A 144,179-nucleotide genomic window follows, 5' to 3' on the forward strand; every position below is an offset into this window, starting at 1 on the left:
ACTGGTTTCTTGGTCATCATTAGACTTTTAATTCCAGATTTTTTTTTTACTGAATTCAAATTCTGCCATCTGCCATGGAGGCATTCAAACCTGGGTCCCCAGAGCATACAACCAGAGGAGAAGGCCACTTTGGATGATTGTATACCAAAGTTAAAAGCATATTTGGGCTAGATAATGGGGAAGTGTTTACCTACAGGGAGTAAAGCCATTTGAGCATTCTGATGTAGATAACAGAGAAGGTTCCATTTCCTGAGAGGCGAATAAAAAAAGTAGGTTTTTACAATGATTTTCTTCTCTCTTTCTCAACCTACTAAACAAGTAATCATTTTCTAGAACCATTCTAATTTTCCTGTAACCCATTTAAACTGGTGCCCGTGTTAAATCTGCAATCGAGGGTACAACATAAACTAACCCCATTAAGAACAACAACAATTTGAGCGAGTGAGTCATCAGCTTGTTCTCTTATAATTTTCGGCTCAAAAGGACTGTAAGTGGAGTGTGCGTTTTACGAAAGGTAGGAAGTGCTGCACCTCGCAGTGTATAGGAGTGTATTCAATGATGGAGCATCCACAACCCTCTGGGATAGAGGGTTCCAAAGATTCACAACCCTCTGAGTGGAGTAATTTCCCCTCAACTCAGTCCTAAGTGATCGGCCTCTTATCCTGAAACTGTGCCCCCATGTTTTAGATTCCCTAACCAGAGGAAACAATCTCTCGGTTTCCACCCTATCAAACCATTCAGAGTCTTGTAGGTTTCCATGAGATCCCCCCTCTCATTCTCCTAAACTCCTGAGAATATAAACACAATTTATTCAGGCCTCTCATGATGTTCTTAAACTCACAAAGGGGTTGCCCATATTCTGCTCCGTATCTTTACAAACGCTCAGGGAGAATGGTCATCACTGAATTTCGCTATTGGGACAAGTGACACGCTATGAAGGGCTCACAGCTGATTGATGTATCACAAGGCGGTCAACCTCAGAAGTCAAGAGTGACAAGGATGCAGCTGTGGCACCCACAGGGGTCAAGAGCAAGGCACATAGAAATGGGCACCACACCAGCTAAACCGATCTTATAAAACCGTAAGACCGTAAGACATTGGAGCAGAAATTAGGCCATTCGGCCCATCAAGTCTGCTCCGCCATTCAATCATGGCTGATAATTTTCTCAATCCCATTCTCCCGCCTTCTCCGCGTAACCTTTGATCCCCTTACCAATCAAGAACCTATCTATCTCAGTCTTAAATACACTCAATGACCTGGCCTCCACAGCCTTCTGTGGCAATGAATTCCATAGATTCACCACTCTCTGGCTAAAGAAGTTTCTCCTCATCTCTGTTCTAAAAGGTCTTCCCCTTTACTCTGAGGCTGTGCCCTCGGGTCCTAGTCTCTCCTATTAATGGAAACATCTTCCCCGTGTCCATTCTATCCAGGCCTTTCAGTATTCTGTAAGTTTCAATCAGATCCCCTCCTCATCCTTCTAAACTTCATCGAGTATAGACCCAGAGTCCTCAAACATTCTTCGTCGATGTTAAAACACAGGGGGTGTAGAGGAGACAAATTGGATAAAATATTCTCCCTTAGTCAGTTCCTACCAATGACTTTGCACCTAGTATGGTACTGAGATATCCAGGTCCCAACCCCCTGTTGATGCTGTGAGTTAGGATGATAGAGCGTTGCCTTGCGCCTCACTGGGCTGAAAAAGAGACAAGTTGTTCAGGGTTCCTGTTTCTGCTCACTAGAACAAATGCTTGTGGTTGTTGCTGCTGAAACAGGATCTCAACGATGCCTCGTGCAGTCGAATAACTCATGTCGGCTTGCACATGAATGACCAACAACAATCACCTGCATTTATATAGCACACTTAACTTAGTAAAACACCCCAGAATGCTTCATAGGAATATCATTTGAGAGGGATGGATTCAATGGCGAGGGGGCTGATCTCATGGTGGCAATGAAAGACAATGACTTCAACCCTCCCAATTGTTTAGTGGATAAAATTTCTGCTCACCCTGGATGTCGGACAAGCAGACTGATAATCAAGAGACAATGGAGGTGTCGAGGGGGCTGGTGGCGAGGTAGAATTGGGTTTCATCAGTGTACATGTGGAAGCTCTGTTTTCAGGTGATGTCACCAAAGAGCAACATGTAGATGAGAAATAGGACAGGGCAAAGGATAGATCCTTGGGGGACACCAAAGGTCACCGTACAGAAGCAGGAAGTGAAACAATTGCAGGTGATTGGCTTGCTGTGACTAGGTAGATAACTGGGCAAGTGCAGCCTTGCCCAGATGGATGGTGGTGTAGAGACATTGGGGGCTGTGTTAAAGGCTGCCGTGTAGAGAGACCAACATGGGTGGGGCTCCAGTGTGATTTCACTTATTGAGGTGAGGAAGCGAGCGAGGCTGTAGAAAAGACAGTGTTAAAAAAATCATTCATTGTAATTAGAGCCTCTGCATTGGTGGAAGAATAGAAAGAAATATTTGTATTTATACAGTGCCATTCACAACCTCAAAAAATCGTGAACTGCTTTACAGCCAATGAAATATTTTTTGAAGTGCAGCAAAGTGTTGCAAATTTTATATCTCGGAAATATGCTGGGATAATACTAGCTTCTATGTGCATAACAGATTTTATTCACATTGCTTTAAAATGTCTGCTCCATGCTTCAAGTTCAGGCTTCCAGCTCTTTCTACAGCCTGTTTACTTATCTCTGAGTCCACACCAAGGCTTAACCAATCAATGACAGTGAGCATCAATCGTAAATAGACTCACATAATCAAACACAGGTCAATTGAACACTGCATAACGTAGGAAAACCAGCAGCCAATTTGTGCACTGCAAGTCCCTACAAACAGCAATGATCAGATAATCTGTTTTTCAGTCATGTTGATTGAGGGATAAATATTGACCAGGAAACTGGGGAGAACACCACTGCTCTTCTTCGAAACAACACCAGGTGGAATCTTTTATGTCCACCTGAGAGGTCAAATGGAACCTCAGTTTAACATTTCATCTGAAAGATGGCACCTCTGATAGCGCAGCACTCCTGCACTGGGAGTGCCGGCATTGATTTCGTGTCTGCACTGGGATTTGAGCACACGACCTTCTGACTCGGGGGAGTGAGGCAGTGTTACCCCGCTGCCAGCGTTAAACAGGCTAAAACATCAACTCATTTTAATACAGCAAGGTGGCATTTCCTGGCTTGGCAACTGCCATCATCACCCCATCTTTGAAGATGAACTGGTTTCCATGGTGATCGTTAATGGCTTTATCTTCTATGGCTTTCCTTTCAGTATTTCCGCGTGAACAGGAGTGCTGGAGCAGAGCCGTATAAAGCATATCTGAAGTTGCGCCCGAGGCTAGTAGGTGAGGTTAAGAAGCTTTGTGATAGCTCACAGGTTAATCATGTGCGGCATTCACATAAATTCAACAGTGCAGTCAAGACATGACAGGTCTTTCTGAAGCCCTCTGGATTAATGGCTGTCTCTCTATTAATGTTAATTCAGCCCCCACGCACTGTCACCCTCAGTAACTCCCACAGCAGTCATCTGGATAATGTCAGCAGCCACTTGCTGTTTAAACAATGAGCTGACAATACTGCAGAGTAAAATTAGAAGCAATCCTTTTATTTTTAATTTTAAAAAAATATATATGATTAATACTTTTGAGAGGAAATTTTTCTAGGGCCGCCCAGGGGATAGAACCAGCAACAGAAACTGTTGGAACAGGGGCCTGAGCAGCGAGATCTACAAGATTTACTCACCACTCAACAACAACGACTTGTATTTATATAGCACCTTTAGTGGAGTAAACCATCCCAATGTGTTTCACAGGAGCATTACCAAATGAAATTTGACACCACAAGCCAAATAAAGAGAGATTAGGACAGGTGACCCAAAGCTTGGCCAAGAAGGCAGCTTTGAAGTGATGCCTTAAAGGAGGAGGGAGAGAGAGGAGGGGAGGATCAGGGAGGGAATTCCGGAGTTTAGGGCCTAGGTAGCTGAAGGCCCGGCTGCCAATGGTGGAGTGATTAGAATCGGACTTGGAACTGGAGGACTGCAGATTTGGAGGATCGCACCAGAAGGTTGTGGGGTTGGATGAGATTACAGAGACAGCGAGGGACGAGCCCTCGAGGGAGCTGAAAGCAAGGATGAGAATTTTAAAATTGAGGCGTGACCGGATTGGGAGCCAATGAAGGTCAGTGAGCAGAGCTGGTGATGGGTGAATGGGACCCAGTGCGAGTTAGGACACAGGACTACAGAGGTTTGGATGAGCTCAAGTTTATACCTTATCCAAACCCAATTCATCCAAAAGTTGGTGCAGTCAGAGAAACAACACCAACAACTTGCGTTATTTATACAGCGCCTTAATGTAGTCAAACGCCCCAAGGAGCAGAACAGAGGATCTTGAAAGAGGACAGTGCTCCTTTCACCTTGTATGTAGAGGTCACAGAATCCTGCAACATGTTTGCAACTACATGGATAGTCTACAGTCCGACCAAATAATTAATCCTACCTTGTAAAGCATTGGAGAAATACACTAGTAGACTGTCAAATAAAGAATACAAACCAAACTGTTGTATCTTAGTATTCTTACTTTATATTTTCCTTTACTTAAAGATTGACAGTAAAATTCAGAAAGCCACTCAAGGTTAGAAGGCCCTCAGTGTCAGAGCTTCTTAATCAATGATTCATAGAGTCCATTCTTCGTTTTCTACTTCTTTCCCCAAAATATGCTTCATCCAGAAAATCTTTAGAGTTCATTATATAAGTTTGACATTATATAAAGTGCAATAGAGTTCAATATCTTTCAGTACAGTACGTGGCACTCTGAGGTGCCTCACTACACTTACAGTTACCCGTTATATTTACAATATAAATTTCATGTCAAAAAAACAGCTCAAGTGGTTTTACACAGGTTCCAGACCCTCAGTGTACTATAGTGGGAGAGCCTTAGATAGAGAGCTTCCCACAATGAGCCTTTGCAGTGGCTGACCCAATCTTTAGTGTGTTTCTCAGACATAGTCCTGGACCTCACCTGCAACTCGGCCGTTAACATCTCCTTGCGCTGGAAGAGCTACAAGTTTTGGGCAGACTCAAAGGGCGTCTTTCACTGAGTTGCTGATCCTCCAGCCGCAGATGATGTTTGTCCTGGTGTGTCCCCCTGGGGACAGCCCGGGGAGCACAGAGACCTGCGTCACAGAGCTGCTCGGGATGAACCGCGACAAAAACCACTGCGCCTCTCTCCAGACCTCCTTTGCAAAGGCACACTCCTGGAGGAGGAGGACAATGGTCTCTTTCCCACCACGAGGGTAACGTGCAGAGGAGAGGAGAGTTTGGGTATGCAGGAAGGATCTGACAAGGAGGGCCCTTCTCAGCACCAGCCGAGCTACATCTTGTGGTGGTTTGAAAGTTCTGGCAATGAGGAATTCTCTTTTTCTGTCACTCCATCGGAGCAACAGGCTAGGCTATATCTTAGTGACGATGAATAACTGTCAATGGCTCTAGGCCAATGCAGACTTTTTTTTATTCATTCATGGGATGTGGGTGTCTCTGGCTGGGCCAGCATTTATTACCCATCCCTAATTTCTCTTGAGAAGGTGGTGGTGAGCTGCCTTCTTGAACCGCTGCAGTCCATGTGGTGTAGGCACACCCACAGAGCTGTTCAGGAGGATTTTGACCCAGCAACAGTGAAGGAACGGCGATATATTTCCAAGTCAGGATGGTGAGTGGCTTGGAAGGGAACTTCCAGGTGGTGGTGTTCCCATGTGTCTGCTGGCCTTGTCCTTCTAGGTGGTAGTGGTTGGGGGTTTGAAAGGTGCTGCCTAAGGAGGTTTGGTGAGTTCATGCTGTGCATCTTATAGAAAGTACGCACTGCTGCTACTGTGAGTCAGTGGTGGAGGGAGTGAATGTTTATGGAAGGGGTGTCAATTAAGCGGGGCTGCTTTGTCCTGGATGGTGTCAAGCTTCATAAGTGTTGTGGGAGCTGCACTCATCCAGGCAAGTGGGGAGTATTCCAACACACTCTTGACTTGTGCCTTGTAGATGGAACATGTACTTCAAGTTAGGGTGATGCGATTGTCCTAGAGTTTCCAGGGTGTGAAGATTAATCTTCGGGAAACAACTGAGAGCAACATACAGGAGAGAAATCTACAAATAGCGTTTATTTTCAATTTCTTTGGACACTTAGTCATTTAGTAGGTATAAAAATATTGGAGATGGGTTGGGCCATTGTTTCACTGACAAAGCTTCAATCCAATTGCATGACAGGGTCAGTTCTATTTCCAATTGGCTGTGGGAAGGCTGTGGCACCCGGAGGATGGACCAATGGTGAGGGCGCAGGGGTGGGGCAGTTTGAGGCTGGAGGTCATGTGATGAAATCTCCAGGGGCACAGCCAGCCAGAGTTGGCAACCAAAGCCTAGTGCCTCCTGATTAGACCATCAGATCTCTCTTTTCCCTTGTGACTGTTCCTAGTTTTTTTGCCATTTCTTCCCTTTTGTCTCCTATCTCCAAAACTTCCTTCTTTTAAATGTGCCTCACAGTCCTGCAGACATGGATATTTTTTTATCTGCTTTCTTGGTGAATCTGGGAGAAATCTTTCTCAAGGAGCGCTAACACCACAACCAGACTAACCTCAGTACACATAGATTAGTTGGTAATTGAGCTGGGACCTGGCATCACTGCTGTCAGGAAAACTGTGACGTTTCAGTCCCCACTCTTTAATATTTCCCTACACAGCGTCCGAAATAACAGGGAACACAGGGAGAAATAAATCCAGGCATTTACCGATACTGAATGGATGGAATCAGGACCCAATGAATAAGAATTGACAGTTGCTGATGCAGAAAGCCAAGATGAGATAAAGTTAGAAATATTGGGGTCAAGGGTTAATAGGCACATCAATGTGAATCAGATTTCGAGGCGGTGAAGGAACTGCCAGCTAGTGTAATCGCTACAAAGCCGAGCTGAGAGATTGCCTGTTGTGGGAAATCTTAACAACACGCAGCTGGAGAAAACGTAGACCTGGGGCGGGGGTACATTTAGAAATTGGATCTCTTTGCAGCCATCTTACATCAGCTAATGGTCACAACGATTTTGGGAACCCACTGATCCATGTCCAAGGGAGGGTTTTATTCTCTGCTGGGACGTGGACGTCACTGGCAGGGCCAGCATCTGATACCATTCCCTCGAACTGGGAGGCTTACGAGGCCATTCCAGAGAGCGGTTAAGAGACAACCATTGCTGTGGGTCTGGAGTCACATGTAGGCCAGACCAGGTAAGGGTGGCAGATTTCCTTCCCCTAAAGGACGTTAGTGAACCAGATGGGTTATTACGACAATCGATGATGATTTCATCATGAGGCTAGCTTTCAATTCCACATTTTATGAATTGAATTTAAATTCCATCAGCGGCTGTGGTGGGATTTGAACCCATGTCCCCAAAACGTTATCTCTTCTCCGATGATATTACTGCTGCGCCATCACCCCCCTCAGGTGAGGTGTCGTGGGATCTTTTACTCCCACCTGAACTGAAAGGGAAGACAAGACCTTGGTTTAACATCTAGCCTGAGAGACGTGTAACCCTCAGCTGTTCTTTCAGATAAGGGGCCTAATATCTGTCTTAGGATCTTTCAGCAAAAAAACAGCTTGGGTTGAGCGAAGCAAATTGTCAGCCTCCTCTGTTCAGGGAAGCCTCAACTTAGGCCTCAGTCATGGCTGCCCAACACAATTTGAGGGTACAAATTGTTTCTGTTGAACTAGAGCAGGCAGACTCCCCCAGGAAACAAAAAGGTTGCATTTATGTAGTGACTTTCACAAACTCGGGCTGCCCCGGTGAAGTATTTCTGAAATGTAGTCACTGTTGTAATGCGGGAAAGATGGCAGCCAATTTGCGCACAGCAAGCTCCCACAAACAGCAATGAGATCATTTTGTTTTTTATTCATCCATGGGAAGTGGGCATCGCTGGCTGTGCCAGCATTTATTGCCCATCCCTAATTGCCCTTAGGAACTGAGTGGCTCGCTAGGCCATTTAGAAGTCTGTGGGTCTGAAGTCATATGTAGGTCAGACCAGGTAAGGGAGGGAGTTCCATGATTTTGACCCAGCGACAGTGAAGGAACGGCGATATATTTCCAAGTCAGGATGGTTAGTGGCTTGGAGGGGAACTTCCATGTGGTGGTGTTCCCATGTGTCTGCTGCCCTTCTTGTATTTGGTAGTGGTCGCGGGTTTGGAAGGTGCAGTCAAAGGAGCCTGATGAGCTGCTGCAGTGCATTTTATAGATGGCACACACACTGCTGCTACTGTGCTTCATTGTGGAGGGAGTGAATTTTTAAGTTGGTGGATGGGATGCCAATCAAGCGGGGCTGCTTTGTCCTGGACAGTGTTGAGCTTCTTGAGTGTTGTGGGAGCTGCCCTCATCCAGGGAAGTGGGGAGTATTCCACCACACTCCTGACTTGTACCTTGTAGACGTTGGACAGGCTTTTGGGGAGTCAGGAAGTGAGTTTCTCACAGACCATGGCCAGGATTTTCTGGCCCTCTAGCGGGTGGGACCCGCTGCGGGCGAGGCCGTGCCCCCAGCCAGAAGCCCATTGACCTGCGGCAGGACCAGAAGATCCCAACGCCGGTGGGTGAGGTAAATCCTGCCCCATAGCTGCTCCTGCACTTAGGCAAGCGGAGTGAGGGGGAGCAAGGGTGACCAACTCTGGGTGAAATAAATAAGGGACCCACTGACATGGAGGGTGCTGGCGAAACATTGAGATCAGGGGGAGCGGTAAGTGGTGGAACACTGATAGCGGGGTGAGGGGAGTCGGTCTTTCATTTGCGCATGACAATACGCGCCCTGTCCTGAGTCTGATAATGTCGGCTCGGGCAACTCAACAATGACACTCAAGAAGCTCCACATCATCCAGCACAAGGCAGGCCATTGACTGGCACCCCATCCACCACCTTGAACATTCACTCCCTCCACCACTGACACACAGTATAAGATGCGCTGCAGCAACTCACCAATCCCCCTCCGACAGCGCCTTCCAAACCCGTGACCTCTACCAAGAGCAGCATGGGAAAACCGCCTTCCTGAGGGCCATTCGGGGGGTGGGGGGTCTACAAATGCTAGCCTTGCTCACCTCCCAGGAATGAATAAAAGAAAGGAGCCACCTTGAAATCTTAATGGCCAATTATCCTGTCATCTTGAGTTTTCATCTTGGGATTCGCTGCCACAACGTGAAATGGATCAAATCCTGTGGTGGAATTTTCCTCAGGATTAATTCCAATTGATGCTAAGACAATGAGAGAAAGGCTGATGTCTACAACTTCCCTGGTTTCACAGTGCTCAGTGGAGCAGTCAATGTATCGTTAAAATTGATTAACTCTAACATCATGTAGATTAATTCAGTCAAGCAGTTTTTATAATCCCCATCTGTGTGAGCACCTGTTAAACCCAATTTGTGACTGACAATCTGTTAGATTTTGAAACAGCGGTAGTCCAGTCTCTATGGTGAGCACTTAAAAGCACTAGACATTTTTAGATTGAGTTAAGTGCATGTGGGCAGCATGTGGGAGCATTTTATTTGTTTCTAATCAGTTTCGATAGAACTCAACCTTTCTTGTAGCTCCTTCCCCCAGTTCTTTCTGTATCATTCATCTGTATTTTGAAGTCAATTCTGGTTCTTTTCAACAGATTGAAAAAACAATTATGATAATCTTTTTTTTAATCAAAGAGAGCTTAGAAGGTTGCACAGAGTAACAATTTATCCATCAGTTGTTTTGAAGGTTGACAGATATTAGTTTGTAATGGTGAGAGTGTGGGCTGGCAGTCCATGGGCTCCTCAAGCTGATGGTGGTAGAATGAAGCGTTGATAACCCAAGAATGAGAGGCATTTGTAAATTTTGAATCTCAAATCCAACCCAACAGACGGAACGCAGGTCACCTTCCTCAGTTTTCTGTAAAGTCTCGGTAAAACATCCAGGCTGACACTCCAGCTGTGGTACCCATGGAGAACTGTGCTGTCAGGGCCGCTGTCTTTCCGATGAAACCTTAAACCAAGGCCCCATGCCACCCCTCCCAACCCCACCGCCTCGCCCCCTCAAGTCGATGTAAAAGATCCCGCAGTCTTCATAGAGGAGCCAGGGAGTCCTCCCGCATGCCCTGCCTAATACTTATCCCTCAGCCAATAGGTTATCTTGCTGCCACACTGATATCCATGGGATCCTGTTGTGCACAAATTGGCTGCCACATTTCCTACATTGCAACAGTGGCATAGGTTTCAAAAATTACTTCAGCCCACTGTGAGATCTTTCGGGATATTATGAGGGTGATGAAAAGTGCTATGGAAATGCAGGTTCTTTCTAATTGGCGTTAGGGCAGAGCTAAGTGAGCTCTGTTCTGCTTTTGACTGTGGCCTGTCCAGCCTGTAGGGTAGAGGGAGGTTGCTCTTTGCTGACACTCGGTGGTGAATGTTAAGATCCTGATTGGGGGTGGGTGGGGGGGGCAGGTACAGAGGTGGGCAGGGGAGTAAATTTTGCATTGCCGACTGGCATGCCTGTTTGCCAGTTCCATCTCATCCTGGGCAATTTTCCCGAAGACAAGAGGGAGGGGTGTGTTTAGCAGGGCTACCCGCCAGCAAGTAGCAGGTAACCAATTCAGGTTGTGGATAGGGTTGCCAACTGTGATTAAAGGTTTTCCTGGAGGTTTCATCTCATGACTTTCCCCTACGCTCCAGCCAATCGGCCAAGACATCCATCATTGTGACGCACTGCCTTCCTATGCCAATTGGAAATCAAAAAGATTCATTACCCAAGTGGATGATGCTTGACTGTCAGCCAAACAGCCTTTTTTTTTGCCATTTTCAATATTTTTATATCTGGCTAAAAGAAATGTTCAAAGAAAATGACAAATAACGACAATCTTTCCTAAATATTCTGATGATTTTTCTCTAGGTTTGCACACAACAGTGTCCTGGGGTTTGACCTTCAAGCCTGGAGGCTCCAGGCCAATTTTGGAGGGCTGGCGACCCCAGCTACAGAGACTATTAAGACCTGTTGTCGGACGCCGACTAGAATTTTCCAATCTGCCTCTTAGTCCCTGCGGAGACATTGTGGAACTGCCTGTGACGTAGCTGCCTGGAGACAGCCTCCCGGCGGCACCAGGGCAAGAGGCCAGTGCTCCAAGGCGGCTTAAATGCTCCCCCCCAACCCCCACTCCCCCCGGCCTGCCTGGCTTCAGCTGCAGCCACAGGCCGCCCTATGGCGGGTTTTCCCCCAGCCACCACCCCACCACCCCCACCCCGACAATCACCACCACAGTACTTGGCTGCCAAGGGCGCTTCAAAATTAAAAAGTTACACAACGTTCATATGAATTAGGAGCAGGAGTCGGCCACTTGGCCTTTCAAGCCTGCTCCACCATTCAATAAGACCGTGGCTGATCTTATTCCCACCTACCCTCAAGAATAACCTTTCAACCCCTTGCTTATCAAGGATCTATCCACCTCTGCCTTAAAAATATTCAAGCCCTCTGCTTCCATCATCTTTTCAGGAAGAGAGTTCCAAAGACTTACGACCCTCTCAAAGGAACAAAAAATCCTCCTCCTCTGAGTCCTAAATGGACTTATTTTTAAACAGTGTTTAAAACCTGTTTCTAGATTCACCCACAAGAGGAAATATCCTCTCCATATCCACCCTGTCAAGACCCCTCAGGGTCTTTTTTTTTTTATTCGTTCATGGGATGTGGGCATCAGTGGCTAGGTCAGCATTTAATTGCCCATCCCTAATTGCCCTTGTTCAGAGGGCATTTTTAAGAGTCACCAACATTGCCGTAGGTCTGGAGTCACACATAGGCCAGACCAGGTAAGGATGGCAGATTTCCTTACCTAAGGGACATTAGTGAACCAGATGGGTTTTTATGACCATCGGCAATGGTTTCACAGCCATCATTAGACTTTTAATTCCAGATATTTATTGATTTGAAATTCCACCATCTGCCATGGAGGGATTTGAACCCGGGCCCACCAGAGTATTATCCTGCATCTCGGGAACACTAGTCCAGCAACAATACCACTACACCACCCCTGTGTCAATCAAAATGGAGAGAGGGTGCCTCCATCTTGAGCCAAGCTGGCTATAGCCTGTTGCTTCCTAGTGGCAGCCCAGAGCCCCACTTTCTGTCTTTAATTGGATGGTGAGCCTACCTTCTGGCCATTAATGAGCAAACTTCGGGAAAATCGCAATCGGGTGGCTGTTGCCCACTCAATCCTGGCTTCTGACCCCCATTTTGAACATGACAACGGGACCAAGCCTCAAGAGGAAAATCTTGCCCTTGGTGCCTGAAATGGGACTATCGTATTTCCCTGTGCTAACGTCTCCAGGGCACGCAGAATGCAATTGTAAAAGGGAAAGGAATCTAGCGGATGTTGTCTGTGGTTCAGGCGGAGGAGGAGGGGGAGGGTTGGGTGACAGATGGGCTCCGGGGGAAGGAAGCAAGGAAGCTCATGAAGATGAAACATGTCACAGAAACGCAGGCTGTTGACAGGGAATTTACATCGAAGAAAACAGGCGCCTGATCCCAACAAACAACCAAAATAGGCAGCTAAAAATGAACGGGTGATTTTGTTTAAACAATCTGCAGTAGCCATTATCCCTGGGGTTAAAAAAAAAACATAGAATTGAAGAGTGATGCAGCACAGAAGGAGGACATTCAGCCTGTCGTGTGTGTGCTGGCTCTTTGAAAGACTGACCACTTGACTACCTGCCAAGTGCTGAAAAATGGGATTAGAGTAGATTGGGGCTTGATGACCAGCACGGACACGATAGGCTGCAGGGTCTCTTTCCGTGCTGTAAAACTCTATGACACACACACCACCTCCGCTTCTTACGTATAATTCTACAAACCTTTTTCCTCATATTGATCCAATTTTCTCTTTGAGGATAACTATTGATTCTACTTTCATCTCAGGCAGCGCATTCCGAGTCATGACAAATTGCACCGTTAAAAAAAAAATAGGTGGGGGGGTTAGGGATTACTAAACGTAAAGGATACGAGAGCCGGTTTGTAATAAGTAACTCAGGCAACTCATACTCGTAAGGTACGTTGAACGGCAAAACCAGCCCCGTGGACACGAGAGTCACTGTCAGCCTTTCCTATTCAGTAGAAGATGTGTCCCGCTGCTCGTTCTGTCAGCTGCCCCTCCCCAGGAAGGTGACTCTCACTGAGGGCAGCAACGTCAATTTGGAGTTTTGATAGCTCACGCGATACGATTGCAGTTCTTCTTTCCAGGTGGTCAACTATTAAGATTATCCACGCGTGTTCTAAGTTGTAACATTTAGTGCTCTTTCTGCGACCACAAAGATGGTAGGCTCGCAGGGTGTGGTTTCCCAGCCAGGAGAAGCTGAGACAGCCTATTTTTAGGACACCTTTTCTAGCCACCTTCTCACCTGGGTATCCTGAAGAGAATCTGAGGATCATTTTCCAACCCTCACTAGATACAGGCGAGGTACCCAGAGGACTGGAGGTCTGCGAGTGTCATACCATTCTTTAAAAAGGGTGCCAGGGATAGACCAAATAATTATAGGCCGGTCAGTTTGACTTCTGTGGTGGCAACTTATGAGAATCAATTCCAAGAGACAGGATAAACTGTCACTTAGAAAGGAACAGATTAATCAGGGATAGTCAGCATGGCTTTGTTAGGGGAAGGTCGTGTCTTACGAACTTAATCACATTTTTTGAGGAAGTAACAAGGAGGATTGATGAGGGTAGTGCAGTGGATGTTGTCTACATGGATTTTAGTAAGGCATTTGACAAGGTCCCGCATGGCAGACTGATCAGGAAAGTAAAAGCCCATGGGATACAGGGGAATGTGGTGAGTTGGATCCAAAATTGGCTCAGCGACAGGAAGCAAAGGGTAATGGTTGATGTATGTTTTTGTGAATGAATAGCAGTTTCCAGTTGCATTCCACAGGGCTCAGTCTTGGGTCCCTTGCTGTTTGTTGTATATATTAATGATTTGGACTTAAATGTAGGTGGTATGATTGGGAAATTTGCAGATGACACAAAAGTTGGCAATGTCAATAGTTGATAGTGAAGAGGATAGCTGTTGTCTCCAGAATGATATCAATGGTTTGGTCGAGTGGACAGAAAAGTGGCAGATGGAATTCAGTCCAGAGAATTGTGAGGTAATGCATTTGGAGAGGGTAAACAAAGCAAGAGAATACTCAATAAATGGGAGGATATTGGGGGGGGTAGAGGAAGTGAGAGACCTTGATGTGTAGGCCACAGGTCCCTGAAGCTGGCAGATAGGTGAATAAGATGGTAAAGAAAGCATATGGAATGCTTTCCTTTATTGGTATTGAATACAAAAAGCAGGGATGTAATGCTGGAACTGTATAAAATGCTGGTTAGGTTACAGCTGGAATTTTGTGTTCAGTTCTGGTCACCACATTACAGGATGGACGTGATTGATCTGGAGAGAGTGCAGAGGCGATTTACAAGAATGTTGCCAGGGCTTGAAAATTGCAGCTGTGAGGAGAGATTGCATAGGCTGGAGTTGTTTTCCTTGGAATTGAGGAGGCTGAGGGGTGACCTGATTGAGGTGTACAAGATTATGAGAGGCCTAGATAAAGTAGACAGGACATCCTGTTCCCCCTAGCAGCGAGGTCAATAACCAGGGGGCACAGATTTAAGGTGATTGGTAGGGGGATTAGAGGGGACATGAGAAAACATTTCTTCACCCAGAGAGTTGTGGTGTTTGGAATTCGCTGCCTGGTTTGGTGGTGGAGGCAGAAACCCCTCAACTCATTTAAAAGGCAGCTGGATCTGCACCTAAAGCGCTGTAACCTGCAAGGCTACAGACCGGGTGCTGGAAGGTGGGATTAAAATGGGCAACTAGTTTTATTTTTTCTGTTCAGCCTGTGCAGACATGATGGGCTGAATGGCCTCTTTCTGTTCTGTAACTTATGGTCCTATGGTTCTGGGACTGCTCAGTCACAGATTCTGCTGTGCAAAGACACCACTGTCCCAACACAGGTGCCCAACGGCCTTCATGTATCTGTCGCCGTGTGCAGATCCTTGACTAGAGTCTCGCACAGCCCTGTCCTCGTCACCAATATTCCTTCGCCACAGGGCTTGGCAAATGGATCCTGTAGAAGCCGACGTGTGACTTTATTTAGCGTGGGGACCTTGGGATGCTGTCACTGTCCACACAATCTTGACGGGCTGGTGGTCAGATTTTGGGGATGTGTGGAACCATGCCGGCAGGGACCGCCTTGCCACTGCAGCCTCCTTCAGCCTTCGCAACTGGTGAGACGCACCATCTTCCTTCATCTGTTCTGCTGTTGAGGACTTTTTGGACCGCACTTTGCCATTTCTCCCCCCACCCCACCAACTCACCTTGACCTTGCCATCATGGGTGATCCTATCAGGAGCAAGGCGCTCCCGATGGCTTTGTTCAATGGATCATCAGAGCGGTCAGACCTCTCCACGTGTCATGGTTGCGATCCACAGTTTTGCCATCCGGAATAGGATCCCGGATGCATTGCCAGAACTCCCCAGTTGTATAAATGAAAGGTTCATTCACCACTTACAGCTCAGCCAAGACAAATATGCCATCATCATCATCAGCGTTTATGCTCTGACCCGTGACTCCACTCAAGACCTTAAAGAAAAGTTCTAATCTAATGGGGAAGGGGGATTCTAACCTTGAATCCTCACTGCCTTCCCAAAAGAAGAAAAGATCATTCCTTTGCGGACCATTAATGCGAGGGTTGGTCATATTCCGATATCACCGTGGGAAAAAAGGGATGAGAAAAGCCAATGTAAGTGGCATCCTCCTGCTGACAAAGTGTGCTCAGCCTGGCCTCATTATAACAAGCACCCTCTTTCACCAGGAGGCAAAATACAAAACCGCATGGAGGCATCATGGATCAAAGCGCTGTCACCTCCTAGATTATGTCATTGTTCGGGTCAAAGGTCTGTATCACTCGATCCATAAAGGGGACTGATGCCTGCTGGACAGATCATAAGCTTGTTCAATCAGAGACGAACATCCCCCTAGCATCAACTTGCAATGCAATGTCCAAGAGGAAGAGGACTAATGCCTCAGCCCCAAAGCAGCCTGACCAAAAAGGGGGAATTCCAAGTGCAGCTCATGACCAATCTGGAAAATCTTCACACAGCCAACTCAGTTCCAGAACAGTGGGATCAAAGAAAGTCAGCTGTGTAGTACAAAGGGCTAACAGAGGAGATATGCTAATGTATGACACAGATGATAATGCTTCACTGACATCAGTCAGTCAAGTATTAGACTCTAGAGAGAGAGAGAGGGAGAGAGAGGTTGGAACACAATGCCCAGGAGAAACGTGCCTAACCTGTAACCTGTTTAGATGTCGTACTAATAAACAGGAGTTAAGCAAGTACCAGAGTGTGTCTACAGTTTGTCTAGTAACCAAGTTTCACACCTAGAGTCTGCAGATAAGAAGGACTATCTCAGGACATGGTGGCAGAGGTGGAGACATCAATTTAAAAACGCATTGGTGCCATTGCTGGACCCACAGCCTGAGAGTGAAGAGAAACTTTGAGAATGGTGTCAAAGTCCGCAGTGGACTCCTGCACTGATAGCAGCTGGTGCTGACAACTCAATGGAAAGAGGCAGCAAACTGAAACACAGCCACAATGGCAGCACCACTCGAGCAGTCCCTACTTTTCCCGCAGTCGCTCGTCAAATGTTGAGAGAAACGCAGAGAAACCAGAGCTGGACTTTTTGGAAGAAAGATTTCCCCAGGTATCGGGTGGCATTGGGATTGTACAATAGAGAGCAGCAGTTTATTTCTTTATGCTGTGGGTCTAGGAGCAGACGACATTGTCCTGAGGCAAGGGGTGGAGGAGCCCACTACAGACTTTGACACGTTCTTCAAAGCCGTCTGCCAGGGAATCCCATAAAGTGGCCTGTTATGGGAGGCAGGCTGAACTCAGAGAGACAAACTGGGCTATAACCTCTGAGGCTTCACATGACTGGGCAGGCCCACAGGTAGTGGCCCCACCCATAAGAAAGCCCGCCAAACTGGGCGAAAGGGCGGGAAACTCCACACCGGTAGCCATTTTGAGATGCTAGCATTGTGGTGCCAGGACTGCCCAGCAGGGGGTACAGAATGCTTCCAGCGTGGTAAAACTGGACATTTCAAGCATTTGTGCAGATCCATCAACTTCAATCGCGGGAGAAGACAAGAAAATATTTATAAAACACATTCTATCCAAGAAATTGGGAATCAAGATAAAGACGAAACTACAAAGTTTCCAGGGAAAGTTAAAAGTCTTAGCCTAGCCTATTGGTCAGTTACAGTGCAAGGTAAAGGCTTCGATACCACCTTTAAAATTGATACTGGAGCTGGCGTTAATGAACTGGCAGATGATCTTGACCTGGCTTCAGCTAATACCCCTTCATCTATCAAACATCAAATCACAAGGCCCCGGTAGCACACACCCTCCAATTAAAGGCAGGATTATTGCTCCTCTTTGTTATAAGGGGATGACAGGTTGTTGATTCTCTCCATGTTGTCCACAGTCAACGCCCATCCTCATTGAGTGATGGTGTTGGCATGCTTCTAGGAATCTTAGAAAAACCAGGTGATGCCCAACATTTGAAGGACTCAATGTCGTTCATGGAACAATCTTCAACCTTTTATTCAGAACCAGTGGAACTTCAGCCTACAGCAGCCGAGGAAGTTTATTCAGTCACAGAGACACCATCCACTAGACTCCAGGCAGAGGCTGACGTTGTGAATCTCTCATTTCCTCATGAAGTGAGACCGGAGATGGCAGATACAAAAGGTTCTTGGGGCAGACAGTGACCATGCTCATGAAGACCTGCTGGACCTGAGTTGGCTCGTCCCAGAAGGAAGTGACGAGGAAGAAGCTGTTGCAGCGCTGAGTGATCTGCTGGAGGAGCTAGAGGTTGGCCTGTCTTTCCAATCGATAGACGCACCGTAGGAAGTCTCTGTTGTCTTTTCTCAGGAGTCTAGCAGCTAAGGAACATTCAGTCCTTTGTTCCATTGAACCATATGATGTGATCTCTGTCCCAGTCAGCAGTGCCCTTTTGAAGGGAGCAGAGAGCGGCAGCACCCACTACACTGTCACGAAAATATAATTTTCATAATATTATTGTAATTTATTGTTAAGGCAGGTTAATAGTGGGGTTTGGATTAGCTTCTCTGTGTCAGGCTGTGTGTGGTGGGGGTGGGGGGTGCTGTTTAATTGAATTGCAGATAGCTAGCTTGGAGTTGTTGAACTATCAAAAGAAAAGCTAGGTTTGAAATGCTAAATATGTAAACATGGCTGAAATTTTAGAATGTGAGGTGTGAAGAATATTTGCGTTTTTAGATAAACCAGAGTAGTGAATTTCAAAGAGATGGTAAGATGTTACACCTAGCCAACAGAGGATAAGCCAAACAGTGTGTTTATTTTTCCCAAAGATTACTGATAATATGAGTGCTGTGGAAGATTTATGGTATGGAAAAAATAAAGTTGCAAAGACATATTGGAACAATGGAATTTACATTGTATAAAGGAGATGAGGTTATGTGTAGGGGGAAGGCATTCTAAGATCTAACAAGTGTGAAAAGCCTCCAGCCTCAAGGTATCAAGTTGCTGTCTACAGGAACCGAAGCTATGAAAACTCATTGTGAATATCACTGTCCAGTGATTGCCTGGGTCTGTTGAAGTTTATTTGTTTTTATTGTTGCCCTAACAGAGGTATAACTGCAAGTCAGATTAATTAGGGAGCTAGGAGTTATCATCGTAGTAATTTGTTGACCTCTGTATGTGCTTAAAATCATTTCTTTTATTAATAAAGGTTTAATTTTGTTTTGTAAAAAACCTCTAAGACTCAGTGGACTTATCACTACTGACTTCAAGGCACACATCTCAAAATAAAAATACAAATTGCAAAAACAGCTGTGGCAGCTGTTTCAAATTTCTCTCTGGGATTTGAGCAGCTGAGCATTTACCATCTGCTGTGCCATGACACCACCAGCCGGCAACTCAATCCAGAGGCTCACTGCTCTCAGTCCTCACCTAGTGTCCAATCTAACCCTGCTCTGTGCTTAATTTAAACTCATGGTCTCATGGTTTCCCATGTCGGTCAAACAAGAATCGCTAGATCCGGTATCCAGCCCTGTTATTGCTGCACGGATCTCCACCAGCTTGTCTCTAAGTCAGAATATAACCACCTCACCACCTGAGGATCGAGAGGGCCCCTAACCCTTGCTGTCCGTTTACTCTGGAGAGTCCATTCATGGGCTTGTCAGTATAGCATCTGACTCATCGACCACCCAGCTCACAGCCGGGTTGCCTTCACTGGTTGGGCTTAATCACATGGGTGAGTTTGCGGAAGGGGTTGCCAAGGCCCTTGGGCATTGAACCCCAACAAGAGTCGAGGAGAGGGCGGCGCTGGGTGATGAGAAAGTTGAAGAGGATGAAGGAGCTTTTGTTCAGCTTGGTTTTAAACCCGGCTGTGTTTACAGTTGATACTGCCAAGCGGAGATGACAGCCTGAGTGACTAGACTGAAGGTGGATCACTTTCCTTTCTCTCAATGATTAGAAATGTCAAGGTAACTGTTATTTCCACCCCTGAAAAGGCATTAAGCCTCATTCTGTGTATTATGACACCTGTCTTCAGGAACATTTCAGGCAGCTACATCGCCATGGAAACAAGATATTATGGAGGGAGAATATTTGTGCCTTGGCATATATGCTGCTTTTGTTTAATGCAGCAAAACAACAGCATTTAACCCTTGCTTTCCCCCTCCTTTCTCCCATCCCTTCCTCTCCTGCCTACTGCCCATCCCCACAAAATTCCATAAGCCAATAGAAAGTTTTGAAATGGACCGGTGCTACCGACTGTAGGAGGGAGACTGAGTGACAGTGACAAGGCAGTATGGGGGGTGGGGGCGTCAGCCGCCTGTTACCCTCTTTGGCCGGTTGTCCTGGTCAGTCGGGGGCGGGTGCGTGAAGGGCAGGTGATCATTTTACTATCCCTTTTCGGCCCCCCACCGAAAGCCGAAATCAGCCCCTCGGGCCCTTCACTTGTGGATTACCTACTTTAACAAAAGGATCTCTAAGCGAGCACTTGGCAGATAACCAGTAAAGTCACTCGCATCCACTAGGATCCCCAATTCAGTTTGCGTGGCCACTTCTCTTTCGTTTCCGCTTTGAAGTGAGCTTGGGCTGGCCGTTGATTTGGGCTACCTCTTGAATGTATTAAGCCTTCGGCCTTGTCGTTCCCTCTGGACTCCCAGAGGCAGTGTAAGAGAGTACGGCGGCAACTTGTTTGTAAAACCAAGCTAGTGTAAGCCAGAAGTATATTTTTTTTTTAGTTCTTTCATGGGACATGGGTGTGCCAGCTTGGCTAGGCCAGCATTTGTTGCCCATCCCTAAATGCCCTTGAAAAGCCGGCGGTGAGCCGCCTTCTTAAACTACCGCATCCATGTAGCCTAGGTACATCCACAGTGCTGCACGGACTAATGATCTGGAGACATAAGTTCAAATCCCACCACTGGAGGTGGGGAGTTTGAACTCAATTAATTAAATTAAATCTGAAATAAAAAGCTAATATCTGTCATAGTGACCATGAAATTTCCAAGATTGTCATAAAAATCCATCGGGTTTATTCAGGCCCTTCAGGAGAGGAAATCTTCTGCCCTCACCTGGTCTGCCCTACATGTGACCCCAGACCCAAGCAATCGGATTGACTCTTAACTATGGGCCTACGAAATGGCCTAGCAAGCCATTCAGTTGTAATCTAGGAGATGGTTCACCACCACCTTTTCAAGGGCAATAAACAGAGGCCTTACGGATTTACTCAATGAATGTATTAAAAGAATGCATGTCAGATGGAGATGTCATTGGTATTAGACTGCAGCTCAGCCCCCATTGTTCTTGAAGCAATAAAAGTAGAGGGTGTTCCTACCTGCAGTAGTGGGCAGTTCACCCCACAGCCATTTTAAGACCATTGGGCCATTAATTGGTTCAAGTCAGGCCTTCCCCTGCCCCACCCCATCAGAGAGGAAGTCCTGCCTCTGAAAGCTGCCTGCCAATCAAATGGCCAACAGCTCTTGTGCCAACAGCACCACCGGGTGTGGTGGCCACTGCTGGGACTACAGGCAGTCCTGGAGAGGAGCAGCACGGAGTCTGGTTCTCCCAGGGGCCAGGCTAGCAGGCCCTGGCAAGGGGACTAAGGGAGGCAAGATCAACAGAGCAAGTGGGAAGGGAAATGTAAGCTGGGGGTGGGGAGAAGCAGGGCTCCGACGGGCACAGCATGGCCAAACCAGCAGGCTCTTCCGCAGCCCAGCCATGACACCTCCAGGTGGACACTTGGCACCAGCCTCTCGAGGTGGGTAAAATGCCAGTGATGGCAAGAGGAGGCCCCTGAGGGACTATCAATTGGCCCACGGCCTCGTGGTTTATCTGACACATCCTCTTCTGACTGTAAAATACTCGCAGGGGAAAGTGGGTGCAGGTAGATGATGGGCGTGACACCGTTGCAATTTTACACCACTCCCCACCCCCCAACCCACACACACCAACCTGGCATCTTGCCCATGTGGGGACATAAAATTTAGCTCAATGTGTGCAGCCAGCAAGATCATAATTATCACTGAAAAGACAGACTTACACTTACATAGCGCCTTTCATGACTACAGAATACCTCAAAGTGTTTTACACCCAATGAAGTACTTTTCGAAGTGTAGTCACCGTCGTAATTTAGGAAACGGGGCAGCCAATTTGCGCACAGCAAGCTCCCATAAACAGCAGTGTGATAACGACCAGGCAATCTGTTTTTGTAGTGATGACTGAGTGACAAATATTAGCCAGGACACCAGGGAGGACTCCCCTGCTCTTCTTCAGAATAATGGTATGAGATCTTTTCCATCCACCCAAGAGGGCTGATGGCTGACAGGTGGTGCGGGGGGGAAACGGGCACGGTTTAACCTCTCATCCAAAAGATGGCACATTGAGCAGCGCAGCACTCCCTCAGTCCTGCACTGGACCGTCAGTTTTGATTTTTGTTCCGAAGTCCTGGAGTCAGACTTGAACCTGGAACCGTTCGAATCAGAAGCGAGAGGGCTGCCCACCGAGTCACAGCTGGCATCAGTGCATAAACTACTCAGGAACTTGTGGCAAGGAAGCGATATCCGGCGGGTTCGAATCGGCACAAGTTTCTGGACAGTTTGTGACGTTCTGCCGTTTGCCTCACAGAATTCACCAACCTCCACGAATGGCCAAAGACCAGATCAATCGCTCCATGGCCATTATATCACTTAACACGACTGTTCCCCTAGGATCACAGAATAGTACGACACAGGGGGCCATTTGGCTCATCTGGTCTCTGCTGGCTCTTTCAAAGGTTAAGCCACTCCTCTTTCACTGCACGCCTGCAATCATTTGCCCTTCAAATACTTATCCAATTCCCTTTCAAAAGCAGCTAGTGAATCTGCACCCACTGCCCTATTAGACAGTGCATTCCAAATTCCAACCATTCATTGTGAAAATGAGCTTTTCCTCCCGTCCTGTCTTTGTTTTGCCCACCCATCCGGGGTTTGGAGTGACTGGCTGGGTAAGCTCTCCTGTCTCTGAGCCAGAAGGGTCTGGGTTCAAGTCCTGCTCCAGGACTTGTTTCCCATTATTTCTTTCTTTATACCCCATCCCACTGTGTGGTTACTGTTAGGAGGCCCTGTACACCACTCCCACGAGTGACTTCTTGCCTTTTATTATTTCTCATCTCTCCCCCAGCCACTTCTACATCCTGGTTTCCTGGATGACTTAGGCCACCCCTCTCTATTGTGCTAACACCATCATTAGTTAATAGAACCACCCCACCACCTTTTCCTAGCTTCCTGCCCTTCAATATTTAGATCCCAAATCTACGTCATTCTGCAGCCATAGTGGCGATCAGATCGAACTTATTTACTTCTATTTGCATTACCAGTTCATTTGTTTTGCTTTGAATGCTATGTGCGTTCAGATACAGAGCTTTTAGTTTTGTCCTTTTATTAGATTTGTAACCTTTAGCCTTATCTGCTTATTTACTCTTATATTTGTATTCCCTGTACCCTCTATCCCTTCCTCTCACGGTACATTCATAATTTCCCACATTAATGCCTCAAACCTCAAACAAAATCCCTCTATTTGCATGAGCTGTTTAGCCGATCGACTGTTACTGTGGTCTACACACGATGGAATTTACTGAAAGGAAGCCTCAGTAAGATGGACAATGTCGTGCGGGCTTTAAGTTTTAGACAAAAAAACGTGATATATTTTTTAGTCATCACGATGTAAGGTTGTCATCCATAGGTGAAGGCCACATCATTGAAAGGAAAAGAAATAAAAGATTTTAAGGTAACTTTGTTACTGCAGTCGAGGGGTCAGAGGGGAGCTGCAGTCATGGAGGGGAGAAAGCAACCAATCATCAGGAGAGAGCCGATAGCAGGCCACTTTGGGATGATTATATGAAAGCTTACTTAGAACATATTTGGCCAAAGGTTTTGCTAGAAAAACCTTTATCACTAAGAATAGACTATAAGGCAGGCATTGTATACAAAAAGGACGTGCTGGATAAACTCAGCAGGTCTGGCAACATCTGTAGAGAGAAACGGGTTAATGTTGAGCCAAATATGACTCTTCTTCAGAACTGAAGAGCACCTTAGAGCCAGTTAGACTAAGAAAGGGATTGATTGCCATTTAAATCTACACCATATATTGCAGCATACAAGTAAAAACAGCGTACAAGAATCATTTTTCCAGCCCTTCATGTTTTTGCAGCGCATAAGTTGACCCCATTTTTCAGCCATGACATGCTGTGTTTGCACCAGTCGTCACCATCAATTTTTCTCCCCACAAACGCATGCTTCACTTACCGATATAACCGGTATAACTAGCACATATGGGCTGTGCTGTGAAGACGCGTGGCACTTTAAGACAATGCCGCTCTTTGCATTGGATGCTGATATTTCGAAACGGTGTTCACCTCCCACTGGTGGCTCACTTTTATGCTAGGTGCATAAGTCCATCCCCATTTTTGGAGGGCTTTTCTTTTGAGGCTTCAAAGATTGAACTGTAAGCTAACTTCTATGGGAAACAGGTTTATTTTTCTTTCTTTAATGAACAACTTAATTCAAGTTCAGTTTGTTTGGCAAAATCCATTAATTATTTCACTTGCAATTTGTGGGTTAAAATGAACTACAAGCTTGAGAATAGAACACAAAAGACTTACATCATTGTTCTCATCGAGAGATCCAACAATTTCTGGGTCATGATCATTATTAGGGGGGAAATCAGGACAAAGAGGTAGGTTTGCTTGAGTTGTGCTCAGCCAGGCTTAGCATACTGCAGTCACCAAGGAAGAAAACCAATTAGGCTTCTTCCCTACCTCCAATGTATAGTTAAATATTTCTCACATCATTTCTAATTTTAATATACAAAGCCTACAGAGGCAGAAAGTGTTGATGACAATCACCAAGGCAACCTGGCCTTGGGGAAAAGTTATCCAAACCTGAACAGTGTGTGATCAAATTATGAGCAACTGAGGTAAGATAATTAGTCTAGCCATCGGAGTACCAAGTGCATTTCTGCTGATGTTCGCTCCGCAACCCAACATGGTTTCCCAGATGAGGCCAATGCAGTTCAAATTGGAAAAAGCAACTAAATTCACAGAAGGCCAAAATGATGTGTTTTATATTATTTATTTTGGTGATGAGTGCACTGCAGGCAAAACCCAGCAGTTATGGCCCACATCTAATTGCCATCAAGGTGGTGGTGGTGAGCCACCTTCTTGAACCGCTGCAGTGTAGATACACCCACAGTGCTTCATGTCCTGTGGCACTTCGATGCAATGGAGTGGCTTGCTAGGCCATTTCTGCAGGCAGTAAAGAGTCAGAGTGTGCGTCTGGAGTCACATGTAGGCCAGACCAAATAAGGATAGCAGATTTCCTTCCCTGAAGAACCTTTGGGAAATGGAAAGGCTTTTCTAAAAAAAAAAAGCAGATCCAGTAGTGTCATGGTCATCATTGATGAGACTGGTATCCTATTCCAAATTTATTAATTAAAATCTTTCAGACCCTCAGTGGAATTTGAACTCATGCCTCCAGAGGATCAGTCCAGCATCTGGATTACTATTCCCATGACATCACCACTACACTACTGTCCACATGATGGTGTTCCTTGGCGAGGGTCTTCAACTTTTAATCACAAGGATTGGGGCATCTGAAGATTTTTTCCTTTCCCTATGCGTAGGATGGGAGGAGACACATGTGGAGCATGAACACAGGCATAGACCAGTTGGCCAAATGGCCTGTTTCTGTGCTGCAATTTCTTTGGCACACCAACTTCTTGTCCAAATATTCTACGTCCCCTGTTCTCTCATCAATGTTGCTCACAAAACTGGGCAGTAGCCAGTGCAGGCTGTCTTAACTTGACAATTCTGAGACAGCATGCCAATTCAATCTCACGTCCTGGGTCAATCTTCTGTTAAGTCTTTTGTCCGACAGTCAAATCCTGTAGTCAGGCTTGAACCCATGACTTTCTCCCCCACCCACCTTCAAAAGGGCATGGATATTGCTGGCAAGGCCAACATTTGTTGTCCGTCCCTAACTGTCCATGAGGTGGTGATGGTGAGCTGCCTTTGTGAACCACTGCAGTCCACAGTGCTGTTAGGGAGGGAGTTCCAGGATTTTGACCCAGTGGACAGTGAAAGAACGGCGACATAGTTCCAAGTCAGGATGGTGTGCGACTTCGAGGGGAACTTGCAGGTGGTAGTGTTCCCATATGTCTGTTGCCCCTGTCCTTCTAGATGATAGAGGTCACAGATTTGGAAGGTGCTGTCTAAGGACCCTTGCTGAGTTGCTGCAGTGCACCTTGTAGATGGTACACACACTGCTGCCACTATGCATCGGTGGTGGAGAGGGTGAATGTTGAAGGCGGTGGATGGGGGCATATAATTGATTGGTGCTATCCAGTCAAGTAGGTGGCTTACTACTGGATGCTTCTTGTCAACAACCAGGCCAAAGCAGCCCACCTGATCGACACCCCATCCACCACCTTAAATATTCACTCTCAGTAGCAAGAGTGCTTCCACTGAAACAACTCTAACACCTGAACAGCAGAGGTAACATCCCAATAGAGTACCAGCAAGCAGAGCAAACTACTCTGCAATTCACACTTCCTGGCAATACTCACCCAATTAGGTAAAGACTGACACATTTGTCTGAAATCCCAGGGGCCCTACTGGAACACACCCCACACATTACAAACTGACAATAGCCCCACCTCTCGGTGGTGCACCTCCTGGTTGACTGCAAACATCACCAACTGCAACCTGGTAACTGACATGAGCAGAGGAGCCCCAAGTTTCAACCTTCCACAGAAAATCTGAACAACCCCAACCGCTTGAGGATGGGCCATGGAGGGAAGATGCGTTCCACTGTGGAACAAGTGACCCCACAGAACAGCTCAACTTGTGACCGATGCCATCCAAGTCAGCCCATTTCCCACATACTGAACTCCTACCCCGAGATCTCCATTCCTGGTGGCATCTCAGCCATTCACGTCATCAGTTAAAGCCGTTGAATGGATGGTTAACCTAGATGTCGAGCTATAACTGCTTCCCCAGCCGTAAGATTACTATTACAGCCTGGGTTTCCACATTTCGATCATGAACTGGAGGACCCACACCCATGAAGCAGTGCCCAAAAGTGAATCAGCACCTTGAGGTGAGAATCCAAAAGCAGAACAGAAGTCAATGTTTAACATCAACTTCAACTGCCTGGGGCCCAAGGTCAGATATTCCCTCCCTAAACCTTTTCCTACTCACTCTCCTCCTTTGATACACCCTTAAAACCTCCCTCTTTGACCCAAGCTTTAGGTCATCTGTCTTATTATCTACGTGGTTTGGTGTCAAATTTCATTTGATGAATGCTCCTATGTAGTGTAATATAAGGGTCCGGCATATACGGGGTTAATGGTGGACTGAGTACAGTACCACCCACACAGTGATGTTAAACAGCCCAGACCTAGGGTCAATGTGGTGTCCAATAGAGACGTGTAAAGACCTAGACATGGAGATAACTTCTTGCCCGTACCCTTTACTGTGCATAGTTACAAATAGTTAATAAAGAATTGCTGTGAACATACAGAAGACTACAAAAAGATTTCTTGAAGACACATTCTGTAACCAACACCATGAAGCACTTTGGGACAAGCAGCTGGAGAAGTACAGATTGTTGTAACCGAGGAACTGTTTTATAAAAGGGAGGTGAGCAGCTGGAGTACAAAACAGAGGAACAAAAATAAAAGCCAAAGGAGGTCATGTTTTCAAAGTGCAGATTTTATTTTCTTAGAAAAGAACTGACAAGGTTTATAGCAATTTTTTTTTATCACTTCTGGCTATTTTGAGGCAGAACAGTTTGTTACATAAGTTGCAAGGCACAAAAAGGGAGAGTGGTTTTTGTACTTTGATATATTTGTAGATTTTATAAAAACTGCAATCAGGCAGGATAGCTACTGGATATTTAGAAAAATAAAGAGATTGTACATGAAGCAAATAAAGCTAATATTCCAGAGGGCTACAAATCTAGAATGACAATCTGAGGACAACATTACTGAAACCTGCAGTGGGGAACGAGCAAACTGTGCGTCATGAGGGAAGCCAAGGCATTAGTTGTACTGATACGAAAAGGTCAATTTTAACAGCAGATGCTGTCAGGGAGGGGAAATTCCTACCATTTCAACTCCTGGATCTCATTTAAATAACCCAACATGGTCTCCAGGCAGCCAAAATCCGGTTGGGAATCCCGAAAAGCCCCTCCAGGGGACCCCAAGAGAATAAATCCCTGGTGTGTGTGTGAGTGAGTGTGTGTGTGTGAGTGAGTGTGTGTGTGAGTGTGAAAATTGGCATCGGTTGGTCTTTAGAATCTGGTGGTGCTGATGGGAATGGGAATGGGGAATGGGGAGAGCAAGGAAAACCGGAGGATGCCTGCCATTTCCTCAGCCTCTCTCGCGCAGGTGGGATCAAGGTCCCCGTGTGGGCCTTCCGAAGCTGAAGTTAAAATGCCGGTGCCTATGGCATTAAAATTGAGCCAAGGCGTTTCCGTGTCAAGTAAGCCACTGCCAGCTCTTCCGTGCCCAAATTAAGGCAGGTAAAGACAGTGATGGAACTACAGCGCGACACACACACACACACACACACACACACACACACACCTCCTGCTTCTTCCCCCAAAACCGTGCCCCAGTTTATATCTGAAGACAATTGGGCAGAAAGCATCCATTTCCACTACATGGTCCACCTGCAGCAAGCAGAGGCTCAACCCAATTCTAATGCCCCGTTAAGGCCAAACCATTCGCCCAAGTTCGTGCATCGCCAAGATCTGCACCCACAGGGGCACTAGATCGTATATAGCAGCAGTGCCAAGCCTGCCTGCTCCCCCAGGATGTCCACTCCAACCTGAACAGCATCCCCTCCACCAAAGCCCCCACTGTGAAACAAACAGGAGCGGCCCTGTACTGAAGCAGAGCCCATTCTACGCGTACAGCACTGATGAGCAGCCAGCAGCAAGCGTCTGCACTCATGAATAAAACGCAGGTTTTACTTGCAGGGAAAGGAGTTACAGACAGGGGATTTTTATTTTTGGTTCTATATCTGCAATAGTTTGTGGAAGAAAAAAAAAACTTAATTGGGGGTAATTCTGACTGAATACTCTGCGGATTTAAAATCCTTAAAGCACTATTTAAATACTTAAGACTGGTGTATCAGAGCTCTATAGTTAACTATGCTATAGCCAACTGGGGAGTGTTTTGATGCTGACATTAGGTTTAATTGGAGAAGGGCTTTTTCCTCACAGACGTTCTTAACAGCACAAATTTCACTGCCTGTTAATATAGGACTGGAGACGTGCGCTAAAGACAGACTTTTAAATGCTTTGCAACTGAAGAGCAATCCAGATTTCACGAACAACAGTGCCAACATCTTCCCAGCTCCCACTAGTAGATGTTCTGGGAGACTGAGTTACTGACTCAGTTACAGTGTAGGAGGGCCCAGAAAGAAAAGCTTGCCCCCCACACCCAAACACCTCCCCCCCCTCCCAAAAACATTTTTCAAGATAGCTTTTGTAACATCAAATTGAAGCAACTGAATATCAACCAGCAGGGGAACTGCTTTCTTCAACATGTTGTAGAGGGACAGGATTAAATCGAACAAGCAAAAAAAAAAAAAAAAAATGCTTTTTTTGGTCCGAAAGCACAATTTACAAAGACAAAACAGCAAAAATATTTCTTTTTTATAAAAGTAATAAACCGTAATGTTACATCCCCAAAAATATCTTACAAAGATTGCATCAGAAATCCAGTAGCCTGGGCTCCAACTCAATCCTTTTGGCACATTCCTTTGGCTTGATCTGGTAAAATGGGCCACTGTGCAGCTGAAACAGTAAGAGAAACGGAAAGTAAGTTCAAACAAGGTGCTGTGTTAACAGAGGACAGCCATCTCAACTTGGAATCATCCCTCAAGCCCCATCATTCTCCACCCCCACCGCCCCACCACAGCTCAGTCACTGCTTATGGTTGCTGCCAAGTCATTGCAACCGGAAGGTTCCTCTTAACCCTGCACTCGGGGGGTTACCACGTGGAAGTCTGTGTAAAGAAGCTAGCTCAGAGGCGTCACCAACTGTGTCGGCCATGGGTCAGCGGGTAGCACGCTCACCTTTCAATTCTGGTTAAAGCATAAGCACCAAAGCAAAATCAAGGATGAGAATTTATAAATCAAAATTTTTCTTGACCAGGAGCAAGTGTCGGTCAGCAAGCACAGGGGTGATAGGAGAATGGGACTTGCTATGAGGCAGGAAGCTTACAATGATTGCAAGCAGAAAGAAAAGACTTGCATTTATGTATCACTTCACACAACCTTTTGAAGTGAACCTTTGCAATTTAGGAAACGCAGCAGCCAATAAGCACACAGCGCAACACTACAGTGCAGAACTGAGCGAGTGCTGCACTGTCAGGGGTGCAACCTTTTGGGTGAGATGTTAAACCGAGGCCCCATCGTTCCTCTCGGGTGGATGTAAAAGATACCATGGCTCTATTTTGAAGAGCAGCAGGGGAGTTATCGCCCGGTGTCCTGGCCAATACTTATTCTCTCAAATGACATCACAGAAACAGATTACCTAGCCATTGTCACATTGCTGTTTGTGGGATCCTGCTGTGCACAAACTGGCTGTCGCACTTCCTACATTACAACAGTGGCTACACTTCAAAAAGTACTTCATTGGCTGTAAAATGCTTCGCGAGATCTGGTGGTCATGAAAAGCGCTATATAAATGCAAGACTTTCTTTTCTTTCAACATATAATCAAATGTAAGTTGTCCACTGCAGCTAGCCCCATGCTCCTATCAACCCACCCCCCCTCCCCCCCAACCTGTGCTCACTGCCCTACAGTAGCTCTCCAAGTAACATCTTGATTTCAAAATTCTCATCCTACTTTTCAAATCCTTCCAAGGCCTTGCCCCTCCCCATCTCTGTAATCTTCTCCAGTCCCACAGCCCTCCAAGATATCTGAGCTCCTCCAGTTCTGGCCTCTTCTCCGTGCCAAGTAATAATTCCCTTGCCATTGGTGGCTGGGCCTTCAGTTGCTTAGGCCCCGAGCTCTGGAATTCCCTCCCTACCGCTCTCTGCCAGGCACTTCTCAAAGCCTACAACTTTGACCAAGCTTTCGGTCATCTGACATAATATCTCCTTATGCGGCTCGATGTCACTCTTTGTTTTATAATGCTCCTGCGAAAGGGCCTTGGGACGTTTAATTACAACAAAAACGGACTGTATAAATGCGAGTTGTCCCTGTTGTAGTTGCTGTCACAACAGTCAGTTTGGCCCATTGTCACCCTTTAAGATCGGACATGCTGCACTGTGCTCCTTCCAAATCTGGTGTACTGCAGCATCCCACAGGTTTCCAATACTTGTGAAGGGTGGTCCAGAAAGGGGGTGTGGGGGACTCATTTTTGATGTCTTTTCGGACAGGCAACAAACACGTAGCAATCTGCTGAAGGGGAGGGTGTGGGGGAAAATAGGACAAGATCCCAGAGAGCGGCTTTTAATCTTCGGCCTCAGGTTTTCGGAACACTGCCACCCGCTTTGGGGCCAACAAAGGGGATAAGATCAGGCCCCTGGTGTCCAGGTATCGTCAATACAGCCTGCACGCCTGCTGGGTGGAAAACATTGCCGACGGCACCATCTGGTGTCAGCAGGAGATATTTTGCAATATTTCACAGAGCCCATGGGAAATTGTGGAAGATAAAAAAAAAAAAACTGGTGTTCGATTTAACACACCCTCAGAGCATCTAAAAAAGAGCAGGTGCTGGCTCTTTGAGGCTTTGGGCTCCATGGTACATGTGAGGCAACAGGGAGAGGGTACAACCTGAGATTTGGCCATGTAAGACTTAAGAGCCAACCCATTTGCTTTTCAAAGTTTTTCGCAATCCCATTTTTAACCCGTGTTTTCTTTGCATCCAATTTTTACTAATGCTTGTAGATGAAATGGCTTTAAATGTGATACTCGTACTTGGAAATTAGGGTGTTCGGGGGTGAAAGGGTTAACGTGGGGCTGGGGAAAACAATATTGCCCATATGGTGTAGTCAAGGGAGTCACATGTCTAGGAGTAATGTGATTGGAGAAGCTCATGGCTTGGACTGAAGCAGCCCACTGTCTTGAGTATTTGTGCATGGTTATGTTCTACAATGAATGGTTGCTGTTCAGACCCCATACCTCTGAACCTCTTCCTTAGGTGATCACAGCAATATACAACACGGCTGAAGGCAAAGGACCCCAAAATCTCTGAAAATAAATAAAAAAGAGAAACATCTGCAGCCTGACCCGAAACAAAAACGCACCAGAACAGAAGACTTTGATGAAAGCAGTTGGAAATCATCAGGAAAGCTCCATAACAGGCATGGAGGCGGAGAAGAAAAATCAACTGAACAACTCAAGAATGGCTCCACCGTGGCATGGCGGAGGGTACACCGAAAATCCCGATCAAAAAGCAGGATCAAAAGAACTTGGTGACCATCGAGGCAGGGTGAGCAAACTTTGAAAAAGGCTTTATATAAAAAAAAAGCTTCCAAACAAGACGCAGTAACCAGGTAACACTGGGAGTCGGTTCATTTTCAAGGGTGCGGCTTGAAACGTGCCAGAGTCAGCGCCATAAGACATGGTAACCGCATGGTGGGGAAAAAAAAAGGGAAAGAAAACATTGGCTACTAAATTCGATCCACCAGCGATAGCAAAGTAACTAACTGGCCTTAGTAATCGTTTTAAGATTTTTTTCCCTGAGATTCAGAGAAGATTTGAAACAGTTCAGCGACCGCGGCAGGGATCCGAAAATCCCTGGTCAGCCCGGGAAATCTCGATTGGTGCAACGCCCATTTAAAAAATTTAAGGCAAGCCTCTCCTGAGCTGAGAACGGTGATAGATTCTAAACTTACTCTGCCAGAACGATCTGGGCAGATGGCAGGGTCAGACCAGACACGGAATTGGGCACTACGGAGGAGGAGGTTTCTAAGATAGAGAATTGCCTCAGGATTAAATAATAAAACCGGAGACTGAGCAAGTTAATACACTGTTGTACGCAACTGGTGCAATTGCTGATGACGTGACAGTCAGAGAAGGCATCAGTGAATCATCTGACATATTTGAAGAGGTCAAAATCCTTTGACAATTACTCCAACAATAGAGCAACAAAATTTTGGGAAGAACAAGGTTTGTTAGAAGGGTCCAAAAACCTGGAGAACCTGTGGACACCTTCAATGATTTGTATTGGTTGGATGAAGGCTGTGACTATGGTGATCTCAAGTCTGAGCAGGTAAGAGACCGCATGGTCGTTGAGGTAACTGACGATACCTTTTCTGACCTGCTTCAATCCAAAGACCACCTAACTTTGGAGACTGCGATACAGATCGTCAGACAATCTGAGGTCTGTCAGCAAAAATAGGTCCATATTAAGAGCGAAAGATAGACCATGGCGCAGAACATCCCCAATTATGGTACAGCTCATTAAACAACAAAATGCAAGAGACACTTCAGTTAAAGATGACCATATGCTACTAAAACTCAAATGGGGGTAAACTATGCCAATGCTAGGGTACCAAAGAGCCTCAAAGGCACGAACAATGGCCCTGCAAGCACGGCAGAATGATCCCACTGTAAAAGGCTGAGACACTGGGAAAACATGCAGATCAAAAACCTCTAAACACAGAGGATCAGCAGCGAATTTTCTCACAAAAAGCCATCCACAAAATAGAAGACTCACACCAAGACAAATAACAACAATGCTTCCTGGGCGAGATTAAAGATCTCAGGTATGCCTTCTGGAATGCTGGCATATGCATCAATGGCCACATTACTAACTTTAAATTAGACACAGGAGTAAGTGTGACAGTCCTGTCCAACAGACCCGTGGTCAGCCAACCCGTGGTTACAGACAACAGATACATTATATGGCCTGGGAGGGATCAGACTACCAGTTATAGGTATGCTTCTAGAATCACTCCAATACGGGAGTGAGCAGATGCTGGAGATGCTGCAGGTGATTCTCAATCAGGATTTTTTTTCTCCTGAGCTGAGACGCCTGTGTTGCCCTCAACCTCATCAAAACAGCGGAAGACATAAGGAACAAAGAGTCATTGAGTAAACCAAGGTGGAGACCCTCAAACCGTCCAACAGCGCTGACAACCTCGACTGGGACTTCAATGCAAAATTTGGCACTCTTTGCTGAGGCAGATAATCCAGATCCTTCCCAAACAGATGAAGGTAACATTCTTCAGTCTGAAGGAGAAAGGGGCCAGCTGGATTAGCGAGTACCCGAGTGCAGCCATGACTCTTCATCACACGGCGAACTGTCAGAGAGGATGGAAGTCGAAACCCAGGTGATAGGAGATGCTGGTACAATCCCACATTCATCTGTAAATATTGACCCTTTAGTACATGCCTCAACAACAATCCATCCACCAGAACTGGTGGTCTAGGGTACAAACGGCCAAGTGGTTTCAGAACTAGAAACCAAAATCAAATCAGATGAGGTCCACCTCCTCTACGTTAGAGGATACTGACCTACCACATTGGGGTAACTGCAATTGGAGAGACAGCAAGGTGTTAATCAAACGCCTTCCTCACCTCAGGATACTCAAGAGTAAAACTAGAACTAGGCAGCGTGTAGTCCAGTTAATAGAGGGAGCTTTACAGATGGCATGAGGAAACACCCAGGAAGACGGACCTGAAAAGTTGGGTCTGCTGTCACTGGAAAGTGGGATGATTTGTCAGACATTTTAAAAGTATGAAAGAATAGGAGTAATCACACAGAAACAGAGTGTATTCAGTGATGGGAGGAGGTCCTACAATGAGGGGTTAAAGATGACAATTAAATGCAAGAAATTGAGGAAAATGAGCAACAACTGCATTTATATAGCGACTTTATAGTCAGACAACACCACAAGTTGCTTCACCTGGCCAACAAAGACATGGACGCTGGTGAGACAATTGTGAAGATAGACAGATGTGGACTTGGTGATAGAATATGGATTTCAAAGTTCAGGGTCGATCAGGACAGTGTTGGACACTACATGGTTCAACTTGGTACTCCATTAAAAATGAGTTTGAGAGTTGGGTTGAAACAGCTGAAGGGTCTGCTTAGTGATTTATTTTTGGTTTGAAACCACAGGTTTCATTAAGATTAAAGGCCATTACTGCAGCTCTTGAATTTTGTCTTCCAACAATGTTCAGTTAGCTCCAGGAAAGTCAAACATCCTCTCTCCATTTTTGTAGAAATGGAATGTTGGCATGCAACTTATTTGACGCTGTTCAGCAAGATCCAGTGCGCCGTCCACATCTACCTCACAGAAAATTACACTTGGGGGGTTTTTCTCTACCAATTCATGGAATCGCGGCTTGATAGTTTGACAAGGTCCACACCATGTTGCTGAGAAGCCAATAACCACCAGTTTGCATCCCGCCTCCTTCAGCAGCATTTCAAAAAGCTTTCTCACCTCTTGATGGAGCCAGATGGATAACGTGCAGGGGATCAGAAAGCCAATGGGATGGGCCAGGATGGAGAACAGGAGGAAGACTGCATCGGTAAGGGTGGCACAACCTCATGGAGGTTGGCAGGGCCAAGGGCAGTGGAAAGCTGGACAGGATGACTGAGTTGGAGCTCAAGAGGGCAGCAAGAACACTGGAGAAGGAGAGTGTAGAGCAACAAAAAACTGTGGATGATGATTTGTGAGGGCTGAAGCTTGAGGGAAGTAGGAAGCATATGGGGCTTGGTGACAGATAGAATGGGTTTCAAAGCTCAGTGCAGAGCTGCATGTTAAATTTGGGACCATTTGACTCAGCTGGAAGGAGCTGGCACAATTGGGAGTCACCTGGAGCTGAGAATGGGTAGAAAGATCTATTACACACACTCGCCAATCTTAGGAGGGATTGCACAGCAGACAAGGTGATTCTTGGAGCTTAGAAGGAAAAATTCAGCAGAGAAGTTACATACATGCTTAGCTTGTATTCCCTTAATTATTCCAACAGCAGCATCCTCTGCCAAGCTACCTTGTCCAGCATCAAGGTGTTAATAAATAAAAACCAGTTCCTCTGGGCAGGAAATGTCGTTCGTATGCCTGATGCCAAATTCACGGAGCAACTGCTCTACTCGGAACTTGGTTGCAGCAGCAGACTCCCAGGAGCACAGTGGAAACACCTTAGGGATGTCCTCAAAGCACCCTTGCAGCGGTCAAACATCTCCCGAGTCCCTGGCTTGTGACCAGTCAAAATGGAACAGGTTCATTTGGGAATCTGTCGAGACACTTTGTCAGGAACGTGCAAAGACTAGGTTGAGGCATCGGAGGGAGCGCATAAACCTCCCAAGCTGCCAACCACCCACCTCGCATGTGGCAGAGGCTGCAGATTGCGCATTGGACTTATCAGCCATCTCAGAGCCCTTCGAACCGGAATGCAAGCAAGTCACCTTGGTTCCGAGGGACTGGGCAAGACGACGATAACTCCCTTGAATGTAGAAGATTAAGGGGTGATCGGATCAAGGTGTTTGAAATATTTAAGAACTTGGTATGGTAGATACAATGAACCTACTTCCTGTGGTGGTGGTGTGGGGTGGGAGTACCAAGAGATATAGAGCAAAAAGCAGGATAAATGGAGCCAAGGTACCAAACAGCCATAGTGTAACTGAATGGTGGAGTATCCTCCAGGGGCTGAATGGTCTACTCCCATTGGTACCTGATGAAAAGTCAAATACCTTTACAGTAGCAGACACCTCTTCTTTTTCCTTTCTTCAGGAGCTGGGCACAGCACCGCACGGATGGCCTCATCAAACACCGTCTTCAGACCTCGCTGCGTGAGCGCTGAGCACTCAAGGTACCTCATGGAACCTTTTTCAAACACAAACAAGGAGAAATATCAGCAGGCACCTTGACAATTAAAGTTTTCAGATTGAATTAAGATTTGGTGGAGATATTTAAAGTCACGAGGGGTCTGGACAGAGCAGATAGGGAAAAACCGTTCCCACTAGTGGAAGGATCGAGAACAAGGGGGCACAGATTGGTAGAAGCAGCAATGGGGGCATGAGAAGAAACTTTTTCACGCAGCGAGTGGTTAGGATCTGGAATGCACTGCCTGAGTGTGTGGTGGAGGCAGATTCAATCGGGGCATTCAATAGGGAATTGGATTATTATCTGAAAAGGAAGAAGGTGCAGGTTAGGCGGGGAAATGGCATTGGACTTATCAGCATGACTAGGTGCATGACTCATCCGGAGAACCGGTGCAGACATGATGGGCTGAATGGCCTCCTTCTGTGCTGTAATCATTGTGATTCTGTAAAGCAGCCATTACATTTTCTCAGTTCTCGTGTTTCTCCCCTTCACCTGGTTGAATGCCAGTGGCCCAGTACCCACTGCCTTACAACAGGAATGTGCTGTTACCCACCCAGTGCCTAGAACTCTACTGTATCTCGGGGCTCCAACAACCACTGCCAACACAACAAACAACTTGTGCCTGCACAGCGTCCTCGATGTAGGCAAATATCCCAAAAGGGAGAGTATCAAACAATAATTGATACTCAAACCACACAAGATTATATTAGAATAAAAGCAAAAAAAAAAACTGCAGATGCTGGAAATTTGAAATGTAAACAGAAAATCCTGTAAACACTCAGCATGTCCGGCAGCACCCGTGCAGAGAAAAACAAACAGTTAACATTTCAAATCCAATATGACTCTTCAGAACAGTTCTGAAGAAGAGTAAGACAGAATCGAAACATTAACTCTGTTTCTTTCTCCACAGATGCTGCCAGATCCGCTGAGTTTTTCCAGCATTTTCTGTTTTTATTTCAGATTACTTTAGGACCAGTACCAAAATTTGGTCAAAGAGGTAGGATATGAGGGGTTTCTTAACAAAGGTGGAAGAGAGGGGGACGGGATGGGGGTAGGGAATTCCAGAGCTTGGGGCCCAGGCAGGTGAAGACATGGCCACCAGTATTGCAGCCATGAAAACTGGGGAATACATAAGCCAGAATTGGGGGAAAATGCAGAAGTAAGAAAGAAACGGAGACATAAAAGCGAGGGATTTGAAAACCAGGGTGAGAATTTTCTTGCTCTAACCCACAGTAGAGAAAACCTTCTGTAAACCTCACAAACTAAACACATTGAACTACTTGCAAAGAGCTCACAGGTTTATTGTATATTGATGATACACATTGGGCAGAACCATTCAATATCAAGTCTTGTGGGTCTCATGCAGAACAGATGGGCATTTCAATGCAAAATGGTGTTAGTCTAGTCCATGCTCACTAAAGTAGAAGTTTCCAAGGTTAGGGCGTCAATTAAGGTCGGCAACCATTTGGCTTTGGCAGTCAGTGTGGTTTTGCAACACCCTGCCCTAGATTGAGTTTGATCAAAAGTCTACTTCTTCTGTCCCTTAACTCCATGCCCTGTAAGGTGGAGTCACTGCAGTGTTCAATTGCTCTATGTTTGATTATACAAGTCTGACCTAGGCTCACTGCGCTTGATTCATTAAGCCTGGGTGTGGATTCAAGGAAAAGTAAACATACTATATAGAAAGAACTGGAAGCCAGAGCTAGAAGCTTGGAGCAGACACTTTGAAGCACTATGCATAAAGCCTGTTAAACACACTTAAGTGTCATCACAGCCCAGATCCAAGATTTAAAATATACAACAGTCAACGAAGAATTTATGACTATTCTTCAGCAGTAAACATCAGATCTCAATCATAACCTCAACTATGGTGCAAAAGTTGACAACCTTCAACATTAGTTGCAGTCAATGGTAACAACAGAATCAATGTTCAACTCCAGCCAGCAGGTGGTGATGGAACCCTGGCTGCACCAGAGGACAGGAAGCAAGCCTGGGGCCTACCCTGCCCCTGGTTAATGCAAATATTGAGGCAGAAAGTGTCAAGATTCATCAGGAATGAGCAAAAATTTATTTATTTTTTTTAAACAAGGATTGAACGAGAAAGGACCATTTTCAAAGAAAATGAAAATAATGGGAATAATACATATTCATTCGTGGGACGTGAGCTTTATTGGCAAGGACAGAAATAGTTTAAACATAATGGAAGCATTCAAAGTGCAATTTATGATGAAAGCTGGTGAGACAGACACTTGTGTTTGAAATGGCCTTGTTCATGGATGGCCTCATGCCTTAGATACTGGAGGAGAGCCAGTACCTCTGGCAATTTCACCCAGCATGAGTCAGCGGCAGCAGAAGCAGCAGCAGCAGTTTGAATGGAGGGAGAAAGCAAACAAGCACAGGCTCTTAGATTAGTTGAGGAGGCTCAAAGAACAGCACTGAAGGAGGCCATTTGGCCACTCGTGTCTGCACTGGCTCCCAGAATGAGCAATTCACCTAGTGCCATTTCCCTCACCTTCTCCCAGTAACTCTGTACATTCTTCCTTTTCAGATCACTCTCTCTCTCTCTCTCTTCAGGTACGATATGCCCTAAGAGGACATTGGCTTCCATGGGTTAATCATGGTTTTTCTCGGCAAGGTACTACAGTAGCTTGCCATCGTCTTCTGTAGGTTCTGGCTGATCAGGAGACTCTCCCACTCTTGCAGTCTGCCATAGGCATATTGGAAAGATTTGCAAGTTGATAATCAACTTGTTTGGACAGGTTACGAATGCACCTTCCACAGCCATCCATGGGACTCGAACAGAGTTTCTAGCTATCACTGTGCCCCAAGACACCACCAACCCCCCCAACTTTTCAGATAATAATCCCATTCCTTCTTAAATGCCACAAATCGAACCTGCCTGCACCACACACTCATTCCAGATCCTAACCATTCGCTGCATGAAAACGTTTCTCATGTCTCCACTGCTTCTTTTGCTGATCACTTTAAGTCTGTGCCCTCTCATTCTCCATCCTTTCACAAACGGGAACAGTTTCTCCCCATCTACTCTGTCCAGACCCCTCATGATTTTGAACACCTCATTCAAATCTCCTCTCAATCTTCTCTTCTCCAAGGAAAAAACAGTCCTAGCTTCTCCAACCTATCTACATAACTGAAGTTGCTCACCCCTGGAACCATTCTCGTGAACCTTTTCTGCACTTTCCCTAATGCCTTCACATCTTCCCTAAAAGTGTTGCACCCAGGCACAATACTCCAGTTGAGGCCAGACCAGTGTTCTAAGCTAGTTTAAAATAACCTCCTTTGGAGGGGAAATAAGTAATATTGTGTACTGGATGGGCTGGGTGGCCTATTTCTGCACCAGAGCAATCACTCTAAGCTGTTGAAGAGTGAAGAAAGCACCGTGTGGTTAAATCCAGAAAGTGTAAAGCCAGACGCAGGGTTAGACACCAACCTGTTCCAAATGTACGTGGGATTACAACACAACCTAAGCATGTTAACTTCCTGTACTGAATGAGGACGTAAAAGTATAAAACTCCTTCATTAACCAGTTGGCCACCACCAACAGCAGTCCACCCATTAAAATAAATAATCACTGGTGATTTCTCTTACAGCTCTTGGCTCTTGCTGGGATAAGGTTCGACCAGCACGAACCTCCAGTACTTTGCCCAAGTGGTCTTCCTCCATGTGCCAGCCTAGATTTTGAAGGTTGAAGAGTTACCATGTTGGGATGGTGGGGGCAGGGGTAGACTGTATGATGCAAGACTACAGTCAAGTCTAATCCTGCCCTTGGGCAAGATCTACACACATGTACAACCCAATACTGTTGCTAGATAATGGCCAGGGGCCCTCAGTACAAGGACCAATTGTACCACCCCAACTGTTGCCAGCAGATCGGAGATCAAGCCCCAGAAGTTCCTGTGAGCCAATCGCACATTAGACAGTGATTGAGCTCAACGATTGGATGGCTGTAATGCCACAGAACAAAAAAGGAAGCTGGTTATTACAAGAGATTGAGTAAACTAGGCTGACATTTCCTGGAACTTAAGAATGAGCCGTGATCTAACTGAAATTAAGAAACTCGAAAGGGTAAATGCTGAGAAAACATTTCCTTTGCCTGGGGAACCAGGAACAAGGCCACAGCCTCAAAATAAGCACTCAGTCATTTAAGACTGAGGAAACATTTCTTCACTGTGGGCCCTTGGCGTTCTCTAACCCAGAGGGTTGTGGAGTTTTACTTGGAGCTGGTGTACTCGGTCACTGCCTTTGTCCCTTCCGACACGGCGTGCTTGGCCAGTTCCCCGGGCAGCAGCAGGCGCACAGTGGTCTGGATCTCCTGGGAGCTGTGGATTCTCACTCGTTGACTATATTTAAAATGCAGGTTAACAGATTTTCAGGTACTAAGAGGATTAAGGGACATGGGATAATGTGAGAAGGTCAAGGTAAATGATCAGCCACAATCTTGTTGAATGGCACAGATCAGGCTCAAATGACCTACTCCAGCTCCTAATTCTAGTACATTTATGACAATGGCTCTCAGCTGCGCATATCTTCAATTGCAACAAGTCCCATTCCCACCATCCACCCCTGTGCTCACTGACTTACATTAGCAACATCTTGATTTTACCTCAAGTCATCCTTACATGACCTTGCCCCTCCCTATCTCTATTCTCCTCCAGTCCCACAACCCTCAGATATCTGCACTCTAATTCCGGCCTCTTGTGCATTCCCAATTATAATCGCTCCACCATGGGTGGCCATGCCTTCAATGGCCTAGTCCCCAAGCTCTGGGATTGCCTCCCTTCACCTCTCTACCTCGCTTTCCTCCTTCAAGGCACCCTTTAAAACCTCTCTCCTTGACCAAGCTTTTAGTCATCTGACCTAATATCTCCCTAGGCAGCTCAGTGTCGTAGGTGGCTTTATAATGCTCCCAAGGGGATGTTTCATCACCTTAAAAGGTGCTTTATAAGTTGCTGCTGATATTGTTATTAACGGGTTAGAACAAGAGTGGGGTCCAAGTCTCCAATCTCCATGGATGGTGTCATGTTATGAATATGAGGAGTCAGATGTAAACTTTAAATCCATGTTCCCACTAATTTTTATGCATCTCATGCTCCCAGTGTTAGGAGATGGAGGTGTTCTGATTCACTATTTAGTCACCAAGTCAAAGGTGCCAGAAATCAAGCCTTCAGGCTCATGAAATTCAACAATAAATTAGAAATATATATATATAAGTGGCAGATGGAATTTAACCCTGATAAGCGTGAGGTCACTTTGAAAGGAGTAATTTGACAAGGAAGTGTTCAGTGAACTGCATGACACTAGGAAGTTTGAGGAACAAAGGGACCTTGGCATGTGTCCATAAATCTCTGAAAGCAGAGGGGCACGTTAGTGGAGTGGTGAAAAAGACATATGGGACACTTGCCTTTATCAATCGAGGCATAATTACAAAAGTAGGGAGGTCATGTTGGAGTTGTATAGAACCTTGGTGAGGCCACAGCTGGAGTACTGTGTGCAGTTCTGGTTACCACATTATAGGAAGGATGTGATTGCACTGGAGGGGGTGCAGAGGAGATTCACCAGGATGTTGCCTGGGATGAAACATTTAATTTATGAAGAGAGGTAGGATAGACTTGGGTTGTTTTCGTTGGAGCAGAGAAGACTGAGGGGCGACCTGATCGAGGTGTACAAGATTATGAGGGGCATGGACAGGGTGGATAGGGAGCAGCTGTTCCTCTTAGTTGAAGGGTCAGTCACGAGGGGACACAAGTTCAAGGTGAGGGTCAGGAAGTTTAGGGGGGGATGTGAGGAAAAACTTTTTTACCCAGAAGGTAGTGACGGTCTGGAATGCGCTGCCTGGGAGGGTGGTGGAGGCGGGTTGCCTCACATCCTTTAAAAAGTACCTGGATGAGCACTTGGCACGTCATAACATTCAAGGCTACGGGCCAAGTGCTGATAAATGGGATTAGGTAGGTAGGTAGGTCAGGCGTTTCTCACGTGTCAGTGCAGACTTGATGGGCTGAAGGGCCTCTTCTGCACTGTGAGATTCTGTGATCCAGTGTGGGCTATACTCATTTACAGCCCCCAGCTGGTTTTCTCTGGGGACCGAATAGATAGAATCACCAGCCAACAGGACTCAAATTGTGATGAAAACAAATAGTGAAGCTGGATAGAAGGCCAGCGGTAGGTGGGCGTAAAGGAGAGATTGACAGAGATGTCATGAACAAAAGGACAAAGGGGGAGTTAATGATAGTGGCAAAGACTAAAACAAAGGTGCTGATAGTGGCAAAGGTAAGAAAGCAGAATGTGATAATAGTAGAACAAGGGTAAGCACTCTGAAATAACATGAACATGTAACACCCCCTTGTGGGGTGGGGAAAAAGGATCAAGAATGGGATAACAAGGAGGGAAAAAAACAATGAATAAAAAAATAAAAATAAGTGGATAAAAAATAAAAATGTATTTTGAAAAAAGGGATTAAACAAAAAAGGTTGGGTGGGGGGGCAGTGGGAGGTGAAGATAGAGGACAGGGTTCACGGTCTAAAGTTGTGGAGCTCAATGTTAAGTACGGAAGGCTGTGAAGTGCCTAACTGGAAGATGAGGTGCTGTTCCTCCAGTTTGCGTTAGGCTTCACTGGAACATTGCAGCAGGCCAAGGATGGACATGTGGGCACGAGGGCAGGGTGGTGTGTTGAGACAGCAAGTGACAGGGAGGTCTGAGTCATGCTTGCGGACAGACCGATGGTGTTCCACAAAGTGGTCGCCCAGTCTGCGTTTGGCCTCTTCAATGTAGAGGAGACCACATTGGGAGCAGCAAATGCAGTAGACTAAATTCTAGGAGGTGCAAGTGAAATGCTGCTTCACCTGAAAGGAGTGTTTGGGCCTTTGGATTGGCAAGGAGGGCGGAGATAAAGGAGCAAGTGTTACAATTGCATGGGAAGGTACCTTGGGAAGGGGATGAGATGTTGGGGGTGATTGAAGAGTAGAGCAGGGTGTCCCAGTGGGAACAGTCCCTACGGAATGTTGTAAGGGTGGGTGAGGGGAAGATGTGTTTGGTGGTGGCATTGTGCTGAAGTTGGCGGAAGATGATCCTTTGAATGCAGAGGCTGGTGGGCTGAAAAGTGAGGACATGGAAGATCCTATCATGGTTCTGGGAGGGAGAGGAAGGTGTGAGGGCAGAGGCACAGGAGATGGGTCGGACATGGATGAGGGCCCTGTCAACCACAGTGGGTGGGAAACGTCGGTTAAAGGAGGAAGACATGTCAGAAGCGCCAACTGTAAAGTGGCATCATTGAAACAGATGCGATGAAGGCAAAGTAACTGAGACAATGGGATGGAGTCCTTACAAGAAAGTGTGAGCAGCTGTAGTCGAGGTAGCTGTGGGAGTTGGTGAGCTTGTAATAAATATTGGTGGACTGTCTATCACCAGAAATGGAGGCAGAGAGATCAAGGAAGGGAAAGAGGTGTCGGAGATGGACCATGTGAAGGTGATAGAGGGATGGAAATTGGAAGCAAAATTGATAAACTTTTCCAGGTCCAGACGAGAGCAAGAAGCGGCACTGAAACAGTCATCAATGTATCGGAGGAAGAGTTGTGGGGCAGGGGACTGCCTGAGTAGGACTGGAACAAGGAATGTTCCACATAACCCATAAAGAGACAGGCATAACTGGGGCCCATGCAGGTACCCATAGCCACACCTTTTATTTGGAGGAAGTGAGAGGAGTTAAAAAGGAGAAATTGTTCAGTGAGAGAACAAGTTCAGCCAGATGGAGGAGTGATGGTGGACAGGGATTGTTTGGGCCTCTGTTCAAAGAACGAGTGGAGAGCCCTCACACCATCCTGGTGGGGGATGGAGGTGTAGAGGGGTTGGACGTTCATGGTGAAGAGGGGGTGGTTAGGGCCAGGGAACTGGAAATTGTTGATATGACGTAGGGCAGAGGAATCGTGGATGTAGGTGGGAAGAAACTGGACAAAGGGAGAGAGAACGGAGTCAAGATAGGTAGAAATGAGCTCCGCGGGGCAGGAACTGACATGATCGGTTTACCAGGACAGCCCTGTTTATGGATTTTGGGAAGGAGGTAGAAGTGGGCTGTCTGGGGTTGGGAAACTGAGGTTGGAAGCTGTGGAGGGAAGGTCTCCAGAGGAGATGAGGTCAGTGACAGCCTTGGAAACAATGGCTAGCCTATCCAATCTTTCCTCATAGCTGCAATTTTCAAGCACTGGCAACATTCTTGCAAATCTCCTCTGCACCCTTTCCAGAGCAGTTATGTCCTTCCTGTAATGTGGTGACCAGAACTGCACACAAAATTCCAGCTGTGGCCTAATCAACGTTTTATACAGTCCATCATTACATCCTTGCTTTTGTTTTCAATGCCTTGCCCAATAAAGGAAAGCATCCCATACGCTTTCTTGACCACCTTGTCCACATGTCCTGCCACCTTCGAGGACTTATGGACATGCACGCCAAAAGTTAACTCTGTTTCTCGCTCCACAGATTCTGCCAGACTCAGTTTGTGTTTCTTTTAGCGTCACGGTGCATAGACTGAAAAGCAGTCCACCTGGGGCGGGGAGAAGGTGGAGAGAAAGCTAGCTGTGCCATGGAAATGAGGACTGAAGGCATCACAAAAGGTAGTGATTAATTTGCAAACTTGACTGTTTTTCACTCCCATGGGTCAGCCATGAATTGGTTGGAAACTCGCACTTCAGAGTCACAAGGTTCCAGGTTCAAGTTTCATTCCAGGGCGCGAGCACAAAAATTGATGCTGATGCTCCAGCGCAGTGCCGAGGGAGTGCTGCACTGTCTTTTGGACAAGACATTAAACTGAGGCCCCATCTGCCTGCTCGGGTGGGAGGAAAGATCCCATGGCACAATTTCGAAGAAGAGTAGGGGAGCTTTCCCTGGTGTCCTGGCCAATACTTATCAATCACTAAAGGCGCATTATCTGCTCATTATCATTGTGGGAGCTTGCTGTGTGCAAACTGGCTGCTGTATTTCCAAAATTACAACGGCGACCACACTTCAACAATACTTAATTGGTTTTAAAGGGCTTCTAGATGTCCGGTGGTGATGAAAGCCGCCATATAAATGGAAGTCTTTCCTGTCGTTGTGCCTGCACTGGGATCCCTGAAGAACAATCCAATTGATTTCACTCCTCTCCCCAAATGCCCCATGTAACTTCTGCCCTTTCAGGCTACATTTGTAAATTTCCAAAATGAAGATTTCGAAATAATCCAATTTTTTTTTTGTTTCAGCTAACCCTAACAACAAGGGAAAAGCTAACCCAGTAAAAATCTACAAGATGGAAGGGAAAGAGAAAAAAAAGCAGCATTGGGTAATTGCTTCTTGTGTAATTCCCTGGCAAAAAAAAAACTTAGCATGTTTGTCTTCCGTTAATTGGTTCCCCATTCCTGTAATTCTAGAGAGCGATTACTTGAGTTGCTGATAGCTCCATTATTAATACTGCACTCACTGATGGAGATTTGCTACCAGCTCAGGACTGATGTTCCTTGATGAGAACAATGAATTGAAAGCTGTGCCTTTTGGTAGGAAGCCATTGGCCTACTGCAAGACCTGTATTAGCCTTGAGAGAATGGTATCCTTCTGGGTGTGAGCATTGCACAGACAGTCCAGGGGAAGTTTTGTCCCATCCTCAAACCAAGGCAGGTAACAGGATGCATGACCACGTGGTCAGCTGAGGCTCTCCCAACATGGAATGGTCCATCTTATCTGCCCCACTTGTCCTGCCCTACCCATTCACACACATCTGTACAAATCTGTTGGGAAGAAACAAAAAAAAAACAGGGTGAAAGGAAACTGGGGATTTTTTTTTCTTCAGCCACCGAAGACAAACCAAGGAAACTCTGATCATGCCTGACTGGTGACATGAACTGCCCAAACGATGCATCTACCTTCTATCAGAAAAGGGTCAAAATCGCCTGTCATTGCCTCGGGACCTCACAGCCAATGATGTGATTTTTGAAGTGGAGCCGCCTTTGTAATGTGGGAAACGCAGCAGCCAATCTGCACGGGTCAAACTCCCATGGACAACAATGTGATAACGACCAAATAACCTGTTCTTGTGATGTCGATTGAGGGATAAATATTGGCCAGGACACAGGGGATAGCTCCCATGCCCTTCTTTGAAATAGTGCCACGGGATATTTTAAGTCCGCCGGAGACGGCGCCTCATCTAAAATATGGCAACCCCGACAGTGTGGCACTCCCTTGGTATTGCAATGGAGCGTTAGCTTAGGTTTTGCTGCTCAAGTTCTGAAGTGGGACTTGAACCCAGAACTTTTTGATCCAGAGGCCAGTGTGATACCCGCTGAGCCACGACTGACAATGTCCAGTTCTCTTTTGACTATTTGCGGTGAATCCGCAATCGCTGAGACCACTCCAAGTGCTCGGCTACAGAGAGGCAGATATTCAATCAGAGCATCATCTGAAGGCAAAACTGCAATTGTGCACAACCTTATTCCGGGAACTATTGTACACAAATTTTTTTTTTTTTTTAAAAACTGGTTCTCTGTTGGCCCTGATCAGCACTTTTGGATGAACATGAGGGATCTGAGAATCTAAGTTTTCTTTTCATAGAAGTCTGATGCATATAATGGAGAATGAGGAACTGCAAGGAAAATGTCCCTTTTAACTATTCGTTCCTATTAAGTAACATGTTCCAAAACTTGAAGTAATTAACCCTTCTGACACAATGTGCATTAGGTGTCCAGGGTAGTTTCGAGTATTCAAATCTCTCCATGGCCTGGCTCCCCCCGCCGTCTCCGTAATCTCCTCCAGTTCCTTCAACACTCCTCCAGTCCTTGCCTCTTGCACACTTTTGAATTTCATCACTGAAACCGGTAGCCACACCTTCAGCTTCTGAGACCCTAAGTTCTGGAATTCCCTCCCTAAACCTTGGCCAAGATGCTCATCAAAATCTTTGACCAAATTTTTGGTCACCTCTCCTAATACCTCTCACGAGGCTTGGTGTTGGATTTTGCTTGACAACTGGTTAGTACTTTGGGATGTTTTACAACATTTAAAAAAAAAAAGGTGCTGTATAACTGCAAGTTGCTGTCGTTAGCCACAACTGAGGCAGCACTGTGACAGACGAATATTAGAACTCCAACACACAATAGTATAGCAAAGTGGAGTTCAATTGGCCTCCCTACATCTAACACATCCCTTAACGCTCCTGCGAAATATCTTTGGGTCATTTTACCACATTGAAAAAGACTTTGATTCAGTACGTGATAGTGTGGTCACCAAAACCTCACTAGGTTTCACTGGTTGAATGACACTGATTTACAAACAGCCCAACTAGTCACCACCATCAGCCCTTGTAGAGCAAATGCAGCATTGTCCCAAAGAAGGAGAAACCATACCAATCTCCTTTGTCATGGCAAGTCCTTGTGGATAGGTGATGGGTGCCAGCTTCTTTTCCTTGAGTTTCTCTATGGTGTCTTTGTCGTCCCTCAAATCCAGTTTGGTGCCTACGAGGATTATTGGAGTACTAGGACAGTGATGCCGCACCTCAGGATACCACTGAGAGAAGAACATAATAGTCAGCAAAATGGTCAACAACTCCTCAGTACAGCCATCAATACACTGCCTCGCATCTTCCTGACTTGCTATAGCATTTGAAAATCTTAATGTCATCGTCAACCAAGGCTTTTTTGTTTTTGGCACTCAAGGTCAGTAGTGTTTAACTTTGGCACTGGTTGGCAAGATACTTTCGCAGGTGAAAAAAGGTGCAGAGCAAGATGCTCTCTCTACCGGTGTCCCAATTATTTACTTTAGCCCAGGGCACAGAAAGACAACCCTTCAAAGAGCAGAATGAACTTTCCCATTCCCGCCACCCTCAATATCTCTAAATGGGGCCAGCTGTTTGTTAGTGAATCATATAGGGACTGTGAGAACCAGTCACTAGAAATTAGATTGACGTTTGATAGTACAGAGCTTGAATGTTGCTGAAAAGAGAGACATGTTATCAAAGCTTTTCACCTTACACTCATCAGGACAAACAAAAACTTCAAATTTCAAACAAGCACAACAATTTATACTGCAGGAGAAAAGGGTGCTGGCTGGTTGGCAAGTCAACTCTGATTGGCCGAGGTGTTGCCAAGGGGAAAGCAGCGGGGAACTATTGTTTCCCCAAACTCCCGGGTAATTGAAAAAGGGCTCAAGGTTTGAACATATTGCTTTGTTTGTTTGCCTTCGTTTGAATGAATGCCACTTCTAGTAAGTGTAAATGAGCCATGTTATGAGCTGGTTTGAAATTTGACATTAGTTTGTCCTGATGAGTGCAAAAATGAAAAAATTTGGCAACATGTCTCCCTTTTCAGCAATATTCATGAAATTGGATTGAAATGAACAAACCCACGACTAGCTTGTCCATATAATTGGTGCAATGAAGGGTCGAGAGAAAAAAAAAACATTCGACCTTAGTTTCAGTTGTTACATGCACAGAGACACCTGGAGCTAAAAACAGTGCCTGGAACTTCTACGATATTGCTGAGTAATGTGAACTCTGTGTTCGATTCCTCCTGAACCCCACAATATTCGTATATTTACTATTTAACTTTTTCCCTTTAAAAATACCATTTAATTGCTCAATTTTATGCAACTTTATTAATGTTTACATGCCTGCCAGGATTTATGGGGTAATTCATCTCCTGATTTGGACAGAAAGTAAAAATGGCAGGTTCAATCTTGCTAGATGGATTTGGTAAAAAAAAAAACCTGCCTAGATGTCAAACGGCAGGATGTGGTGTAGTGTGGTGGGGGAGTGGAGGGGGAGAAAGAAGAGAAATGGTGTATAAAGGAAGGAACTTCTCCCCAACACTGCAATTTCTCAGCTACATGAACAAGTCTATTTTAAACACAAAGACATGCTACACGATAATACACAACTTTGCATTATATGTGGTGTGCTTCATGAGCATTGACGCACAAAATTCTTAAAAGGGGCTTGACAGGGTGGATGCAGAGGAAAAAAAATGTTTCCCCAGATATTGGGGGAGGAGGGTCCACAGTCTCAGAATAAGGAGTCAGTCATACAGGCTGAGCAGAGGAAAAATATCCTGATGCAAAGGTTTGTGATTCCTACCCCACAGAGCTGTGGTTGCTTGGTATGTTCAAGACAGAGGTTAATGGATTTTCAGGTACTAAGGGAATGAAGAGACACGGGGACTATGCAGGAAGGTGGAGCTGAGATAGAAGATCAGCCATGATCCTAGTGAACGTAGAGCAGGCTCAGAGGACCAAATGCCTTACTCCCAACTCCTTACGCTCTTCTGGTCCCGCACTCCATATTTGGATGCCTTCCAGTGAATGCATTTAGAAGCCACCAGGGAATGGTTCAGCGTCAAAACCAAGGCGGCTCACCAACAATATCCACAAAGTTGCCAAGGCTGCTGTTTGGGGCAAACTATGGCAGCTATTTTGAAACCACGTGCAACAATTCCAATGAGCGCAGGAATGATCAAAGCAACACTGGAGCAAAATTCCCTGCATTAAGCAGGGATGTCTTGGAACCCAGCTGTTCCTTTTTACAAGTTTCAGCCATACCAACAAGATTGAACAGCTTTTGGATAAAATGATGGACAATGCTAGCAGAACAAGAACGACTGGTTTAAAAAAAACGAGATGCTTCAATGCTTACCTTGGCACGAACATTTTCAAATGATGCAGGACTGACCAACGAAAAACAGATCAAGAACACATCCTAGGAAGAAAAGAAAGTGAATCATCACCTCAGCAATTCAAGTTACACAGGATATATGGCGCAGAAAGAGGCCATTCGGCCCATACTGATGTTAACACTCTCAGAATTCAAGACCGGCCTACAAAAACAGGCCAGCCCGGGGAGATGGCCATTTCCTTGCACCAGACAACCTCATTGTTTTCCTTTCACTACTCCCCACCTCTCTTCGCCGAACAATTTTCTCTGCCTCCTCCTTTTTCCCACCATCCACCTTTCTTCTGTCAAAGTCGTTTAGTCATACCTGGATACAAGGCCATTGGTGGCTACCTTCATCCTATGCTTAACCATAAAACCCATGCTTCATACTCATACCTCAACAGTGAGCCTTGGGAGGTATTGTGACTATGGAGGCCAGTACAACCAAGAGCTCATTTTATATCCATGTACATGCATTTTCCAGCATCATTCACCTGAACGTCAATCAGGAACAGGAGCTCAGGCTGATTTTCACACCTCAACTCCTTCCACATCGCTTGGATCTGGTCTGTTTAGTTCAGAGTTACAGTGGGAACCAGTAGCTACCTACTGCTGAGCCTTTACTCAGAACCCCTCATCACCCAACCCAATAACCTAATGAGAAACTGTCGTTAAAAAGAAAAACTGGGGGGTGACCTGCTAGAGGTATTTAAGATTATGAAAAAATTTGTTATAGTGGATGTAGAGATGATGCTTCAACTTGCAGGTGAGACCAAAAATAGAGTCATAAATACAAGGTTGCCACATTCTGTCCCATGCTATGTTAGTGACTAAGTGTAAAGTTAGGAAAAATGACAGGCAAAATAAAAGATTTTTTAAAAAATGAATATTGAAGCTAGGAAATGTGTGCAAAGGGACCTGGATGCCCTTGTAGAATCACAGAAAATTAACATGTAGTAAAGTGAGATACCCTGTCCCTTTAAGACAAAGCAAGTTACTGATCATGTGACAGCACTGACGAATCACTATACAGCGCGGACAACTGGGAACTTAGTCTAGCTCTGGAGGTTTCTGAGTGAGCACGTATGATCTGGTGCTCTGCCCTATGTCTCAATAAACCACCACTGTTTATTCTTACATTGGTCTCTCCCCATTATTGATTGCAAGCAGCAATGAGGAGAACATAGGAAGGCGTGCAGTTAGAGTTCGATTGGCCAACAAACTCATTTACCAAAGACATAAAGGTCAAGAATGATGAGAGAATCAAGACCTGTTCCTAACCAAGCTTACTGTTTATGAGGAAAACTGAAAGAATTTCCAAGAGAGGATCAGCGAAGAATGGAGAGTGCATTTAGAGGAACGTAAGAGACAACGAAGAGGAAAGATGCAAGATCTACTACATACAACAAGGAGAGGAAGCTCAGGAGATTGGAGGAAGAAAAGCTTAAGATGGAGCACAAAGAGAAGGAATGCTGCGAAGCGTGAAAACTGGGAAGCGTGAATACCAGGAAAGACAACGGAAACAGGAAGAAACTGAAAGGGAGTGACACCAGCGAGATACAGAAATTGTAGAACAAGAGCGCCATAAAGAAGTAGAAGAAAGGAAATATGCCAAAGACCTGTTTTATACAAAGGACTAACAGCTCTGGAGTGATGGAGACTCTGATCGAGTTGGCTGTGGGGGGATTCCCACATTATAGAATGGGAATCCAAATGGAGACATGGTGGAACTAAGCAGAGTGGAGCCGGAGGGGGACACTCGTGGCTATGATGATGAGAGGCCAGCATCCAGTTGTGGGGATTCGACAGTACAGCAAGCAATTAGGAACGAAAATGCTACATTAGCTTTTGTTACAGAGGGATTAGACATCCAAAGAATCTAACTACAATTACTGGAGTAGGATGTGCAGGTTTGGTCTCCTTACCCACGGAAGGGCATACTTGTCCCAGAGGGAGAGAAACTAAGGTTTGCTAAATTGGTTCCTGGAATTAGACAATTGTCCTATGAGGAGCCCTACATTTCCTGGAGTTTAGAAGAATCAGAGGTGACCTAATTAAAACATATAAAATTCTTAAAGAGGCTTAACAGGGTAGATGCTAAGAAAATGTGGGGAATCTAGAACCCAGGGTAACAGTCTCAGAATAAAAAGGGTCGACCATTTAAGACTGAGATGAGGAGAAATTTCTTCACTCAAAGGGTCGTAAATTTGTGGAATTCTCTATCCCAGGGGGCTATGGATGCTCAGTCATTGAAAATACTCCAAGACAAAGATGGATAGATTTTTGAATACTTGAGGAACAAAGGAATACAAGGAAAGTGGAGTTCAGGTAGAAGATCAGTCTTAATCTTAATGAATGATGGAGCAGGCTCAAAGGGCAAAATGTCCTACTCCAGATCCTATTTCTTATGTATTTTTTCCACGTTCTTCTGTAAATCCAACAGGGAATTCAAGGGAAATTTCTTTACCCAGAGAGTGGCGAGAATGGGGTACATGGAGTAGCCGAGGTGAATGGTACATACGCATTAAACGCAAGGCTGGATAAGTACATGAGAAAGGAATACAAGGTCATGTTGATGGGGTTAGATGAAGAGGTGTGGGAAGAAGCTTGTGTGGAGCACAAATACCAGGACAGACCTGCTGGGCTGAACTGTGCTACATACTTCTTAACTGAGATCTACGTACAGTCTGTGGGTAGGAGAGTGGTCGAAGTCGATCATAATCCTCTTGTCCAGCCGTATCCCATAGCCCCAGGTTCACTGGCTTCCCATCGACCATCACATTGGCAGAATAGTTATCGAATCTGTAAGGAGGACATGATCAAACACTGTTGCAACAGAACTGGAATAGGGAGATGCAAGCGTAGTGTTACTGGACTAGTAATCCAGAGGCCTGGACTAATGCTGAGGTGGTGAGAGTTCAAATCCCACCAGGGCAGCTGGGGGAATTTAAAATTCAAAAGGAGTATGTCCAGACATTGCATCTTTTCTGATTAACATAAGCATGGGGGACCAATAGCTCTCTGGGTGCATTTGCCATGGCAACATCTCAAGCAATCAGGGCTAACTTGCCGACCAATCAGCACCCATTTCTCAGGCAGTATAAACTGTTGCTCCCTTTGAGATTTGCTATTCTTGCCTGACGATTGCAAGACGAAAAGCTTTGGCAGCACATGTCTCTTTTTTCAGCAATTAATCTGGGGAAAAGTGCTTGCCTTATTAATAATAATAATCACGAAACTAATGGATCATTAGAACACATTTGGTTCACTAATGTGCTTTAGGGGAGGGAATCTGCTATCTGGCCTACCTGGTCTGGCCTACAAGTGACTCCAGGCCCAGAGCAATGTGGTTGACTCTTAACTGCCCCTCTGAAATGGCTGAGCAAGCCCCTCAGTTCATGGTCTGCACTGTGATTCTGTGAATTGGGGATGCATAATAATTGTTGGCCTTGCCAGCAATGCCCACAAGCCAAAAGCGAATAAGAGAAAAAAATATATATATATATCCTTCGCTTAATTGCAGCCACTGCCATGGAATAGAAAGTATTCATTTAATAACTCTCAGCCATGGCTCCTTTTAGGTCTCTAATTGGCCCTACTCCTCCTTTTACCATTGTTTAAGCATCTTACTTCCAGGGTTTTTTTTTGAAGAAAGCACCTACCTCTTCACCGGCTTTTGTTTTTGGCAGAAGCAATTGGGCCTCAAAAGATCAGACGTTAGGCCACACCCACCATTAGAAAAATAATGCAAGGGTTAAAGGGACCTGGCAGCTGTTAGCATTGAGTCCAAGCTCTATGGCAGCCATTACCGCGTCAGAGCTCGAGACCCCACTCAGGTCGCGGCCCACAGTTTGGGAATCTCTGAACTCAGTGGGGGGGGGGGGATTGGTGGAAACTAGAAATACGTGCGTAACATATTTGCTGTGCATCTCATAGTCCTCATCTGGACATCACCGTTCTGTCCTGCCTCTGGGAGAATCTTAATCGGATATACTTTGATGCCATCGGTTAGCCAATTGTTGGATTGGACGTCGCTCCGGATGCGCAGCATTGCATGGAAGTTACAGCACGGAAACAGGCTGTCCAGCCCAACATGTCTGTGTTTATGCTGCACGTGATCCTATATATACACAACTTATATTTACATAGCACCTTTAGCTCAATTAAGCATCCGAAGGCATTTCACAAGGAGCATTATAAAGCTGAATCTGACACTGAGCCAAATAAGGAGAGATCAAAACAAATGGCCAAAAGCCTGTTTAAAAAGTGGGTGTCTTAGGAGCCTCTTAAAAGGGATGAAAGAGAGGAGCAGAGATTTAGGGAGGGAATGCTAGAGCTGTACGGCTGCCAGTGTTGGAGTAATTAAAATTGGGGATGCTCAAGAGGCCAGAATTAGGTGAACGTAGTTTTCTTGGGAGGGCTATGGAGCTGGAGGAGATTACAGAGATAGAGAGGGGAGGGGGAGATTACAGAGATAGAGAGTGCGGGGGGGGGGCGGGGGGAGATTACAGAGATAGAGAGGGGACGGGGCGTGGAGGGATTTCAAAACGTGGGTGAGAATTTTAAGAGAAAAAAAAAAGAGGCGTTGCTTTACTGGGAGCCAATGTAGGCCAGCGGGGAGATAGATGAACAGGTCTTGGTGCGAGTAAGCGGTTTTGGATGACTTCCAGTTTATGGAGGGTTGAATATGGAGAGTGACCAAGAGTGCAGTGGAATAGTTAAGTCTGGGAGGTAACAAAGGCATGGCTGAAATGGATGACTAAATTGAGTTTCGTTAGGTCCAGAGGTGGCAGGTATCCAAATAATCAGAACAATACGAATGCAGTGGGAAACCCATTTGCTCCAACTTCCTTTGAGCTAGGACAGATTCTCTAATCTCAGAAATAGCAGAAAACTCTCCTTGGGGGAGAAGAGAGTCCAAAACTAGACGACAGAAGTATAAAATGGTGACGAATAAATGCAATAATGGGTCGCGTGCAGCAAGAACACAGACATGTTGGGCTGGACAGCCTGTTTCTGTGCTGTAACTTCCATGTAATGCTGTACATCCGAAGCGACATCCAACCCAACAATTGGCTAACCGATGGCATCAAAGTATCCTTGTTTGGAGAAGTGAAATTTGTCCAATTCAAAATGGATGTGGTCTATACGCTGAGGAGAGTTCATTAGTCCTTGGAGGACGTTTTCTGAGCAAATCTTAAAATACTAATAAGAATTAAACTCATACCCAGCTTCAAGGTACTTACACGGTTGGGATGTATTCTCCTGGAAAGGCATTTGTCGTGTAACTGATCAGTAGACAGGTTTTACCCACGGCTCTGTGATAAAAGAAACACGGACACAGGTCATCAACATGAACAATGGCTAACCATCCTCATTTATCATGCTGTGTACAAATTGGTTGCTGTGCTTCCTACATTGCAACAGTGATTACGCTTCAATTGTTGATGATAGGCTGTGAAGTGCTTTGGGAAGTCCTGAAAGTGCTATATAAATGGATCATGAAGAGTGCTATATAAATGCAAATGTGTAAATTTTAAAAATGTAGATGTTGGAAATCTGAACCAGACAGAATGCTGGGAGATACACAGTCAGACCATAAGACGTAGGAGCAGGAGTAGGTCATTCGGCCCATCGAGTCTGCTCCGCCATTCAGTGAGACCATGGCTGACCTGATAATCCTGAAATCCACTTTCGTGCCTTTTCCCCATAACCCTCGATTCTCTTACTGATTAAAAATCTATCCATCTCAGCCTGGAATATACTTAACGACCCAGCCCCTACTGCCCTCTGCGGTAAAGAATTCCACAGATTGACTACCATCTGAGAGAAGTAATTCCTCCTTAATCTCAGTTTTAAACGGGCGACCCCCTTACTCTGAGATTATGCCCTCTGATCCTAGACTCTCCCACAAGGGGAAACAACCTCTCAGCATCTACCCTGTCAAGACCCCTAAGAATCTTATATGTTTCAATAAGGTCGCCTCTCATTTAGGACTAAGAGAAAAAGACAGATCATGGCATTTTGTGTGATGGACCAGAGGGTGCATACAAGCATCTCCCCCTTCCTTTTAAAAAAAAAATCTTTGTAAATGTTAGCTACTGTGCTGTGCTTTTCATTGCACTGCTTTTAATTCACATCCCTATTACTTCAATTCAAATTAAAAAAAAACTAAACCAGCTGAGTGGCAGCAAACCACACCCCCTCCCCCCAACTCCACCTCCTCGCCCCAAGGAGAACCTGAAAAAGTGTATTTGCAATCTGCTTCATTACAATGCACATACCACAGTTCAGCACAAACCTTGTTTCAACAAGAGGTCCAGCAATAGTGTGTAAATACATTGGGCCTATTCAGCATCACAGTTGCTTTCACCTTGTCAGCAATAGAAAGAACTCTCTTTACAACCAGTGTTCCTGTTACTCAGAGATCCAGCTGGATGCTAAAGTATTCACGCACTGGACCGCGGGTTAAATTATGAGACAAGTCTTGGCTGCCAATGAAACAGTTTTCACACCTGGACAAACAGCTCAACACATTGACTGCCAAAAGTGCTCGGGTATCCGATGGAGGTGAAAGATAATGACACAGAAACGGCTAGTAGCAATTTTCACACCTAGACAACGATATTGGAGACATCACTCCTGCCCCCATCACAGATCTTTGTACTTTCCTGTTTCCCACCCCAGCACCCTGCCACTTTTCCGAGCTCTGTACTTGCTCAAAAGCTGTTTAAAATCTTCCAGCTCTGATTTAAAGGGTCATCGACCTGAAATGTTAACTCACTTCTCGCTCTCTCTGCAGATGCTACCTGAGCGTTTCCAACATTTTCTGTTTTTATCTCAGCTTTCCAGCAATCGCAGTACAGTAAAGCCTTGGTTCGGCATGTGCAGGGAATGGGTGCCAGTCAATCAATAACTGAGAGCTCCATTTACCAATAGAATACAGCGCAATACTTGTAGCATGAATAAATGTGCAAGTACTCGGTAAGTAAGGAACAGTATTCTTTCTACTTTTAATCTTTGACAGTAGATTAAAACATAAAATGAAGTATAAAGTAATACAGTATACGGTATGAGTTCCAGATAATTTTGTAATTGCTTGTGGTTGCTAAAGTGACAATTCATGTTTGGGGAAACATCAGAAATTTCAGCTATTGGAGTGTTCCTGTTGGTAGGATGCCAGATAACACAATTTTTTTTTTGTACTGTATTTTGCTTTGGTATTTGACTTACTGCCTCCACAAAATGAAACTGCTGCACAAGCTCAGCGAGCCTAACCAGTGGGTAGCTCAGCCATACAGGAAAGGATAGGTTAAGCTTCAATTCCCTAGCGCGCGCTCAATTCACTGGGACAGCAGTGGAGGCATTACCACAGGGTTTCGCCAGCTATCAAAAGGTGCTAAAAACTGGTTAGGCTTTTTTTTTATTATTATTCATTCATGGGATGTGGGCATCGCTGCCCGGGCCAGCATTTATTGCCCATCCCTAATTACCCTTGTTCAGGGGGGCATTTTAAGAGCCAGCCACGTAGCTGAGAGTCTGGAGTCATGTGTAGGCCAGACCAGGTAAGGAGGGCAGATTTCCTTCCCTGAAGGGCATTAGTGAACCAGATGGGTTTTTACAACAATCGACAATGGTTTTGTGGTCAGACTTCAATTCTAGATTTTTATTGAATTCAAATTCAAAATTCAAAATTCAAAATTCAAACCCAGGTCCCCAGAGCATTACCCATGATCTTTAGAATACCAGTCCAGTGACAATATCAATATACCGCCACCTCACCTTGATCCTGATCACCATATACAAGAAAACACAAACATTAGCTCAGGGCAGGATCAGGGTCACTTTTATGTTTTGAGTCATCAGGCTCGCTGTGCCCTGCATATCTACACACTAGTCGGTGCTTGAAACAACATAGGCAGAGAGAGACCTATTTATTTAAACACTGGTGGTTTATTGGAACTACGAACAGAGCACTAACACCATGTGTGCTTCTTCAATCACCTCCAGCTCTAGACTTAGTTACAAAAGTAGCCCGTGCTGGTTATCGATTGGTCGATACAGTCACATGGTCGATTAGCTACACTCCCTTAAAAGGTACTTAGCACTCCACTTTACCACAATCACAGAGGCCCACAAACTCGGCCTTGGTGGCAAGTGCTAGATGGTCAGTCACAAGCATCAGCTGCCCCCTGAGCTATGTCCGGCAAAGTGCCAGTGCCTTCATGACAGGGAGAAGCAGCAACGATACACCCCAAGAGGTCGTTTCCTACAATGCAAGAACTTGCCTAACTCCCAACTGGTGGTTGAAGCAATAAAAACAGAATCCGAGGAGGGAAGCAGAGTTAACATTTCGAGCCCAACACGACCCTTCTGCGGAAGAGTCATATTGGACTCCAAACATTAACCCTTCCTCGCTGATGCTGCCAGACCTGTTCACTTTCTCCAGAGCTTTGTTTTGATTTCAAATCTCCAACATCAGCAACCTTTTGTTTTCATTTTGGTGGCTGAAGCAGTTTTGCACGCGTGGTGATGCAGAAACTACAACTCCTATGACCTCCTAGAAAAGGAACCGGAAAAGGTATCGACGTGGGTTGGTGGGCACTTGAGGAATCTAGGGGAAAAGGGGAAGCGGGGTTTGGATCGTGTCACCCAGTGACCTCGCCAACACTCATCTGTGCAGGAAATCACTGCAACAAAGCAAGGGTTAATAACAACCAAGAGCTTTTAAGTTCCGTCGATGTAAGTGGGGTTTTAAAAATCACCATTTTGTTGGTTGTCACCTGTCTATGACCGCAAGAGGCGGATCCCAAAAACCCAACAACGCAAAATACGCTGATGGGTTTGATAGTGTCACTCACACGTTAAATAATGTAAAATTTTTTTACCAGTGAGTCCCCATTTGATGAGATATTTTAAATGACACAACTGTAATAAGTAAAATGGGACAACTGCGTGAGAAAAGATGTCAAACATGTCAATTTAATGAGCACATGGAACCTCTGCATGATTCATCACAAGGACTGAAAACCCAGGTGGCTCTGCATTAAAATTTGAAAAATATTTCGATTGGCATATCAGTAACAAGCAAGTGTTGTGAACAAAGTACAGGGCTCTATTTCAACTTTCCTTCCTCTTGAATACACATTCACTTTTTTTCAGCTTTCTCTTCAGTCAGTTTTAGCTTCTCATTGGACTGTTTGCTTAGGTCAGCCGGTTTCACGGATGCCCAAGGACACCCAATTTTAACAGGAGTGCAGGAAGTGCGAATCCTGGACCTCGTTCGCATGTCGCTTGCTGACTTTTTTTTAAAAAGCAAAAGGAGGCGGGAAAACAGCTGCCCCCACCCCCTATATGTGCTAGTCAGAGAGAAGATGCTGGGACCTGGAAAGAATGCTCTCTAACACTAAGGCAAGTGGGCAGGGCCAGAGAGGTGGAGGGCTTGGGGGTGGTGGGGGGTGTGTGGGTACAGATGTCCAGCTCCACTTTAGCTGATCCAAAGCTATTTCGCCAGTTGGCCAAAGATTATATATTTTTTTTGAAATGAGGCTACAGTTCCCATATTAAATGAAAGAGTTGAAAAAACTCTCATTGCAGACATGCTAACTGGATTTAGATTAGATTCGTTCCACTCACATCAAAGTACATGTCTGTCCTTAACAAAAACAGAATTACCTGGAAAAACTCAGCAGGTCTGGCAGCATCAGCGGAGAAGAAAAGAGTTGACGTTTCGAGTCCTCATGACCCTTCGACAGAACTTGAGTTCGAGTCCAAGAAAGAGTTGAAATATAAGCTGGTCTTAATCCCTACAACCACACATCACCCCCCCTCCACCTCTCTCTCTCTCTCTCTCCGCCCCCCACACACACACACCTTAAACCAGCTTATATTTCAACTCTTTCTTGGACTCGAACTCAAGTTCTGTCGAAGGGTCATGAGGACTCGAAACGTCAACTCTTTTCTTCTCCGCCGATGCTGCCAGACCTGCTGAGTTTTTCCAGGTAATTCTGTTTTTGTTTTGGATTTCCAGCATCCGCAGTTTTTTTGTTTTTATTCATGCAGATAGTTTGCCATCCAATGGGTCCCCCATTTCAGCTAGCTCTTTGGCAAGAAGATATTTCCAATTAGCCACCAACATGTCATTCTCTTCTGGGGACAGTACCATAATGGTAATATTACTGGGCCAGTAATCCAGAGGCACGGAACAATGCTCCAAAGGTCCAAGTTAAAATCCCACCACGGCAGCTGGGGGAATTTAAATTCAATTAATTAATAAAATACTAGTCTCATTAATAATGATTATGAAACTACTGGGTCGTCGTAAAAACCTATTTGGCTCACTAATATCCTTATATCCTTCAGGGAAGGAAATCTGCCATCCTTACTTGGCCTGTCCTACATGTAACTCCAGACCCACAGCAATGTGGTTGGCTCTTAATTTCCCTCTGAAATGGTCTAACAAGCTACTTGGTTCAAGGGCAATTAGGGATGGGCATCAAACACTGGCCTTGCCAGTGACCACCCCCCCCACCCACCCAAAGAATGGATAACAAAAAAAATTAGGACTTTTTTCAAAAGGAGCTGGATATATTAATACCCTTAAATCTGGAATTCTCGCTCCAAAACAAAAGGGATGGGGTTGGGTGTGGAGTGGAGGGAACAACTGGAGCTTTCAAGACTAAGGTAGACTTTGGTTAGGTAAGGGTATAAGGCATATGAAGCCATGACGAGTAAATCAAGTTGAGATACAGATCAGCCACAATCCAAATGAATTAGCAAGAATAGGCTATTTGCTCCATCAAGTCTATCTGCCGCTCATCAAGATCACAGTTAGGCTTTTACTTCAACTCCACCTTTTCTTCCTTTCTTTACTCTTTCATGAGATGAGGGCGTCGCTGGCCAGGCCAGCTTTTGTTGCCCATCCCTAAATGCCCTTGAAATGAGCGGCTTGCTAGGCATTTTTGGGGGGCAGTTACGAGTCAACCACATTGCTGTGGGTCTGGAGTCATGTGTAAGCCAGACCGGTTAAGGACGCCAGATTTCCTTCCCCAAAAAGACATCAGTGAACCAGGTGGGTTTTTATGACAATGGACGATAGTTTCAAGGTCACTGTTACTGAGGCTAGCTTTCGATTCAAATTGATAAATCGGAATTGAAATCCCACCAGTTGCCATTGTGGGATTTGAACCCATGTCCCCGGAGTATTAAGCCACCATTTCCCCACACTATTCCAACATCCCACCACCCCCTTAGTATTCAAAATAATAGGTTGACCTACGTCTTGAATATACTCAACATCTGAGCATCCAAAGTTCTCCGAAGGACAGGATTCCAAAGATCCACAAGTTTTTGAGTGAAAAAAATCCCTCATCTCCGTTCTAAATTTCTGACATCTGTTTTTGTTCCTGACTTCCCAGCCAGAGGAAACTGCCTCCCAGGCTCTGCCCTGTCAAGCCCCATAAGAATTGTGTGTTTCAAATAAAATCACCTCTTGTTCTGCTAAACTCAAGGGACTTTGTAAAAAAAAATATACACTTTATTCATAAAATTTGTAAAGGCACATTCTAAAACATTTCAAACTGTATAATACAGAAAGTGCAGTAAATTAAACTTCTGTATCCAGCATGTTCCACTAAGTTGCCTTAAAACAAACTCAATTGCAATACTCTTGATATTTACAATATATATATTCCATGTCAGGCAACGCAGCCCAAGAAGCTCTCCAAAGCTTCCAGCCCCTCGGTGTACTATAGCTGATCAAGACAGTGGCCTTTCCCCATTGCACCTCTGCAGTGACTGCTCCAACCCTTTCTTTGGCATTGCTAAGCTTAGTCTACTCAATCTCTCCTCAGGGGACAACCGTCTCATCCCAAGAATCAATCTAGTGAACTTCTGCTGCACTCCGTTTAAGGCAAGTATATCCTTCCTAAAGACCATAAGACATTGGAGCAGAAATTAGGCCATTCGGCCCATCAAGTCTGCTCCACCATTCAATCATGGCTGATGGGGTTGAGAAACCCCATTCTCCCACCTTCTCCCCGTAACCTTTGATCCCCATACCAATCAAGAACCTATCTATCTCGGTCTTAAATACATTCAATGACCTGGCCTCCACAGCCTTCTGTGGCAATGAATTCCATAGATTCACCACTCTCTGGCTAAAGAAGTTTCTCCTCATCTCTGTTCTAATAGGTCTTCCCTTTACTCTAAGGCTGTGCCCTCGGGTCCTAGTCTCTCCTACTAATGGAAACATCTTCCCCACATCCACTCTATCCAGGCCTTTCAGTATTCTGTAAGTTTCAATCAGATCCCCCCTCATCCTTCTAAACTCCATCGAGTATAGACCCAGAGCCCTCAAACATTCCTCATATATTAAGCCTTTCTTTCCTGGGATCGTTCTCGTGAACCTCCTCTGGACCCTCTCCAGGGCCAGCACATCCTTCCTGAGATACGGGGCCCAAAATTGCTCACAATTTTCTAAATGTGGTCTGACCAGAGTCTTATAAAGCCTCAGCAGCACATCCCTGCTTTTATATTCTAGTCCTCTGGAAATAAATGCCAGCATTGCATTTGCCTTCCTAACTACCGACTCAACCTGCAAGTTTCCTTAGGGAAAGGGGCTGAAAAATTCCTTTTGTCCCAAACACTATTCCAAATCTGGCCAATTTCTGTTAAAAGGAAATCTCCAGGTTCGAGTTCTGTTTAATGAGGAGCTGAATGGCCTTCTCCTGCTCCTAATGTCTTACAAAACAAATCTTCACTAATTCGCCACTATGAACATTCACTTTTCTCACAACACCTTGCCGAAGGCATCCGATCACAAGGCTGTACTTGGATATAATTCCATTGGTCACTCAAGAGAAGGACATCAAATCAAACATACAGGCAGGGAAGAGGACACAAAGACAAGGAGGAGCAGGAATAAATTAGAAGGTGAAGATTCAGGGAGAAGCGATTGACACTTTTTAAAAAAAAAACACATTTGCTGCCCTGCCTAGATTCGACCAGACCCTGCAACAATTACCAATTAATCCTTCCAGACTGTTAAGTTTTCTTCATCACTGTAGAGAAGTGCCCTCAACAATAATGCAACAATTAAAATGGTACAGGCTTCCTGTTACAACATAAGCTGTGAGTCATACATATCTAACAGCTTCACTGGAAGTTTTAGGTTGCACCACATGAGTAAAGGAAGGGCTTATTTAGCATTGTTAAAAAAAAACTGAACAGGATGAAATTCAAAAGATAGACATAGCACAAAACAGCAGTTTACAGCCTTCTGGCCTCAAGAGTGGGAACAATTTTAAATCATAAACACTGCCCCTTTTTTTCCAGACTGTCGGTGATGATTTGGCCCTTCACATGTGTGCCTCTTTTAGTCCCACCTTTTGTGTGTTTCTTCTCCCATTACCATCTCTTTTTGCCTTGCACCATCACCCCTTTCTCAATTTATTTTCTCCTGCCTATCACTTCGTCACAGTCCTTCCCTTTCGTTATTTCCCCAGTCTGCCAGCAGCTCGCTACACCCCCCCCCCCACCCCCCCACACCAATCCATACCCTCTGTACCTGCTTAAACCCTGTTACATTTCTAACTTTTCCAGTTCTGATGAAAAGACCATTAAGCTTAAACATTAATTCTGTTTCGCTCTCCACAGACCAGCTCAGCATGGCCACCATCTTCCGTTTTTATTTCGGAGAAATAAATAGTATACGAGGTAAAAGTCAAGCTCCAGATTTAACACTCAGGGACCTGCAAAAACCAAGGGGGTTAAAATAGAGGCAGCGCCCTGCTGGCTCACTGGCTACACACTTAACACCCGAGTTTCTGAAGGTGTACAAGGACCATACCACAGGGGCCCAGTTAGATTGCGTGTGCTCGGTATCGGCATTGACAGGAAAACCTGGAAAGGAGACTGATTGTTAAGTCATTTAAAACTGTTCGAGAGCCAGGAGAAACAGGGATTCCCTCCCAATCTGCAAACTCCACCTCCCTCTAAACTCACCTTTACCAGGAACCAGTCAGAAGATCCCCAGCAGCACCCTCCTGCCACACCTGCCCACTAGTGCCACACTATTGCTGCCAGGTTTAGGCAGAGGTTGGGCCTCATTTATTTAAATAGGACCTGCGAGTCAAAATGGCAATGCCTCACGCAGGAAAGCTGGGGCTAGTCCTAGGCGTGACCCTACTGAAGAATCGGGGTCTTAAGATGATCTTAGTAAGAAGTCAGGCAAGGCTGGAGCATGAATTTCGCTGCATTCTAAAGTTCTCTAAAGGTGGTGTGGTTCGCCTCCGCAATGGGATCTTGCCATGCACAAATTGGTTGCTGCATTTGTGGGGTGGCCAGCTCACAGGGAATAAAAAAAGAGACACTATTGGTGCGGTTGAACCTGTAAGAGCAGGTTCATGGACTCCTTTTAAGACGCTTCTTAAAACTGACCTCTTTGACCAAGCTTTTGGTCATCTGACCTATCATGTGTTTCTGCACCAAAAATTTGCTTTCTAACACTCCTCGAAGCATCTTGGGATGTTGGATCACATCAAAGATGCAAAGTCTTGCTGCAGCAATCAAGAAAGGTTTATTTTACTGCCTAGGCACCTGACAAACGTCACTCTATCAAGCTACTTTCAGGCTGCATTTATATAATGCCTCAACACAACCTGTCAAAATACTTTAGAGGAACAATAAAAAAAATGCATACAAGGGATGACAGTTGACAAACTGTGCTAGTTGAGCGATGACTGAAAGCTTTGGCGAGATGATAAGATTCCAGATTGCTCCCCCCCACCCAGTGGAGGCTGAGGCAACCGACAGCCGAAGCTGATGCAACTAAAGGGAGCAGGAGATGCCCAAAGTCTATAAGCTTCAGGAGGGAATGCGTGACAGGCGCAGGTGTTGACTAGTAGGACGACCAGGGCCTTGGATGAGCGCAGATATGCGACGAGAGGGATGCAAGGAGCTCGAGTTTGAACAAACTGGGATAGTGATGGGTGGAGGATGAAGGGCTGGTGCAGGGAACTTGGGGGATGGATTTGATTGGGGGGTGGGGGGGGTGGGGGGGGATGTGGAGGATGGAGAAAAACTTCAGAGTGACAGGAAAATCCCAGAGCTAGAGTGGATGGGAGGGAAAGCCAACAGCAACTAAAAGACTGATGGAGCTAAAGGGACGGCTGGCCTCAACTTTAGAGACAAAGAGGTTCATGGCGTGTTCTATACTTTGTACTAGAGCCAACAGTAAAGACTGGGAAAAGGAGATGGTAAAGGTATTTCAACAGGGAAATGAAGTTTTCCTTGCTCTTCAGGATGATCCAAATGTAAGAGGATTGACTGAGGATAGTGTGATATGGTTAATGGGCAGCTCCCCTCTAATCTTTCTACCAATCGCTTTAAATCCATGCCCCCTAGACACTGACCTCTCTGCTAAAGTAAACAGGCCCTTCCCATCCACTCTATCCAGGCCCCTCACAATTCTGTCCATCTCAATCAATTCTCCCCTCAGCCTCCTCTGTTCCAAGGAGAACAACCCCGGCCTATCCAATCTCTCCTCCTAGCTACAATTTTCCAGTCCTGGAAACATCCTTGTAAATCTCCTCTGTACTCAACTTAAGGGTGCGAAGGTAACAAATATACAGGGGAGTGGGAATCAGCAAGATGGCAATTGAATTTTTTTTTGGGGAACGAAGACATTAAAGACAGATAAGTGTGGGAAGCTAAGCACATTCTGTTATCACCATTGTGAGCCTTAGCTTAGGTTGTCCTTGGTTAGGATCAATACAGACTGCTGGAAAGAAGGCTGCTGTTGATAAACTCTACCTTTTCTTAAATATTCTTCAAACTATATACACAATAGCACGAAGCTTTACATAGCACTCTCTCTGCATACTTTGTAGTCATGTGATCTTACATCACTGATGATGTAGACTGTCTAGTTACATTAATCATTTACACTATGCACGTAGCAGTGGGGGCGGGGAGAGAGAGGGTGGTTGGAAGTTTGGGATCCAGCACCCTTTAGATTTGGGGGCAAGGAAGAGGACAGGAAGAGCACCCAGGAGTATCACCTTGAGACTGAACTAGTTACTAATTTCTGCAGTTCAACCTCTACACGGGCTACGCAATGCAATAGTTGAGTCACCTTTATTTCAGTTGCAAAGGTTTTGTTTGATGCAACTTAGCAACAGGGTTAATTAGCAGAAAGTTGGTGTTTATGTGCGAGGGATGGGAAACGATACCAGGGCTTCCAGTTATAACATGTGCTCCAGGTGAATCAATTACTATTAATCCCTCAAGTCCCATTCAGGCTGACTTTCCAGAAACTATCAAGGACTTAACTCAAAATGAATTGCTGGTCTGCTCATGAAGAAAAGGCAAATTTTCTAATATAATTGGATTATAACAATGATATATCGGAGAACTGGGTGGAGTGTATATATTACGCACGCCTAAGGAGATTGATGGTAAGCTGATTTAAGCCCTACACTACCGGAAAATTTTTAGGAAAATGCTTGTTATTACAGTAACATGTCCATTAAAACAGGAAAGGTTGGGAAACAGAGCACAGTCCAGTCACAATAAGATAACCTTGCCCCGTGAGCACATTCAGTGCTGCCTCTTTTGTCCTCTGAAAGGGAAGTGGGAGAAGTAACTTACATTCATCATTTCCCTATTGTAACAAATTATCAAAAGTAAAGGAATTATTGCAAGAGGATTTTCCATTTTGTGGACATCTTTTTTTTAAAATTCATTACTGTGGGCGTAACTGGCTAGGTCAGTATTTATTGCCCATCCTTAATTGACCTTGATAAAGCGCTAGTGAGCTGCCTTCTTGAATCACTGCAGTCCCTGTGGTGTAGATACAGCCGCAGTGCTGTTAGGGAGTTTTCCAGGATTCTGACCCAGCAACAGTGAAGGAACAGTGCTATATTACCAAGTCAGGATGGCTTGGAAGGGAACTTGCAGGTGGTGGTGTCCCATTCATCTGCCGCCCTTGTCCTTCTATTTGGTAGTGGTCATGTGTGGTGAAGATGCTATCTAAGGAGCTTTGCTGACCTGCTGCAGTGCATCTTCTAAGTGGTACACACTGCTGCAGTGCATCTTCTAAGTGGTACACACTGCTGCAGTGCATCTTCTAAGTGGTACACACTGCTGCAGTGCATCTTCTAAGTGGTACACACTGCTGCAGTGCATCTTCTAAGTGGTACACACTGCTGCAGTGCATCTTCTAAGTGGTACACACTGCTGCAGTGCATCTTCTAAGTGGTACACACTGCTGCAGTGCATCTTCTAAGTGGTACACACTGCTGCAGTGCATCTTCTAAGTGGTACACACTGCTGCAGTGCATCTTCTAAGTGGTACACACTGCTGCAGTGCATCTTGTAAGTGGTACACACTGCTGCAGTGCATCTTGTAAGTGGTACACACTGCTGCAGTGCATCTTGTAAGTGGTACACACTGCTGCAGTGCATCTTGTAAGTGGTACACACTGCTGCAGTGCATCTTGTAAGTGGTACACACTGCTGCAGTGCATCTTGTAAGTGGTACACACTGCTGCAGTGCATCTTGTAAGTGGTACACACTGCTGCAGTGCATCTTGTAAGTGGTACACACTGCTGCAGTGCATCTTGTAAGTGGTACACACTGCTGCAGTGCATCTTGTAAGTGGTACACACTGCTGCAGTGCATCTTGTAAGTGGTACACACTGCTGCAGTGCATCTTGTAAGTGGTACACACTGCTGCAGTGCATCTTGTAAGTGGTACACACTGCTGCAGTGCATCTTGTAAGTGGTACACACTGCTGCAGTGCATCTTGTAAGTGGTACACACTGCTGCAGTGCATCTTGTAAGTGGTACACACTGCTGCAGTGCATCTTCTAAGTGGTACACACTGCTGCAGTGCATCTTCTAAGTGGTACACACTGCTGCAGTGCATCTTCTAAGTGGTACACACTGCTGCAGTGCATCTTCTAAGTGGTACACACTGCTGCAGTGCATCTTCTAAGTGGTACACACTGCTGCAGTGCATCTTCTAAGTGGTACACACTGCTGCAGTGCATCTTCTAAGTGGTACACACTGCTGCAGTGCATCTTCTAAGTGGTACACACTGCTGCAGTGCATCTTCTAAGTGGTACACACTGCTGCAGTGCATCTTCTAAGTGGTACACACTGCTGCAGTGCATCTTCTAAGTGGTACACACTGCTGCAGTGCATCTTCTAAGTGGTACACACTGCTGCAGTGCATCTTCTAAGTGGTACACACTGCTGCAGTGCATCTTCTAAGTGGTACACACTGCTGCAGTGCATCTTCTAAGTGGTACACACTGCTGCAGTGCATCTTCTAAGTGGTACACACTGCTGCAGTGCATCTTCTAAGTGGTACACACTGCTGCAGTGCATCTTCTAAGTGGTACACACTGCTGCAGTGCATCTTCTAAGTGGTACACACTGCTGCAGTGCATCTTCTAAGTGGTACACACTGCTGCAGTGCATCTTCTAAGTGGTACACACTGCTGCAGTGCATCTTCTAAGTGGTACACACTGCTGCAGTGCATCTTCTAAGTGGTACACACTGCTGCAGTGCATCTTCGTAAGTGGTACACACTGCTGCAGTGCATCTTGTAAGTGGTACACACTGCTGCAGTGCATCTTGTAAGTGGTACACACTGCTGCAGTGCATCTTGTAAGTGGTACACACTGCTGCAGTGCATCTTGTAAGTGGTACACACTGCTGCAGTGCATCTTGTAAGTGGTACACACTGCTGCAGTGCATCTTGTAAGTGGTACACACTGCTGCAGTGCATCTTGTAAGTGGTACACACTGCTGCAGTGCATCTTGTAAGTGGTACACACTGCTGCAGTGCATCTTGTAAGTGGTACACACTGCTGCAGTGCATCTTGTAAGTGGTACACACTGCTGCAGTGCATCTTGTAAGTGGTACACACTGCTGCAGTGCATCTTGTAAGTGGTACACACTGCTGCAGTGCATCTTGTAAGTGGTACACACTGCTGCAGTGCATCTTGTAAGTGGTACACACTGCTGCAGTGCATCTTGTAAGTGGTACACACTGCTGCAGTGCATCTTGTAAGTGGTACACACTGCTGCAGTGCATCTTGTAAGTGGTACACACCGCTGCAGTGCATCTTGTAAGTGGTACACACCGCTGCAGTGCATCTTCTAAGTGGTACACACCGCTGCAGTGCATCTTCTAAGTGGTACACACCGCTGCAGTGCATCTTCTAAGTGGTACACACCGCTGCAGTGCATCTTGTAAGTGGTACACACCGCTGCAGTGCATCTTGTAAGTGGTACACACCGCTGCAGTGCATCTTGTAAATGGTACACACCGCTGCAGTGCATCTTGTAAATGGTACACACCGCTGCAGTGCATCTTGTAAATGGTACACACCGCTGCAGTGCATCTTGTAAATGGTACACACTGCTGCAGTGCACCTTGTAAATGGTACACACTGCTGCAGTGCACCTTGTAAATGGTACACACTGCTGCAGTGCACCTTGTAAATGGTACACACTGCTGCAGTGCACCTTGTAAATGGTACACACTGCTGCAGTGCACCTTGTAAATGGTACACACTGCTGCAGTGCACCTTGTAAATGGTACACACTGCTGCAGTGCACCTTGTAAATGGTACACACTGCTGCAGTGCACCTTGTAAATGGTACACACTGCTGCAGTGCACCTTGTAAATGGTACACACTGCTGCAGTGCACCTTGTAAATGGTACACACTGCTGCAGTGCACCTTGTAAATGGTACACACTGCTGCAGTGCACCTTGTAAATGGTACACACTGCTGCAGTGCACCTTGTAAATGGTACACACTGCTGCAGTGCACCTTGTAAATGGTACACACTGCTGCAGTGCACCTTGTAAATGGTACACACTGCTGCAGTGCACCTTGTAAATGGTACACACTGCTGCAGTGCACCTTGTAAATGGTACACACTGCTGCAGTGCACCTTGTAAATGGTACACACTGCTGCAGTGCACCTTGTAAATGGTACACACTGCTGCAGTGCACCTTGTAAATGGTACACACTGCTGCAGTGCACCTTGTAAATGGTACACACTGCTGCAGTGCACCTTGTAAATGGTACACACTGCTGCAGTGCACCTTGTAAATGGTACACACTGCTGCAGTGCACCTTGTAAATGGTACACACTGCTGCAGTGCACCTTGTAAATGGTACACACTGCTGCAGTGCACCTTGTAAATGGTACACACTGCTGCAGTGCACCTTGTAAATGGTACACACTGCTGCAGTGCACCTTGTAAATGGTACACACTGCTGCCACAAAAGCAGGTTAGAGGCTAGGAATCCTGCGGCAAGTAACTCACCTCCTAACTTCCCAAAGCCTGTCCACCATCTACCAACATCTGTGTGTTGATGGTGCAGGGACTGAATGTCTGTAGATGGGGTACCAATCAAGTGGGCTGCTTTGTCCTGGATGGTGTCAAGCTTTTTGAGTGTTGTTGGAGCTACACTCATCCAGGCAAGTGGAGAGTATTCCATCACACTCCTGATTTATGCCTTGTAGATGGTGGACAAGATTTGGGGAGTCAGGAGGTGAGTTACTCATCGCACTATTCCTAGCCTCTGACTTGCTTTTGTAGCTACAGTATTTATATGGCTAGTCTAGTTCAGCTTCTGGTCAATGGTAACCTCCAGGATGTTGATAGTAGTGAATTCAGTGATGGTAATGCCATTGAATGTCATGGGGTGATGGTTAAGATTCTCTGACATTTAAGAATTGTTTTAAGAAACAGATCCTGAAGGAAACTGTTCATACCAGTTCCAAGGCTACTCCTGCTATATCACCAGGTGGATTTTTAAACTGAAGTCTAAAAATAAAGGACAAGGGGCCCACTCAGCTTGCAATTTATTCCCTGGGTACCCTAATTCACTCCTCTTCATAATTCAATTGAATGTGGAATGGGTTTATCCCATGGGGAAAATTATTTTAATCATTTAGTGAAGCAGTTCCATCCAAAATTTATGTTAAATTTACTTCTCTAAATTTAAAAACTTGAGACTGAACTAATTATTAATATTCTGGACTTTTCTCATCTACTTTTAAAAAATTTCTCATTTAATTTTTATTTTTTTTAAAATTACACAGCTCAATGACTCACCCTTCCCTATAACTTCTTTCTAGAAAGATAGAGGGCAGCAAGCCCTTCACAACTCATTATTCAGGATTAAGCTCAGTCTTGCTCTTCGTTGGGCCCTTTCCAATGTTGACATTTTGTCTTTAGCACAGTGATTAAATAACAGTCCAACGCCCTGTACAAAGCATTGCAAAGTCTTGGCAAATTACCTCTCTGCACTTGTACTACATATGAACAAGGAGGAGTAGGCCATTTAGCCCCTAAAGCCTGCTCTGCCATTTAATAAAATCATGGCTGATCTGATAGTAACCTGAAATCTGCATCCCGCCTACCCCTGATAACTTATAACTCCCTTGCTTAACAAGAATCTATCCAGCTCTGCCTTAAAAATATACAAAGACTCTGCTTCCACCACCTTTGCAGGAAGAGAGTTGCAAAGACTCACGACTCTCAGTGAAAAAATTTCACCTCATCTTCATTTTAAAGTGACTCCCTAGTTCTAGATTTTCCCACAAGAGGAAACCTCCTCTCCACATCCACCCTGTCAGGACCCCTCAGGACCTTACATGCGTAGATCAAGTCCCCTCTTACTCTTCTAAACTCCGGCAGATACAAGCCTAGTCTGTCCAGCCTTTCCCCATAAGGCAACCCACCCGTTCCAGGTATGAGTCTGGTAAATTTTCTCTGAACTGCTTCTAATGCACTTACATCCTTATGTCTCTGACTAGATATCGCAGCATTTTGACTGCTTCACCACATTATCTGGACAGGGAAAAGGACAAACCATTATTATTTCCTGGTCTCTCACCTAGCCTCCCTGTATTATTTCAATCCAAAAATCTCCATAAATTTAGGAAGCACAAATTTAGCATTGAATTTCATTTGGCGTTTCTCTTCTCAGTTGCAAAATGGGCTATTTTTTCTGGAAATGTTTAGTTACATCAAGAACTTTCCCCTAATTTACGGTCTGTAAATATGATAATTTAGATTTACTTTCAACACTGGGAACATTCATAAGCATTATAAACAGTTTTATTTTGTTCATTCATGGGATTATGGGCATCACTGGCTAGGCCAGTATTTAATGCCCCTCCCCAACTGCACATGAGCTAGTAGTGGTGAGCTGCCTTCTTGAACTGCTGCAGTCCATGCGGCATAGGTAAACCCAAAGTGGTGTAATCCAACTTCCTGTACGACTTTAGGTGACAGTTTCTTCATTCAGCCATTGCTCAAGAACATGCATTTCCTATTTCTTGTTAAAACCAACTTTTTACCCAGCCCAACTTCATGTAGCTTTAAATGGAGCTCCACATGAAAGGCCTCTTGTCAGGTTCACGGTGGGGGGCGGGGGTTGGAGGGGCGGTGGGGGGGGGGTGGTCATTCGTTGTATAATTGTGTCTCGAGCATTCTGAAAATCCAACTTAACTCATGGGAGATTTCCACACTCTACTTTGTATACAGAAAGTGTGCAGAAGCTGCCGTTTGTTCATTTTCAAGCAGAGGTGGTGAAGGGGATTCATATCCAGCACAAAAGGAAGATGGTTGTGATTGTTGGAGGTCAGTCATCTCAACTCCAAGACATCAGTGCAGGAGTTTCTCAGGGTAGTGTCCTCAGCCCAACCATCTTCAGCCATTTCATCAATGACCTTCCTTCCATCATAAAGATCAGAAGTGGGGATGTTCGCTGATGATTGCACAATGTTCCGCACCATTCGCAACTCCTCAGATACTAAAGCAGTCCGTGTCCAAATACAGCAAGACCTGGACAATATCCAGGCTTGGGCTGACAAGTGGCAAGTAACATTCACACCACATAAGTGCCAGGCATTGACCATCTCCAACAAGAAAGAATCTAACCATTGCCCCTTGACATTCAATGACATTACCATCACTGAATCTCCCACTATCAACATGCTAGGGTTTACCATTGACCAGAAACTGAACTGGACTCACCATATAAATAATGTAGCTACAACAGCAGGTCAGAGGCTGAGAATCCTGCGATGAGTAACTCACCTCCTGACTCCACAAAGCCTGTCCACTATCTACAAAGGCACAAGTCAGGTGTGTGATGGAATACTCCCCACTTCCCTGGATGAGTGCAGCTCCCACAACACAAGAAGCTTGACACTGTCCAGGACAAAGCAGCCCGCTTGATTGGCACCACATCCACATTCAATCCCTCCACCACCAACGCACAGTAGCAGCAGTGTACACCGTCTACAAGATGCATTACCGTAATTCACCAAGGCTCCTTCGACAGTACCTTCCAAACCCATGACCACTACCATCTAGAAGAACAAGGGCGGCAGATAGATGGGAACACCACCACCTGGAAGTTCCCCTCCAAGCCACTCACCACCCTGACTTGGAAATATATCGCCATTCCTTCACTGTCACTGGGTCAAAATCCTGGAACTCCCTCCCTAACAGCAATGTGGATGTACCTACACCACATGGACTGCAGCGGTTCAAGGCAGCAGCTCATCAACGCCTTAAGGACAACTAGGGTTGGGCAATAAATGCTGTCCCAACCAGCAAGGCCCACATTCCACAAATGAATAAAAAAAGGGGAGGAGATTTAATGGAGGTGTTTAAAATCGAGGTGTGTTGATAGGGCAATCAAAGAGAAACTAATTCCACCGTTGGGAGGGTCGGTAACCAGAGGACACGGATTTAGGATAATTGGTGAAAAAAAAAAACCAGAGGCACACCCTTTTTACGCAGAGAGTTGTTACAATCTGGAATGCTTGGCTTGAAAGGGAGGTGGAAACAGATTCAATAGTAACTTTCAAAAAGGGAACTGGATAAGTACTTAAGAAAAAGGACAACTTTGCAAGATGATGGGAAAAGAGCAAGGTTTGGTGGGGGAGATTAACTGGATAGCTCTTTCGAAGAATCAGCACGGGCATGATGGGTCAGATAGAGTTTTATAGCACAGGAGGGGACTATGACTCATCAAAATCGCTGAATGATTGCAGCTCAGGGGACGGCTGTTTGGCCCATCATGCCTGGATAGCTTTTTCAAAGAGCTGGCACAATAAGTCCCCCAGTCCTCCCAAGCCCTGTTCACCTCACCAACACCCCCCTTTTCCCAGTGCCCCCCCCCCCCACCCCATAACCCTGCAAATTTGTCTTTTTTTTAAAAAAAATGTGTGCAACCTCAAAAAGCTTTGAGATGGTTTCTCAGGCAATCCCCTCCCTTTCTGAAAATGGACTACACATCATCTCTAAACCACATGGGGTGTGTGACATATACACAGCTGTAACTTTTGGAACTGCAAGTGGAGGTGGTGTGTAAGCTGGTCAATTATCTCCACTCTTGAAGGCATCAATTCATACTGGAATGTTATCATAGGCAAGGGAGCAAAACAAATAAAGCTAGGAAAAAATGCCAAATTGGACCAAACATTTGGTCTCTCCCATAAGCAGAGATTTACAAAAAGATTTTAAAAAAGTCAAGCAGTTTAACAACTATTACTCATATATTTTCTTTTAAGAAAAACATGCTAATCTGGAGAGGATTTGAAAAATACTCTTCGTAAGACAAATTTAAAATAACAATGCAACACATCAATCAATTCATCAGGCAGGGTACAGGCAAACATTTAAAACAATATGATTCTGACTCTGAAGCTCAAAACAGTCTAAAAGTCAAAATGGCGACTGTTAGATTCAGACTCTGGAGAAAACAAACAAGTTTCAGTATCACCAAAACCGTTCCGTCAGCAGGAAATCTGGGCTTTAAGATGAGAAAAGGGTTGGAACTGTAGGGTATGGCTAAAGGTCAAAGAGAATAAGTGAAATTAGTTTGTCAAAAATAAATCTTTCCTTATCATAAATCCCTGCCTGACTTTATACAGTGACAATTTGGATTTATATAGAACTTTTAATGGGAAGAACATCTCAATAAAGAGCTTGAGAGAGACACACACATGCTCATTTAAATATAATCATTTGGGTAATTTGGGGGCACCTTGGGATGCCAAGGACATCAAGTGTGGTGCCAGAGACAAAAAAGCCTGCGTCACAAAGATAGGTTCTTTTCCCTGAAGGTCCCTAAATGACCCAGTCAGGTCTTTTAGGACAATTTGACATTTTTCATGGCTCATTTCCCAACAAGTTACCAGATTTATAGTTCTGTCGAAGGGTCATGAGGACTCGAAACGTCAACTCTTTTCTTCTCCGCCGATGCTGCCAGACTTGCTGAGTTTTTCCAGGTAATTCTGTTTTTGCACCAGATTTATTGAGTTCAGTTTCACAATCTGCCATGCAGGAATTTGAGGTCATGAGCCCTGGCTGCTGCTAGCCCAGCACCACAGCCTGGGAGCTTAATGTACACAGAAGCTTGAACAGGTGAGCGTCCAAAAGGTTCTGGAAGGGTGGATAGGATTAGGAAGGGAATTCCAAAGACTGGGAGTCACACTGCTGAAGCTTGGTTTTGAAACCAATTTGCTTTTAGGGGTGAGCAACCAACAGGGCACAAGACGCTGCAATAATTCCAACAAAGTCAGATCCACTGGGCTCAGCTGGCAAAAACATTGCCGGATATGATCCTGGGCCACACAGACCAAATTTTATCTAACTAACTAACTATTGGCCTCACTAAAGGCGCAGAAAAGGGGCAAGGAAGATTTCAACAAAGGGTCCCTATTCCTGATCACTGCCCAATGAGCCATGCTGGACACAGAATTGGACCCAAACTGACTGACCTCTGGGCAATCAGGCTGCAGGCACTCTATCTACAGTGGCTGCTTGAGTAGAATACTGGCTAGCCATTTACTGCAGCACAAAGCAGCAGGTTCGGGAAAGGCACGATTTGGAAAGAAAACAGTGGAAATTGAAGTAGGGTTACACACTACATCCAGAAGTGAAAAACAGAGCAAAGGGGGCGAGGCGTGGGAGGAGAGAGAGAGAGAGAGAGAAAGCATTATCTACCAAAGGAACATATGGGTAGTCATAATTCAGCACTTTTTTTTTCCCAGAAAAAAAGGAGCGCAGACTTTTAAACAGAAAATACACCACCGAAACGTCATCCTTACTTCATCTATCATCATATCCCCTATTCCTTCCTCCTTCATGTATTTACATAATTTCCCCTGAAATGTATCGACACTATTCATCTCAACTGCACCATTTTGTAGCAAGTTCCACATTCTCACCACTCTTTGGGTAGAGAAATTGCTCCTACTTCAAGGTGACTTAAAGAGGAACCTTGTGTCAAGACCATTGCAAAGACCAAATAAGGATGTTATGGTAGCATGTATTTCAGCAAATGTTAAGGAGGCATCAGTGCATTTCTGGTACAGAGAGAGAGCACCACATTGTCAGCGGTGCTGTCTTTCTGATGACCTGTCGAAACACTTGCTGGTCATGTGGGCATAAAAGATCCTTGCCAACCTGCGTGTGTCAACGATCAACAGATTGACTGGGTAGACATTCATTTGCTACAGAGACATGACCACCTTGTTTGCCTACAGTGACTGCACTTCAACAACAATCCATTGGTTGCATCAGGGAAATATGACAAGATTTTTTTTTAAATTAATTCATGGGATTTGGGCATTATTGGCAAGGTCTGCATTTATTTCCCATCCCCTAATTGCCCCCTAATTGCCCTCAAGGAGGTTATTAGCCACCAGCTTGAACCACTGATGCCCGGTTGTAGCTAAACAGGCGATGCTGTTAGGAAGAGCGTTCCAGGATTTCAATCCAATGATTGTGATGGAATGGCAATATAGTTCCAATTGAGGATGGTGAGAGGTTTGGAGGGAACATGCAGGTGGTGGTGTTCCTGTGCACCTGCTGCCACTGTTTTTCTAGGCAGTAGAGGCTGTGGATTTGGAAGGTGCTGTCGAAGGAGCCTTGGCGGGTGGCTGCAGTGCATCTTGTACATGGTACACACACTGCTGCCGCTGTGCATCATTGGTGGAGGGGGGTGGTGTCGAGCTTCAAGTATGGTTGGAGCTGCACTCATCCTGGCACATGGACAGTATTCCATCGCACTCCTGACTTGTGCCTTGTAGACGGTGGGCAGGCTTTGGAGAATCAGGGTGGTGAGAATTACTTGCATCTGACCTGCTCTTATAGCCACAGCATTCAAGTAGCTAGTTAAGTCAAGTCTAGAGCTAACGGTGACCTCTAAATGTTGATCATGGGGTCTCAGCAATGGTTATGTCACTGAATATCAAGGCAAAATGGTTAGATTTTCTCATTGGATATGGTCACTGCCTGGCACTTGCGTGGTACAAATATTACTTTTATTTATCAGCCCAAGCCTTAATGTTGTCCAGGTCTTACTAGATGTGGGTACATTATTTGAGGAGCCACAAATTAATCTGAACACTGTGTAATCTTCATCAAACATCCCCATTTCTGATCTTATGATGGAAAGAGGGTCATTTAAGCAGCAGCTGAAGATGGCTGGGCCTGGGGCACTACCCTGCAGTGATGCCCTGGGACTGAGATGGCCTCCAACAATCATAGCCATCTTCCTTTGTGCTAAGCATGACTCCAGCCAGTGGAGAGTTCCCCCCACCGACTCATAACACAAGTTCCTTTCTTCTTAATAATTGATTTTAAAAGAGGAAACTCTTGCCACCCAAACCCAATAACTATGCTCTATGAAATCCAACATTGGAAAAATGTTACCCAAGTAGCTGTAAACAGCTTGACATTTAAGGTGCAGGAAGAGACTTGTTATATTGTGAACATCTGCTCTGTTATGAGGAATTTTTTTTTGAAGCCAGTCTCTTTAACATGTGGCTGAAATGATTAAAAACTAACCTAGATAAGTAAAGAGGGCGTATGGAAATCCGGTGTGTTAGGACAAACATTGTTCAAAGTCATACGTTTTTCTTTCACAAGAATATTTTGAAAGAGCTAACACTCCAATTACTTTGGAAATGTTCAATTGTGCTACACAGAACTGGTAGGATTCCATATCACTTTGAACTGCAGTGTCCACTTTAACTGTTTTTCCCTACGCCAGGATGTACTTAAGAGCACAAATTCAGAATTGAGTCAATTTGAGGCAATTTATACTTCAATGTTAGTATGAAGCCAAAATCCCTTTACACCATTATCAACCTTTTACTGTAAATATGTCCGTCCCCTTAGAGCACCATTTCTATGCAAGCAGCCTAAAGAGACAAGCCTTTATTTCCCAAGGAGTCAAGCAGATTCCAGATTACTAGATATACAATCCCAGGCAACAAAATCATTGATCCAAGACTCAAATGGAATGCAGAAACAGGTATAAGCTGTTCCAGTCCCTCGAGCCTGTTCCAATATTCAATTAGGTGATGACTAAGATCGTGGCTTATCTCTATCTTATCTCCAACACTTACTTTTAGTCCACAACCCTTACTTAACAAAGATCAAGCAAAATTTCCAGTTGACCTAGCAATGGTTCAGTAATACTCACTAATTTTCCACATAAAGTCAATTCCTTTTTTTTTTTAAGTGCTGTCCTCAAGAAGCTCAATGGTCACTCCCGGTAAAGTATTCTCCATTACTTTCCCACTGGTCTAATTCTATCCCACGCACATTATTGGCTTTTTTCCAAATTATCCCCAGTTACTACCAGCAGCAGCACAACACCGGCACTGCCAGAGATGACAGAACTGAGAGACTGTCACAGGAGATGGACCATCAAGTGTGTTCGAAGCCTTACGTATAAGCAAGTGATTTTCCCCAGTCTGACTCAGCAGATAACAGCCCTAATGTTATAAAAGACAATCTCCTCTGTCAGTGCCGTGGGACATATTGTTAAAATTCTGCACATTGCTGGCTGCCTAGGTAATGCGTATGGTTCCACTTGCCATTTCCACCACTGTAAGGACATCCACTAGTACATCTTAAAAACGTAGGCTGGTAGAAGATAGGGACAAGAGGAGGCCATTTAGTCCATGAAACCTCTTCTGCCATTCAGTTTCATCATCATGGCCACTATCTCAAATCGTTCTACTGCCTTGGCCTAGCCTTACAAAAACACAGGAGCCACTTAAGCTGGGGACTCTCTGGGGGGTGGGGGTGGGGATATATATATATAAAAAAAGGGTTCCACTACCCTTTGTGAAGAAATGCTTCTTGGCATCATCCTGAACAGCCTAGCTCTAATGCTAAAGTTCTGCCTCCTGGTTTTGGACTCATCCATCAGAGGAAATAGTTTCTCTCTGTCTACCCCACCAACTCCTTTCAAATCACCTTGAGCACCTCCACTAGGTCACCCCTTAGTCTAATATTCAGGATTAAAGGGCCTGATTTTAAAGGGATGGAGCACATTGTGGCGAGCACAAGACCCAAAGGAGACACACCCAGAACCTGGGGCCAATTGTGAAGGACAGGGCCTCCTCGCCATAACCTTTCCCGGACACCCACCCAAACTCAGCCAGTGACCCTCGGAGTTCAGACCCAGGCACTCAAATATGAGTAGTGCAGCAAGCAGTCCTACTCCACCCAATCCACAAGCGCACAGTTAAAAAAAAAATCAACAGACTTATCTACCTGGGTCTTGAGGCCCTTCACTGGTGTAGCCCGATGGCAAAGTTGCCACTGTTCCCTCCCCATCCCTGCTCGTGACCCTGACTAAATTGCAAGGATATGAATGACACCATCGAAGATGGACGCACTTAAAGAAGGACCCTTTCAGCTTAGGTTGGGTGCTCAAAAGACATGGCAGGAAGGTAGTGGGATTAGAGGGACTAAATCACTGCCCTAAATTTAACTGCACACCCCTCTCACTGTCTCCATTTGGTTTCTGCCAGGCAGGGAGGGGTAAAATCAGGCCCTCCACAAAAGAAGGAAGGAAAGAAAAAAGGTTCCATTAGATACCCAGAGGTTCAATAATCTCACTTTTAGGATCATAGGAGGGGGGTAGGCCATTCGGCCCTTCGAGCATGCTCCACCATTCAATAAGATCATGGCTGATTCGGTTGTGGTCTGCTCCCCATAAACCTAGATCCCCTTGCCTATCAAATCTGTCTAACTCAGCTTTGAATAAATTCGATGACCCGGCCTCCATTGCTTTCTGGGGAAAAGAATTCCCCACACCAAAATTAGAGATACTCCAGTCACAACAGGCCAATCTTTGCTGCACCGGTATTTACACGCGAGTCTCTGCTCTTGCCCAAATTGTTTGCTTCTGCCTTGGGAACACGAAGAGCCACTTCGATACTGGATTAGGTTCCTGTACTCTTTCCCCAGATATTTAAGCTGTACGTATAATCCTTCAACACACAATCCCTTGGGGAAAGGGGCAGAACCTCATGTCTGCCGCTTACTGAGAACTAGAACAGCCAAGGACAATTAGGGATGGGTAATAAATGTTGGCCTTGCCAGCAACACCCACATCTCAAGAACAAATAAAAAAAAGTTAGGAATATTGATACTTTCAAGAAGCTCGACACCATACAGGATGAAGCAACTGACTTGATCGGCACCCCATCCACCACCTTAAAACATTCACTACCTCCACCACTGACGCACAATGGCAGCAGTGTGTACTATCTTATCTACAAGATGCACAGCAGCACCTTGTCAAGCCTCATTCAACAGCACCTTCCAAACCCACGACCACTAACATCTAGAAGGACAAGGGCAGCGGACACAGGGGAACACCACCACCTGTAAGCTCCCCTCCAAGCCACACACCATCCTGACTGGGAAATATGTCCTTCACTATCACAGAATCAAAATCCTGGAACTCCCCTCCTAACAGCACTGTGGGTGTACCCACACCACTTAGACTGTAGCAGTTCAAGGCAGTAGCTCCAGCTCACCACCACCTTCTCACGGGAAATTAGGGATGGGCAATAAATACAGCCAGCGACGCCTACATCCCATGAAACAATTGGAAAAAAAACTGCAAACTGAAAATCCGTTTGAATCACACACAGCCACGATTATTCTAAAATTATTCCTTCTAACGATGTGGGTGACGCTGGCAAGGCCACATTTGTTGCCCAATGGGTTGCCCCAGGTAGCAATTGTCAAGCAGAAAGCCAGGCCTCAGTGGTAGCACATACAGCGTTCATCATATTTAACGTGGAAAGCGCAAGCGTTGATGGGTTTGGGCATAAACCTGCTTGGCTTCCATCAGTGTGGAATTGATGGGTATGTGGACAGACCAGCAGCCATTGGAACCTGCCAACTTCCAGTGATGCTACACTCTAGTCAGCTGACAGGAAGTGGTCTGGAACTGTAGCAAGCAGTCTCACAGCACAAATTAAAAGGCGATCACAAAAAAAAAGGATGAAAGATTTTCTGACATAACATGGCCCCCAGCAAGCCCGCATGCACTGTGCCCTGCACCCGTCAGAAAGTTTTGAAACGTCACATCACATGCAAGAAAAATATAATCAGGACTTCCTGTAAACCGAGGGGCTTGTCAAGCATTTAAACCGGTGCCGAGAGAATTCTTCAGCTTAAAAGAGTGTCATCCTGACAAAAGGTTTTTTTCTTTGCTCGCCCTTAACAGGAATCAACCACTGGCCCCAGTTTCCTCCAAGCTCAAACCCTCCTAGGATCATATCATCAGGAACCAGCTTTGAAAAGGGCTTTCCCCTCATCAACAGGCTGGAGACGCATGGCGTTTGCAGAGCTTCTCGGCATTCCTGAATCTCCCCTGCCTGAGTATTCTCGACTAGTCCCCTTCCCCCATTTCACACCATTCTCCGAAGTTTCTGGCTTGTGTGAAGGAACGGTTCTACAAAAATGAGCCATCACCCGGCACCTCACCCCGTTATTCATTTGCGAGCGCCGATGGAACAGACAATTGTAACCAGGGAAGGGCCAGACGATGTTACACAAAAGATCTACAGAAATTTGAGCTCCCTTCATTGGAGCAAGTGTGCCTCAGGAGTTTTGATATAGTTGACAAAGCAAAAATCAGACAGTTATTTTAGTCACGGCTCAGTGGTTTGCCTTAAGAGTCAAGTCCCACTCCAGACACATGAGCAGAAATCCAGGTTACGCTCCACTGCAGAACCGAGGGAGTGCTGCACGGTCGGAGGTTCCATCCTTAAACGAAGGTCTGCCCCCTCAGGTGAATGTAAAAGATCCCCCCCCCCGGCATAATTTCAAAAGAGCAGCAGAGTTCTCCCCGGTGCCCTGGCCAATACTTATCCCTCAACCAACATCGGTAAAAACAGATTATCTGCTCATTATTGCAGTGTTGTTTGTGGCAGCTTTTGCTATGTGCAAGTTGGCTACCACATTTCCTACATCACAACAAGTAGCACTTCAAAAGCACTTAAATGGCTGTAAAGCAATTTGGAATGTTCAGAGGTAGTGAATGGCGCTATATAAAATACATTTTTTCCCCCCAGCGAGTCACTTAGTAAACAGCATAAATTCAATATCATTCCTAATAGAACAGGCAGATTAGCACTTTTTTTAAAAAAAATACAAACACAGAAGATTTTGGGACATGAATAGAAATATCAACACTATCACAGAGTACATCATAACTTTTAAAAAGGGAACAGCAGTAAAATTTGAAAAGTTAAAAATAAAAACAGGGGTAAACATGATCACCGTTTGAGGGCCTGCACAGGTACAATGAGCCAACTGGCCTTGTAAGAAGAACCCTTTAAAATTGCGAAGGGATTTGGTTGGGTAGGTCTGAGGGCTATCTCCACTTGCTGAGGAGACCAAGAGTATTAGTCACCAATACAAGGTAGTCACCAATAAATTAGTAGGGATTCAGGAGAAACTTCTTTACCCAAAGAGTGGTGAGAAAGTGGAACTTGCTACCACACGGAGTAGTTGATCTGAATTACGTAGAAGGATTTAAGAGGAAGCTGAAAAATACATGGAGGACAAAGCAATAGGGGGGAATGCTGATAGGGTTAGGTGAAGCAGGATGGCAGGTGGCTCATGTGGAGCATAGACCAGTTGGGCCAAATGGCCTCCTTCTGCATAGGATTTAATGTATTACAAAGGGTTTACTATGACTCACCTCAACCTCCATCTTAAAACATCAATATTGGAAGTATCTGCTATTACAGCAATTATTATTGCTGTAAATACAATGCTAAACCTCAAGTCAACAATCAAAGAATGTGTCAGCGGGATTATCAACTAACTCTCTTGTAATTCACAATCTCAAACAACAAACATAGAAGTAACTGGCCTGAGGCTCAGACAAGCCTCAACCTGACAGCCAACATGCCATGTAACCGCAGAATTGATCCAAAGCCAAAACAAAATGCACAGTTGGAATTTGGAAAAGAATACTAAACAGCAGGCAGGGCATTTGCAGAGGAATTTAATCAGGCTGTCAGCTGCAAAACCCAACATCTGTAATCCCAACTACCGTTCACATCTGCAAGGGTATAATCTAACATCAGCCTACATAGAATAAGCTTTGCACAGGCGTTATTATTTGGCTATCACAGTAACACAAAACACAGGAATGAGGAGGAGTAGGCCTTTCAGGCTCTCTAACTTGCTCCACCATTCAATAAATTCATAGCTGATCCGATTGTGGTCTCAACTCCATTTTTCTGCCTCCCCCCCCCCCCCCCAATAACCCTCGACTACCTTGTTGATCACAGCCTTGCATATATTCAGTGACCCAGTCTCCAATGCTCTCTGGAGGAAGAGAATTCTACTGACTAACAAACCTCTAGGGGAAAAAAAAAATTCTCCATCTCATCCTGATGACATACACTTTTTTTTTTAAAAAAATTCATTCATGGGATGTGGGCTTCACTGTGGGCTTCCATTTTATTGCCCATCCCTAATTGCCCTTGAGAAGGTGGTGGTGGGCTGCCTTCTTGAACCGCTGCAGCCCACGTGTGGCGTAGGTACACCCACAGTGCTGTTAGGAAGGGGAAACACATGGCCCAGATCGATATGGGCACCTCACATTTTAAGAGACATCCTGAGGTCATGATGTATTCAGGATGTCTTTTCATCGTGACCTCTGTGTCTCAAAGCCCTTTACCAGTAAGGAAGCAAAAAAGTGAATTTCAACAAGCAAAAGAAAAAAAAGTTGCATCTAGATTACACAGCAAGATCCCACAAACAACAATCTGAAAAGAAAAATTGATCTAGATGTTTAAAAAAAAAGATATTTGATGAAGGATAAATATTAGCCACAACAGCTAGACGAGTCCAGTTAATTGCTTACGGCTTTTCTTGCATTCCATGGGGTCGCCACAATGCTGGTTGACATCAACCGCCATATTTTTGGATATGGTGGGTGATTTAAGAGCGGGCTACCTTTCCTGCCACTAACCCTCCCCATTTATCCGGGCCGAGGACCAGCATCAATACACACTGGTTTGCCCCCTCCAGTGGCTGGGGTTGCTTCATAGCCAACAAGTCCTGGAGTGGGACTTTGAGCCCAAGGTCTCCCAGCTCTGAAGTAGGATAATTACCCACTGAGCGACTCCAGCTCGCAGGCCAGCCCAGTTAACCTGTCCCCAAAAGGTGTTTCGTTTCTAACCCCACAGGAGTTCCCCCACTAACGTTTCCATTTGTACACACCAGCACCCCAAAGCACAAACGTCAATTTAGAGCCAAACTCTGAACATTTTGACTGTCTCAGGCCCAGCTGGAAACAGAGTAAATTGTGTTTTTTTCTGTTGTACACCTAGCAGGGAATGCAGCACTGCACTGTAAACCTGGTCCAGCATCCCACACACATCACCACAAGTGAAAGGTCAGTGTTCACCCAATCACTGTCACAGGCCTCCTCCCCTCAATCAGAGAGAGGAACATGATATTCCAAACACCCCAACCCTTACAAGACACAGAGATGCACAAGATCAAACAAGTGTTTCTGTGCCTTTTAGATATCAGGGTGGGGTCACATTGCAGATTTTGAGAACACGATGCAAAGCACAATTTTTTTCACCCCCAAAGTTTATTTTCATAAACTCCAATGAATTTTCTCCATTCAGTGTCTTTTCACAGAGTCTACTATCCACACTGTTTAAGTGGCACTGGCTGTCTGTTACATTATCAGCTACCATAAGTGTCTGAAGACATTTAAGGGGACAAACACTAAAGCAACTTTTGGACAATGTCAGTGCTTATGGAACCTCAAGTGATGGTTCTTCACGTGCGAGTCTATACTGAGGTTTGATAAGCTCGGCAGAGACACAGTAGCCAGATCATGTGTTCCAACAATATCCAGAAAGACAGCTCTCCACCTTGCACCCCCTCTTGCCCCCGAAATACGACTTTGGATAGGGAATCAGGAATGGGAACTCAAAGCCTTTTTTAAAAAAAAATTTATTCTTTCACAGGATGTGGGTGTTGCTGGCTAAACAATATTTATTGCCCATCCTCAACTGCACTCAAGAAGGTGGTGGTGAGCCACCTTCTTGAGCTGATGCAGCCCATATGGTGTAGATACACCCACAGTGCGGTTAGGGAGGGAGTTCTAGGATTCTGATCCAGCAACAGTGAAGGAACGGTGACATAGTCCCAGGCCAGAATGGTGAGTGGCTTGGAGGAGAACTTGCAGATGGTGGTGTTCCCATGTGTCAGCTGCCCTTTTCCTTCTAGGTGGTAGGTCACGGATTTGGAAGGTGCTATCAAAGGAGCCTTGGCAATCATTGCAGTGCATCTTGTAGATGGTACATGGCCATAATGCCTATTGCCTAATGTCCACCCACCCACTCCTGTCATAGCCAAGGTCATCTAACACAGAACAGATCAGTGATCAAGGCTGGGATCTCGTGGCCTATATGACTCTCAATAAAAAATGGAGAGGAACTCCATTGGTGGGGTAAGTTGAGAGGGCAGAACACTGTCTTGCCTGAAAAGCTGCTGCAAGCAGGTTCAATAGTACCTTCCAAAAAAGCGAGTGGGTTGCATAATTGCTGGCTAGGCCAATGTTTCTTGCCCATCCCTAACTGACCTCAAGAAGGTGGTGGTGACCTGCCTTCTTGAATTGCTGCAGTCCACATGGTGTAGGTGCACCCATAGTGCTGTTAGGAAAGGAGTACTTGAAGCAGAAAGACTTGCAAAGTTGTAAGGAAAGAATAGAGCAAATTAACTGTTCTTTCAAAGGTGTGGCACAGGTACAATGGGTCAGGTGGCCTCCTACTGAGCTGTGAGACCCAATGCAATAGGAAAACAAAACAATGGATATTTTGACAGAAGGAAGGAGATCAAATCAGCTTCTTCCTCCAAGACTACCTTGTGGAAAAACCCTTTCAGATGCTAAATCATAAATATAATGCGTGCATTCTATTGAGAGAACACAAGGCTGCATAATGAACAGCGGTAAGTATGACGTGCCGACAAAAGATTGTGACCCCAATTAACCCACCCCAACCCAGTACTGAGAGCTGCCAAATTGCGTATTTTTTTGTTAAGAACTTCCTTTCAGAATTTTCCATTCAAGCTTTATTCATCCATCAAAACAGAAACATGGAGGATAGAAAAACATTTAAATTCCAACAAGTTCAAATCAGAGTTAGTTTTCTTTCCAGAATAAGGTTGGATTGAGTGCAGCAAGAGGAGCGCACGATGCGGTATTTGATCTGAATGACAGTTACAGGCCGGAAATATAAGTGCTCAGCCCTCATCCTTCACAAGATAGATCACCATCTGTATAAAAGCCTTTTCTAACATCCTCCCCTCCCACCCAAAGCAAATTGTTTTTTTTAAACCAGTGTGACCAGCTTGGAGGTCAATGCTATTAGAGTCCTGCGCAACACACCATCGCTTTTAATTAGGTTCAATCTTTGATATTACAAAGAAAATGAGGGAGCAAATGTGCATGTGCGTTTAAATCTAGCGGATAAGCATTCAACCTTGCAGGAAATGAGTATTTCCGTTCAGACTGAGGTGCTGGGTTGTTTGCCATCCCATGTGGTTTGAGTTTTTGTAACGCTGGGTAAAAAAAAATTTGAACATTTGCATTGATATAGCGCTTTTCCACAACCTCAAAAAACTGCCAAAGTACTTTTCAGCCAATGAACTACTTATTTAAGTGCGGTCACTGTTACGATGCAGGGGGCAGGAGGCACGGTAACCAATCAGCACACAGCAATATAATGACCAGATATCTTCAAAAGATATTGGCCACGGGGATAAATATTGGCCAGAATACTAGGGAGAACTCTCTGGCTCTTCTTCAAAATAGTATCATTGGTTCTTTTACATCCACCTGATTGACATGACCTTAGTTTTTTTATTTTAAACATCTCAGCTGAAAGATGTCATCTCTGACTGTGCAGCACTCCCTCCATACTGAGCTGGAGTATCAGCATAGAGTATGTGCTTATATGCTCACGTCTCGAGCTTAAACCTACAATCTTCTGACTTAGAAGTCTTGAGCGAATGTTGGAATGTTATTTCCTTCACCTCTTTGGAAGCTGCCGGCACTTGTTGGCATCCAGTTCCACAGGTGCCAGGCACCATTCAGGTTTCACCCAAGAGTTCATATTTCTCACGAGCCCAGTCAAGGAGCGCTGGCAAGCTGTTGACCATGAGAGGGGATTACAGCAGAAACTCCATCATCTCGCAAATTGGTGCATCTATTCAAACTCATTCTTCTAGCAGAGTTAAGATCTGGGACAAGAGCTTAGGTTGATACATGGTGTGGCAAAGGAAGAGAACATCACTCACTGCAATTCCACTCACTACAGCCCCTACTTTAAATTGATCAACTCAGCACAGTCTGGGGATCAAGCAGAGAACTTTCCTGTTCTCTCTAGCTCAGTCCCAACATGGAGCCACTGAAGGAACAAGGACAATACATTTCTTAATCCAATTAAACCCCACAGAATGTTGAAATTCATGACAGGGACAAATTAGGTTTGTCCCTCACTCCTCCGCTTCCCCCCGCCCTCACCATCCCCTAAGCATTGAAAGGACTGGTTCCCGTAACCACTTCTAGTTTAGAAAATTGGGGAACTGAAAGCAACAGATTCTCCATTGCTTTTTAGTCCAATAGACACAAGGGGAAGATAAATAAATGTTTCAATAGCATAACCCTATATTTAGATACAAGGAGACCAAGGTTCTAGACTTTACTGCACTGGGGATGTTTCACAACTTTTTTTTGGCATCGAATGCTTCAATCTGCAAAGCATTTCAGAGGGAAAACAGTATGAGAGTCAACAAGATACCTGACACAATTGAAAACAGTTTTCAGTTTAACCAGTAAATGCCAGGGTTCTACAATGAAGTAAAGCTTCAAACCAATTTCCCAACGTATCAAATCTGACCCTCTTTCGGAGCACGTGACTCACTTAAGCTATTCTAAATGAATAGGTTAAACAACCACCACTTGGAACACTCAACACAGCCAAAATAAACTATGGAGCTGGGGTGGGGGGGGGGGTCATCAGGGAGAAAAGACTTAAAAATCTTCAGCAAGGGAACAGGCAACAAGTTTATCCGGTCAGCTCTACTGTGAGAGAGATCAGAAAGGCCCCAAATTTTGACCCAATTTATTTGATCTCAGCAGGGGCACAATTGTCCTCTGGACCCCTGAGGTGAGGGGTGGGGAAAATCTGGCCACAGTCCCACTCCTAAGAACATAAGTTAGGAGGAGAAAGCCATACAGCCTTTTCGAGCGTGACCCGTCATTTAGTAAGATCACAGTCGATCTTTTGACCTCCACTCCAAATTCACACCCGACCCCCTTAACCCTCGGAGTCAAAAACAAAATCTATTGATCTGTCTCGAGTATGTTCAACAACTGAGTATCCACAATCCTCTGAAGCCAAGAATTCCAAAGACTCACCCTCCAAGTGAAGAAATCCTCCTCGTCTCAGTCTTAAAATTATAAATTCCTTATATAGAGGCCTGGATTTTCACAGGCTTTTATTGAATTCAAAGTCCACCATCTGCTATGGTGGCATTTGAACCCAGGTCCCCAGAGCATTACTGGGTCCAGCAACAATATCACCCGCGCTGGATTTTCACAGAGTGCAGCCAACTCTGGAAGCCTTTAAAAATCGTAGGCGGGACCCAGTTCCAGGATCCCCAGTGCAGGTAATGTTTTCTGGTGCGGGTGGCGAGCCCGTACCCTGCCCTCCTGACCTGGTGTGTTCCATTCAAGGGGTAGGTATCTCACACCTTCTCCTCCCTCCACACACCGCCCACCCCCATTTTTCATAGGGTCAGGCCAGCTTCTTGAGCACTTGTGGTTCACAGCCCATCAGAGTCATCGAGAACCATAGTCTGGATTAAGGAACATTTTGAAAATTATGTTTAAAAGCACATATGCATTCCCCCCTCCATGCCTACCCACCATGTACAGAACCAATGGGCCATAAAATAACAAATGGCAATCTTGAATTGCTCATTTCTGATTAACGCTTTTATAAGGTTGTAAAAACAGCAGTTTTTTCCCAAGGCAGACTTCGGAATAGGCGTTTCTTTTCATGGGCATTCAAGTCTTGCCACTGTTACTATATGGCTCATTTATTTGCTATGCACAATGTACAGAAACAATAGGAGTGTAGTTGGGGGGTTGGAAGGGGTGGGTGGGTGGGGGGGGGGGGGGGGGGGGGGGGGGGGGGGGGGGTGGATGTGACATGGGGGCCTCCTCCTGGAGTTCTCTGCCTGAAGACAGGTCCAATCCACAGCGCCCGAACCTCCACCAAGGGAGGGCAAGGAGGCAGGTCCTGAATCCACCCCAGCCTGAACAAGGATTGAAATCCACATTGTTGACACCAATCTGATCTACACCAGCCATCTGAGCCAACTTACCACCCACCCACCCACCAGGGAACCAGAACTCTGCGGCAATGTACACTTCTACATGTATGTCTGGGGCTATGGATAGTGATGGTCGAGGTTCCAACATCCTTTCCATCTCATGGCTGACCAGGAATCTCTCCCGCTCCAGCTATCTGCATGTGTTGAAAGGATTTACAGGTTGAACACACCTTCCTTGGCCATCAAGTCTTGGGATGAGACACGAACACAGAGCTTCCAGCTCAGAGGAAGGGATGCTACCCACTGTGCCACAAGGCCTCCTCTAGAGGACTAACTCTAATACAACTTGGACAAACCCCAGAGAACCGAAGCAGGCCTCATAATCAGCCCAACTCAGTACCTGGGGTCCGTGGGCCTGACCTGATCCAGCCCCACCTCCCAGGGTGAAAATAGTACATGTGCGGGGGCGTTTATATGGAGAAGGGTCTGCCAAGATGGGAAATTTCCCGACTAGAGACTCCTGCCTCATTAGTGAAAACCTAGCTGTATGTCCCTTAACTCTGGACTCTCCAGCCAGGGTTGATTGCAACAAGAAACATGCATTTATGTGGCACTTAACACAGTAAAGATCCCAAGGTATTTCCCATAAACTTTGACATCAAGCCACAAAAGGAGGTAGCGACGCCAGTGACAGTGGCCAGAATGCATGCGATTACCTTCACATAAGCAGAGCTTCTTGATGGCTAAAGAATTGACAGCAAGCCACCTGTTACCATAAAGGCTCACATGAATACCAGTTGAACAAGGTATTGACCTTTGGAATGTTGGCCTTTATTTCAAAGGGAATGGGGTATAAAAATAGGGAAGCCTTGCTAAAACTATACAAGGCACTAGTTAGACCACAACAAAAACAGAATTACCTGGAAAAACTCAGCAGGTCTGGCAGCATCGGTAGAGAAGAAAAGAGTTGACATTTCGAGTCCTCATGACCCTTTGACAGAACTTGAGTGAGTCAAGACTCACTCAAGTTCTGTCGAAGGGTCATGAGGACTCGAAACGTCAACTCTTTTCTTCTCCACCGATGCTGCCAGACCTGCTGAGTTTTTCCAGGTAATTCTGTTTTTGTTTTGGATTTCCAGCATCCGCAGTTTTTTTGTTTTTATCACTAGTTAGACCACACCTAGAATACTACGAACAGTTTTGATCCCCTTATCAAAGGAAAGATATGCTGGCATTGGAGGCAGTCCAGAGAAGGTTCACTAGGTTGATCCCGGGTATGATGGGATTTTCTTATGAGGAGAGGTTGAGTAGGTTGGGCCTACACTAATTGGAGTTGAGAAGAATGAGAGGTGACCTTATTGAAACATACATGATTCTTAGGGGGCTTGACAGGGTAGATGCTGAGGGGTTGTTTCCCCTTGTGGGAGATTCTAGGACCAGAGGGCATAATCTCAGAGTAAGGGGTCACCCATTTAAGACAGAGATGAGGAGAAATTTCTTCTCAGTAGTGAATCTATGGAACTCCACCACAGAGGGCTGTAGAGGCTGAATCATTAAGTATATTCAAGGCTGAGATAGACAGATTTTTAATAAGGGAATCAAGTGTTATGGGGAAAAGGCAGGAAAGTGGAGTTAAGGAGTGTTAAATCAGCCATTATCTCATTAAATGGCAGAGCAGACTTGATGGGCCGAATGGCCTACTTCTGCTCCTACCTCTATAGTCTTATGGCCTATGGAACTGTATCCAGAATCCAGTTAATACTGGCAGAAGGGCAGAAATCCCATATTAACTAAAGTGAGTGACATCAATGGTCAATTTACACTATAGAAGTGAAAGTCTAGCCCACGCAGAACATCTGGCAGAGTGGAGTATGATAAGAGAGCCTACAGAACTATTCCAGGTGCACATAGCTTCCTGTACCCTGGACTGGATGCTCATTAATGCAAAGTTTACTATATTTTCTATTATATTCACCGGGCTCCCAGACACAATTACTCACGTGAAGCATTGATGGAGATATTCCACCACTGGACGAGGTACTATATGAAGAGGGCTACCCCTTCCCCTCCTCCCCTCTGTTAACAAGATAATTGCTGCAGTTTTAAATACAATTCCTTTCCCTTTAGGTTACAGAGCTACTACAGAGTCCTCAATAGTACTCAATAGCTTGACTTGGACAACACAAGAGAGGGTGTCCTGGGGTTAAGAGACAATACTGTTGCTTAGAATGTATTTGAATACAGGAACAGGAGACCATTCAGCCCCTCGAGGCTATTCCACCATTCAATGAGATCATGACTGACCTGTGACCTACCTCTATATACCCATGCACCTTAAATTTTTGTTAACAAAAGCCATCAACCTCCGATTTAAAAATGAACAATTGATCTAGTATTGATTACCATTTGCAAAGAGTGTTTCAAACTTCTATCACCTTTTGCACGTAAAAGCATTTTCTAATTTAATTCCCAAAACGCCCGGCTCTAATTTCTAAGCTATGCCTCCTGGTCTTGGACCACCCCACCCCCACACCCACCACAACCAACAAATAATTTCTCTACCTATTCCTCTAAATATCTTGAAAGTGGTTCATTCATCAACCATGCCCTGAATTAGGTTACTACCATTGGTCCCCAGCAACAATTTTCCATTTGAATACTGCCGAGATTTGAGTGTTTATTTTTCCTCAATGGGGCTTTTTTTTTTAAATGACACGTTAAAACATACATAAACGTTGCGAGTCCTAACAAGATGTTGGACCGTGATGCGACAGCTAACAGGATATTGGTTTATTGCAGCTGGTTTACTGAGGAAGTTACTGCCACTCCTACAAAGGCACAATCTGCAAACTGAACTGATCCTGAAGGAGGCAGGAGCTATTTAGCCCCACTAACTTGCCACTGTGGCAGGGATTTTCTCAGGGGGAGCAGCGACATCACCTCCGCAGTCCCCAAAGCTGTCCTCCGCCTGCTTATCTACATGCTGCACTTGGCACCACCAGCTCTAGACATTCAGCCAGCTGCCACGTCTAATGCTGATGACACTCTGCTCTATTCCCCCCCCCCACCCATCATTTTTGGCTCACTCGGACTGTTGCCCAATACGCACTGGTGGGTCATTCCCAATTTCTTCTTGCTAAACACTGGGATGATTGAAGTTATCATCTTCACCCGCCTTCCGCAAACACCATCACATCCTTCCCCAATTAACACTTAACCAGGCTGTCCACAAATTTGGTGTTCCCATTTGACCCATGTTCGTTCTTTCATCAAGGGACCACCTACTCGCACCCTGAATAATGTCACGTGAAGCTCTTGTGCATACTTATCACGTTCAGATTTGATTAATCCCTTCTTACCATTCTGCTATCCTCACCCCGCCCATTAACTCTAGCTCGTCTAAACCTCTACTTGCTGTATCACAATGCATGAAGTCCTGCTTGCTCATCACTCCCCTCCTCATGCACCGATCTAGGCTCACAGTCCCCAAACGCCTCAAGTTTAAAAGTGCATTTAAGTCCCTTCAGGGCCTCAGTTCTCCCTTTCTTCTTAACCTCGCCTAGCCCTACATTCTCTCCACGTCTCCATCACAGTCTCTTGTACCCACTTTGTTATGCTTAAGCTCAATTCTCTGGAGCTACCCCCCACTCAAGCACCTTAGACTCCCCAACCACATCGCTCTCGGCCAAGCTGTCAGTCACCCTCTGTTGAACTACCTTTTTTTATTGGATCAGCATTCATTTTCCTTTGGGGCATGAAAGGCGTTCAGTACAATTCCAAGGTGCTGCTACAATTTTGTAGCCTTTGGAACAGTGGATCAAGATATTTAAGAATCTTAAAGCCAAGCCTAAATAGATTTTTGGGCAAGGGCTCAAACCTGATTACAATTTGATCATCTAAGCAGGTTTTTTGATACTGACTATCCTTCAAGATTAATGCTCTGCACCATTTCTGAGAAAGTTTCATGCAATCAAATTTCACTGCTGTTTGCGTTATTCAATAGCTACTTGCAGAAATAACAGTCGAGTACTTAATGACATAATTGGTCACCAAGGGCAGGATCTTGACACTTGACACAGCTCGGCTAATTGGGGGGAGGTGTCACCTCCTGGGCTTCACCTCACATCTGTGCTCAAGGTCAGTATCAAACCTACTGTTGGCAGGAACCTCAGGAGAAGATAGTGTAACATATCCTCCCTCAAGGAAACAGGAGCTGGTAGAACTTACTCTTCTCCCACCACCCCCACCCTCTCCCCATGCCAAAGAAGAAAGACTTGGATTGATACAAGGTCACAAGATGTCCCAAAGTGCTTCTGCAGCCAATGAAGTAGTTTTGAAGTGTAGCCACTTTTGTAAAGTAGGAAATGCAGCAGCCAATTTGCACATTATGATAAAGTGATAATGTTTGCACAGTGATAACTTTATGGTCAGTCAATCTTTGCTAAAATGATTAGACATGATCTCAACCAAATAATGAAACAGGCTTGGGGGGCTGACAGGCCCATTCCTGTTCCCACAGGAAATTCAGACCCTCAGTCTGTTGATCAAGAGAATTAAAAGAGGCATCAAAACAATGTAAGTTCCAGAGTCAACATGCCAAGCTTTGTGCTGCCATTGTGACAAATCACAGCTCCTAAGCCAAGGACCATAAACAATGCTCGATAACTGTCCTAATAGGCTCACCAATAATAACTTAATGGAACGCAACAGGTTGGGGTGGGGGGGGCTTTGCCAGCTGCAGGGGACGGTTTGGATGAAAGACAGGAAACAGACAAGTTACAAGGATGTGCTTTCAGATCTTCATCTCAAACTTATGCACACTAATCAGCTAAAGAACATGCATTTATATAGTGCCTTTCACCAACTTGGGAGGTCCTGAAGTGGTACAAAGCCAATGAAGTTTTTCTTTGAAATACAATTACACTTGTAATGAAAGGAACACACCAGCCAATTTGTGCACAGCAAGCTCCCACAAATAGCAATGTGATAATGGCCAAATCTTCTGAGATATGTTTGGTTAAGGAAATAAATAGTTCAGGACTTTGAGGAAAACTGCCCTGCTTTCTCTTTCGAATTACTGCCATGGGATCTTTCACATTCACCTGATTTAATTTAATCACAATTTAGCTCAAGTGACCCCTCTTCCTGTAAGCTTACGGTTTTCATTTCTGGCCCATCTGGCTTGAATTCCCATCCAACTAGATTTCAAAAAGATCCCTGTAGCTAAAAGTCTGTATAAATCAACACCACACCTTTCTCAGTCCACCCTCAGATGAAGCCTCAGGCTAAACTTTTTTCTTTAAAAACATAGTTCAAATGGGTGTGCACGCACAAAAATGAGTTTAATTCAGGAAATCAGTAGGCAGCAAGACACAAGTGTGGTAACATCACAATCCCCAAGTACATCAAAGGGCCAAAACCCCAAACTAATACACTTGTTCGTGGGAGAGTACGGTAATATAAAAGCTATTGGAAAATTTTACACACAGTAATACAGAACTTTTAAACCAGTCAGCTAGGATTAAATTATATTCTCATGGGATGTCCAAACCACACGCAAAAGAAATTAAAATAAAAACTTGTGGAATGATCAGCCTTTGAAACCTACTTTTTTTTAAAAAAAAGAAAGCTCAGGTCTTTACATCTGCATTTTGCAATTTGAATCTTCATTAAAAACACATGGGGGCATAACAGATGTGAATTATTAGACACAACGCGACTATTAGACAAAAAAAAGGAGCAGAAAGAGGCAAGTTTTTTTTTAAGGTAAGTCTTTATATTAGAACAGGATAAACTGTATCAAGTGTAACTGTGTTGCAGAAGTACTAAAATGTCCATGAAAAAACTAAAAGGGAAATGAAAAAGAGGAACTTTAATTTTTCATCTCACTTAGTCAACTTTTTCAATATCTATGAAAAGTTAAGAAGCACGATTGTACGATTAACACTTCACGAAACATAGAAGTGCCATTATGGCCAGGGACACACAAAAACTTAGCTTCAAAAAATAATGTAAAAGTTTGAAAGTTGCACTTATTACTCACCCATCCCCCACCACCACACATTTGATGGCTTGCATCTTCCCAACTGGATTAACTAAGGCTTCAAAATGTCCAAGAAGTTAACTATCAAGAGGGGGGGGGGGGGGGGGAAACTTCGGGAGGAAGACGAGTGTGAGGAAAATAAACACAATTAAAGAGATGCACCAACTTGTCTCCTCAAACTTCTCCACTCGCGCAACCCAGCCACCACCCAAACTCTGCGCTGCAGCTTTAACTAACATGAATCATCGGTCCCACCCATTGGCCACTCTGCTGACATTCGTCCTTTGATTGGTTTCCTTTGGTGTCAATCATGACCGGCAAGTTGGCCTGTCAATCAAGGCAGCGCCTGTTCCCGCCTCCCTCTGTATCTGTGTCTGATTTGATTGGACAGTTCTCCTTTTGGGCGGGAGCTAAGCTGTCAATCTGAGACCATCACTCCCCACAAATTGCAAATTTGCCTATTACTAAACTGCAAATGATAAAATCAAATCCTTTCTCTGCCTTTTTACGTCTCTAGCTGTCAAACTATTTGAAGGGCTATGAAGAAGGAACAGGGGAGTGGAACTAAATGGATAACTCCTTCAAAGAGCCAGCACAAACACCATGGACTGAATGGCCTCCTTGTGTGCTGGCTCATTCTACGGAACAAAGACAGCTCAACGGACTCTAAGATACAGATCAACCATGGTCTAGTTGGATGAATTGCCTCGAGGGACTGAAAGGTTTCATTGGTTCCTTATATCAAAGGATAAATATAGATAAAGCAGTAAGGCGCATGAGAAAGTGGACCTGTCACTGGGAAAACTAAGATCCTGTTACAACACAACACAGCACAATACCCCCCTTCACTAATTAAGATTGACAGCAAGATATTGGAAAATGTGGACTATTTTCCATTTTGGGAGCCTCCTCTCATCAAAGGCAAACATAGATAAAAAAATTCACCATTGCCTCTAAGATGCCAGCTCAGCCTTTGGCTGACTGAGGAAAACAGGACCAAAACCGAGTCTTAGGTCATGGTTTACCTTACCGAGCAGCAGTGATTCCCATGGTCCTATGTGCTTTGGAGATTTGGACAACCTACAGCAGGCACCTTGAGCACTGGAGAAGTCCCACCAGCGGTGCCTTCGCAAGATCCTCCAAATCCGGCGGCAAGAATGGCGGTCCGACAGCAGTGTCCTCTGTCAAGCCAACTTGCCCTGCATTGAGGCGCTGATCAATCAAAACCAGCTCCGCTGGGCAGGACATGTCGTTCATATACCTGACACCAGACTCTCGAAGCAACTGCTCTACTGGGAGCTCGATCACAACAGGAAACTCCCAGGAGGAGAGCGGACACGCTTTAGGAATGTCCTCAAGGCATCCCTGAAGAGGTCAAACATCCCTGTCAACTCATGGCAGACCCTGTCTTGTGACCAACCCAAAAAGGCTCATTCGGGAAGGCACCAAAGACTTTGGAAGATTTCATCGGGAACATGCAGAGCGAAGCCAAGGCGTAAGGGGGGGAGTCCACAAACCTGCCAACAACTCATCTACCTCACCCTCCAGGCATCACCAGCCCTGCATGTGGCAGTGGCTGCAGATCGCACATTAGACTTATCGGCCACCTCAGAACCCATCGAACCAGAGTGGAAGCAAGTCACCCTCAATCCCAAAGGACTGTCTAAGGACTGCCCCTGGCGAAATCAAATCCTCTCGCTGCCTATTTATGTCTCCAGCTATCAAAATATTTGAAGGGAAAAAAATTGCAGAGCTATATGGAAGGAACAGGGGAATGCGGCTAAATGGATAACTCCTTCAAAGTGACAGCACAGACATAATGGATTGAATGGCCTCCTCCTGGGTGGTGTCATTCAATGAGTCAATGGAACTGAGATGGGAAAATGGACGCTAAAGAGCTGGATTATCACCATGGAGGTGGGAAGCTTGAGTCAGGAAATCCCCCACCTCGGCGGGCCTGTCTCCATGAAAATGACCCCCAAAACCACAATTTCCACTCTGGGTTGGAGGGGCATGAACAAGTGGGGCTTTCCGCCTCTGGAGGTGGCCACAGAGTCACAAGAGTGCCGATGCGGGCCGGTGAGAAGATCCGCCTTGGTTTTCTGAGACCTCGGCCCAGTTTTATTTTATAAAAGGCTGTTAGGCCCTGGAGCCCTCACTCCTCACCCCTTTTCTTTTGTCTTTCTATATAGATCTTTGCCTGTCTTTACATAAATCCACATCTATTTCTGATTATTAACTTAAACGACATCTGTGATTAAATCATCTGTAATTTTTTCTATCTACCTGGGTTCTACAGATCCAGGTTAAGGAGTGATTTGATCAAAGTTTTAAGATATCAAAGGGAACAGATAGGATAGATAGAGAGAACTGTTTCCACTGGTTGGTGAGCGTAGGACTAGGGGGCATGGTCTAAAAATTAGAGCCAAATCTTTCAGGACTAAAATTAGGAAACATTTCCACACAAAAAGGGAGGCAGAATGGAACTATCTTCAGCAAAAGGTAATTGATGCTGGATCAATTTATCTGTTTCTTTGTAAACGATGTATCTCAAAAACTAAAGGACAAATTTCAACATAACCTGGTACACATGTAGTATACGGCCCAAGGAAGAACTCCTAGTTTTTGCCTAAGATATAGATCCAGACCCTTGATAGTTTTTAAAGGATATGTTAACTTTGGGAGATAGGGCAAATTGATTTTCTTTTAGAATGTTGTGGGTTGTTTAAGTTAGAATGGTGTTGATTGTTTTAGAACATTATGGATTACCTCCGATGCTGTGGTTCAGTTTGTCACAGCTGTCAAAATGTGAGCAGAGTTTTCAGAGCAGATTGTTGGATGTGGATTGGCCTGAAGCCTCCTCAATGAGATGGAAGCGCAGACAGGATGGGCTGAAGGGCCTCTTTGCATGCTGTAAACTCTATGACACTATGGCCCCCAATAAACAAATGCACACTAAAAAACTGAAGATTCCCTGATAACCTTGGCAACATTTATCCCATTTCAATCTGCATTGGAAGGCCATGGATCAGATGTTCTCAAGAATTCCTTGCCTTAATTATTTGCTTTTGGATTAGGGGGATAAATGAAATGTGGAAATTGACTTCTGATTGCCCACTTCTTTCACCTCACCATAGACCTCTTTTGCCTTCACTCTTTTGGCCCTAGGTCCTGGAATTCCGCTCCCCTCTCAAAACCTCAGCGCCTCACTCCTCTTTTAAGATGCTACTTAAAACCTACCTCTTTGACCAAGCTTTTTGTCCAAATATCTCCTTATGTGGCTTGGTGTCAAATTTTGTCTGATAATGCCCCTGAAGTCCACCAAAGAACGTCATACTATATGGAAGACGCTATATAAATGCAAGTTGTTGTTACCTACAGATGTCACCACTGAGTAAGAACAAAGCCTCCATGTCTTAAAGAATGGTTGTTATTGAGGAACTTCAGTGGTATGAGCACAGAAATCCAGCTGATGACTAGGATCTTCATTATCATTCTTTAAGTCATTGTAATGATCTTGTAGGTGAATCATATTAGTTCATGAGAAGTCACCCTGTCTATAAGGTCTGTTTCTCTCTCAGAAAACGCCACCTGACCTGTTGAGTATTTTCTGTTTCTGTTTTCACTCCAGATTTCCAGCCTCCACAGTATTTTGCCTTTGTTTTGTTGCATCCACGCTGTTTCCCTCCAGTCAGACTATTTCTCCATTTCTAGAAGAATTGGGAAGTGAAACTAGTAAATAGCAACGAAATGACGGCATTAGTTGAGGGATGAATGCTGACACCATTTCGATAGGATATGCGTGACAATGGTATATGACAAAGGTGAACAAAAGCAGAAAACTATGACTAACGTTTTTTTGTCATGTCAGCAATGCCTAAGCACAAATGATAACCACCTCATCGCTAATTAGGGAAGTATAGGCAGATATCTGACTGACGATTAAAATATATCTCCGTGAGACAGCCCCTATTGTTCCTAACGAATGTGAAAGATCACACAGCATTAATTGTAGACAAGCATATAATTCTCCTTATTGTCTTGGCCAAAATTCTTCCCTCAGGCAAGACCACATGGAACATATTTTCTAGCCGTTCATGCATTTACTGTTTGTGTGGCCTTGCTGTGTCCATTTTAGGGGAGATGTTGGCATATTGGTGATGTCACTGGACTAGTAATCTACCAGGCCTAGGCTAATGCTCTGGTCACACGGGTTCAAATCCCATTAGGGTGGCTGATGGAATTTGAATTCAGTTAATAAATCTGGAATTATAAAGTTAGTCTCAGTAAAGGTGACTGTGAAAGTGCAGGGAATCTGTTGTCCTTACCTGGTCTGGCTTCCATTTGACTCCAGACGCACATCATATGTAGTTGATTCTTGACTGAAATGGCCCTAGCAAGCCACCCAGTTCAAGGGCAATTAGGGATGGGTAACAAATGCTGGCCTTGCCAGACATGCCCACATCCCATGGAAGAAAAAGAAAGGTTCCATATTTGCCTACATGACAGATCTGACTGTATTTTAAAAGTAATTTATTAACTGTAAAGCAATCTGGGTTATTCCAAACACTTAATACGATGCTATCAAAATCCAAGTTCTCACTTTCTTTACAATAATATGAATTAAAAAGTTGTAAATTACGATGCAACTTCTATATCAGAGCATAGAAACAGGGTTTTTTAAATTCATTCATGGGATGTTGCATCTCTGGCAAGGCAAACATTTAATTGCCCCTTGAGAAGGTGGTGGTGAGTTGCCTTCTTGAACTGCTGCAGTCCATGTGGTGTAGGTACACCCACAGTTCTGTTAAGGAGAGAGTTCCAACATTTTGACCCAGTGACAGTGAAGGAAAATTGATATGGTTCCTAGTCAGGATGGTGTGTGGCTTTGAGGAGAACTTGCTTAGTGTTCCCATCTATATGCTGACATTGTCCTTCTAAGTGGCTGATGTTCTGGATTTGGAAGGTGCTTTGGTGAGTTGCTGCATTGCATCTTATAGATGGTGCACACTGCTGCTACTGCGGGAGGGGATCCCACTGCCCCACCTTCCATACACCAGCCTCTATATTCAACAGATCATCTTGTGCCATTTCTTCCACCTCAAGTGCACCGCTCCTTCCCTCCCTTTTCAACATGCAAAGGGACTGTTTTCTCCATGACACCCTGGTCCACTCCTCAAATCACCCCCAGCTCCCCCTCTCCTTGCCACAGTAGCTACCCTTCAAGCACAGTAGATGCAACAGCTGCTCTTTACCTCCTCCCTTCTCACCATCCAAAGCCCTAAAGGCTCCCTCCAGGTGGCACAGTGGTTGAATTGTACTTCTTTCAATGTAGTAAACTTCATTGGCTGCTCGCAATGCGGCCTCCTCTAAACAGGGGAGACCAAACGCAGATTGGGTGAACACCCTGAGGAACGCATCAATCCAATCTGCAAGTATGTCCATGACCTTCCAACTGTGCCATATTAATTCTCTGCTCTGACCTTTCTGTCCTCAACCTCCTGCACTGCTCCAATGAACAATCAACATAACTAAAGGAACATCACTTCACCTTTCGATGAGGCTCTTTAGAGCCTTACAGGATCCACATTGACTTCAATAATTTCAGAATATAACCTCAGCCTCAATTTTTTTCAGACAGCAACTGTTGATAATGATTCTGCTTTTCCCATTTATACCTCCCCCAGACTCAACATTTGTTCCTTTACTTGGCCTATTGCCAATGGGGAGATGGTGGCCTAGTAGTAATATCACTGGCTTAGTAATCCTGAGGCCCAGGCTCTGGGGAAATGGGTTCAAATCCCATCACCACTGCAGCTGGTGGAATTTAAGTTCAATTAATAAATCTGGAATTTAAAGCTAGTCTTATTAATGGTGACCACAAGGCTGCCTTTGATTGTTATAAAGACCCATCTGGTTCACTAATGTTCATTAGGGAAATCTGCCATCCTTACTGGTCTGACAGGCAGGTGACTCCAGATCCACATCAACTGACCTCTGAAATATTCAGTTCAAGGGCAATTATGGATGGGCAACAAATGCTGGCTTTGCCAGTGACACCCACATCCCATGAAAGGAAACAAACTCCCTTTGCCTTGCATCAAAATCCTTTGTTATTCAATCTTTCCTGCTTTCCATCCTTTCACAACCCTTTCCTTTTGTCCTATCTGCTCCTGTCCCCTACCTCTGTACTTGTTTCAACTTGCGTTAACACCTCAAACTTTTCTGATTAAAGGTCATTGACCTGAAATGTTAACGCTCTTACTTTTTTTAAAATTAATTTACAGGATGTGGAAGGCGCTGGCTAGGTCAGCATTTGTTGCCCATCCCTAACTGCCTTCAAGAAGATGGTGGTGAGCTACCATCTTGAATCACTACAGTCCATGTGGCGTAGGTACATCCACAGTGCTGTTAGGGAGGGAGTTCCAGATTTTTTGACCCAGTGACAGTGAAGGAACGGCCGATATATTTCCAAGTCAGGATGGTCTGTGGCTTGGAGGGGAACTTCCAGGTGGTGGTGGTCCCATGTATCTGCTGCCCTTGTCCTTCAAGATGGTAGCGGTCATAGGTTTGGAAGGTGCTGCCTATGGAGCCTTGGTGAGTTCCCGCAGTGCATCTTGTAGATGGTGCATACTGCTGCCAATGTTCATCTGTGGTGGAGGGAGTGAACGTTTATGGATGGGGTGCCAATCAAGCAGGCTGCTTTGTCCTGGATGGGGGTGTCAAGCTTCTTGGGTGTTGTGGGAGCTGCACTCATCTAGGCAAGTGGGGAATATTCCATCACACTCCTGACTTGTGCCTTGTAGATGGTGGACAGGCTTTGGGGAGTCAGGAGGTGAGTTACTCACCGTAGGATTCCTAGCCTCTGACCTGCTCTTGTAGCCACAGTATTTACATGGCTAGTCCAATTTCTGGTCAATGGTAACCCCCAGGATGTTGATAGTGGGGGATTCAGCGAAGCCATTTAATATTAAGGGGCAATTGTTAGATTCTTTGTTAAAGATGGTCATTGCCTGGCCCTTGTGTGGCATGAATATTACTAGCCACATGTCAGCCCATGCCTGGATGTTGTCCAGGTCTTGCTGCATTTGGACATGGACTGCTTCAGCATCTGAGGAGTCGTGAATGGTGCTGAACACTGCGCAATCATCAGCGAACATCCCCACTTCTGACCTTATGATGGAAAGAAGTTCATTGCTGAAGCAGCTGAAGATGGTCGGGCCGATGACACTACTCTGAGGAACTCCTGCACTGATGTCCCCACAGATGTTGTCTGATCAGCTGAGTATTTTTGGGCATTTTGTTTATCTCGCCTCTTATCCTTCTGACCAAAATGTATCACTTTGCAATGCTTTCTGCTAAATTTCACCTGCCACGTGTCTGCCCATTTTACCAGTCTGTCTATATCCCCCAGAAGCCTTGACCCTGCACTTACATTTCTCGGGCTGGATGGTGAGGAGCTATCTAGATAGAATCAGTAAGTTTGTTTTTGACTGGGAAATGCATGGTGAGTTGGACTGTCATGAAAATATACAGGAAACCCAGTATGATTCATGCTGTAATTTATGTGCAGGCTTTTGCTTGCACCATGCATACCAGGTCAAAAGCTAAGGATGCACACCCTTCTCCAATGTGATTCAGGCATGTCTCAAAGCAAACTCATATCTTTCTATCATACATATCAGATTAAATGGCAATGATTCACTCAATCTGTAACTGTGTGACTCGTGCTGTGACTCCCTGTATAGGCACCAGACAAGACAGAACGATTTATCAAGAACCTTCTTCTTCAGTTTTCCCACCCAAGGGCATGTCTGACCCACAGCACTGCAATCTCCACCGCAGGTAGCGGAAGGACCCACCCCAGCCAGGATGGGGCATGTTCGCACCCATCTGACCCAAAGCAACCATCCAGCCAAACTGGTTCCCTAAGGAGTCCGATTTGTTGTGGCAACATGCACTTTTATGTCCATGTTATAGTCCTGAGCTATGGATAGCTTTGGCAGAGGTCCCAGTGTTCTTTCCCATGAGCATGGAATCTCCCCCGCTCTTACCATCGGCATACGTTGGAAGGCTTTTATTGGATCCTGTACCCTGGTTTGCTGGGACAGAAGGATCCAGGTTGTACATTTGTTTCGGGGTGACCAAGTTGGTATCATAGACAGACAAGACCTGTAGATCATTCTTAGAAGAAATACATTCTGTTTATTTACAAAAGGAACTCAGCAGTTACACTTGGGTGCTTACAACACAAAACTCTGTCTTAACATTTCAGACTCTAACTCAAGACTACTGACAACAGAGGTAGCCTGTGCTACTCTGCTACTGGCTACCAAGATCTTCCATTACATCGTCCATCTTAAAGGTATATTATACATCAGACCGCTCCCTTTACTCAGAAATACATTTTACAAATTTTCTCAGAATATCAGATTTTTCACACAGATAAGTAATTACAAAGTCAGTCTTTCTGGGGGGTTTCCTCAAGCATATAGAAAGTCTCAGCTCTACAGCTTCTGATGTTTTATCTGGAACCTCCTTCAATGGAGTCGTCTGATCATCAAACTCTTCAGCAGGTGCCTGCAAATCTGTTTCCTCGACTTTTTCAAGTACAGCCGGCTCTCCAGATGCATCTGTGTTTAATTGAGTTGTTTCAACAGGAGACGTTGACTCCTTCAAATGGACTGGCCAAGAGGGCGGTTCAGATGTTCAGGTCTGATATGAAGAAATTGTCTGGGGTTTCTATAGCGACTAAACTAGCACATTTTCTTTTCCATTATAGGACTACCCCTCGTACAACAACACGTGTCACACCTGCAGAATTGTTGATGAAGCATCACGAACACTAGCAGAATCATTTCTGCATATTTTGTCTCTCCTCTTCTTACATGATCCACATGTTTCCGTATGTCTCAATCTTCCACTTTCACGTGGTAGGAAAGACGTCCAGTTATTGCACTTATTTCACCAAACAACCACGTTGGTCCTTCTCTGAAATTCTTCACATATACCTTCTCTCCTACTTTAAACATCCTATCACGACCGTGCCAGTCATGTCCAGTTTCCCACCAATATCCATTACAAGCCTATCCACTCCCACAGCTACCTCAACTACAGCTCCTCACACCCCGCTTCCTGTAAGGACTCCATCCCATTCTCTCAGTTCCTTCACCTCCGTCGCATCTGTTCCGATGATGCTACCTTCAAAAACAGTTCCTCTGACATGTCCTCCTTCTTCCTTAACCGAGGTTTTCCACCCACAGTGGTTGACAGGGCCCTCAACTGTGTCCAGCCCATCTCCTGCGCATCCGCCCTCACGCCTTCCCCTCCCTCCCAGAAACAAATTAGGGTCCCCCTTGTCCTCACTTATCACCCCACCAGCCTCCGCATTCAAAGGATCATCCTCCGCCATTTCTGCCAACTCCAGCATGATGCCACCACCAAACACATCTTCCCTTCACCCCCCCGGTGGCATTCTGTAGGGATTGTTCCCTCCGTGACACCCTGGTCCACTCCTCCATCACCCCCTACACCTCAACCACCTCCCACGGCACCTCCCCATGCAAACGCAGAAGATGCAACACCTGCCCCTTCACTTCCTCTCTCCTCACTGTCCAAGGGCCCAAACACTCCTTTCAAGTGAAGCAGCATTTCACTTGCACTTCCCTCAACTTAGTCTACTGCATTCGTTACTCCCAATGCAGTTTCCTCTACATTGGAGAGACCAAACGCAGACTGGGTGACCGCTTTGCAGAACACCTTCGGTCTGTCCACAAGCATTACCCAGACCTCCCTGTTGCTTGCCATTTCAACACTCCACCCTGCTCTCTTGCCCACATGTCTGTCCTTGGCCTGCTGCATTGTTCCAGTGAAGCTCAACGCAAACTGGAGGAACAGCACCTCATCTTCTGACTAGGCACTTTACAGCCTTCCAGACTGAATATTGAGTTCAACAATTTTAGATCTTGAACTCTCTCCTCCATCCCCACCTCCTTTCCATTTCTTCCCCATCCTTTTTGTTTTTTTCCAATAATTTATATAGATTTTTCTTTTCCCACCTATTTCCATTATTTTTAAATGTATTTCCACCCATCATTTATCTATACCTTTTATGCCCTTTTAGTCTTATTTCACCCCAACCCCAATAGAGCTATCTGCACCTTGCTTGTCATGCTCTCCACTCTTAATTAGTACATTCCTGTAGATAATATCACCACCTTCAACACCTCTTTGTTCTTTTGTCTGTGACATCTTTTGGTTATCTCCTCTTATCAATGGCTGCTTGTTCCAACAACCCCCCCCTCCTTTCCCCACCCCCCCTTAAACCAGCTTATATTTCACCCCTTTCCTATTTTTACTTAGTTCTGTTGAAAGGTCATGAGGACTCGAAACATCAACTTTGCTCTTCTCCGCCGATGCTGCCAGACCTGCTGAGTTTTTCCTTGTATTTCTGTTTCTGTTTATGTCCAGTTTTCTGACTTCCCCGGCTTCTTTCCACTTCCCCCCACCCCACCCCCCTCCCCCAATTTTTGCATAATTAGGCTGAATCTTGATCGGAGATGACACTTCATCAACAATTCCGCGGCTGTGACACCTGTTGTTGTATGAGGGGTGGTCCTGGGATGGAAAAGAAAATGTGACAGTTTAGTCGCTATGGAAACCCCAAACAATTTCTTCATACCCGACTTGAACGTCTGAACCGCTCTCTTGGCCAGTCCATTTGAAGAAGGGGATGGTTTGGTGAAGTTTTCACATGAGTAATAGCATGGAGGCTGATAAATCGGTGAAACTCAGCACTGGTAAATACCGCTCCATTGTCCTGATATGACCACTTCTGGTAGTCAGTTGATTGCGAAACTTTACCGTAGCTTGTCAATTGTAGCAGAAGACGTCGGTGACTGCACTTGATATATGTCCATCCATTTTGAATGAGTGTCGACAATAAGTAGAAATATTGTTCCTGTTAAAGGTTCCATATAGTCGAGGTGTAATCACACTCCTGGCCGTTCCCAAGGGTGTAATGGAGATGTTGACGGTAACTTTTGCACTTACTAGCACTGTATACAACTGCTCACTAAGCTCTCTATTTCTCCATCCATCCCAGGCCACCATAGATAGCTGTGTGTAATGGTCTTCATTCAGGAAATTCCTGGATGTGCACTATGTAGTTCAGACAACAATGGCTTTTGTCCTTTTTGAGGAACAATCGCTCAAGTTCCCCACAATAAGGTACCTTCCTGGTTGGTTATTTCATATCTTCTCTGAAAATACGGTTTCATTTCGTCAGATTCCTCTTCTTGTGACCAACCGTGAAGAACTTGTTCTCATATTTTGGATAAGACTGAGTCTCGACTTGTCCAATCTCTAATCTGTCCAGCACATATCAGTGATTAATCCAGGAAGTTCAATAAAAAAATGAATTCTTGAGGGATTGGAACATCCTCATCATTTATTTGCATGGGCAAACGGCTAAGTGCATCAGCGTTTGCAATTTGACTTTGGATCTATGAATGAAAGTATACTCATACACTGCCAAGATCAATGCCCATCTTTGTATTCTTGCTGAGATTATTATAGGTGGTATATCCTTGTCTTCGCTGAATAAACCCAGCAAGGGCTTGTGGTCCAATATGATGGTAACATGATGACTGTGAACATACTGGTAAAATTTTGTAACACCAACGATGATTGACAGGCTTTCCTTTTCAGTCTGTGAGTATCCCTTTTCCGCTGTATTGAGCGTTCTCGATGCGTATCCTACAGACTGTTCTGATCCATCGTCCATTCGGTGGGAGAGCACTGCTCCCACTCCTTAGGGAGATGCATCACATGTCAACACCAACTCTTTTTTCCGGCCAAAATAGGGTGGATGATTGCATCAACTGTTTCACTTTTGTGAAAGCTTCTTCCTGTCGTGTTTGTCAAGACCATCATTGGTTTTTCTTGAGCAAAGTAATACGGGGGTGCCAGTTCTGTCGACACATTAGGCAAGAAACATCCGTGGTAGTTGATCATCCCAAGGATGATTTGAGTTTGGATGTATTCTTTGGTGCTGGTGCCTCTCTAATGGCTTTCACTTTTCCCTCAGCTGGGTGGGTGCCTTGTGAATTTACCTTGTGACCTCGGTAGGTTACCTCTTTCGCTTGGAGTGTGCACTTTTCTTTTTTCAAACACACTCCCAACTGCGAAAAACTTTTAAAAACGTCTTCCAAGTTTACCAAATATTCCTTTACAGTGAGTTCTGTCACCAGAACGTCATCCAAATAAACTACAGCATGGGACAGTCCCTGTGGTAAATTTTCCATGGTTCTTTGGAACATGGCGCATGCTGAAGATACACCAAAAAGTAAACGGGTGTATTGGTACAACCCTTTGTGTGTATTAATGGTGACAAACTTCCAGGATGCCTTCTCTAATTCCAATTATTGATAAGCATTGCTCATATCAAGCTTCGTGTAGGCAGTTCCACTTGCCAGTTTAGTGTATAAGTCTTCAATTTTTGGTATGGGGTGTCTGTCCAACTTAGCCACTTTATTGACTGTTAATTTGTTGCCCCCACAAATTTGAATGCTTCGGTCAGGTTTGAGAACAGGCATGATTGGTGCTGCTAGTCCTGAAAGCTGCACTGGTTGTACCACTCCCAGTTTCTCTAATCTGTCCAGTTCGGTGTCTACCTTTTCCCGCATTGCATAAGGTACTGGTCTTGCCTTCATGAATCTGGCTGTTGCCTCTGGACCCACATGAGTTTTTGCTTGTAGCCCCTCAATCTTTCCAAACTCATTCTGGAAGACTGAAGCATATTTTCTTAGTAGCTCTGATTGCCCATTAGTTTTCAGTTGGAAGATTTTGGTCCATTCCAATTTAATTCCTTTTAGGCAGTTTTGTCCAAGGAGGCCTGCTACCACCATCAAGGATAATTTTACTGTTTGACCTCCATAGTGTCCTGTGACTTTAATTATGCCCTTGACTTGTATATCTTCTCCCATGTAAGTTTTCAATTTGGCATCTGTTTCTTCCAAATTTAGTTTATGCTCCCCATGATTCAGGTATTTAAAAGTGTATTCACCTATCACCATAGCGGATGCTCCTGTATCCACTTCCATTCTGATAGGCCTCTCATTCACTCCTCACGATTAGATAGATAGGTTTTGTTCTTCCTACCGTTAAATTGTGCAACGAATAAGTATCTGAATCTACTACTTCAGACTTTTCAACACAGTAGATCTCGTTGGGTTTTTGCTTTTGTTTGAAAGTCTGCCTGATTCTATTTTTACAATGTCTCATGAGGTGACCGTTTCGATGACAGAAAAAGCTTTTGATTTTTTTTAAAACTGTGGTTCATTACAAGGCTGTCAGCTTTCACTTCTGTTACCATTATGACATGTTTTCACTGCTAAGTTATCTCCTTTTATTTGTCTGCTAGCGGTGGCTGCTTCCCCCTTCTGAGCAAAGCCTTGCATTTTGACCCAACTCTTGGGCTGAGGCTCCCCGCCTAATGTGGAGGATGGTGCCATTTTGCACACCCTGTGTGGCTTTCAAGACCCGCACTGCACCTTCCATCGCTGGAGCGATTTCCAATGCCTTCTGAAAATCCAAATTTGTTTCAGACAGCAATCTCTTCTGCATCGCATCTTCACTTATGCCGCACACCAAATGATCTCTTAAGCATCTCATTGATAGATGTACTAGACTCACAATATTCTGTTAAATGTTACAGACTTGCCAGATAACAAGCAACTGTCTCCCCCACAGCTCTATTCCTCGAGTTAAATTTGAACCGTTGCATCGTCAATGGGTCGGGCTGGTAATGATTCTTTACAAGGTTCACCAAACGTTTCGAATCTGGGGCACTGGGTGCTAACAAGTTTTGAATCAATCCATACGTCTTACTCCGACACGTAGTTAAGAGGATCGTGCGCTTCTTCTCCTCCCCGGCGATGTTGTTCGCCGGGGAGAAGAACACAAGGCATTCAACATGACAAGACCAGTCATCCGAGGCTGGATCAAATGGTCTAACTCTTCCAAATAGTGACGTGCTCTGAGGGGATTGTTTCGGTGATCAGGACAGAAGTTTGCCTTTACTTACAATTGCCTTGCGAGACACGGCCCGATTTCGGTTCTCTTGATTTCCTTCGTTCTTTCTTGCTTTTTCTCTTCCTTTCATGTCTTTTTCTTGTTTTTTACTCTCCTCATCAGTTTGTTGGATCCTGTACTTTGGTTTGTTGGGACTGAAGGATCCAGGTTGCAGGCTTGCTTCGGGGTGACCGAGTTGGTATCATAGACAGAGAAGATCAGTAGATCATTCTTAGAAGAAACACATTCTGTTTATTCGGAAAAGGAACTCAGCAGCTACACTTGTGTGCTTACAGCTCAAAACTCTGTCTTTACACTTCAGACTCTAACTCAAGACTATTGACTATGTAGTAACCCGTGCTGCTCTGCTTTTGGATAGCAAGATCATGTGATCTTCCGTTACAACTTTTGTCTTAAAAGTATATTACACGCCAGATTACTACAGCTTTATAAGTTGAAACTCAACCTGTCTGAACCTGTCGAAATTCAACCTGATATGAAGAGAGGTTGGATAGACTTTGGTTGTTTTTGTTGGAGCAGAGAAGACTGAGGGGCGACCTGATCGAGGTGTACAAGATTATGAGGGGCACGGACAGGGTGGATAGGGAGCAGCTATTCCCCTTAGTTGAAGGGTCAGTCACAAGGGGACATAAGTTCAAGGTGAGGGGCAGGAGGTTTAGGGGGGATGTGAGGTAAAAACGTTTTACCCAGAGGGTGGTGACAGTCTGGAATGCGCTGCCTGGGAGGGTGGTGGATGCGGGTTGCCTCACATCCTTTAAAAAGTACCTGGATGAGCACTTGGCACGTCATAACATTCAAGGCTATGGGCCAAGTGCTGGTAAATGGGATTAGGTAGGTAAGTCAGGTGTTTCTCACATGTCAGTGCAGACTTGATGGGCCAAAGGGCCTCTTCTGCACTGTGTGATTTTGTAACTACATTAAGAACACACCTTCCCAGCCATCAAGTCCCAGGGTGAGTCTTGAACCCAGAGTTTCTGGGTTAGAGGCAGGGACGCTACCTGCTGTGACACAAGACCTCTCATTTATAATATCACACGATAAACAGTTCACCACCTCTGACTGACATCAGCCCCAACTTCACCGTTCACCAATACCAAAGCTAAAATACTGCGGGCGCTGGAATTCTGAATTAAAAACGGAACATGCTAGAAATACTCAAGACGCTGCTTGACCTGCGGAGTCGTTCCAGCAGTTTCTGTTTTTATTTGGCCATACACCAGTTTGACTCAACTGGTCTTACTGTCATGGCTCACTTTGTAGTATTAGAACATAAGAAAAAGGAGCAAAGAGTGGGCCATTTGGAGCCTGCCCCAGCATTCAGTGAGATCATGGTGATCATCTAACTCAACACATTCCCGCATTACCCCCATATCCCTTTATTCCCTCAGGATCCAAAAATCCATTGATTTCTGTCTTGGATATGCTCAATGACTGAACTCTCTGGGGTAAAGAATTCCACAGATTCCCAACCCTTTGAGTATGAAATTTCTCCCCATCCTACTCCTAAATGGCTGACCCCTTTATTCTGAGGATGTGATCCCCAGTTCTAGGACTCTCCAGCCAGGGGAAGCATCCGTCCTGTAACTATTCTGTTAAACGCTTTAAGAATTTTATACATTTCAATGACATCTCCTCCCTGATTTTATGGATTTGTTCAGGATTTACCTTTACAGAATGGTTCTGTAAGGAGCCCATTCATTTTTTATTCATTCACAGGATGTGGGCTTCGCAGGCTGGGCCAGCATTTATTGCCCTTGAGAAGCTGGTGGGTGAGCTGCCTCCTTGAGCCACTGCAGTCCATGTGGTGTAGATACACCCACAGTGCTGTTAGGGAGGGAGTTCCGGGATTTTGACCCAGCGGCAGTGAAGGAACGGCGATATATTTCCAAGTCAGGATGGTGAGTGGCTTGAAGGGGAACTTCCAGGTTGTGTTCCCATGTGTCTGCTGCCCTTGTCCTTCTAGATGGTAGTCGTTGTGCATTTGGAAGGTGTTGTCTAAGGAGCCTTGTTGAATTCCATTCAACCCATCATGTCTCTGCTGGCTCTCTGCAAGAGCTACTCAGACTGGCCCACTCCCCTGTTTTTCCCCCCGTAGTCCTCCCATTTCTTTTCTCTTCAGATAATTATCCAATTCCGTTCTGAAAGCCACAATTGAATCTGCCTCCACCACACTCTCAGGCAGTCAGTCCAGAATTTACGCTGTGGTATCGACCCGTGTGCCCCAACACTATAAATCACACTGAGAAGGAGAACCTGCTGTCTACTTTTACATTAGACCTTCTTTCTAAGTGTAGTCACTGTGCGTTTGCCATTATATAGAGATGGTGTTCATGTTCAGGGATGGCACTGCAATAGCGGGTGGAATTGGAGATACCTTGAAACGAAGCTGAGTCATTGCCCACATTAACATTAAAAAGAAGTCGAGGTTTTAAGGGAAGGTTTGCGGGGGGGATTCTCCCGTTCTTCCTCCCGTAACTTTGGTAGAATATCGATGGAAAGCCTGTTTGTGGGTTCGACCCAAACACCAGGGGCAGCATATTTCTCTCGTCAGGTGAGTAACGCGAGTAAAATAGCGGGCGATGACATCAGGCGAGCGCCCCGACGCCATCGTGCGCTCTCACGAGAGTCGGCAGCGTGCCGGCCGACAGTTAATCGGCCTTTTAAGGCCCTTAATCGATTAGTTGACTCGAATTTTTCGCTGACTGCCCAAGCATTCGGTTGGCAGGCAGGCGAAAAGGCCAAGCGGCCTTTGCATTGTAGGCAAAACCTCATCCACGGGCGGGATGAGGTTTTGACCAGTGACTTAAAAAATTTGAAAACTTTTAACACTCGTATTTGACATGGTCCCTGACAGAGTCACCTGAGGGGACATGGTTTCATTATTTTTAATATCTTTATTTTTATTGTTAATAATCTTCAGCTCCCTGAGGGAGCTCTGGGCCTCAGGGAGCTCTTACTGCACAGGCCCATGCGCATGCTCGAACTTCCGCACTCGCCCTCCTCCCCCCCACCCCAGCAGTGCCGAGCACGCGTTTCATGCTGGTTGGCTGCTTTTGGGCCATCCAGCATGGAATTAATGTCGGGCCCTGATTGTGGGCAGAGGTCACCTGCCCCGCGCCCACCCGACGAGGGCAAAATTCTGCCCCAGAATTTGACCTATGTTGTTACCAGCGTTCAGCCAACGTTAACATCACTGAGCAAGTGTTGTATTTTGAAAGGTGCCACTTTAGATGAGATGTAAAGACAGAGCCCTGGTGAACGTTGAAACAGAAACTAGAAAGGCTTTAAAGTTGAGGTTCGGGAAGCACGGGACCAAATAGACCCAAGGGCCTTCCAACGTTCAAACTTGTAGAGTCATAATGGCATGAAAGGAGGCCATTCGGCCCATCATGTCCATGCTGGCATGTCTCATAAACGATGTAGGAGACCGATAAGACCCTCCAGGGATTTGCAGGTTAATCCCCAGCGGCAACAACACAGGGAGTCTGCAAAAGGATAGGGGCAGGCTAAGCGAATGGGCAAAAATTTGGCAGATGGAATACAACGTGCGAAGAGGCGAACTCGTCGGGAAGAATAGAAAAGCAGCGTAATATTTAAATGGAGAGAGACTGCAGAACGCTGCAGCACAAAGGGATCTGGGATTCATGTCCTTGTACATGAATCACAAAAAAGTTAGCATTCAGGTACAGCAAGTAATTCGGAAGGCAAATGGAATGTTGTCCTTTATTGCTAGGAGGATGGAATGTAAAAGTAGGGAAGTTTTATTGCAGCTGCACAGGGCCTTGGTCAGACCACATCTGGAGCACTGTGTACAATTTTGGTCTCCTTACTTAAGAAAGGAAATAAGAAGGGCATTAGAAGCAGTTCAGAGAAGGCTGCTTCCTGGGATGGGAGGGGTTATTTTATGAGGAGAGGTTGAACAGGCTGGGCCTGTATCCATTGGAGTTTAGAAGATTGAGAGGTGACCTTACTGAAACATAGACCCTGAGGGTCTTGTCATGGTGAGCGCTGAGAGGATGTTGTCCCTTGGGGGAGAGCCTAGAATTGGGGAACACAGTTTCAAAATAAAAGATTTCCTATTTAAGACAGAGATGTGGAGAATTTTTTTTTCTTCCAGACGGTCGTTCGTCTGTAGAACTCTCTTCCCTGGAGAGCAGTAGCCTGAATAATTTTAAGGCTGAGCTTGATAAATTCTCGATTGACAAGGGGGTCAAAGGGTTCTAGGGGGGTCAGGCAGGTGCGTAGATCTGAGGCCACAATCAGATCAGCTGTGATCTTATCAAACGGTGGAGCAGGCTTGAGGGGCCGAATGGCCTACTCCTGCTCCTAATTTGTATGGCTGTATGAAATGGGGAGAAAATTCTTAGGAGAATTACAGGGCCAAATCTTCCAGTCTCCAGACCATTGGAGGCTGGACATACGATTGAAGATGTGCACTCCAGGACCCTGTGGATGCCCTGACAAGGCAGAACTGTGTGGGAATTGCTGGCAAGTTTCAACTTCAGGGCAATCCTCCTGCTCTCCGGGACCCCCTGTGAACACCTGGATTGTTACCCAGGAAATGTTAGACAGATTCAAATGTGGTCTAACATCTGGGTAACTACACAACCGACCCCCCAATCACCCCTCCCTGGCCCCCACACCTACCCCCCGACCCTTTGACTACCTCCCCTGACTCACCATCTAACCCCCTGATCCCCAACTAGCCCTCCGACCCAACTTGACTACACCCCTGACCCAACAACACCCCCCAACCAGATTAAACCCATGACTACCCGAGTATCCTCCTAACATGACCTGACCTGACCCAACTACCCCTTTGATCCAATTACTCACTGAACCACCACCCCCCCTGCCGACTACCCCTCTGCCTCCTAACAACCCCTCCAACCCCCTGACAACCTCCGACCCCACCTGAGTACCTCCAGCCCAAATCACACCCTGACCACCTGAAAATTACCCCCTCCAACAATGTGAACCGACTACCCCCCAGTCCCAACTACACTCCACCCCCCCACCCCAACCACCTGAGTAGCCCCCCCCCCCCCGACTACTCCTACCCCAATACCACACACAACCACCCAACCGCCCAACCCAACCCGACTGCCCCTCCGTCCCATCTACCCCCCCCCACCCCATAACCACCTGACCATGACCCCCGATCCCACTCCGCTGCTCCTGCCTGGCTACCGCCACCCAACAACCACCAGCCCCGCTCCGACCCGACTACCCGCCAACCCCTCCAACCCCATACCCCCCCGGCCCCACCCCGCCCCACCCGTCCCCCCATGGTGGAAAACTCCGGCCTGAACGTCGGAGTTCACTGCGTTCAGCTTTTTTTGTTTAAAGGGACGAACGCGATGCAATAAATAGCTCCGTTTTTAAAAAAAAAAAAACGATGAGCGTCCATCTTCCGAGGTTATGCAAATGTTGGTTGCTGGTGTGCACTGGAAGCAAGGCAAAATAGACAGTGGAAGGTTTCGATTGCCCGGGACTGAAAGCGATCGCAGCAAGCGAGTGACTCACCCCCGCAGGTCGGACACGACACGCTACCTGCCCGCTTTAAAGATGTTAACCAGCTGGGAATAGTTCGCCCGCGGTGTGTTCTCTGCGGCGAACGGAAGCCGGGATGGGGAACGGCTCCTCTGCTGCCACCCCCAGGGTCAGCGCTGCCATCTCCAAGGGTGACAGGCGGTGCTGAGATCACCCCCACTGCACCCCGCAACCCCCCCCCCACCCCCCGCCAACCCCCCACACCCCCTTCCGGCCGCTCGGCCCGCTGCCTCGGCTGGGATTATCCCGGCCTGCTTTCTCTCCTACCCCTTTATGAGTTTTGCAGAGGGTGTGCATGCTTCGTCTATTCGCCTCTATCCACCGGTAAACACTCATTTTGAGCTTGGAGCGGGAGAGACGGTGAATCAGCTGGTATGTCCTACAGGCTGTATTACACCCGACTCCGTGACGCTGAAGCACGGGGATCCCCCCGCAAAGAGCACGCCCGGGGCTGTCGCCTCCCCACTCCCCCCCCCACCCCCATTCGCCATTCCTTAGGGACAGCTCTGACCCACCCAACCTGATCTGACCAGACTGCACCCCCTCGACCAAGCCTGACCTGACTTCCCCCGACTTCCCAGCCACCTCCCCCAAAACATGACCACCCCTCCCGACTACCTGATTACCCCACGACCCGTCTGCTAACTCACCCACCTCACCCACCTACCATCTCACCCGTCTACCACCTCACCCGTCTACCACCTCACCCGTCTACCACCTCACCAGCCTAACACCTCACCTGCCTACCACCTCACCCACCTACCACCTCATCAGCCTACCACCTCACCCATCTACCACCTCACCCGCCTACCACCTCACCCGTCTACCACCTCACCCGTCTACCACCTCACCAGCCTACCACCTCACCCGTCTACCACCTCACCAGCCTAACACCTCACCCGCCTACCACCTCACCCACCTACCACCTCACCAGCCTAACACCTCACCCGCCTACCACCTCACCCACCTACCACCTCACCAGCCTAACACCTCACCCGCCTACCACCTCACCCACCTACCACCTCACCAGCCTAACACCTCACCCGCCTACCACCTCACCCACCTACCACCTCACCAGCCTAACACCTCACCCGCCTACCACCTCACCCACCTACCACCTCACCAGCCTAACACCTCACCCGCCTACAACCTCACCCGCCTACCACCTCACCAGCCTAACACCTCACCCGTCTACCACCTCACCCTCCTAACACCTCACCAGCCTACCACCTTGCCTGCCTACCACCTCACCAGCCTACCACCTCACCCACCTACCACCTCACCCACCTACCACCTCACCCGTCTACCACCTCACCCGTCTACCACCTCACCCGTCTACCACCTCACCAGCCTAACACCTCACCTGCCTACCACCTCACCCACCTACCACCTCACCAGCCTACCACCTCACCCATCTACCACCTCACCCGCCTACCACCTCACCCGTCTACCACCTCACCCGTCTGCCACCTCACCAGCCTACCACCTCACCCGTCTACCACCTCACCAGCCTACCACCTCACCCATCTACCACCTCACCCACCTACCACCTCACCAGCCTAACACCTCACCCGTCTACCACCTCACCCGTCTACCACCTCACCCGTCTACCACCTCACCAGCCTACCACCTCACCCGTCTACCACCTCACCCGTCTACCACCTCACCCGCCTACCACCTCACCCGTCTACCACCTCACCCGTCTACCACCTCACCCGCCTACCACCTCACCCGTCTACCACCTCACCCATCTACCACCTCACCAGCCTACCACCTCACCCATCTACCACCTCACCAGCCTACCACCTCACCCGTCTACCACCTCACCAGCCTAACACCTCACCCGCCTACCACCTCACCCATCTACCACCTCACCAGCCTACCACCTCACCCATCTACCACCTCACCCGTCTACCACCTCACCCGTCTACCATCTCACCCGCCTACCACCTCACCAGCCTACCACCTCACCTGTCTACCACCTCACCAGCCTACCACCTCACCCGTCTACCACCTCACCAGCCTACCACCTCACCCTTCTACCACCTCACCCACCTACCACCTCACCAGCCTAACACCTCACCAGCCTAACACCTCACCCGCCTACCACCTCACCCACCTACCACCTCACCAGCCTAACACCTCACCCGCCTACCACCTCACCCACCTACCACCTCACCAGCCTACCACCTCACCCTTCTACCACCTCACCCACCTACCACCTCACCAGCCTAACACCTCACCAGCCTAACACCTCACCCGCCTACCACCTCACCCACCTACCACCTCACCAGCCTAACACCTCACCCGCCTACCACCTCACCCACCTACCACCTCACCAGCCTAACACCTCACCCGCCTACCACCTCACCCACCTACCACCTCACCAGCCTAACACCTCACCCGCCTACAACCTCACCCGCCTACCACCTCACCAGCCTAACACCTCACCCGTCTACCACCTCACCCTCCTAACACCTCACCAGCCTACCACCTTGCCTGCCTACCACCTCACCAGCCTACCACCTCACCCACCTACCACCTCACCCACCTACCACCTCACCCGTCTACCACCTCACCCACCTACCACCTCACCAGCCTAACACCTCACTCGCCTCCCACCTCACCCACCTACCACCTCACCCGTCTACCACCTCACCCACGTACCACCTCACCAGCCTACCACCTCGCCCGTCTACCAATTACCCATCTACCCAATCGCCCACTCACCCATTCACTCTGGACCACAGGCTGGATCTTTAAACTTACCATATGACGGCTAGTGCTGCATAAAGGAGGCGTGTCCTGCCTTCCCTCGATGCTACTCCACTCCAACGGAGTCCCCCGATGGACTAGAACGAGGGGACGCAAGATTAAAAATAAGGGGTCTCCCATTTAAGACGGAGTTGAGGGGAAATTTCTTCTCGCAGAGGCTCGTGGAACTCTCTTCCCCAGAGAGCAACGAAGGCAGGGTCACTGAATAATTTTAAGGCAGAGGTAGACAGATCCTTGACTAACAAGCGAGTCTAAGGTCACCAAGGGTCGGCGAAATGTGGAGCTGAGGCCACAATCAGACCAACCACGATCTTATTGAACGGCACAGCAGGCGTGCGAGGGGCCGAATGGCCTACTCCTGCTCCTAATTTGCACATTCGCACGACGTTGCGCTGGGCATTCCTGTGAAAGTCGGGAGCGGGAGGTCCTGGGAGAAAGGTGCAGCAGTGTCGATCCGACTCATCATTGCCACTGCTCGGGAGAACCGGGCCTATGCGTTTGGCTTCACCGTTTTTTGATGCTTTCTATTATTAATTCCATTAAAAAATCTCAGATGTGGTGGGGGGGGGGGGGGGTAGCTGTTTGATTGACAGTCAATAATCAGCCAATCAGGTTACAAGGAGGCTGTTCAACTTCCAGAATAATGTTCAACTTCCAATTGGCTCAGTAAGGTGGGGGGGTGGGAGGTGGGGGGGGGGCGGGGGCGGGGGGGGGGGTGGGTGGGAGGGGCATGTACCATGAGGATGGATGTGTTGTCTGACCAATGGTAGGAGTGTGGGGGAGGAGGCAGGGACAGTTGGATGTCATGTGATGAAATTTCCTGGATGGCATCCAAGCAGAGTTGGCAACTCCATTTGCCGGTGATTCCCATTTCATTCTCCGAGGAATTGGCAGCCCAGGCAGTGGGCGTTGGTCAATAACGTGGGGCACAAATCATTGCTGCCTTTTGTGCGTCGTTTCCTGAAATTATAATTCACGTACAGTAGGAAACAAAGCTTTTATGATGCCACCACCAAACACATCTTCCCTTCACCCCCCCTATCGGCATTCCGTAGGGATCGCTCCCTCCGGGACACCCTGGTCCACTCCTGCATCACCCCCTACACCTCAACCCCCTCCTATGGCACCACCCCATGCCCACGCAAAAGATGCAACACCTGCCCCTTCACTTCCTCTCTCCTCACCGTCCAAGGACCCAAACACTCCTTTCAAGTGAAGCAGCATTTCACTTGCATTTCCCCCAACTTAGTCTATTGCATTCGTTGCTCCCAATGTGGTCTCCTCTACATTGGAGAGACCAAACGTAAACTGGGCGACCGCTTTGCAGAACACCTGCGGTCTGTCCGCAAGAATGACCCAAACCTCCCCGTCCCTTGCCATTTTAACACTCCACCCTGCTCTCTTGCCCACATGTCTGTCCTTGGCTTGCTGCATTGTTCCAGTGAAGCCCAACGCAAACTGGAGGAACAACACCTCATCTTCCGACTAGGCACCTTACAGCCTTCCGGACTGAATATTGAATTCAACAACTTTAGGTCGTGAGCTCCCTCCCCCATCCCCACCCCTTTCTGTTTCCCCCTTCCCTTTTTTTGCCTATAAATTATAAAGATTTTCCTTTTCCCACCTATTTCCATTATTTTTTTAAAAAAAACACCCCCACTAGAGCTATACCTTGAGTGCCCTACCATCCATTCTTAATTAGCACATTCGTTTAGATAATATCACCAACTTTAACTTTAACACCTATGTGTTCTTTTGTACTATTGTTGTTGACATCTTTTGATGATCTGCTTCTATCCCTACAACCACACATCACCCCCCCTCCACCTCTCTCTCTCTCTCTCTCTCCGCCCCCCACACACACACCTTAAACCAGCTTATATTTCAACTCTTTCTTGGACTCGAACTCAAGTTCTGTCGAAGGGTCATGAGGACTCGAAACGTCAACTCTTTTCTTCTCCGCCGATGCTGCCAGACCTGCTGAGTTTTTCCAGGTAATTCTGTTTTTGTTTTTGTTTTGGATTTCTAGCATCCGCAGTTTTTTTGTTTTTAAAGCTTTTAAAATATCATATGATAACTAGCGAGAAATTGCCTCATCAGAGGCCACCCCTGGGCCAATATTTTGGGACTTAATGCCAGGCTGGGAAATAATTACTGCCATCTACCGGTCTGATAAAAATTGCAGTTCACAATCTGAGGATCAAGTGTTAACTTGATGTAAAAGTGTCAAGGCCACATCATACAATAATGAGAGCTTTGATGCCATTCAGAGTACTGTGTGCGCGTCTGAGTTTGAGTAGGCCGCACAATTATCACTATGGCAACAGCATAGAGTGCCTCTTAAAAGGAAGAAGGACAACAACTTGCATTTGTATAGCCCCTTTAGCGTAATGAAATGGCTGCGTTTGCTGCCAACGCGTGTGGAGCTGCACTGTTTTACTCCATGACATCATTGCGAGCGAGGGAGTAGGCAGCGGCCAGGAGCAGAGATGCTTGTCAAGCAATTATTGTAAAGACATTTCACCCTGAATTTTGAAAGATGTTTTAGGCAAATACAGAAGAATTAAGTAAACAACAGGCAAGGCCCCGTCTCCAAACCAGTAAAAAATAAACTCACGTTGTGCCCAACAATGTTCGGCCCACAGCTCCCTAAACCAGAGGGACCACCGAAGGATCCACCCACCTCTGTGCTGACAGATTAGGTTGTGTGGCAGCCTGTCTCTGAAGGACTTTTGCTGGCACTGTGTCCCCTGCCAATGACGCCATTAGTGTTCTGCATGTGCGCAGCCGGTTATCGGCAGCCATCTTGTACGGCCATCTTGTGTTGGCAGGAGGCAAAATTTATCACTGAGCCACATAAGGAGGTATTCGGACAGGTGACCAAATGCTTGGTCAAAGCAATAGGCCTTAATGAGTGTCTTAAAGAAGGAGAGAGAGAGGAAGAGAGGTTTGAGAAGGAAATTCCAGAGCTGAGGGCCCAGGCAGCTGAAGCCACGGTTACCACTGCGGAGTAGTTAAAGTCGGGAATTGCAAGAGTTCAGATATCTCGGAATCTCGGAGGAGGAGGTTATGGCGATAGCGAGGGGGCCAAGGCTATGGGGGGGGTTTGAAAGCAGGGATGAGAATTTTAAAACGTACCTTTCACAACATCCAAACATCCCAAAGCCCTTTCCAACTAATTAAGTGCTTTTGACGTGTAGCCACTGTTGAAATGTAGGAAATACAGCAGCCAATTGTGCACAGCAAGCTCCCACAAGTAGAAATGTGATGATGACCAGATAAGCTGATTCCAGTGATACTGGGGTTGAGGGATAAATATTGGTCAGGATACTAAGGGTAGCTCCTCTGCTGGGGAGGCAATGGTGTAGTGGTATTGTTGGTAATCAAGAGAACCAGTATAATTGTCTGGGGACCTGGGTTCAAATCCCATACCATGGTAAAAGATGAAATTTGAATCTGGAATTAAAAGTCTGATGATGCCCATGAAACCATTGTTGTAGAAAACCCATCTAGTTCACTAATGTCCTTTAAGGAAGGAAATCCGCTAATAAAAATAGCTGGAAAAGCTCAGAAGGTCTGACAGCATCTGTGGAGAGGAAGACAGAGTTAAAGTTTCGAGTCCGTATGACTCTTCATCAGAACTAAAGAAAAATAGAAATGAGGTGAAATATAAGCTGTTTGAGGGGGCTGGGACAGGTGGAGCTAGATAGAGGGCCAGTGATAGGTGGAGGCAAAGAAGAGATTGCCAAAGATGTCATAGACGAAGGGGTGTTAACAGTGGTGATATTAGCTAAAGGATGTGTTAATGGTGACATTAAGGGTAGAAAGCAGGACGAGCAAGGTACAGATAGCTCTAGTGGGGGTGGGGTGGGGTGGGGTGGGGGGAAGGGATTGAAATGGGCTAAAAGGTGGAGATAAAACAATGGATGGAAATAAACTTAAAGATAATAATAGAAATAGATGGGAAAAGAAAAATATATATATACGTTATTAGAGAAAAGGGGGATCGGAAAGGGGGTGGGGATGGAGGAGAGAGTTCACGATCTGAAGTTGTTGAACTCAATGTTAAGTTCGGAAGGCTGCAAAGTGCCTAGTCGGAAGATGAGGTGCTGTTCCTCCAGTTTGCGCTGGGCTTCACTGGAACAATGTAGCAGGCCAAGGACGGACATGTGGGCACGAGAGCAGGGTGGAGTGTTAAAATGGCAAGTGACAGGGAGGTTTGGGTAAAGCTTGAGGAAATCTGCTGTCTAACCTACATGTGGCTCCAGACCCACAGCAATGTGGTTGACTCTTAACTGCCCTCTGAATTAGGGGTGGGTAATAAATACTGGCCTGACCAGTGACACCCACCTTCCATGAATGATTATTTTTAAAAAAATGCTCTTTGTTGAAATAGTGGCCATGGGGTATTTTACATAAGAGAGCAGACAGGGGAAAGTGGTCAGATCAATACCTCATTTGAAAGATTGCTTGCTAGAAGGAAAAACCAGGTCATAATTTTCAAATCCCACTAAAGATCAGTTATACGGGCGCCAGTAAAACTGGAGTTCCATTTTAAGGTGTACAAGACCAGTTCAGACAAGTTTTACTGGTACCCTTTCATTTCCAAGTTTTACTGGTTTGTCCATAAGACCATAAGACATAGGAGCAGAAATTAGGCCATTCGGCCCATCCAGTCTGCTCCACCATTCAATCATGGCTGATAAGTTTCTCAACCCCATTCTCCCGCCTTCTCCCCGTAACCTTTGATCCCCTTACCAATCAAGAACCTATCTATCTCAGTCTTAAATACACTCAATGACCTGGCTCCCACAGCCCTCTGTGGTAATGAATTCCTGATGGTAGCTCCGACTGTAGTTCTTCCTCCGGAGAATTGAATTTCAACGGCCTGAGGCAAGGCCACTTGTGACCCATGACCTGTAGTTTGTACCTCCTTACCTGCCGTGTGGAGCTGATTTTTACGTTCACTGTCCAGCTTCTGAGAGGCAGTGAAGTTAATATCAAGGATGGGTTCAATGGGGAATAGATGGACAATGGACCCTCTCCCATCCAGCCCTAATCTGGCGGACTGCAGGGTCCTTTAAGTAACTTTAATTTCGTCATCAGGGACTGGTTGCTATTTTACCTGAGACGGAGCCAAAAAGCAGTGACCCGATTTCCTCACCAGGCCAATGCGGTTGGCTATTGGAGCCTGGCCCCTCGAGGCCCAGAGAGGTGGGCATTTTTCACTTTTAACAGACTTCCTCATGGGCAGGAATAAGGAAGGGCAGAATTTCCCAGTGCCCGGCCACTAACACGACCCCCACCCCCTCACCACCCCACCCCACCACCCTGAGCTTTCCTTCCCAGAACCCTTCAGGCCACTTACCGTGTGTCGGGGGCCCATTCCCTCCGTTCCCTGGCCTCTGAGCCTCCTGATTATAATGACGGACAGCCGCCTCCCATTGACCTCTGAACTGCTTTGTCGTGAAGTTGGCAATCGGCCTGCTAACGAGGCCTGGCCGTCGAAAGTTAGCCTGGCCACAGCTCGCAAGACCGGGGCTAAAAAGCTAACTAATGGTCTTGATTATCGCTGCTACTCTTCATTCCCTCAATCTCCTACTGCTCCTAAACACGGAATCCTCCTCCTGTCACCTTAACTGTGTTAAAATAAAGACTGACTCAAGTAGGACCTCAAACTTTTGTTTTATTTGTTCGCGGGATGTGGGCATCACTGGCTAGGCCAGCAATTGTTGCCCATGTTCAGAGGGCATTGAAGAGTCAACCACATGGCTGTGGATCTGGAGTCACATGTAGGCCAGACCAAGTAAGGGTGGCAGATTTCTTTCCCTAAAGGACATTAATGAACCGCAGTGGGATTATTACAACAATTCAGTGGTTTCATGGTCATCGTTGCAGTTACTAATGATTTAGTTATGGATTTACTTAATAAGTTTAAATTCTAGAGCTTCCATAATGGGATTTGAACACATATCTCCAGATCATTAAGACAAGCTCCTGGATGACTAGCCCAGAAACATTATCATTCTGCTACTATCCCCAAAGTAATGCTCCTCGGTGAGGGCCTTCTTCAACTTCCAATGCACAACCACAAGGGTTTAGGCATTTAAGTCCAGTCATATTAACACTATTTTTCTAAATTCATTTATGGGATGTTGGCTTCGCTGACTAGTTTAGCATTTATTGCCCATCCCTAAATGCCCTTGAGAAGGTGGTGGTGAGCTGCATCCTTGAACTGTTGCAGTCCATGTGGTGTAGGTACACCCACAGTGCTGTTAGGGAGGGGGTTCCAGGATTTTGACCCAGCGATGGTGAAGGAACAGCAATATATTTTCAAGTCAGGATGGTAAGTGGCTTGGAGGGAAACTTCCAGGAGGTGGTCTTCCCATCTATCGGCCGCCCTTGTCCTTCTAAATAGTAGTGGTTGTGGGTTTGGAAGGTGCTGCCTTAGGAGCCTTGTTGAGTTTCTGCAGTGCATCTTGTAGATGGTACACGCTGCTGCCAGTGTTCGTCAGCAGTTGAGGGAATGAATATTTGTGGATGGGGTGCCAATCAAGTGGGCTGCTTTATCCTGGATGATATCAAGCTTCTTGAGTGTTGTTGGAGCTGCACTCATCCAGGCAAGTGGAGAGTATTCCATCACACTCCTGACCTGTGCCTTGGAGATGGTGGACAGGCTTTGGGGAGTCAGGAGGTGAATTACTTGCCACAGGATTCCTAGCCTCTGACCTGCTCTTATAGCCACAGTAACACCCAGGATTTTGATGGTGAGAGAATCAGTGATGGTGATGCCATTGAATGTCAAGGGGCGATGGTAAGGTTCTCTCTTAGATGTGATCATATCCCACTCATGTGCCAGAACTTTGTGCCACAGACGCATAGTCATAGAGATCTACAGCACAGAAAAAGACCCTTCAGCCCATTGAGTCTGCACTGCTCAAACAAGTATCTAGCTATTCTAACCCCATTTTCCTGCACTAGGCCCATAGCCTTATATGTCATGGCATTGCAAGTGCACACCAAATACTTCTTAAATGTTATGAGGGTTTCTGCCTCTATCACCCTTTCAGGCAGTGAGTTCCAGATTCCCACCACCCTCTGGGTGACAAAATTCTTCCTCACAACCCTCTAAACATCCTGTCCCTTACCTTAAACCTATGTCCCCTGGTTATTGATCCTTCCACCAAGGGGAAAAGTTCCTTCCTGTTGACCCTATCTGTGCCCCTCATAATTTTATACACCTCAATCATTTCCCCCCTCAATCTCCTCTGCTTCAGGGAAAATAACCCCAGTCTATCTAATCTCTCCTCATAACTAAAACTCTCCAGCCCAGGCAACATCCTGGTAAATCTCCTCTGCACTCTCTCTACTGCAATCACATCCTTCCTATAATGCAGATTCCAGAACTGCACGCAATACTCTAGCTGTGGCCTGACCAGCGTTTTATACAGTTCCAGCATAACCTCCCTGCTCTTATATTCTATTCTTCGGCTAACAAAGGCAAGTATCCCATATGCCTTCTTAACCACCTTATCTACCTGTCCCGCTACCTTAAGGGGTCGGTGGACATGCACACCAAGGTCCGTCTGATCTTCGGTCCTTCCCAGGGTCCTACCATTCATTGTGTATTCCTGTGCCTTGTTTGTCCTGCCCAAGTGCATCACCTCACACTTATCCAGATTAAATTCCATTTGTCACTGATCAGCCCATATGACCAGCCCATCTATATCCTCCTGTAATCTAAAGCTTTCCTCCTCACTATTTACCACCCCACCAATTTTTGTGTCATCTGCGAACTTACTGGTCGAACCTCCTACATTCAAGTCTAAGTCATTTATATGTACCGTAAACAGCAAGGGACCCAACACAGATAATGTGGCGGTCCCTCGATCAAAGGCACTAAGCGGTATTGGGGGACTGGACTTCAGGAAGGGGGAACTCTCTGAGAGCCACCCCATTGCCCTTGTTGCTGACACCCCTGTACCCCTCCCCCTGTGACACCCACCCTGTGAAACCACCACCCACCCCCCTCCACCCACCCCCCCCGCCACATCACTTACCTGTGGCCCCAGGCGCCCTGTGATCCTGGGACTCCGGTGCCCTCCCCAGCGGCGCTGCTGAGCCCAGGGCCTGCCAGCCCTCCGATTGGCCAGCAGATCTCAGTAAACGAGACTTCTGCCTTCGGTGGTCTTGATTGCAGGGGGAGGCCCGGAGCTGCCTGGTTGGCGTGTGGGCCTTCCCGGAAAGAGGCAGCGCGGGTCTCTCGCCGGCTCTCCAGCCGGACAGCAAGACCCCTGACGCCTCGACCAGATTCGCTCACGACAACCCTCACGTACAAACGTACACATGCACCCACAAATGAAACCAGATAGGCGCAGAAGAGGAACAATATGCTTTGTCTTGCAATACTTTCCTCTCACCGCAAGAGGGTGACAAAATGCTTTGTAAATGAACCAGCGATCGTCATTTTCCAAAGCCCTGAGCACTTGACAGAAACTCACCACACAGGAGCCATGCACTCTTTTCAGCTAATCAATTATGTTTGAGAAAGTGCGCAGATATAATGGATGTTTCACCACGCCAGTAATTGTTTTGACTCAAGGTGTTGCACCCTCATTCCCTGAACATACAAAGTTGTTTTTTTGTACTAACTGAGTGCTGGATTATCCAATAATTTGAATCCAACAAGGCAGATGTTAATCCTGCAGATTATGGAGATCTGAAATAAAAGCAGCGAATGCTGGGAAAACCAGTCATATTGAAGAGCCTCGAAACATTAACTCTCTTTCTGTCTCCACAGATGCTGAGTTTTTCCAGAACTTTCTGCTGTTATTATTATTAACGTGAAGATTAAACTGGAAGCATCATAGCATAAAACAGATTTCTTAGATAACATGCCATGAGGTAACTTTGAACTTGGCGACCTGATTGGATGAGTGCAACATTGAATATTTGATCAGAATTTTAAATTTTTTGGTAAACTTTATTTCAAGAAGCCTCAAATAAGCTAATGAATAAAAGACTCACTCGTGAGCAGTCAAGACACAAACATTATTTGAGAATATTTTCAAGAGAAGACAGTAATGGTTTTGTCAGATACATTCTTCAGGCTTTGATGCAGATTTGTACAGAAATTTTATATACATCAGGGTCAGTGGGGCCACATGTAGGAAGATTGGATCAACTAGTTTAATTGCTCTCGTAGCCACCGCATTTTCTTACCTGTTAACCGTTGAGATTTGAGCCACATGTCTCAGTGCTGTTGAGAAAAAAGGACAAGTCTGACTTTTCCCCACAGAGTTTAGTGCCTCACCCTCCCAGTGGAATGCTAGGTGTGTCCAATTTTGCTGCAAACTATCTTGGATGACTCGAGCGTCCGTACGAGTGATGAGGAGCTGTACCAGTCACACCCTGCTGTGCTCCTTCCCACATATGAAGGAGCTGCTTAAAAATGCAAACGATGAAGACAGTATTGAGCCCACCACTGCATATTCAAAACCTCTCCCCAAAAAATGGACCCGCAAAATGTTTGGAAAATTTGACTGGAAATCCTGTTAGGCAGTTTCTGGTTGCAGATTTTGGAAATAATCAATATGCCATAGACTGGGATAACTCATAATCGATCTGTGAGCAGGTCCAGGAAAGAAATCCCAAAAGATTATGACGATTTTAACAGGAGCATCAAGGTAAGTCAAGAATATCATGTTTCTTTATGATGAGGATGAAATATATCGAGGGTGATAACTCTCGGTTCTTGGGATTGTTCACCTTAGAGTAGAGAAGGTTGGAGTAGCAATTTGAATAAAGATGTTAAAAATTATTAAGTTTTTCTTTAAAGTTATTCATTTGTGGGATGTGAACATCGGTAACAAAGCCAATATTTATTGCCCACTTATTTCACTTGAGAAGGTGGTGATGAGCTGCCTTCTTGAACTGCTGCAGTCCATGTGGTGTAGGTACACCCACAGTGCTGTTAGGGAGGGAGTTCCAGGATTTTGACCCAGCGACAGTGAAGGAACGGAGATATAGTTCCAAGTCAGGATCATTTGTGGCTTGGAGGGGAACTTGCAAGTGGTGGTGTCCCCATACACCTGCTGCCCTGGTCTTTCTAAGTGGTAGAGGTTGCAGATTTGGAAGGCGCTGTTGCATGAGCCCTGGGACCCTGGGGTGCTGCTGCAGTGCATCCTATAGATGGTGCACACTTCAACCACTGTGGGGTGGTGGAGAGAGTGAATGTTTACGGTGGTGGATGGGGCACTGATCACATGGACTGCTTAGTCTTGGATGCTGTTAGGCTTCTTGAGTGTTATTGAGGCTGCACTCATCTAGGCAAGTGGAGATTATCTCATCACACTTCTGACTTGTGCCTTGTAGATGGTGGACAGGCTTTGGGGAGTCAGGAGATGAGCTACTTGCTGAAGAATTTCCAGTCTGACCACTCTTGTAGCCTCAATGTTTATAAGGTTGGTCCAGTTAAGTCTGTGGTCAATGTTAACCCCCCAGGATTCTCATGGAGCAGATAGGCAGAAACTGTTTCAAGAAGATGAGGGTTGGGCAATGCATTGAGAAATAGGGACAGTGATACTTATTCTATCAGCTAAACACTTCATGTACGAATAACAAATTGGGAGACACACAGGACAAGATCCAATACCCATGGGACTTTATCCTCATGGCCTTCAGGAGAAGCGATGTTCAAAATCATGAAAGGTTTTGATAAGAGTGAACAGGGAGAAACTGTTTCCAGTGGCAGAAAGGCTGGTAACTAGAGGACACAGATTTAAAGCAATTGTCAAAAGTACCAGAAGGGGAGAATTTTATTTTCGGTTAGTTATGATCTGAAAGGCGCTACCTGAAAGGGAGGGCGAGCCAGATTCAATAGTAAGTTCCAAAAGCGAATTGGATTGGGGGAGAAAGCTGCAGAGCCATGGGGAAGGAACAGGGGGAGTGGGGACTAATCCAGTAGCAAAGTGAGACGGCACAGCCACGATGAGCCGAATGGTCTTCTTCAGAGTTGTAAGATTCTACTAGCAGAGCAAAGATCGGCAACGAAAACTCCAATTGACTTCAAACTCCATGTTGTCGCACAACGTCTCAGGAATTGCTAAGGATTTACCCCACCCATAATTTCCTGGTACTTCTTCTACAGAATGTGGCACGATAACCTTTTCCTCTGCACTGGTTGGAAGATGACAGCCCGAATGGCCTCGTCGAATATTGTCTTTAGGCCTTTCTGTTTGAAGGCCGAGCTTTCAATAAACTTTGCAGCCCCTGTGCAAATTAAAAACAAGAGAAAAGCATTTTCAGCCCATGTCCTCTGTTTGTTTCTGTTCGGTTGCTCCTCCTGCACTTCAGAATTGACAGTCCCGACTCAAATGCCTGCGATTCCCTGATATGGATGGCAGGTGGTCGAGTGAGACTCATTCACAAGGAGAAGCCAGTTGTGTGGGCCTTATCGATGTGGTCATTTCTGAACTACCGATTGTTAATGTAGAAGGGCCTTAGAAATTTGGACATGGCCATTTTAAGGGTGTGTGGATTGTGGAGGGGCTTGGGTTGGTGAAATGAGGGGGAATGATCCTTGGGTGTGAGTGGTTGAGGCCCGAGATGCTCCTGACGATCTCGGGCCTCATGTACCTCGAGGAGTCGAGCTTCCTGAACTCACTTACTTGTAGATCAAAACCTATCTAACTCAGCCTTGAATCTATTCAATGACCCAGCCTCCATTGCTCTCTGGGGAAGAGAATTCCAACGACCCTCAGGGAGTAGAAATTCTTTCTCAGCTTCATCTTAAATGGGGAACTCCTGATTTTGGAACTGTGCCCCCTCGTTCTAGATTCCCCCATGAGAGGAAACATTCTCTTAGCATTGACCCTGTCTAGCCCCCTCAGAATCTTAAATGTTTCAATTAGATCACCTCTCATTCTTCTAAAATCCGATGAGTTTAAGCCCAACCTTAATTGTACATGAAACAAAACAAAAATTGCTGGAAAAACTCAGCAGGAGTCTGTGGAGAGAAAGACAGAGTTAACATTTCAAGTTGTTTCGATTAGTTCTGTAGGAGACTCATACGGACTCGAAACACTAACTCTGTCTTTCTCTCCACAGATGCTGTCAGATCTGCTGAGCTTTTCCAGCAATTTTTGTTTTTGTTTCAGATTTCCAGCATCCACAGTATTTTGCTTTTATTTTAATTGTAAATGAATTGTGTTTAACCAAATGTAACTTGTGGGCATTACTTGGGATTCCACTTGAGACATTACTGAACCTGTGGTATGGTTAAGTTAGGAGATGTATGCTGATAATGTTTTACTCTGTAAATAAATGTAAGACTGAGTAAAGATTGGCTCCAGGACTATCCTTCACCAGCTAGATTTCTGGAATAGAACATTCTGTTCAGAGATGAATGCAAAGCATATCCCATGCCCTGATTATGTGAAATATTTTGCCACTCATGAGACTGTCAATGGGCAAATTAATGTGCAAGCATGGTCTCCACTCATCTTGCATGAATGTCACATACCAATTTCCTTCACTATCTGTGCACCTTGCCCATGACTGATGGGTGCCTGGTTCTTCTCCTCCAGCTTCTCAATGGTTTGTTTGTCATCCCTTAAGTCAAACTTGGTGCCATTTCACCTCAGTGCGTCTTTTAGCACGTAAAGGAAGGGAGGGCCACCGGGAAGGTGGGGTTGGTGTTCCAAATGTGTTCAGGGGTGGCATTGGTGATCAGCGGGTTGGGAGAGCTACCGGTGGCCAGTAGCGATCCATGTTCTTTAAATGTGAAGCTGTGAGGAGGACTCTCCCCTTCCTGGCTCCACTTGCAGGTAGGTATTTCATAGAAACTTGCCTTGCTCATAGTGAATGAATAGGCAATCTCTCTAAGATAGTCCAGTAGGTGGACCAGTATTGCAGACGGGGCCTAAAACAGGTGTTAAAAACTTATTTACACGTGTAAAGTGCTCAACATTTGTTTCAGGCCTGGACACTGAAGCAATTTATTCCCATTATGGCAGGTGGTTGACTTCCAACTCATAATGAACATACAGTTCTTGCCTTTCCTAACCTTAGGCTTGGAAGGCCATTTGGCACCTAAATAAAGGACCGTAGCACTGCCAGATTTCTAGGCCAAGCTGTCTTACTCTTCAGCTCGCGATATGTGAACTGGTGTTGGTGTGGGGTGGGAAGGGCATGGGAGTAGGATTCCCAGGATAAAGTTTTTGACCTGCGCATCCGCTAGTATGAGGACTTCTAGTTCCAAGGCTAATTCCATTTTCCCTCAGAAAAATATGGTTGGCCATCGAGTGCTAGAGGAAGGGTGAATATTTGTTCATCAGCTGGCCAAAAATGCTCTATTATGTCTTGAACATTATTGATGGATAGTTTTCTGTGTTAAGAACATGAGAAATAGGAGCAGGAATAGGCCATTCGGCCCCTTGAGCCTGCTCCATTGTTCATTAAGGTCGAGGCTGATCTGATCGTGGCCCAAAACCCACTCCCCTTACCTGCCTCCTGAAACCTTTGACTCGGTGTAGATCAAGAATCTGTCTAACTCAGCCTTGAATCTATTCAATGACCCAGCCTCCACTGCTCTCTGGGGAAGAGAATCCCACGATCCTCTGAGAGAAGAAATTCTTCCTCAGCTCCATCTTAAATGGAAAACACCTGGTTTTGAAACTCTGCCTCCTAGTTCTAGATTCCCCCATTCTCTCAGCATCTACCCTGTCAAGCCCCCTCAGAATCTTAAACGTTTCAGTTCGATCACCTCTCATTCTTCTAAACTCCAGTAAGTACATGCCCAACCTTAACTGTCTCTGAATCGTGTTTAACTATATGTAACTTGTGGCCGTTACTTGAGCATTTATATAAATAGAATCTTACTGAAACTGTGGTATGGTTGAGTTAGGAGGTGTACTCTTGTAATGTTTCACTCTGTAAATAAATGTAAGACTGAGTAAAGATGGGCGCCAGGACTATCCTTCATCAACTAGGTTTCTGGAAGAGAACATTCTGTTCAGAGATGACCACAAAGCACATCCCGTGCCCTGATCATGTCCGCCACTCATGAGACTGTCAATGATCAAATTAATGTGTAAGCACAGTCTCCACTCATATTGTATGAATGTCACGTACCAATTTCCTTCGCTATCTGTGCACCTTGCTCATAGCTGATGGGTGCCTGGTTCTTCTCCTTTAGCTTCTCAATGATTTCTTTGTCATCTCGTAAGTCAAGCTTGGTGCCCACGAGGATGATGGGAGAGTTTGGGCAATGCCGTTTGACCTCAGGGTACCACTGTGTAAGGAGAAAGGGAAAGAAAAGCGGACCAATGATGACTTATCCTCACAGACAGTTGGGCCAACATGAAAAAGAAAGAAAGACTTCCATTTATGTAGCACCTTGTGCGTCCAATGGATGTTTCAAAGCACTTTACAGCCAATGAAGTAATTTTAAAATACAGTCACTCTCGTCATGTAAGAAAACCATTTAAGCTCTGTCTTTATTCACTATTGCGCTTGTATACCAAAGCCCTGGAAGTCTTGACATGCTTCATTCCTGTGACATCACTGCCATCTTTTCATAGTCAATAGATGGAAAATCTAGTCTATTGTTTATCATCCCTGGAGAATCTCTGACATCTCTCCTACATTCCTGGCAGAAACAGTTGAAGAACATTCAGCATCTGACAGGTATGCCTTCCCTTATGTCTTGCCCCCAGCAGAACCTTTGCCTTTCTCTACTTTATCTGCGCTATTGACCAAATCATATTGCCTCTCTTGTTCCCACTCTGACACAAGTATACCATTCCACATTTCCTCTCTCCTTTCTATGTCTTCACTCTTGTTAAATTCAAGACTCAGGACACCACTTCCTACTCAATTCATGTCTTCACTGCGTTTGAGACTGTGGGATTTGGAATGGCCATTCTTCAGCAGTGCCATGTCCAGCTTTTCACTCAGTGACATGCTGTTGAGTTGCTTTATGATGCATTCCAAGGTGGAGCCTTTAGAGAATAAGGCTAATGTTTTCTTCTTTTTAGTCAGCCCCTCGGGATCGAGGATGTCTTTCTTCTGGTTCCATGAGTTCTGCGATGGCTGATAAGTCCAATGCACAGTCTACAGACTCTGCCACACGCAGGGCAGGTGGTGTGTGAAGGGTTGGGTAGAACATTGACTCGCATGGCCTCAGCTCCCTTCCTCTGTGCTCTGTCCAGTTTAGTCTCGGCGCCAACCCAGTCCAGAGCAAGATTGAAGAAGCCATTCGACAGTTGAAATGCAACAATGACACTGGGGCAAATGGACTCTCTGCTGGAATTCTGAAACACGGCAGAGGTACACTCCTGGGCCTGGCTGCACAGCCTCAGATCCCTCATCTGGGAAGAAGAGCATGTGCTGGTGGATGTCGGAGACGCAGTGATCATGACTATATCTAGAAGGGAGATTGGGTCTGAAAATGGTAATCACAGGAGGAGACCCCCCACCCCCCTCCCTTGTGTTTGCCACAGGGAAAACAATTGCAAGGATCCTCCTCAACCATCTCCTCCCAGTGGCTGGGGAACTCTTTCCAGAGTCACAGCGCGGCTTTTGCCCAATGAGAGGCACCACCGACATTCCCTACGTGGCAAATTCAAGAAAAGTGCAAGAAACAGCACCGACTGCTGCATGTGGTCTTTACTGACTTCACGAAAGCTTTTGAGCCTATGTCCCCCACAAAGGCTTATGGAGTATCTTCCTCAATTTTGGCTGCCCTCAGAAATTGGGCGCTGTTCTCTGCCTACTCCATGATGACATGCAATCCGTGATCCTCACCAACAAAATCAACACAGAGACCCTATCCCAGTGAAGATTGCGGCGTGGATGTGTCATGCAACCCTCTTCTCCATTTTCCTGGATGCAACAGTGCACCTCGCCTTTTGCAAACTCCCCACAGGCGTGCAGATAATCCACAAAACAGCCAGGAAACTGTTCAACACACCCTGCCCTCAATCCAAAACTACAGTCGTTCCAGCCTCAGCCATAGGGCTTCGGTATGTTGATATTTTACCACACAAAATGGTAGCAAAATGGTTTAGAGTAAAGAAATAGTGATGCGGATACCTCCTCTTCATAGAATCATACAGCACACAAGGAAGCTATTCATCCCATTGTGCCTGTGCTGCCTCTTAGAAAAAGCTGTCTTGTTTTTACTCCCGCTTCTTGCCTGTAAACATAAAAGTTCCTCATTCTCAAGTACCTTTCCAGCTCTAAGATAAAAGCAAAATACTGCGGATGCTGGAAATCTGAAACAAAAACAAAAAATGCTAGAAAAACTCAACAGGGTCTGGCAGCATCTGTGGAGAGAAAGACAGAGTTAACATTTCGAGCCTGTATGACTCTTCTCCAGAGCTAAAGAGAAGTAGAAATGTGGTAAAATATAAACTGGTTAATGGGGAGGTTGGAACAGGTGAAGCTGAATAGAAGGCCAGCAATAGGTGGAGGCAAAGGAGAGATTGCGAAAGATGTCATAAACAAAAGGCCAAAGGGGTGATAATGGTGGTGGTGGTGCTGGCTAGAGGAGGTGTTAATGGTGACATTAGGAGGAGAAAGCAGAAAGTGATAATGGCCAGACCAGGGTAAACACTCTGGGAAGAACAATATGAGCAAGTGATAGATGACCCTAGTGGGAGTGGGGTGGGGGTGGAGGGGACAGTGGTGGGAAATTAAGTCAAAATTAGGCTAAAAGCTGGGGATGAAATAGTGAATAAAAGTGGAAATAAATTTTAAAATAATAATGATAAAAATAAGTGGAAAAAAATAAATAAAAATTTAAAAATAAAAATTAACATTGAAAAAAGGGGGATCAAAAAGGGGTGAGGATAGAGGAGAGAGTTCATGGCCTGAAGTTCTTGAACTCAATGTTAAGTCCGGAAGGCTGTAAAGTGCCTAGTCAGAAGATGAGGTGCTGTTCCTCCAGTTTGCGTTGGGCTTTACTGGAACATTGCAGCAAGCCAAGGAAGGACCTGTTCTCAGGCCCACATGTCTGCCCTTGGCCTGCTGCATTGTTCCAGTGAAGCCCAATGCAAATTGGAGGAACAGCACCTCATCTTCAGACTAGGCACTTCACAGCCTTCCGGACTTAACATTGAGTTCAAGAACTTCAGGCCATGAACTCTCTCTCGCCTCTATCCTCACCCCTTTTTGATCTCCCTTTTTTCAATGTTCATTTTTATTTTTAACCACCGTCCCCTCCCCCCACCCCACCCCCACCCCCACCCCCACTAGGGCCATCTGTCACTTGCTTATATTGTTCTTCCCAGAGTGCTTATCCAGTCTGGCCATTACCACATTCTGCTTTCTCCTCTTAATGTCACCGTTAACACCTCCTTTAACCAGCACCACCACCATTAACCTTTGGCCTTTTGTTTATGACATCTTTTGCAATCTCTCCTTTGTCTCCACCTATCGCTGGCCTTCTATCCAGCTGCCCTGTTCTGCACCCCCCACCCCCCACCCACCCCCCCCCCCCCCCCACCCCCCCATTAAACAGAATATAATTCACCACATTTCTACTTTCCTTTAGCTCTGAAGAAGTCATACGGACTCGAAACATTAACTCTGTCTTTCTCTCCGCAGATGATGTCAGACCTGCTGAGTTTTTCCAGCAGTTTTTGTTTCTGGGTCACCTGTCCAGCTCTGATTCACAACTACTTGAGGAATTAACCTTCATCCCCTTTTCAGGGCAATCGTTCCAGGTCCCAATAACTCCCCGAGTAAAAACACTTCTCCTCAACTTCCCTTTAGATCTTTTGACAATGATTTTAATTATCCATGGCTGCTGGTTATTGACCCAATCCCCAGAGAGAAGAGCTTTTTTCTCTTGAAAACCTCTGATTAGGTCATCGCTTAACTTTCTCTGTTCCAAGGAAGACAGGTCTAGATTTCCTAACTGAGGTCACTCATAACTGAAGTCACTCTTCCAACATCCCTCTGCAATGATCCAAATCATCACTGGCTTCCTGCTAGAAATAATTAAATTGCTTTGATTATGACACAGCCACAATATGAGATGTACGTGGGATAAGCCAAAACTTGCATTCAAATTCTATCCAGCATTTGCATCTTCCTTTTTCTACTACATTATCCTCTACCTGAAAGCAAACATTGCCAACATGGCCAACGATTGGCTGGAATTTATGCCAGGGCTCCTCCCATTGCCTTTGGCAGAAAGCCCAGGCAATACGGTATAACCAGACCTATGCACCGTATCCACCGACCCCCTCGCCGGTGTGCCGGAAGAACTCTGCGGAAATGTGAACCAAGCTTTCCTCCATTAACAAATGGCGATGGATTACATGGTGAATTTGTGGGCACTCTGGAACTTAGCTCAGCTTGAAACCCAAGAACACTGTGCTTACTCCCCTGAGTCTGAATATATTTTTCTATAAAAAAAGTAAGTGCTCCACCCTCACAATTTTTTGGTGCCTTGCCAGGTCAAGTCTGAACAATGGGTGTCAACTGGATTTTTGGATGCAAGAGGCATCACAGCTGAGCCTGAGCCTGGGCCCATCTTCAGCTGACATCCACATCCACATCCACATCCACGTAAGGTCAATGAAGAGATGGAACCCAGGCTGATCTCCCCCCTTCACCGAGCAATGAAGAGGAGTGTGGTGAAAGTCTCTTCTGGCATGGTTGTCAACCTTCCAGGGTTGTCTTGTAGTCTCCAGGAATTAAAGATTAATATCCCCTTATATCCCCCCAAACACTGCTACAACACAACCAGGAGAGAAACCACTGGGGCATTAAAAACAAAATTGAGGGATTCTTCCTCCATCTTCTTTGAAAACTCTCATGTGTTAGTTAAAAGAATATTGGAGATCCAGAGAACAACAATTTGACCATGTGGGATGACTGGAGGTGAGAGGTTAAGTCATGAAACCTCTAAGAATAAATCCAAGTGGTGTTGGCCAACCTACTCCCGATTGTTCTAAGGATCTGAGGTAAAATGAACACGGTGTAGTCTCGAGAGGGAATGGGATCACATTTTCCACATTCAACGCTGAATTCAAAAACTCGTCCTTTAAGAACGATGGACATAGAAGCAAGAATTGGGGAGTGCTATTCTAGGCATTAACTTTGCATCTATCTCATGCCATACCTATCCTGGGAGCAGTATGCAAATACTAATGCTTGGGGTAAAGACATTAGAAAGTGTTCTGTGCCCTTCACCTGTTGTAAGTGGATGGGTTTAGTTACTGTTCAGAATGAAGTGTCTGATGTTGTAAATATGAGACTTGCTGAATGAGATCATAGTTTATGCTTTGATCTTATCTGGTAACATGTAAATGGAGTGAAACTATGCAGATGAAAATATATCTTGGTTTCTGTTCTTTAGTCAGAAACCATTTGTATTTCTAAATTATAATACGTTTGTTAGCAACATGCATCCATATAGCACCCATAATGGAGCAAAATGGCCCAAGGTGCTTCATAGGTACACTATCTGATCAACATTGACGCCAAGCCAAAGAAAGAGACATTAAAGCAGCTGATCAAAGAGGTGGTTTTTAGAGAGGGTATTAAAGGAAGAGAGGGAGAGATGGAGAGGGTTAGGGATGGAATTCCAGTAGCTAGGGCCGTAAAATGCAGCGAGTCCATCATAAACCCCATTGACTTCAGCGAGAGTGTAAAATCCCGCTGCTGTAAAATTCTGCTCCATGTATTTTTGATGTGAAATGAATATTCCAAATATAACCTGTACGTGTAGTGAGGCACCTCAGGGTGTCATATACTGTATTGAAAGAAATTGATCTGTTTTGCTTTTTAATGTAATGTTAAATTTAAACTGTCACCCAATGTACCTTTACAAATTCTCTGAATGAGGTAAGTTTTTGAAAAAAACACTCAAGGTCAGGCTGCCAATGATGGAATGAAGGAAGCGGGGTCCTGAATTGGAAGGACTCAGGGTTTATGAAGGGTTGTAGGAATGAACGAGGTTAATGTGCAGGGGGAGACAAGGCTGTGGAGGGATTTAAACATGGAAAAGGGAGTAAAATTGGTGGCATTTGGAGACATTTAAGTTCTGTAAATATGCCTGGGAATTCAACTGAAGGCACCCAGAAGTAAGTTCCAAAGCTAATGAGCTATTGAGTGTTGCTGGAAATGCAGGTAAAGGGGGAAATATGTTGGGGTAGCCATGGAAGGAAGTTGAGTGTTGTTCAACAGAACATTTCCACGTTCTGAGATTTGGTCAGATAGTCAGGACTGTATAGGGTGAGACTGGGGTTTACACGTCATAATTCAGGGCCCATTGGCACCGAGAGGGGCAGATTATCAATAAAAATACAGGGGTCCAGATGGCAGGGTTAAAGTCCACTTAGAGCAACTGATGGGAGAGAGAGGGGTGGAGTTTCAACTTGCAGTCCGCAGCGTAAAACTGGCACTGCGGGTGAACTGTCAGATAATCATTATCGTTGATCTCAACAGAAATGAAAGTTGGGTAGTTTTAGCAATGGCCAGCCAAGCCCCAACATTTACATCCAGTGGAAAATTTAAAATCTACTCTAACATGTTCGATGTATAAAAAAAAAGACAATCTGATGTACAGTCCCACCATCTACACTTCCATGTTTATCAGAGGCCACCACTTATACCTGGTCAATGGAGCTAAATATTTCCCATTAATGATGATGTGTGTGTGTGTCGGGGGGAGGTTGGTGTTGAGGGTGGTATTCACCTTGATGAGCCTAAACATCATTGATCAATCCTGGCACTGGGATGATAACCAGGGGTTACGATGAGAGAGGCTTGGAGTTGGATTCATGGGAGCAGAGGAAACCAAATGGAGGTTTTCAAAATTACGAAAGGGTTTCCAAGGGATACATTGAGGAAGATCACTTCCACTGGAAAGTGGATCGGGAGCAAAACGTCTTCGGGCTGAGATTTTCTCTGAGCAGGCCGGGCACACCCCCGACCCACTCAAGCATAAAATGACGCGCGATGACATCGGGCGAGTGTCCCCACGTCATTGCGCACTCGCGCGATATTTCGGTTGGCGGGTGAGCGCAGGAGTCGAAAATTAACAGGCCGATTAAGGCCATTAAAGTGTTAACCGAATGCAATTTTTGACTGCCCGTCCCAACCCTATGGGAGCGAAAAGGGTTATTTACGAAACCTCAACCAGGGGCAGGATGAGGTTTCCAGCAGGAATTAAAAACAAAATAAAAATTTTGAAATGTCATTTAGAACACGTCCCGGCCTCAGGGAGATTTCATTGCGCACGCCTGCACGCGTGCGCACACTTCAGCGCTCACCCTCCTTTCGTTCCCCACCCTGGTAACGCTCAGCGTTTCCGTGCTGGCTGCCCGTTAATCGGCCGGACAGTGGGAGATCGATATTGGGGCCCGATCGTGGGCGGCAGTCGGCTTTGCGATCACTCCCGGGCCTGCTCACCACACCTCCACCAACAACGTAAAAATCCTGCCCTCAAACTTAGAAGCTTAAAGGAAGAACTTCCCCCCCCCCCCACCACCCCCCCCCACCCTCCACATGAGGTCACTTGAATATGGATGACACTACAACAACCGCTTGCATTTATTTAGCCTCTTTAACATCCCAATGCCAAGCTAGGAGCTTCACCGCAAGTCATTCATTGAGATTGAGATTGATGACGCTACAACAACAGCTTGCATTTACTTAACCCCTTTAACATGCCAATGCCAACATAGGAGCTTTACCACAAGCCATTGATTGAGACCAAGGCATTTAAGAAAGAATTGGAAACATATTTGAAAAGAAAATGGTATTCTAATGTATAGGGAGAAATCAGATAAGCGGGGTTGGAGCCGATCTTTCTGATCTTTCTTTCTGCACAGTTGTGATTGTTTGAATGGCCATTTCCCCTACTAAAGGTCGTAGTGCCCCATGACTCACCTTGACACGTACATTCTGGAAAGAAGCAGGGCTGACCAGGGAAAAACAGATCACAAACACATCCTGGAAAAGAAGAAGGCACAATGATTCAGATAGTAGTCCGCAGAAGCCAGATTTTCCTTCCACTCAACACCACGCCAAACCATTACACTTCCTTACTAGGTGGCGACAGTCGTTTATGTTCATGTCCCCGGCTAATAATCCAGGGACTCAGGCTAATACTTTACGGAACATGGGTTCAAATCCCACTACAGCTGGTGGAATTTAAATTTAATTTACCCGTCTCAGAAATAGTGCCATGAAACTATCATCAATTGTCATAAAAACCCATCTGGTTCATTAATGTCCTTTAGGGAAGGAAATCTGCCATCCTTACCTGGTCTGGCCTACTTGTGACTCCAGGCCCACACCAATGTCGTTGACTCTTAACTGCCCCTAAGCCATTGAATTCAAGGACAATTAGGGATGGGCAACAAATGCTGGCCTTGCCAGCGATACCCACACCCCATCAAAGGATTCTAAAAGTAGTAGTTTGAGTATGTCCAATCTATAAGTGATTCCAAAGGTCACACAGCTAAATCTATGCTAAGGAGTTTGATTGTTGTGGAGGTGCTGCCCTCACCTTTGCCACTGTGTTTTGCATGATCCAAGAGTCAAGGAGGATCCAAGATGTTTGGCAGCTGTTGTGGATGGTCAGTACACTGCTACAGCCCACCAAGGATTGCTAATCACGGCTTCTGCCACAATATCTCTAGGGTCAAAGGCAAGCGGGTAGGCCCCAAGTACTTCCTCAGCCAATACAGGGATTGATCCCATGCTGCGCCACACTCTTAGCCAACTGAGCTAACTCAACCCTCCTGCTTTCTTGGCAAAAGAGAAAAAGAGAATGAGAAATTTGCTACGAATAGGTCCTTACAGTTTGAGGGTAGGAGAGAGGTCGCAGCTTGTCATAGTCTTCCTGACCGGCTGTGTCCCACAATCCCAGATTCACTAAGTGACCATCGATGGTCACAGTGGTGGAATAATTATCAAAGCTGTAAAGGAAGGCGGGAAAAGGTGTCAGTCCAAAAAGAATAACTCAAGAGGCTGCAGCCTCTCCACCCAATATCCATTTACAAGGATTTCAATGTCAGTGTCATCCTTGGTTCAGTGGGTAGCACCCTCACCAATGATTCAGAAGGTCAAGGGTTAAAGTCCCACTTTAGAGACTTAAGCACAAGATCCAGGCTGACACCCCATTGCAGTACTGAGGGAATCCTGGACTGTCACAGGTGCCATTTGTTAAATAAGACATTAAATGGAGCACTCATCTGCCATCTCAGGTGGACACAAAAGATGCCATTGCTTTGCAGGAGAGCAGGGGTGGGTAACACTTCCTAGTGTTCTGACCAGTATTTACCCCTCGACTATCCTCGCTAAATACCTGGTCCTTGTCACACTGCTATTTCTGGGAGTATTCTGTGTGCAAATTGGCTGCCGTGTTTCCTATATTACAACACATGTAAAGTACTTTACTGGCTGTAAAGTGCTTTGTGATGTCCTGAGGTTGTGAAAGGCACCATCAATGTTTTGGAGGTTACCATTGACCAGGACAAGCTACATAAATGCTGTGCCTATAAGAGCAGGTCAGAGGCTAGGAATCCTGCGGCGAGTAACTCACCTCCTGACTCCCCAAATCCTGTCCCCCATCTACAAGGCACAAGTCAGGAGTGTGATGGAATACTCCCCGCTTGCCTGGATGAGTGCAGCTCCCACAGCACTCAAGAAGTTCGACACCATCCAGGAGAGAGCAGCCCACTTGATTAGCACCCCTTCCACAAACATTCACTCCCTCCACCACCAATGCACAGTAGAAGCAGTGTGTACCATCTACAAGATGCACTGCAGAAACTCACCAAGGCTTCTTTGACAGGATCTTCCAAACCCATGACCACTATCCCCACTAGGAAGGACAAGGGGAGCAGATATATGGGAACACCCACCACCTGGATGTTCCCCTCAAGTCACTCACCGTCCTGACTTAGAACTATATCACTTTCCCTTCACAGTTGCTGGGTCAAAATCCTGGAACTCCCTCCCTAACAGCACTGTGGGTGTACCCTACACCACATGGACTGCAGTGATTCAAGAAGATGGCTCACCATCACCTTCTTGAGGGCAATTAAGGATGGGCAATGAACGCTGGCCTTGCTGGTGATACCCACACTTTGTGAAAGAATAAAAAGCATATAAAGCAAGTTCTTTCTCATTCTATATTGGAAGCACCCCCTGCTTGCATGGAAAGGTAAGGGAACTGAGTGCTGGTGGTGACTGAGGAGTGGACCAGAGTGTCACTGAGGGGATGATTCCTTTGGAAGGTGCTACATAAATGTTGTTGTTGTTGTAGTTGTTGATGTTCAAGTGTGTAGGGCAACTTGCTGTTGCCATGTGGTGCATTGCGGAATTTTGCCAGCTTTCCTGCCATCCATTGACCACCCAGTGCAACTGGCCTGATTTTCCAAAGCAGCACCACATTAATGTGGGGCAGCTTTAGAGTTGCCAACCCTCCAGCCTTGCCCTGGAGTCAACAGGAATTAAAGGCCAGGGCCCTGCTGCAGCAAGAGTCAGGAGAAGGACCACAGAGGCAGCAAAAAAAAAAAAAATTTCTTTGAAGACCTTTATTTACTGGTTATAAAAATGTGGACACCGGGGAATAAAGGTCAGTGCTTCACTGACGGTCAAGAATCACCCAATCAGCTCAGGGAGAGTCTGCTCACCTTCTGATTGGCTGTGGGGAGGCAGGGATCATGTGATGAAACTGTCAGGAAAGGGGCCTTTGAGCCAATAAAACAGCCCAGGGTGCTTCACAGGAGCATTACAAAACAAGGTGTGACATTGAGCCACATGAGGAGATATTAGGTCAGATGACCAAAGGCTTGGTCAAAGAGGTAGGTTTTAAGGAGAGTCTTAAAGGAGGAAAGTGAGGTAGAGAGGCAGAGAGGCATAGAGAGGGAGTGTCTTGTTTTTATAACAGATTGAACACTTCAGGGGATTTATTAGCTTTGAATGGGTTTCATGAATGGGAGAGTTGTTTCAGTATTAAGTGTGTATGAGTGAGAGTGGCATTTGATTGTTTGAAGTTTCTTTCACCACCACATGGCTCCTGAGGTCTGCCCCTTGGGGCCGAGACAACGAAAGGTACAGCCACCAATGGTGGGCCGATTAAAATAAGGGACACAGTCTAGGAGTCTCAGGATCATCGCTCAAAACCACCTCCAGTTGGCAGAATAGGGTTAATTTTATGAGTTTTCAAATATCAGACAGAACTTCTTCTGCATCAGAAACTGGATGCATGTGGCCGACAAATTTCCATCAGTTCAAGCTGCCTGAAACATTATTAGTCTCACTAGAAATATTGGCCATGTGTGAAACTGCAAAAACGTAAATGATGGGATTATGGGCCTGATTTTTGCAGACTTGGGTCGACTCCAGAGACCTTTAAGATTGGTAGGTGGGAACTGGATGCGGATGCCTAACCCCCCATCTCCAACAGACACAGTTTTTTCCAGTGGGGGAAGGGGGTGGGGTGTGAGTCACACAGGTAGGGAACCCGAACTCAGCAGGACCATTTGAAATAAGTGTTATGTTCAAACAGACCCCATTTTTGCTTGTTCCTAGAGCCGTAATCTGCATTGTGGAAGGCACAAATTTATGGAGTAGACATAAGTGCTTATCAAGGGAAGATGAGATCTATTTAATTGCCCACTTCTGAAGTTTTCAAAATCCCCAGCCTGTTAAATATGAAAAAAACAGGCTGAAGCTGTCAGCGTTAAAAAAGGTCATCAGCTAGATTCCTTTGACTGACAGTCAAACTGCTGTAGATTAGAAAAAATGCATTACTATCTGTTCCTGCAGTTTCAGTAGAATTCTTTGT

General features: G+C 45.7%; 2 protein-coding genes across 2 annotated transcripts in view; both read right to left on the reverse strand.

The window, feature by feature from the left end:
• Window positions 1–27,347: 27,347 nt before the first annotated feature.
• On the reverse strand, window positions 27,348–96,146 carry LOC121271724 (ras-related C3 botulinum toxin substrate 1-like). Its single transcript, XM_041177911.1, has 7 exons — window positions 95,936–96,146; window positions 55,371–55,442; window positions 52,809–52,926; window positions 50,107–50,169; window positions 47,828–47,987; window positions 36,317–36,449; window positions 27,348–29,455 (listed from the first exon to the last, which is right to left on the reverse strand). The coding sequence occupies exons 1-6, from the start codon at window positions 95,968–95,970 to the stop codon at window positions 36,319–36,321; spliced, it is 579 nt and encodes a 192-aa protein (XP_041033845.1). The 5' UTR covers window positions 95,971–96,146; the 3' UTR covers window positions 27,348–29,455; window positions 36,317–36,318.
• Window positions 96,147–129,269: 33,123 nt separating this feature from the next.
• The window catches only part of LOC121271725 (ras-related C3 botulinum toxin substrate 1-like), an 18,241-nt gene continuing 3,331 nt past the window's right edge, over window positions 129,270–144,179 (reverse strand). The window contains exons 3-6 of the mRNA XM_041177913.1: window positions 141,183–141,300; window positions 140,267–140,329; window positions 132,491–132,650; window positions 129,270–129,628 (exon numbers count right to left, since the gene is read on the reverse strand). Of these exons, the coding sequence (XP_041033847.1) occupies window positions 129,501–129,628; window positions 132,491–132,650; window positions 140,267–140,329; window positions 141,183–141,300 (469 nt within the window). The 3' untranslated portion in view covers window positions 129,270–129,500. The remainder of the gene's footprint in view (window positions 129,629–132,490; window positions 132,651–140,266; window positions 140,330–141,182; window positions 141,301–144,179) is intronic.

The sequence above is a fragment of the Carcharodon carcharias genome, chromosome 31 (assembly GCF_017639515.1).
Source record: "Carcharodon carcharias isolate sCarCar2 chromosome 31, sCarCar2.pri, whole genome shotgun sequence".
In the NCBI taxonomy this organism is placed as follows: Eukaryota; Metazoa; Chordata; class Chondrichthyes; order Lamniformes; family Lamnidae; genus Carcharodon; species Carcharodon carcharias.

Coding starts and splice junctions, on each gene's coding strand:
- LOC121271724 (XM_041177911.1), bottom strand. CDS start 95,970: ATGCAAGCCATCAAATGTGTGGTGGTGGGGGATGG. Junction 55,443..95,935: donor TGTGTGGTGGTGGGGGATGG/GTGAGTAATAAG, acceptor CTTTTATCACAG/AGCCGTGGGTAAAACCTGTC. Junction 52,927..55,370: donor GGAGAATACATCCCAACCGT/GTAAGTACCTTG, acceptor TCCTCCTTACAG/ATTCGATAACTATTCTGCCA.